Source organism: Equus asinus, chromosome 3 (genome assembly GCF_041296235.1).
Source record: "Equus asinus isolate D_3611 breed Donkey chromosome 3, EquAss-T2T_v2, whole genome shotgun sequence".
Lineage (NCBI taxonomy): Eukaryota > Metazoa > Chordata > Mammalia > Perissodactyla > Equidae > Equus > Equus asinus.
Window position 1 is genome coordinate 138,279,683 of NC_091792.1, and position 144,179 is coordinate 138,423,861.

Below are 144,179 nucleotides of genomic sequence, written 5' to 3' on the forward strand. Positions count from 1 at the left end.
TCCAGAAACATAATAATTGTTATAATCAAAATCAAATCATAGATAATCCTTAGACAGTGTGTAAGCGTTGACTTACAAAGCAAAACCACAAAAAAAGGCATCCCTCTGACTGATTGTCCAGCATACACATAGACTGTCTTAGCCCATGTTCCACCAAAGCAAAGCCAAATAAAAAACTTAAAGTCATGGCTTTGTTAGGGATATAATTCCAGAAACAAGAGTAAGGACAAAGGGCAGGGAGGTAGGAATGACAGTGAGCAAAAACAAATGTATGTTATTAAGGTAGCCACCCTACGGTATCAAGCAAAAATACCTGCTCCATCTTACAGTCCCACTTTTCAAATGGACTTCATCAACTTTTTTGTAAATAGGGGACTGTTTCAAAATAATAATAAAAAGTCATTAAAAAATTTCCGGGGGTCTGGCCCCGTGACCGAGTGGTTAAGTTCGCGCACTCTGCTGCAGGCGGCCCAGTGTTCCGTTGGTTCGAATCCTGGGCGCGGACATGGCACTGCTCATTAAACCACGCTGAGGCAGCGTCCGACATGCCACAACTAGAAGGATCCACAACGAAGAATATACAACTATGTACCGGGGGGCTTTGGGGAGAAAAAGGAAAAAATAAAATAAAAAAAAAATTTCCGGGCCTATCTATTTCCTCTATATATAATTTTTCTAATTAGTGTCCACAGGTCCCTAGGGAAGGATAGGATAATGATTATGACATATAATTGGCGGTATTATAGAGTCCTATGCCAGGATGAACAGGCCTATTCTTGAAACAATTAGTTCTACGTCTATGAACTGCCTTAAAACTGGAAACTGGGTTAGAGACAATAGTCTTTTATTGTAGAATTTCTTTTTCTTTTAATCATTCAATTTGAGCTCCATGTTAATCTATTCTCTGTCCATTTCACCCCTAGGAATACTATAATTTATTATCCGTATATCCCTGTAGATGAATGTACCTTGATTACATTTCAGATTTTCTTTCCTTGATAGTTGAATGCTGCCATCTGGTCTTTTCTATTCTGGAACTCTCCAGTGCACAATGATGTCCACAGGACCATCTCCCAACACCAACCTACAAAGACAAAGACCACTAAGCTTCTCACAGCTGCCAGTTCCGTCACCAGAATATTGCTTATTGTTTTAGTGAAGAGATGAACATTAGACTATCCCAAAGTAGCTGTCAAGTGCTGAGCTCTCAGATCTTACATGATAAAGTCATTCAAACATTCTCACATCCTTGTGCTGTTTGACCACCTCTCAATACTATGTCAATAAAGCGCTAGCATCTCAAATTCATTTACTATAGGCCACGTCAAGTCTAAGTTTCAAAGATCCATTCCAAGAAATTGTTAGAAGATTTTCCCCACTCCATCCTCATGGGTTCCTTCTGAAAAAAAGCAGTGAAGGGAGAGGGAATTGAGACAGGGAAGAAGGGGGAGCAAACATAAGGGACATTACAGAGCTAGCCACCCTTTGGTGTCAGGCAGAAATGATCACTCAGTCTTGTGGACTTCTCTTCTCTTCTTCTTCCAAGAAGTCTTGTGAACTTCTTCTAGGAAGTTCAATAGGAGGAATAAAGAAGAATTTATTCCCTATTTCCCATTAACCATTGGCTAAAGTTCCTTCCCATTGAGTTCTAATTCCTCCTCATTTCCTGATTGCCCATGTATTGTTCCTAAGTAGGTCCCATAGCAAATCATACTTGGTATCATCAGGGGTGCCCTAAAGGGGGGAGTGAGAGGCACATGGAGTAGGTGTGAAGTGAGTGAGGCACCATTAGTTACTACCCTTTTGAAGTAACGCCAGGGCCCATTCATAGTAGGTCATAATTGCTAACTGAGGTGGTATATGTGAATAAGGTAATAAGATGAATAAGTGGCCAAGAACCACGAAATGAGGTGGAGAGAATGCGCAGTGGTGCATCAGCTGGGTCTTGACCAACTGTACCCATGTTGACATTAAAATGCACTTGAAAACTCAGAACAGGATGCACTTTCTACAGCACTGGGAATGTTCAATTGTTAGCCTCCAAGTGACGTGAGATATCTAAATCAGCAAATGTCCAGAAAAGCAGTTCTCTCTCTAAGATGCTAATGAAAAAGACAAGCTTTACCATGGGAAAGCTACTTTCCTATGTGCCCAGAGCAACCCAGAATCCCATTAGTGATGTAAAAGTCAAACTGGCAAAACTCAGCCCAAGTAAAGAAAACATGAAAAAAAAATATGATAATAGTATTGGAACAATAGCCAAAGATACAACTTTCACTGATCTTAGTTCCAAAATTGAAAAACTCTAAATTGGAAACTAACTAGATGAGAATACTGACACTTGAGTTTTTGTTTAAAAAGTAAAGGTTAATTTTAAAAATTGCATAAATAGTCAGACTCATAGGAGCAACATTTTATCTAGAAATAAAAGTACGTTTAAATAGTATAACCAAGACCATGGATTAAAGGACACAGAAATTGGATCATGCAGACAGGAACTTGGTGACATATGTCTAGCGCCTAGAACAATGACTGATGCATATCAGATGCTCATTTGTTCTTTCAAACGAATAAATGAGTTTGTGTTAAAGGAGAAAACCAGTGATACAAATTACTGAATAAATGTATGATTATGGTTTTAAAATCACTCTCGTATTTCTATCACATTAAATATATATTTTGAAAGTAATATATTGATTTTACTTTAAGATGTTGATATTTATAATACAACAGAAGTTATATTCTCCACAATTTTTTAAACTTATGACAACTAATTACAGATACTAGTAAAAAATAGACCATGATCTTACAAGTTTGGGTGTTATTTTAAAGAGTATATGATCAAAAACATTTAGAGACTTACTAATTTAGAAAATATTGATCTCCAAAATGCAGTGGAGTCTATTGAACTAGTATTCAGGTAATATTTTGTTCACTCAGTGCTAAGCCTCCCTTTTGCAGCAGGCAGTGTGATAGACATCAGTTTTGTGACGATGAGCAAGTTAGACTTGGCCTCTCTCTGACAGAGCTTCTGATTTAGTAACACACCGTGAATGATACTTAAGAAATAGTATAAGAGTGAGATATTAAAGTTAGCGTATTGAAATGTTCTGTTAACCTCAAATGAATACTTATTAAATTGGATGAAAAAATAGAAATCCTTCTGCATCCTTATGTAGCACTCCCATTTTTTTCATAAAACACAGCTCTGTGAGGGAGTCCCTTATAAAATCTCTTAATTTAGTTTATATAAATCCCAATCAAATTGACCTAGATTCTGTCATATACAAGTTCATTTTGTGTGATAAACAGAATAAAATTCAAAGGACCAGCCTCATGGCATAGTGGTTAAGTTTGAGAGCTCTGCTTCATCGGCACAGGGTTCGTGGGTTTGGATCCAAAGCATGGACCTACACACGGCTCATTAAGCGACGCTGTGGCAGCATCCCACATGCAAAATGGAGGAAGATTGGCACAGATGTTAGCACAGGGCCAATTGTACTCACCAAAAAAGATGAAGATTGACAACAGATGTCAGCTCAGGGCCAATCTTCCTCACCCCCCCCCCCAAAAAAAAAGAAGAAGAAAAAGAAAATAGAATTTATTGAAAATGTGTAAAACAGCTAAAGAAAAAATAAATTTTTTATGTATTGAATCAGGCTTCCATCAAAACTCAGAGCTTTCCTTAATCTTTTGCAAAGAAGAGGTTTTAGGTATCATTAATCCAGTATATTAAGGAGATAGTCCAGTCAAATTGCACTATTTTTTCCTTTATTTTTCACCATGTCATTCCTAGATGTGTTCAAGCCATTTGGGACACCTGAACTTTCTGTTTATTAAAACGTAGCCCTTTATTTAAGAACCAGCTTAAAAGTCAGCACCTCCAATAAGCCTTTCCTACCTAGAAGTATATAAGTACCCAAGTCCTGGGGCTGGCCCCGGGGCGAGTGGTTAAGTTCACGTGCCGCTGCAGGCGGCCCAGTGTTTCGTTGGTTCAAATCCTGGGCGCGGACATGGCACTGCTCATCAAACCACGCTGAGGCAGTGTCCCACATGCCACAACTAGAAGGACCCACAATGAAGAATATACAACTATGTACCGGGGGGCTTTGGGAAGAAAAAGGAAAAAAAAAATAAAATCTTTAAAAAAAAAAGTACCCAAGTCTTTGGTAGTTTAAAGAATTTAGGGGGCGGCCCCGTGGCCAAATGGTTAAGATCTTGTGCTCTGCTGCGGTGGCCCAGGGTTTTGCTGGTTCTGATCCTGGGCCTGGACATGGTGCCGCTCGTCAGGCCACATTGAGGTGGTGTCCCACATGCCACGGCTGGAGGGACGCACAACTAAAATATACAGCTATGTACTAGGGGGCTTTGGGGAGAAAAAGGAAAAATAAAAAATTTAAAAAAAAAAAGGAATTTAGTGCCATTTATTTTAAAAGACTTCATCATCATCTTCATCACCATCATCATTACCTTCAGCTTCATTTTCCATAATTATATGTTACATTGTGGGTAATTGTGAGTTTCTCATCTCTATTGTTTATTAGGTACTTGCAGATACAGTGGGTTATGTTGCTAAAGTTTTAACCATTGTGATCAAAATCTGTCTGATATAATTAGCACTCAAACATGTGCAGATTTTCATTCATATAATATCCTAATATTTCATTTGAACCATAATAATTTGAACATGGTTTATAGATTCTATGCTCGTTATCACTTTCATGTTTGCTTGTCTTTATTCTGAAGACTAAAATGTTCTGATGAACTTCATATGGCATATTTTTAAAAGGAATTTCCCCTATCTAGAATAGAATCACAACCATCATGCAAAACTGAATAGCATGATTAGATCTAACAATACTCCTGTTAGGAACCATTTATGTTATTTCATGAGATAAGTATGTCTTTTGAACTTGAATATGAAGAGTTTATACTTTGAAAATATTTTCTTTAGGTATGAAGTGAGGGAAATATCTAAGAACAAAGCAACCTGCTAATTCTATCCAAAAATGTATTATAATTTAAACATAATTATTTGACTCGCATTGTATTCTAATGGAACTATTTTTTGTTTTCAAGATTTCTGGCTTTCAAATTAAAGTGCGATTTTTCTTCTGATTATTGTTATTTAACATTTACAAACCCATAGCATTCTTGGAAAGATAAATTCAATAACAGATACAGTTGTTGCGCTTAAAGTGCTTGCAAAAGAAAGAGAAAAATGCCACAGAGAACAGGCACGGAGTAACACCATAGTTTGGTATTTTTCTCTGTGGAGATTTCTAAGACTCATATTCAATGGCAAGTAATGAATTCTGTTGATTTTGTACATTGTAGATTTATAGTCGTGCTGATGCTGGCTGAAGGATAACCTATTACCCACCAACTTTGTTCTCACCAGAGGGAGTAAAATCATTTTATAAGAATACCTTCTTTATTTCACATACAAATGGTTAAGTTCATAGACGGTACTCTTACTTTGATTTTTGTTTCATTTTGTTTTTTTTACTAGCAACCACATTTCACCTGCTCTCAAACATGCTATATTTTCCATTACATCATGTGTTGATGCATGAAGCAGGAAACATTATAGTTCTATATTCTAAAGCATCTCAGTGGGAGGGATAAAAAAGGGGGGAAAAGCTTGCCTTTTATAAGATTTCAGTGTTTCCATGTATTGTGCTTTTTGTTCTTGAAATGTAATTGAGTTCCATGAGGGATTTGGCATACTTTCAGAAAGTAATAAAAATCATTAATGAGCTAGACTATTAAGGAATGGTATTTATTGGAAAATCTGTTTCCTGCCGAGCTGCTGAAGTGCACAAACCCTTGTTTGGGAGATGTGTCTGCTATGTGGTACTTCAGCATACAAAGGGGCTCGTCGTATTTCTGATTTGAAAGTATACAGAAGAATACAATAGGGAACACTTAAGCAGGCAAAGTGGAATAAAATGAGATCACATTGTTTCTAGGGAGTATTAATGTTCCACATGTTGTCAACTTATAATGGTTTTCACATTTATTTTAAATGAGCTGTTGTTATTAGATCTATCACTTGTGAGCCTCAGGTTTATTGAGTGATATTGGTCAAATAAAACAGTCTGGTTCTCATCTTTTCAAAAGACAACTCTAAGAAGTGAAGGTCATAAGACACTGAATATAATGCCATCTGATTTGTCTTTGAAAGATAATCCATTGATAGTTTGGAAGATCTCTTGATTCCTTTGCTGAAGTCCTGACCTAACCAACTGATAAGTTGAGCAGACAGAAGAAGTAAGAAGACCTGGAGTCAATAACAGTGCAAGTATTTGATTTTGAATGGTGGAGAGCAGTGTTTTAGTGGTGGCTTTCAGGTAAACCAGTGCTTCCTAGGGCAATTTCAATTCTGTGCATCTTTCTTCCCTTTGAGTCTTGGCTGATCCCTTGTGGTTATGACGTCTCTGTAGATTTTTCTCATGAATCTCTAGGAAAATCCCATTATAAGGCAATGTGCTTTGGGTTTTTATTACCTATTGTATTCCTAGTCCCTATTTGCTGTGTAAGAGTAAAGAAAGAAAGTAAGCAAAACTGAGAGAGAGAGAAAAAAAGAGAAAGAAACGGAGAGAGGGAGGAAGCAAGAGAAGGAAAAAAGGAAGGAAGGAAGTGAAAATAAAGAGCGAAAGAGGGGGAAATGAAAGGGAAAGGGAAAAGGAAAACAAATGAGAAAAAAGAAAAAGAAAGCGTATACTCCAAGACCTTCCCAAGTACTGTGCCTTTGTGCCTTTAGATGGCTATCCCTTCAAAAGCAACACATTGACAAGCCATGTGACATTTCTGTGTTGGAAGGGGCCATCATTGACTAGCTGCTGACTGCGTTAAAATGAATCCTGCTGCCTCTACTGAAAGCAAGAGGAGTTAGTCTCGCCATATAGGTCAACTTCAGAATTGTTACAGAGATAATATTAGTTCATATAGGAAAATATTGAAAATCATGTATTAGGGAAGCAAGTAAAAATACAATCACGTTAATTTCCATGACAATACTTCCATGAGGTTTATACCATCTCCCCATTCACTCTTTAGTCTTGTACATTGCATACATTTACATTCTTAGAAACCAAAATAAATTTTTCTTTGGAACTCTTTAACAGCCACTGAACTAGAACATGTAATTTTAGCAACTGAGTTAAACCAAGTGTCTCATTTAGCAACTGACACCAACCTGTTAACACTGGGGAAATATCTTCATCTTGCCATACCTGTTTCTTTACTAAATATTTTATTTGTTAAAGAAAAACAACCCAAAACTATTACAGATATCACCTTATTATCCTAGTCCTTAAAAAATATTAAATTCCTTAAAGAGTTATCTTAGAAAACAACAGTACATTGGGGCCAGCCCAGTGGGGCAGCGGTTAAGTTTGCATGTTCTGCTTCGGTGGCCTGGGGTTTGCGGGTTTGGATCCCGGGTGTGGACATACATATGGCTTGGCAAGCCATGCTGTGGCAAGAGTCCCACATATAAAGTAGAAGAAAATGGGCATGGATGTTAGCTCAGGGCCACTCTTCCTCAGCAAAAAGAGGAGGATTGGCAGTAGATGTTAGCTGAGGGTTGATCTTCCTCAAAACAACAACAGCAACAACAACAGTACATTAAAAATCATAAGACAAAATATTTTGTCCTTGTCCAAAAATTTTTTGTCTCAAACAAGTTCTTGGCCCTAAAGCATATAGAGGTCTGCATGCATCCCTCCCTCCCCAATGTACACATCCATTCATGTAGACCCATGCTTATGTCTGCAGAAGTTGTGGATCAAGAAGCCACATAGCCATGGATTCTAATCTATTGAATCTAACTCTATCTTATTGTATAATCTTAACCATGTAAATTCCAATTCTTTGCTCTGTTTCCTCTAGAATAAAGGATTTAGTCTACAGTTTCTCTGATATTCTGTAATTTAGCCTTAATACTCTCTATGTTAGTTTCCATATACTTGTACTCCTATATATCCCTTGTTCCACTTTGAGCTTTTGTTCAGGCCATTTTCTTCTCTGAATTCTCTCAAACTTCACTGCTTGCATAGCTTAAGTCCAAATGCACTTATTTATCTGTAAGAACTTCTGGGCTTTAATAAAGTTTTACTTACCCTTTCATGCCTGTTCAATGGTTTTGTGTAAGCTACAATAAAAGAATTCCAGGACTATTATGTGAGAATTGAGACTAATTTAAGGGACATTAATAGATATCAGAATATGGTTGGTCCTATCAGCCCTGGCTCTTCAAATCCTCAGTTGGACCTCACCTCACCTCATCCTTTACCCAATTTAGGCTTTTTAATGGTCACAGGTGCGAAGAATGGCCTCAGCTGCTGGTCAAGTCAATTATTTTAAGACCACACCTACTACCAGCACCCCTCCCTGCAGATGTGAAAATCAAACTTAAACTAATGTTTCAGACAAATATGGTAGGAATAATAAATCCCACTACGTTTCTACCCTGTGTGCACCTTTCCTACCTACCACCTGAAATCCAAACGCTCTGTCACCTGTTCTGTCCTTTACTTATATATTGGTACTTTTCCTTCAAAGTATCATGTCTGACTTCCTTTTCTACTCTTCTGCCTGGGCTTGTGACTCTGTTGTAAACAAAATATGCCCTCCGACTTTTCACTCAACAAGCTCTACTCTCAGTCTTAAATGATAATGAGCTCATTTCTTACTAAATAAATTAATCCAGTTAAATGCTATCTTTTGTTTTTACAAAGAGAGGTCAACATTTAGTGGTTTAAACAGAGTTGAAGTGCATTTCTCTGGCAAGAAATAGCACAGAACGAAGTAGAAGAGAGGTGTTAAGGTTGCTGTGATTCCTTAGCACAGGATTTACATTTCTGGGTCCAAAGCTGCTACTCCGCACCTCATCATAGCCCTGCTATTAGGAAGCTGGGAATTTGAAGTACAGAGCAATCTGCAAATTTCAGGTTTCATTCTGCTCAAATTGCTTAAGCCAATATATGGCTATACCATGTTGCAAAAGAATATGAGCTATATTTTTCTAGTTGAGTAGCCATATGGCCAATTAAGTCTTGGGGGGGATCTATAACTAAATGAAAGAAGGGGGTAATGGATATCTGTGTACAGTTTTTTTCTGCTACCTATTATGTTTCCCCTGGAAACGTTTTTATTTTTCACTCTACAAATCATAGAAACACTTTCCACTTACTTCTAAACCAGTACTTTTTGTTTAAGATCTCAAAGAACTTTTGTTAGGTCTCAAAATTTTCCATATAGGATATGTGGAATGTGTTGCCAAAGATGACAGTCATTTTCATGTTTTATCCTTTTTTAATTTCTTAAGTATTTGATATTGAGATACACACTTTTACCTCTTCAATCACTTCTTTTTTTCTGAATTTATGTCATAATCTTCCATCTACGGAGCAGAAGCTCTGTCATTTGTTCTCAATCTGTACATTTGTACATTGTGAACTTCAGACTGTAATCAATCTCTCAGTATTTTCCATAAACAACTTTTCATAAATAGTGATGATAGTAGGGATATCACCTCAGTATAAAAAACTTATAATAAAGTAACCTGCAAACATTGAGTACATAAGATTGCGTCCATTATCAACTTCTTTATATGAAAGTCAAAAATCCTGAAATATAATTACTACAGCTGGTCATTCAAATGTCTAACTCAAGGGTAGCTTGGATGTGTAAGCCTGATTATAAGAACACAAGCAGAGAAACACACCTTATGTGCACTGAGTGCATTTTGAACTGGCTGCAGAGCTTAGCCAGTTCTTTTAGACCCTTCTTTTTGCCCTCCACCCTTATCATTAGTAATGGCCCCGACAACCATTCTGGACAAACGAATACTGCCCACTTCTTCTGTCACGATTGACTGGGCTACAGATGGTGACCTAATCAAAACTGGAACAATCAGCACTAGATACCCAGGTATTTGGAATGAAGCATGGTGAGAAAAGAGTCAAAAAGAGTCAGGGGGAGACAGAAAGCTAGGGAGCATAAAGGAGCCAGTTCCACTGCAAACAAAGTGAGGAGACAGTGTGCAGAAAGAGAGAGTGAACATGTGACAAGAGAAGAAGAGACAAAGAGAGAAAGCAACACGTCCTGGTTCCCTGTCAGCCTTCTAGATCCCTGTTCTAGTGTTTCCTTGTCCTGGCCGGACTTTGAGAGCTCTGGGAAGGATTTCTGCCTTCTTTCAGTAAACTGCCACCTTTATTTTGCTGAAGTTGATTTCTCTAATCTTCAAGTAGAGATTCATATAAACCATCAAAATTCTGTGTTTAAATTGTGGCTATACATCTCTACAGATGAGCAAAACACAAATATATACTTAAATGGGAATTTCTGTGTATTGTTCTGAGTTGGCTTCAGCACAAAAGACAAACAAATTTTTCAAACTTTTTTGAGAAATGAAATCAACTCATAAGAACTATGAGATAATTTATAGCAACTGAATATGTTAGCCATGAAGGAAATTTAATGAGTTTTTCAGAGTGGATATTTTGTTGATTTAATTGGAGATTAGTTATCTAGTAGAATGATTAAAATGAGTCAAGAACTACATTTCATATCATTTTACATAGATTTGTTCAATTCTGATTAAGAAGGAATTGTGACAAACATTTTTTCTCTTTTTTTGCCACTTGTTTTGAGAACATAAAACATGGATTCTGCCTTTTCACTTTCTTAAGTTATAATATTTCTCCACCTGTGGTTTTGCCCTGTTTAGCCTTATTTTATCCTGCTGATCACCTCAGCTTTCATCATAAACAGCCACAATTATGGTCACATAATTATTAGGTCTACCAATAATTATAAGGCAGTTTTTGCATCCAAGCCATTAAAGAAAATCAAATTAGGATGTAATAGCACCACTCTTTTTCTTCTACTATTGCTTTTCAACAATCAGTCTTTGTGATGTCAAATAAATGGTAAAATACGCAAGCTAGAAACAAATGAGAAGAAGAGGTGACAGCAGTAAACTGTGTGTGTAAGCGCACATGTGTGTGCGTACATGCAAGTGTGTGTATGTGTCAGAGAGACAGAAAGAGAGGGTAGATAGAGAGAGAGAAAGATAGATATCAATTAAAACTAGGAAAGGATGCCAACCAAGAGGAACCATAAGACCATAGTGACACAACGGAGAATATAAATATTCAATGACTCCATGTGTAAAGATTACAAACGCAGGCAACTGGCCTTGAATGAGGGAGTATTCAGATAGGTCTGTGTCACTGAGAATGTAAGTTTTCTGAAAACAAGTTTGGGATTTAATTTTAACCAGACCATACAGTTAAGACATAGCCATAATTTCAAATGATTAATGAAATCATTCATTTGAAATTATGGATATAGATTAATTGTGCAAATTGAAGTATACATTGTTTAAAGGCTTTCACTGAATATGAAACCTTTGAAATAAAAAGAGATCATTTTCTCCCTACTTACTATTCTGAATAAAATGTACATCACATCTCTCTTGCTGCTTACAATTACATGATAGAGACTTTATTGGTCATGTCAATTTTATCCTTTTATGCTGACATTGTCTAATTCATCCTAGTGCAACCCTTGACCTGTGACACTGATTTAAGCATTGGATAGTGTATACACTAAGTATATGTAGAACAGTGTCTTTGTAGTGATGCAATGCTAATGGGTATAATACTGTTATTCAACCACAAGGCTGGTCAAGCAATTTGGATCTAGATTGAGTAGAAATTTAGTCTAAAGTTTATAAAATTCAAATAAAAATATCCAAGAATTAAACATAATAGAGTCTTTCAATTGAAGGCAAAATTGTCAAAGCATATTACCTAAGAATAACAAATGACAAAATAAATTACTTTGTACTGCCTAGCATGTTAAGCAAATGGCAAAATGCCAATTATCTAACTTCTGGTGTAGCAGAATATGGTTTGCCTTCCAGTGGGTGTGCATTGTGCTTGCTGGAAAATTTAAAGGCACTCTGGAGCCCATATTCCCACAAATTACTCCCTGGAGGACACTGTGGTAGGGTAAAAGCATGGAAAATGAGAATCTTCCCTCCTTCTTAGATGAGAATGACGAATCTAGTGGGAAAAAGTAGGGAAGTTAAAAAGATGTGGGAAGTGATCTCACACCGTCAAAGCTCTTTACTGTTTCTACAAGGAGCCCTGGGGAATACATTGGTGGAAGCTCCAAATCACTTTCCTGTTGCAAATCTACGGGGACAGGCCAGATGATTCTGAAGCCTACAAATAAAGAGAAACTTTTCTTCTTTGTCACGTTTAAGAAAAGTTTGGAATCTCATTTTCCATTTTTTGGTGCAAACCATTGCTGTGGTTGCTACCTGAGGCTTCGGGAACATAGATGGTTTAATAAGAGTGAGAATCTGTCAACAGTATCTCAGACAGGTAGGCAATAAAGAGGATCTATTAGAAGAGAGAAATTGAAAAATGTTGGAAGAAGAAAATATATAAACTTAATCTTTAGAAAAACAGTTGCTGAAAAAAATGTAGAACAAATAAGTCAAGATATCAGTGAGAGAATTGGAAGTGGAAGTAGGAGGGAAAAGAGGAAGAAAGCTTTTGAAATGGTAGCAATACAGTCTGTTAATTTTTTTCCTAAAATATGTCCAAAAGATCCATATATGGCTATTCAATTTATTTAATTTGTAGCCTGTCAGATTTACAGATGTGTTCATGTGGTCATTTTTATTTTAAAAAATAAATTGAAAAAAGTCAAGTGTTTTTTAGTATTCAACAAGAAGATCAGACAGAAAATTAAAATAATCATAATAATTAGAAATGTCTGAGAATAGAAAGTTTGAAAGTGAAGAAACTGGTTAGTGGGCTTCTAGGCAAGTTATAATAGAGTCATATACTCAAGGTCATGGTCAATAGATGCACCAACATGTGATCTAGAACGGAACAAAAGCGATTATTTCAACAATAATCCACTAGCTTGTAACCCAAATTTTCTTCCATTTATTTTAACGTAGCTAAGTTTAAACTCTTAGAAAGTGGAAGAGATAGGATCAAATAATGGAATATGCTTCTTTTATTTCTATCCATTCATTCATTTATTCAATATCATTGACAACCTACCATATACCAGGCGCTGTAGTAGATTCTGAGATCAGGATAGAATAGGCAGAGTTCCTGCCTTTAGGAACTTACAGTCCAATGATAAAGGCACTCTTCTACTAATTAAAAGTGTGATAATTATTTTAAATGAGAAAAAATGAAGATGCACTCTAATGTAAGACGACTCTGGTTGAATTTTGCAATTTTACAATAACACCTTTATTTGTTTACAATTGACCAATTACCCAACACTTCCAACATGTCTTCCCAATTAGCATATCAACACACAAAACACCACTGCATCAGGTAAGGTCTTACAATTCCCATTATATAGACAAGGCCAGCCAGCCCAAGTTGCACAAGAGACCTACATGAAATAATATAACGTGAGTCAGAGAACTACAGGCTATCGGGCAAATCCAGCCTGCTGTCTGCTTTTATACAGCCCACAATTCAGATTGGTTTTTCCATTTTTAAATGGTTGGAATATATCACTATAAGAATAATATTTTGTGACACATGAAATTATATAAAATTCAGATTTCAGTGTTCATAAATAAAGTTTTATTATAAAACAGCCATCCGTCACTTACATATTTTCTATGGCTGCTTTCCCTCTGTGGTGGGAGATTTGAGTAGAGGGGACAGAAATCACAGGGCCTGCAAAGCCTAAAATATTGATAATCTGGTCTTTCGTGGAAAAATTTTGTCACACCTGGCAATAAAGGAAATCATCTTTATAATTTTCATAATATTGAAGTTTTATTGAGTGTTTCATATACGTGAGTCATTGTGGCTTACTCTTTGCATACGTTAAATTAAGCAGTAAAACACATTTATGAAGAAGGGACTTCCTCCATTTTAATAACGTAAAAATGAAAAATAAAATTCTTTTTTGCGGTCAGAGAGTAAGAGTTTGAGCAGGGATTTCAATCTATGCAGATTGGCTCCAAAAAAGCTAAGCTCTTTTCCATTACTCTGTACTTATACTAGGAGTCGGTGGGCCTTCATAATTTTCAAGATCCATTCAACCTGGAAATTGCTATAATTCTTTAATCTGAACCCTAAACAATTTTATATAAATGAGTCACGCATTTCTGACACCCGTTTGTTTAGTATTTTAGATGTTGATGGTGAACTCCACTAGTTTTAATAGCTGATCTATTGTTTGAAACTGAAAATTAATATAGTATCATGAAACAGTCTTCTTTTTGTTTCACTTATTTTTTGTCTTCTTTTTTGTGTCACTTATTTTTACATCACGTTGACTGTCTACAATAACTCGGGCCATTCATTCTTCGCTGACCATGGAACTGATTACATTTCAGGATGTGTGGTAGACGTTTAACTTCTAACAAGGCCAGACGTCTTATTCATCTTTTTACTCTTGGTAATCTCCGAAAGAGTTTGGAACAAAGCAGGAACTTAATTCACATTTGTGTTGTGATTTCTGTGGCTCTATTCAACGAATTAGTTCTCATGTTCAAGATCCACTCATTTAAAAGGTAAATGGTTCAACACTACTAAGTTGGATTCATTGTATCACATACTGTGTTCTCCATATCAGAACATTGTCAGGAAAATGAACTCCAAATAATCTCACCAACTTTTTTCTCGAATGAATTTAAGAGAGGGGAGCAGGATGGAGGAGTCAGGTAGATTACTTTCAAGTTTAATTATAAACTGCAAACGGCCACTCCACACCGCTTTATGTGACTTTTCAATCAAATGGACCAAAACTAATAAAAGATTGCTTCATCTAATCCCCGCACAAACTAATACAGATAATTTAAAATTTTTATCCTGTTCTCAATAATAAGGGATACAACACCAACAAAGTTCACCAAGTCTCTGTTGAAAATATGTTTTCTGCCATTTCTAAGTGTTCCTATCCCAATGAGTAGAACCTTGGAGGGAGCATAAAGTCTTTAGTTGAGAGCAGTACTGAGATTCTTTTCTTCAAGAAGACTCCCTCTTCAAATATTTCCTCATTACACAGCGTTTTTTGTGGTTGTTTTCAAAAATTAATGCTCTGTTGGGGCTGGCCTGTTAGTGCAGCAGGTTAGTTCACATCTTCTTCTTCGGCGGCCCGGGATTCACCGGTTCAGATCCCAGGTGTGGACCTACGCACCACTTGGCAAGCCATGCTGTGGCAGGCATCCCACATATAAAAAATGAAGGGAAATGGGCATGCATGTTAGCTCAGGGCCAATCTTCCTCAACAAAAAGAGGAGGAGGATTGGCAGCAGATGTTAGCTCAGGGCTAATCTTCCTCAAAAAAAATAAATAAATAATGCCATGTACTTGCTTTTATTTCTAATATTTGGTTGTGTGTGTATGTGTGGTTATTTCGACAGTCCACGATGGTAATAATAGCCAGGGGAGGAAACGGATAATCTAAAGAAGGTACTGAAACACACAGGAATTAGGCACAGACTTGTCTTTCTCCTTTCATTGACCCCTGGTGTTGTCACTCTTCTCCTTCAAAATGTCAGACTTTGAGTACTTGTTATAATCATTGTACTAAAGTGTTAGTGTTAACTTACACGTTTTCTATATTAAAACCAGGAAAAAGAACACGTTTTAAATAAATTGATAGGAAGATTTAAGTGCTAAGCATGTTCTAGTTGCTGGCTCTAACAGTAACATTTAAGTCTCCTATTGAGTAATTTTTAACATATTATACCTAATTTAGCAAAAGAGATAACACTGGCATTAGTATACTTTATTTTCTATTTTTATTTGATTTTTATAAACAGTTCTATGCACAGCAAAATAATTTTTAAATGATGCAGAACGGGTTAAGCTCTGTTTCTGTGACAGTAAGCAAAGTACGCGTCAACGTAAGGTGTAAGATGTGACTCTTTAACCTTGGGGTCCAGAGGCAAGTGTGATTCTAAGTGACTAAGGGGATTATATGTATTAGCTGAGCTCCTCAGAACTCTAATTAGCTCACAGAATGTTCCCTTGTTACTTCCTATTATAATATGCAGCAAGAAGACACAGGAGGCGATGCATGTCGAGGTGATTACAGCATGCCTCCGCTGAAGTTGTAAGGCTGAAGTCAGAAGAAAAGGTTACTATTTCCTACCAGATTTGCAATAATGACTCCAGAATTCACTGTCTGGAGTAGCTTCTTGTTATCATTATACAAATAACAAAAATAAATCGACAGACATATTTGGAGTTCTGGTGTAATGCATGACATGACTGACAACCAATTATAAAGTTTGAATTGTTTCTCTTGAGTTGTAATCTCAGTTCTTATTTAGTAAAACTTCTTGTGCTCACTGTAGTTAAAAAGTACATGTGGGATAAAAACTTTCTCAGAGAGCAGGTTTTGTTATTGCCTTGGTCATCAAAAATTCTTTTTCTTTGTCCCTTCACTTGCTCTTTTATTGTGTAGTTCCTGAGGCTATCAGAAAAAAATTGCAGAATACTATTACTGAATATAACCCCCCTTTGACCAGATAAATCCCTGGCTACAACAGAAGAAAGCCAAGGGGAACTAAAGTTTAACTGAGTCTTCTTAAGTTTGATCGCCAGGTGAATAGAAAATAGAAAAATAAAACAAGACAAGTAGATTAGACATAATACAATTCAAATACAATCACTGTAGGGACATAAGGAGAAAGAATATAGTGATCTAATCTGGATCCTATTCAGGAAATTGGGTTTAGCTTCACTAATCCTGATAGAAATTGTCACTATTATTTTTGAAGTCATGTAGTTTGCCTCTGGTGAAGGACAGATGTCATCATTAGCACATTAGCCTTAATAGTGCATTTGATCTGCCTTCCTGACTTTACTTAATGGTTCTAAATAACTTCATTGCAGTTAAGAGAATGCAAAGTAAAGTAACTCTTTCTTTTATAGTAAAGTAACTGTTTTAAACATTTGGAGCATCTTTGAAATGTTTTTTACAAATTCTACAGTAAAGAGATAATCTGACTTCAACTCATGGCATCATCATAACATAATTATTACTCATCTGTATAAGGAAGTCAAAATGTTTAAAAACTTAGGTATAGCATATTATAATTACATTTTTAAAGTACAGAATATAGTTTTTTGTTTTTCTGTTTGTTTGTTTTTGAGGAAGATTAGCCCTGAGCTAACTACTGCCAATCCTCCTCTTTTTGCTGAGGAAGACTGGCCCTGCACTAACATCCGTGTCCATCTTCCTCTATTTAATACGTGGGACGCCTACCACAGCATGGCTTTTGCCAAGGGATGCCATGTCCACACCCAGGATCTGAACCAGTGAACCCCGGGCCACCAAGAAGCACAACGTGCGAACTTAACCCCTGGGCCACAGGGATGGACCCAAGAATATAGCTTTATTCAGTAAGTTTTTCTGTTAAAATCAGACCTTAATTAGCATCATATTCTCACTTAAATATTACATTAACATTGTAGAGTGCAGGACATTCTTTTTGATAATTAAAACATGATTCTGTTTTAACAAACCACGAAAAATAATATAAGAATTTGGAGTTATTCTAAACTTAGTCAAAATGAATGTTATTGATGGAGGTGAGTAGAATTATCGAAATCCATGACTGACATTGTTTATGTCCTCAGAAATCTGATTCTTGCTCCATCATCTTTTCTTTTCTCTTGTCATCAAAACAGATGTTTGAAATATCTTTCTTTCCTGGCCCTAGGTCTATTCTGAATGTCCAAGTTTGTCAGAAAATTTTCTGACAAGAAAGTGTGCCTCTATCATTAATCTGTCTTAATAGTCTATTTGGTACAATATATAATACTGGCAGGAATGACATGAATTGCATTAAAAATTAGCAGATCTAATACTTCCAACACCTTAGAGACACAGGTGAGATCTGGGCAAAATTAAATGGGCGGTGATTGTGAATAATGTTTCTGAGATCCATGGTGACTCTCGTTAAGAAAATAAACAAAAATCCAGATGAAGATTTTAATGATATTGTGCAAAGAAGGATCCCAAGATATGAGAAGATTTTCCTGTGGAATCCAGTCGATTCTCTGTTGGGTAGGAGGCAATTGTGTGTTTCTTGGAAAGAGACAATGTATTAGAGAGTACCTAGATGCTCACGGAAGCTCAGAAACCAGACAAGTTGCCTGGGAATACGGCCCTTTACACGTGTGGGACTCCTGTATTAGCTCTCATGGAAGCCTGAAGCCGTTCTTGACTTGTGCTCCTTTGGAGCTACACCTCTGAGACTTGAACAAAAATGGGTTCTCTGTAGTTTCAGACGAGAGAAGAAAAAATCCTTGGCTACTAAAATGAAGCAGTGCTTTTTTATGACAACTTGGAGGAAGTAGAGTCGGTAACAAGTATAAGCAAGAAGTGAATTTGATTGCTCAATAAGAGTGTCCCAAATTACTAACTTTTTATTTTATTCATTTAAGGAACACATAGAGATGACTTACTATCATCAGAATCTTTCATAAACATTAACTCTTTATAAATATTAACTTGTTTAAAAAGGAACATAAGGCATAAAGAGATTAAGGGAAGTAGTCAAGGGCACATCTCCAATGAGTGGCAAAGGCGGGAAACTTAAACAATCCAACATTAGAACAATTCTGTAATTTATCATTATGCTATGCTGTTTCTATACTGAACACATGAAGAACTCCAACAAATAACTTTTTCCAAATTTTCATTTCCTTATAAGTAAACCAAGGACAAAAAAAATGCGCTATTTATCCCTCTCAGCTGAAATAGTATATGTAAAAGCACTTGACAAAGTACATGTTACTGTTCATAAGAGCAATTAATTATAATGGTAAATGTTTAGTAATCTCTCATGGTATACCAGGTACACTGAAAAGCTTTATACATTAATTGTTTCATTTAATAAAACAACGCTATGAGGTTGAAAGGATCTAACACAATTTTACAGATAATGAAATTTTCCTCTAATTGCAATTAATGTTTATAACGTGCATAGCTCTTCCAGCATGAAACAGAAAGTACTGTAAAATAGAGATTTTCAAGAATGGAGTTATTATATATTTGTGTGTTATCATTAGTTTTAGTGTTGTAATTAATTTGTTACCACTAATAATTAAATTTCCAAATTTCTCTAGTGATTTACTGTTAAAAATATACATTAGATCAGAAATGAGTTTATTCCTATAATATCCCAAACTTTTTCATTTGCATTGTGATATGCTTTTCTGAATGGAAGAAAAATAATTGAGTAATAGCTAGAATGCTGGAAATGATATTTATTAATATATCATATCAGAGGAATTATTCTGATAAATATATGTTAATGGACCAAAAAATAGCATAAAATATATAGACAATTTTCCTAGCCCTTTCTTTTAGGTGATAATACTCATAGAGGGCATTGTATTGTTACTTAAGTCCTGATACTCTGGTATTTATGTTCCTGTCACCTATCTGGTATTTTTTATCAATTCTTAATAAGCTTCAAAATATTAAATCATGTTAAATGTCAGACAATTTGTAATCAAACAAAAACTATAATAATAACCAAAAGACCTAGTGTACCCCAATAAATTTTTTTTAAATATTTATAATTATAAATTATAGAAATTATAAATAATATGATTTATAAATTAAACGTGTTTAATTGTAATTTAAAATCCTCATTTTTTTTTTTTTAAAGATTTTATTTTTTTCCTTTTTCTCCCCAAAGCCCCCCGGTACATAGTTGTGTATTCTTCGTTGTGGGTTCTTCTAGTTGTGGCATGTGGGACGCTGCCTCAGCGTGGTCTGACGAGCAGTGCCATCCGCGCCCAGGATTCGAACCAACAAAACACTGAGCCGCCTGCAGCAGAGCGCGCGAACTTAACCACTCGGCCCCGGGGCCAGCCCCTTAAAATCCTCATTTTAAAGGTCAACTTTCTTTTTTTATGTGCCATAATAGGTTCTAAGAATGTGCTCACATTATTTATATCCTAATTGTGAAGACAGGTTAATATTTCAGTACAGTGTGATAAGTACAAGAATTGAAGGAAGTCTGTGTACAGAGTTCGGCCAGCAAAGGGAATGATTAACTCTATCTGGAGAGATCATGGCATGCTTCACTAAAGCAGTGATATTGGGGTGAATTTCACTTTAGTGAACAGTAATTTCACACATAGTTAAAACTAAACAGTAATCGGAAACAGATTTTATGATCTGATATATTTTAGAATTAAAGTAATGTTACATAATGTTTTCCACTTACCTTCCTTTGGGCCGCAAAGTCGTTGGATAATCTTAAAAGGTAAGAATCTTTTCCCTGAAAATTTCACAAACCTACATGAATTCAAAGTCGTGGACTCATGTTTAAAGGTCTTATGGACAGGCTGGTGCCCACGCAAGACACCTTCCCTAGCTTTGAAGTTCTTGACATTTAAAGGGGGATTGTGGGAGGAGAGTAAATGAGATAGAAAACAGTAGGGTTTTCTTGATCTCTGTATCCTCATACCTTTCTGTTCTTTATCCCTCCTTCTTCATAAAGAATCAAATAAAATTTTTTTAAAAACCTCATAGTCAGATGACTCTGTTTTCTACCACAGTTCAGCAGCCTCCATAGTTTATTTACAAAAACTCAAATCAACTCATGTTGCTCCTCTGTATGAAGACCTCTACCAGCTCCATAATGCTTCCAGATTTAAGTCTGAACTTAAGAACATGGAGTATGGAACTATTTGCAATCTGATCTATAGCATCATTGTCCACTCTTCCCACATATTCTATGTTATAATCACATCAAACTTTAAATTCTTCCATGTGTGTGCCATCTCTTTGCCTCATTTCACGCACGTATGCTAATCACTGCCTGGAATGCTCTAATTTTTTTTCCTGATAATGTCATTAACTTTTTAAGGACCGAAGTCAAAGTTTACATTTTATACCTTTTCATATTGTCCCACAGTTGTTGCATATTCTGTCCTGTGTCTTTTTTCTTTCTTTCTTTTTTTAATTTCAGTTTCGGATATTTCTATTAACCTATCTTCAAGTTCATTGATTGTTTTTGTTTTAATTTTTTTGATTGTAGTAACATTGGTTTGTAACATATGAATTTCAGGCATACATCATTATATATTTTGATTTCTGTGTAGATCACATCATGTTATGTTTGTTGATTCTTACCCCTGGTCTTTTTGCATCTACTGTAATGAGTCCTTCAGAGGCATTCTTCATTCTTCTTACTGTGGTTTTGATTCTGTCTTAGAATTTCCATCTCTCTGTTTATATTGTCTATCTATTTTGCATGCTATTTTTTTTTCCATTAGAGACCTTAAAATGTTAATCATAGTTATTTTACATTCTCTGTCTGATCATCTCAACATCTGGGATAAAGTTCTCTTGTCTTTTGTGGTCTGACAACGACCTTTCCACTGGAGAGTAGGCATTTGGTATAGAGAAGACTCTGGGTATGTTTTTAAATGGTCACTTTCCCCCTCCTTCTCCTAAGATCACAAGAAGATCGTTCTCAAATCCCAAAATTATGGAACTCTAAGACTATGGGTTCCAAGAGTTTGTATCTTTCAAGTTAGTCTACACACAGCTCCTAGCAATTTGTCCATTCAAGTGTTCCTACTAACTAGGACATCAAGTGGCTTCTGTTCCTGGTAAGTAAATCCTGGGTGTTGTATCTCTCTGCACAGACCAGACTCTCCAGATTTTGGGATGATGGGTTCCCTGCAACATCACTTCTCTGATCAGTCCAAGAAAAATCATTAGTTTTCAGTTTGTCCAGTTTTCTTCTTATTGGAAGGATGAGAGTGATGACTTTTAAGCTCTTTATATGTTGGAGTTGAAACCATGGTTGACTTTTAACCTTCCTAATTTCTGTAGTAAAGGTCACTATCCACTGTGATTTCCCTTACTATTCATACCAACAAATGCCCCCTTAACAGAATGTATTACTTCTCAGATATTGATATAAGATGTGCTTTTTTATGTAATGGGGAAAGTAAACAAAGACTGCCCAAATGAGAACAAGCAGAGACTGTCTATTCAGAGCTTGCGGGAAGGTTAGCCTCCATCTTTTCCATTTGGCACACACTCAGAGGCAGGCAGGGAGTGTGGAATCTTCATTGCGAAAAAAGAGAAGGCTTCAGCTGTGCTCTGATTGGAGGTTGCTGGCATGGGGAAGCTGGAGGCGGGCTAGTAAGAGAGGCATTCTCTGTGATTGCTTTGGGGAGCATAATCTGTTTTTTCTTTGGTTGGTCCTGGATTGGAACTGGGCCCAAAATTTGGGAAGCTGGAATTATTGAGAACATGCTGACCATTTGTGGCCAATTGTTGCAGAGCTTTTCGTTTGACTTCCTGGACTGGTTGCTGAAGAGGTTGTGGATCAGAGTTCCATTTTTGCATATGTTCTACTCATTGTTCATTTGTTTATTTGGTCTTTAAGCAAACATCACCCATCTTTTTGCAGGCAGGGTGTTATTATCTTCCTCTTGATTAGTTCATAGCTAAAAACAAATTCATGCACTCCAGATAAAAATTAGTTAAAGATATGCATTTATTAACAAATTAATACTTAATTTTATTGTCCAAATAACTGTGCAAGGTTACCAAGGCTAATACTAATATGTCAACTTCTTTTAGAGTAAGAAACTGGGGCCCAGAAAATTATATGTTTTGTATTAAGTTATATGGGTTATAAATGCTAAAATAGAACCATAATCAATTGTTTTTCTGGTTCATGTTGAATATAACTTTCTTTTTCATACATTATGCTTAATTTTTATCTCTAATATATTCACTTTACCATTATCGCATATCTACCATGTACCTGTCCAGTGTTACTTGTATTCCCTTTCATTATTTAACTTCATCTCATAAAATCTTAATGATGTTTATATTTAAATATTATTTAAAAATAAATCAAACAACATTTTAATTTCACCAAATGTTATATCCATTTTTAATTACAAAAATATTTGCTTATTCACATTAAATATTTTTAAGCATAAATACAAAGCAGTATTACATATTATTCTTGACCTCACTTTTTTGTGTCCAATTTTTCTTTAGATTTTTATTAAGGCAAGTGCTGTATATTGTATAGTAAACTTCCATAAAGTTATCTACTCCTTATCTGAAGAGTATCTTTCTCTTTTTAATATCTATATCATGCATTTTTCTCCTTCATTTTCCTGTCTTTTTCTATCCCCCAAATATAGTGTACCCTTCCAGATTCCATTAAGGAAAAGACATCACAGAGTGAGAAAATCTTTTCCCAATGATAAACTTAAAAAACAACATTAATAACAATCACTAAAACATTAGTTAAGACTGTGTGGGCTCTCCTGTTAGCTCTTCAGTCTGCAAACACTGTTTATTCCCATGCTGTATTAAAATAAGACAGATGTAAGATTGTTAGATATGTTTATTTATCTCTAGTATAACGATGACTTAAAACACTGCAAGGGCTTCTCTTTTATTAACTGAGTTTGTAGACAATTTCCAGGGAGAGAAGAGATTGTAATACCAATAGCAAATACAAACCAACAAAGTCTCATATCGATTGATTTATTTTTCAGATCTGTAAAAATCACCCATTTTGTGGAGGCCCTGGGGCCAGCAAGTGATATAAAAATGCAAACATTTTGAGCCAAAACAAATAAAAACCAACCTTGCAGCTCCATTTCATTCAAAAACCTTCTTCTGTAAATTAGAGAAATCTGGTCTAGAAGAAAGCTTATGTTCCACTCCCAGAGGTTAAATGACATTAAATTTCAACAAATAGAGGAAACTATAAGGCTTGAGGACTGCCGTTGATCAAGTGCCCAATAACCATTCCATTTCTTGTAAACAGGTAAACTTTGGGTAAATCCTGGATGGATTGAAGCTGCAGGAAAGTAGAATATGCAATTTGTGCTGAAAAGATAGGCCCTTCAGGCACATTCAGAAAAACAAATAATATTTATTTTCAGGAGGCTCAATATTGGTTATAGAAAAATGGAGAAATAAACATGTGGAGAAACCACAGATAGAATATCTAAGAATACTTGTTTTCTTTTCAAAAAGCTGAAACTTTAAGAGCAACATTTTGAAAAATGTAGAATATTTGTTCCCAGATAATCCAAAAAACCCAGGAGTGATTGACTGCGCTACCCCAGACAAAAGAATCTGATTGCCTTTTCCCCAGTCCGTCCTCCTTTCAGCTTGAGCCCTAGGGAAGGCAAAATGCTTGCAATCTTATGGTAAATCTTCTGGGTTGTGAAAAAGAGTTTTCATTCATAAGATCAAATAACAGAAACTAAAGATATATGAGGGATTTCAAAGCCAAAATAACAAGTCTGAAACTCCACATAACAACAATAACATAACTTATTTAAATAACATTAGTAAGTGCCAAGCATTATTCTAAGCACTTTAGTTTAGGTATCATTATTCTCCTCATTTTACAGATGAAAACGTAGAGGCTTAAACTGCTGAAAATCATACACACAGTATGTAATGAATAAAGGGACCGAGAATGGGCAATATTAAAGAGAAGAAATTCTAAAACTAGGAAATTATATAATAAAGAGAGAAGACAGTGAGATGAACCTGCAGCAATTCTGGAAACAGAATGTAGGAACTGAGAAGGCTATTAGTAACTAGACAAACAGAAAAAGATTAAAAACCGATGTTCAGTAACATAGCTTTTTCGCTGATATCATTTTGTATACATCACCATTTGAAAATAATGTATCTTTATAAGGTGAATCAGGGTCATGGATGAAACAATTTATTTTATTTGTATGAGTTTCTTAAAAGTGTAAAAGTAATTGAACTGACATGTGGGAGTCAGAATACCTACCCTTTTTGTGTTCATGGGCAACAACAACAAAACATTTTGGCTAATTTATTCTAGTAGTAGAATGTTCCCAAGATCCACAGACACTCTAAGCTTGTTTTAATCCACTGTGAAATGATTCCAAGTACTTGTTATGTAGCCTACTTGAATTTATTGATACTGGAAACCAAGGGGACTACAAAAAAATGTGATGTAAATTTTCAAGTCATCATTTCTAAAAAAACCATTTTAAATAGTGTTTTATGATTTGTATTGCAAATCCAATTTAGATAAATATTAGTTGTTTGAATGAGATACGTGATCTACTGGTGGCTTACTTTCTTTACTAGTAGACAGGAGATGAGGATACTCTATGATATATGGGGATTCTGCTAGAATTAAGTGATATAAGTCAAGTCAAAGACTCCTATATGTTTTAAAGAATATATATACAATAGTTATTATCATATTGGAATCTTTAGTGGTTTTATTAACCAGACTTCAATAGTTTCTGGTAGCTTCTAAAAGCAATGCCTCTATTTAAAGAAAGAAGATAGAATGTAAAAGGAGGACACATAATAGAAAGACATATTGAATGTTCTTATAGAGCCACAGATTCTATACATAAAATACTCCAGTCATCTGCTTTATCTGAACTGAAATACAGTTGGTCGCATGTAGATTTTTAAAGATTTTACAGATATGAAGTCCTCTTGAGGATGTGTTACACCACAATTGAAAAATTCCTTGTGGAGAACAAAACTGAACAGAAAATAAGAATTTATAAAGAGAAGAGAATGAAGTAAGAATGGATAAGCAGTAGGTAAATATTAACTCAATATTTATACAGAAGAGAACAGGGAGAAATGTAGAAAGTCCATCCAAAGTCTCCTGGTTGCTATGATTATTGCTTTAATTCGAAAGATATTGTATTCTATTAAAGTCCATCGGTAGAATGAGTTTGAAGTATTAGACATGCAGCTCATTCTCAAGAGCTCAAGCTGGAGTTTTGCTCAAGGTCCAGTCCTCTGCACGGTTACTAGTGAATAGTGGAGTAGAATTTGTTCTTTCAGTTACAAAGAAGCAAACATCCTTCTCAACCTCATCGCTTTTGTAGTTACATTTGATGTTCGATGATTATGCTTTGTAGAGGAGTTAGCTTGAAGCTGAAAAAGTTACCTCTTTTTTCTTCGGCAACTGTAGTCAGCCAGGAAAAATTAAAACGTTCACTTAGCATTAGAGGGAAAGTCAATGTTGATACTAAACTAATGTTTTCAAGTTGAGTGAATTTTTTTGGCTAAAACTTGAACAGCGAAATTATGTTGACCTTCATCGAGAAGAAATATTGAGTCCAAACTCTCCAAATGTTAACTTTTGAACCAAATTAGTGTTTAGCATGATTATAATAATTTGATGTTTCTGCTAATAGTTTTTGTATAACAGCAGCATATTTGACCTTTTTAAAATGTCAGAAATAATATTTAATGTTAATATGCTCCTCAGCCACTTTAAACACTCAGGTAATATTTAATTTTAAAAATAATAATCTTGATATTTGTGCTCAAAATGTCATCATATATTGCTTGAAGGATGATTCAATGTCTTTAACATTGATGAATTCAAATATTTGTTCCACAAAGTGGTTTAGGAATTGGAATGGATAAAAGTGATTTATTTTGTAGAAATCAAGTAGACTCTACTCAACATAATGTGAAGTGTGATGAAACCCAGTTACATTAAGGCCATTTTTATTGTGGGACTAACGATAGTTTAGAGAATGAGTGGTTGGAAAGAAAAATCGATATCTTAATGTTGGCATCAGAACCTCTAAGCAAAATTTCAGATGAACATTGTAACAATGAAACTTAGGAGAACGCCATTAAGCTGAAATGCCAAGTGATTTTTATCTTTATATAAACCATGTCTGCGTCCAGATTCTGTAGGTTAGAATCTGTTTCTTTTCACAAGTTATTGCCATAAACTGAAGTTTTACATCTATATCTGGAATAGATTGAAATATTTCTTACAGTGTAGGTCATTTGAACATTCAGCTTGATCTTATTTTAATATATTTTGAGTGGCAAGCACTTACATGAGCAGACATACAAATTTTTATGTAATTCATATAAAGTAGTTAGAAATATTTCTCTCATATACACGACATAAAGAAGTACATTTTTCAAGAAAACAGCTATGCAGCGTTTCTTCTATTACTATAAATGTTATGTCAAGAAACATCAGTGTGCGTTTATATATCTCTTTCCAGTCCTTGTAGAGTAGGCATATTAGCCTGTCTCTCTCAGAGTATTGGTGAGGATTAAATGAGGACATTCACAGGCAACACTAAGTACAGGATTTGGTCTATAATGGATGCTCCATAAGGAAGAAGCAAAGATTTCGAGAGGTAGTGTTGACAACTTGAAAGAGTTTTAGCTTGAAATGACACGAAGTCTGTGTTTGTAACTCGTCTTTACAAATTAGTGATTGTATGGTTTAAGTAACATAGTAAATTTGTATTTTAGAAAAAATAATTTCAATTATACTTTAGAAAAGTGTATGGAAGAGGGTTTTGTGATCATTAATGCTCAGAGTGATTCATTTCTTCCAGCTGATGAAGCTACACTGGCACATCATAATCACCCAAAGTCCATAGCTTACCTTAGAATTCACTCTTCATGTTGTACACTGTTTGAGTTTGCACAAATCTATAATGACATGTATTTATCACTGTCATTTTAAGTAAATTTGAGCTTTGGTAAGTTTCAAAAATCACTCAAACTATTACCTAATTTTTAAGAGCAGATGCATCAATAGTGACCACTTTTATTGGCAAACATAAATGATGCACCCTGTCTATACAAAATAAAATGTTAGCGTTTAAGGAAATGGAGAATAGTTTAAACCTTAAGTGTTTTGCAACATCATTATATCAGTATTAGACTAGCAATGGTCTAATATTGAATGATCATTCTAATTTAGAAATGGCCGAGATAGAAAGAACAAAGCCCTTTTTATGTACAGAAAATAAATTTTTATTTACTTACAAAAAGTAGAGAAAATCAAATGTTTTCACAACATTCTGCATTCTCTTGTTAGTTATAAAGTTAACAGCTTTCACCCAGGATTAATAATGCAATGAGAAATACACATAATGCCCCTAAAATGCATTGCATTGTCTGTGTAGCTAATATGGTACAAAAACAGCCCATCATAGATACCTTTCTAGGTTTCATTTTGAAAACCATTAGAAATATCTTGTTGTTGCCTTGGCATGCTTTTGGAATACTTTTAGCTTAGCTATAGGATATGTTTTCCACCTCATAAATGCAAGGTGATTATCAATAATGTGCAAACACAATGCCAGTGCATTCCAGATTGCAAGTCTTACTAATTTTTATTACATAAATATGCAAAAGAATCATAGGTTTTCACTTATAGTTATTACTAATGAAAAGGAATTTATTCTCCTGTCACAGAACTAGAGATTTCATTCAATTTATCTTCATCAGCAAGATTAAAAAAGACAGATGACAGTGAACAATAGGGGGCAAATTGCATAAAATTATTAGATGCGAAATGTTGAAAAAAGTAGAGTGCAAATATAGAAAGACCTATATATTTAGCCTATCAAACCTGGGACAAAAAGACTTATGTATAAACCTGAAAAGGCATACTGGGAAGATAACAGTTACAATCAGTTACTGACAGCAAGCGTTGTACATAAGCTTTACAATGCAACTAACTTGCAAAAAAGGTAAAATTCATTGTAGTTCACTATTTGAGAACTTAGAAGATGGAACCCAAATCACGGCCAAATATAAATTCACTTTATTCCATCAATAAACATGTTTATTAGCATATTGTAGAAGGAATTTATTTATTGTTTACTGTGTCTGTTCTTGAGACTATCAGCTTCGTATGAGTAGAGGATGTTCCTTCTTCTAAAGCTTATTTCATATCTTGTTTGCCTCATTGTATCCAAGTTTCTTGCAACTTGATCCAGTGCCAGGTGCAACCTATTCCATGTAGCCTCCAACCGCCTTCACTTGTACACTACTCAGTAGTGACCCACTTTGTCCATGCTCTGCTCCTCTCAGGACCTGCCTCAGAACTTCCCTATTGCTAGGTTTCCATGAATGGTTGCCTGAAATTGGGGGATTACATTGGGTGATGGGCAGTTGGGTGGAATGATGGTGAAGAGAAGAAAAAATAATCTGATACTAGGGGTAGAAGAGATCCTGTGGATTAGTCCTTCTTCCTTTCTAATCTAGAAAGGAAGTATTGAGAAACAGTGGTTTTAATGGTTTTCAGACGCTTGACGCAACATGGGAGTCATCCTCACGTTGGCACTCTTTTCTTCCCCCTCCTTTCTTCTGTTCTCTGAGATTACATTCTCTAAAACTTTTGACATTTCTTCAGGTTCTGCACTCTGGGAAACTAGGCTAAGATATTTAATAATTCCTAAAGCATAGAAAAGTTCAACGAACATACTAGGCACTCAGTAAATATTTGTCAAGTGACAAAATAAGATTGTAAATGATACTGTAGTGAACTTTGCTATTGTGCTTATTCAACACCCATTACAATATCTTCAGATAAATACATCCCAGAGATTCCAAGGAGAAACATTTCTTCTAATCTTTTAGGAAATGAACTTTGAGAGAGGCTATCCTCATATATAGTGAATGAAGAAAGAATGTCTTATCCCATGCTAATCAATGAATATGACTCTTGATATCCAGGAACAGATATTGTCTGTTAGCACATATAATCCCCTAACATAATGTGTAGACTTTATCTATCTATCTATCTATCTATCTATCTATCTATCTATCTATCTATCTATCTACCTATCTATCATGTATGTTTTCAATAGAATATAAACTCAATGGGGCCATAATATGTGATGTTTTGTTCACTGCTATATCTCAAATACCTAGAATATAGTACAGAGTAGATCATAATAAATCCATTCGTTCTTTGAGAAGATACTATTTGCCAGGCACTCTTTTGGGTTCTGGAAAAAAAGACATGAGTAAATGAAACAGACAAAATATATTTCCTTCATCAAGTTTATATTCTGCTTGGGTGAAATGGACAATAAACAAACAAACAAACGAATGAATAAATTTACAAATATAAAATTTACAAGTATATAAAAATCATGTGTATGATGGTGAGACTGTGATTAAAAAATAAAGTAGGGAAGAGGATAAGGAGTTTCTGAGGAAGGAGGAGTAGATTTATGTGAGTGAATTTAAATGAATATATAAGCAAAAAAATCATCGGCTCAGGGATCGTCAAGGGAACTAAGTGTGTTCAAACTAAGCTGGGTACTCTCTTTCCATTGGTCTTGAATTTGAGTAGATAGGATGTAATCATTGAATTGCTGGCAGTCAACTGACTCTTCAGAGGGGAATCTACCTGAAAGTTCACCCAACATAGAGGAAAGTGGAAATGGAGGAAGCAAGCATAGCTCCTAATGATATAAGGTGAAGCCCTGAACCTAGAACCAGTGTTATTTTCCATGGTACTACACTCGGCCATCCGTATCCAGAGGTCCCACATCTGGAGATTCAAGTAACCGCAGATGGAAAAGACTATGATGGTTGTGTCTGTATTGAATCTGTATAGGTTTGTTTTTCTTGTCATTATTCCCTAAACAATACAGTATAACAACTATTTAAATAGCATTTACATTGTATTAGATACAGTCATACCTCGGAAAGATTGCTGGTTCAGGTCCAGACCAGAATATCGCAATAAAACAAGTCATTCAAACTTTTTGGTTTCCCAGTGCTTATAAATGTTATGTTTGCACTATATTGTAGTCTATTAGGTGTGCAATAGCATTATGTCTAAAAAAACAATGTACATATCTTAATTAAAAATTACTTTTGCTAAAAGTGCTAACCATCATCTGAACCTTCAGTGAGTTATAATCTTTTTGCTGATGGAGACTTGCAAAAAAGGCAATATCTGTGAAGCACAATAAAGTGGAGCACCATAAAATGAGGTATGAGTTATGCCTGTATTTTAGGTAATCTAGAGATGATTTAAAGTATACGAGGGAACGTGCATAGGATATACACAAACCCTATGCCATTTTAGATAATGGACTTGGACATTTACAGATTTCTGTATCCCCGGGGGTCCTGGAACCAATTCCAGGTGAGTATTGAGGGACAACTGCACTTAGTTTTATGAACCAATAAATATCCATTTGTTCTTAAACAGGCTGGAGTTGGATTATGTACTATTCATAACTAAAAGAGTTCAATTAAGACAGACATATAGAAAAAAGTCCTAAATTTGAATGTTGATATTTTCAGTAATTCAAGTGCACAATTCGTGAAGAGACAGACAAACCTAAAATGGCATCACAGATACAGAATATTATTTTCTTAAGTGTAGTTAAAAAGAAAATTCTACTACATCTTTGGATCACTTAAATTACATTAGATTCTTTTTAAAAAAATAATCTCCCCACTCTCTTTTTCTTGTACTTCTATCCCACCATCTCAATTTTTAGTTTTCTATGTCTATCCATCTATCTATCTGTCTGTCTAATTAACTATCTATCTGTCTCATTAACCATACGTCTAATGTTTCTTACAAACAGAATACACAAAGTCTTTCTGATATTTTGCAGATTACTGACTAAACAAAAAATTTAAAAAGTAAAGACACATTTAAAATAGAAATTTACAGGCAATAGAAAAAAGAAATTATGTATTGATAAACACAATGCTTGGAAACTTTTGTTAAAAAGCCTCTAAGTAAAAAACTGGTTCTGAAAACAGGATTTGTGAAGTAAGAGAAAATAAATTACAATTTAACATAAACAATTAAACATGGGTGTTGGAATCAGACAAAAGACCTTGAAATCCATCTTTGACACTTTGTAGCTGTGTGCTCTGCCACGTTACAACTACTTTAAAGGGTAGGTAGATGGTTAACAAGGCAGTAAATATAAACTAATATGTTATAAACTTATTCTTGTTTCTTAGCTTTTAAACTATGGTTAAATTGTTGAAATTATACTTTGGTCCTGTTTCTGTACTGTTAAACAATATCTCCACCTATCACATTTTGATGTGTATTTTTTCCCTAATTTTCTTACCTGTATCTACAAAAATCCAACTCTCTTAAAAATTATTCTAGAATTTTAGAACCAGTCTCTCTTTCCTTTCTACAGTACATCATGATTCAGGAATATTGATCATGTAACAATGTATCAAGCTGATGGTATTGGTAATTCATACATAATAACATGAAAATTCCTCACATTAGTTTAAACAAGTTGGTTTATTTGTTTACTCACATGAAGGAACTGGTGATTGCCTCCATGAAATGAACTGTGTGTGGGATACTTAAAGGATATTTTGTTCTACTTTCTCTATTTCTGTTTCTTAGTGAGTAGGTAAATAATGATTTCTCCTGGTACTTTTCTATGTATTCCTGTAATGATCTCTGGTTTGGAAATTGTTTGTATTTTGTGCAGAAAAAGCAGTTGTGAATGGTGTTTAAGACAACAGTCATTTGTCAGCTTAATCAAGAAATATGAAATATCATTAGAAAGATGTTAGCATTCAATAAATGGGCTTTTAGAGATGGGCAATTAGCAGCTTCTAGAATTAGGGTGAAAGAAATATGTTAGATGCTGAAAATGCGTGAATCAAAATTTGTGCAAACAAAATGGGGAAAATGCAATAGACATTTGGCAATAGTTTGAGCACAAGAGAAGATTAAAATTGTGTAGAGGAAACAGACTAAAGAATATTATATAGAAATGTATTGAATGTCTATTTTGAACTTTTGGGACATTGTTTTTCTTTATAACATTACTCTCTCTTTGCATTTTTAAAATCATATTTTGAAAAGATTTAGTCTGACTATAACCTATGGAGGGCTCTTTTATGTTATTGAAAATAAGGGTTGAAAGAGATAACTTTACATGTTCTCTGCATTGCATTTAGAGAAATTATTTGCATTTTAACTGCAGGTTAAAGTTTTCAGTTCCTATGTAATGGCCCCATGAATAGTCTTCACTCAAAAGCACTTAATGGAAATGAAAGCATAAATTGGAGACTCCAATAAAATGGCACTATTAGAAGGAAAGGAAGGAAGGAAGGAGGGAAGGAGGGGTGGAAGGAAGGAAGGAAGGAAGGAAGGAATGACAGAGGGAGGGAAGGAGGGAGAGAGGGAGAGAAGGAAGGAAAAGACTAGGGACATGGCAAGAAATGAGAATCAAACAGTCCAAATTAAAGACTGAATATTAGAAGGTATTTTACATAAATCTAGTGAAAATAATATACAATCATTGTTAATTTAATATAAATAATATATGCAGAATTTACGGTGGAAGACTATATCTTACTGATTTATTCATTTTCTTCAGATATATCAATATCTCCTTAAGGAAACTACTCTCATCATAAACTAAAAGAAAAATTCCCAATTACATGTCAAAAAGAGACAATTGTTATATTTCAAATGAATACTTCCTCTCATAAATTCATTTTTAAGGTGGAAAGTCACTTAACAGAACATAATGTAGTTCATTACGGGGAAATGCTATTTAATTATAGTGATTCAGTATCTAGAAAAAAGAAAGATTTCCCTTAGAGAAAAGGCATGTATAATGAGTTATCTGAACAATCACTTTGGGTCTATCAGGATGAGGATTTCAAATGGTCCACAGGATTAATAAAACTTTGAACAAATTGAATAATTTGGTGAAAATGAATATGTCAGTCTATTTTCTGTACTGCCAAAGCATTTTTAATAACTATTATTAAACATAACACATTGCATTATCATCGCTCTATTCACAGCTTTAACTCATATTAGACTGTATGCTCCTCGAGGGCAGGGACAATAACTTTTGGCCTATCCTAATTCCATACAAGTGATTCTGGCGTCTTTGTACGTACAGCTCTTTGCTGAGGTCCCTGTCTAGTACAAGCCACATCTGACAGCTTTCTCTTCACTGGTCAATCGAAACTTGAAATCATTTCCTTTGTTACCCCAATCAGGTGAGCCTGGCAGTGAACAGGACCGTGAGTTTACACATGAATTAAAATCCCTCCTTACCCTCTTTCTGCTCAGACTGCTTATTCAAATTAGTCTTCAATCCTCACCCTATTGCCTTCTGGCTTTTTCTCTTCTAGGAGAGGGTCCTGCTTCGGTTATCCTTGCCTGTAAGATCTAGTCTCTTAGCAACTTTGAAGCATATAGGACAGTATGCTCACCACACACATACACAAAAAATAATGATGTGACGTGATGGAGGTGTGAGCTAATGTTACTGTGGTAATTACATTTCAACATATAAATGTATCAAATAATTTTAAACTTACACAATTTTATATGTCAATTATACCTAAACAAAAAATAGACACAAAAAGAAAGGATCCTTGCCTTGAAGCTGATGATCTCTGCTGATTTAGAACAATGTCATCACCACAACTCTGTCATCATATTCATTATCTGGAAAACCCTACATGAGGGCCGTTCTTTGAACATATTAGTTTAATCTTCTGGCCTTTCCTTTGGGGGAGGACTAGGCAGTTGTCTCCCTGATCCTCTCTCCAAAATGTTCCTGACTAAGTTATGTTACTTCCCTAAATGTCTTGGCACGCTCCGAGAAATACCAGTCTTTGTGAATTAATGAGCTAAAACAGTAAATGAATGGATCATCTTTACTAATATGTTTCAAAGATTTACAGCTTATATCTACTCTTGATTCCCCAAAAAGCCTTTTGCTAAGAAATCAATATAATTTATATCCTCAGTTCCTCCACCAGAATGTAATATTAATTTCTACTATGTAAATGAAGATTAGTTATAGTAAAAACACACAAAGCATGCCAAATATGGGATTTTGTTAATTCTGACTTGCACATCTAAGTGAGAAAGAGAATATATAATTATAAAAGTTGTAAAATTCAATTAAAATTTTTGTAAAGTCAGAATACTCTTTCTGAAATCACTTAATATGATGTGGTTGATAACAGTTTAAAAAATAACATTTAAATTACAATGTGTCATGTTATGATGATAAAATGCTGTAGATGAAGATGCACCAAACTCTGCTTGGAGGGTATCAGGGAGATGCATGTCATCTGACCCAGATATATGGTATATAATAAAAGTTACTAACGAGTGCTCTTACCTACTTGAACTCCTCTTAATACTCTTCAATAGCAACCACTGCACCATCATTGGTCCCTAGACCAACTAGTCCTCTGTGTTTGGTAAGCCACTGAAAGAATGTCAGATTTGAGTGACAAAGATCACCCTGGAAGTGAGGCAATTTGGTGTAGTGAGTAAAAATGGAAGTCACAGTATGTGTTAAGTAACTAATATAATGATCTAAGCAGTGGATGTTGAAGGCTAAACCATATCAGTAAATACAGAAACTACGTGGGAGATATTAGAAGGCATATTTGATATGATGTAGTAGTGAACTATATGTAGGTGTGAAGAATGAGGAAGAAATAATGTGAGCTGTCTCCTAGGTTTCTGAATTGGCCAACTTCATGGCTGTAATACGATGTATGTCATGATTATTGTTATAAAGGATATGAACATTTGAAAGCTTTTTTAATTCATCAAAGTACAATCTTAATGACTTAATTTCCTTAAGAGTCAAATTTATGGTTAAATATGATGGTGGATTACTAGTGTATGGGTTCTTCTGCTTATGTTAACTGCAAAATTTAGCCTCTCATTTAGACCAATTGATTGCCTTATTTAGACTGCTTGATATAGGGGGTGATATGCAGTATTTGATTAAAAATGTTATTCCTCTCCTTTAAATTGTCTTTATACCTTTGTTGAAAATTACCTGTTCAAAGCTGTGGTTCTACTTTTTGACTCCTTCTTCTGTTCCATTGACCTATTTGCTTATTTTGATGCCAAGACCACATTGCATTAATTCCTTTAGCTTTGAAATCAGGTAGTATTAATCTTTAAATTTTGTTCTCTTTCTCAAAGCCACTTAAGTTATTCTAGGTCATTGACCATTTCCATTTTAACTTTAGAATTAGTTCACAAATTTCCACAAAAATGTCTGCTGGAAATTTGATTGGAAGTTTTTTGGACCTATATGTCAATTTGTAAAAAACTGATGCCTTAACAATATTGAATGTTCTGACCCATGAACATAGTATGTCTCTCCATTTATTTAGGTTTTCTTTAATTTCTCTCAGGGATGTCTTGTAGATTTTAGCATACAGATCTTTCATATCTTTTGTCAGAATAATCCACAAGTATTTCATATTTTTGAAACTACTGTAATGGTATACTACTTTGTGTTGTAATGAACTTTTTATTTTAGAATAAATTTTAGATTTTCAGAATAATTGTGGAGGTAGTATAGTGTTACCATACACCTCACAAACAGCTTCTCCATTATTCATATCTTACATTGGTATATTATGTTTGCCAAAGTAAGTGGGCTGATATTGACATATTATTATTAACTAAAGTTCATACTTTATACAATATTCTGTAGTTTTCACTAAATGTACTTCTTCTATTGTAGGACCCCATCCAGGATACCACATTACATTTAATCATCTTGACTACCTGCTCTACTCTCCCTTTTGACTGGGACCATTTCTTAGACTTTCCTTGTTTTTGATTCCTGTGACAGTTCTGAATACTACTGGTCAAAGTTTTTGTAAAATGTCCCCAATTTTGTAAAATTAGGGCTTGTCTGATGTTTTTCTCAGGATTAATCTATGCTTATAGGTTTTTGAGGGGAAGATCACAGAGGTAAAGTACCATTCCCATCACATATCACAGGTTCGTAATATCAACATCACTTAATTCTCTTGATGTTTACCTTAAGCACCGGACTGAAACAGTGCTCATCAAATTTCTCCACTGCAAAGTTACTATTTTTTTCCCCTTTTCAACCTGTACTCTTTGAAAGTCTCCAGCCACAGTTCACACTTAAGGCATGGGGACTTATGCCTCACCTCCCTAATGGTAGAGTATCCACATACATTATTTGAAATGCTTCCACACAGGAGATTTATCTTTTCCCTCTTATTTATCACTTTCTTTATTCAATCATTTATTTATATTCCTATGGATTCATGGATATTTATGTTATGTTTGGGTTATAATCCAATACTCTTTTCTTTATTTAGTGGCTCATATTGTTCCATCTTTGGTCATCGGGAATCTTGCAGTTGGTTACTGTTCCCTTTGACATAAATACATTATTGTGGGATCTTCTTTTTGGGGGCTCTATCTTATTTTCTGGCTATAAGGGGTTCTAGACTCATAAACTCTCTGTCTCAATACTAGACTTAGTCATTTCTTAAAGAACATCAGTTTCTTTTATTGGTGAGTGGAATAAAATCAAGATCTGGGCACTGGGGAGGTTCATTGTTACGGAGATGTCATTGCTACTAGTCTCACTTAGCTGACAGAGCAAGGAAATATATGTGTATATACTAACCTATTTACGTACACATGTCTATAAATATTTCTACATGTAACCATGTATATCTATATTAAGCGAAACATGAGTTCGTACTGATGCCTTCCACTCTAATCTATTTTCACATGGCTCATTGTAGCCCTCTCTCTTGCTTATTTCTAACCTCCAACTTCAACACGAGAAGCCTGGCTCCCACCACCTGCCATCCATTTACTTAATTGTTCAATTCTAATAATATTATAATATGATTTCAGAACTGTTAACCTGTACCCACATGGGAAACAACTTTATCGACAATTACGGTGGTTAGGCACAATTCTCTTTGTCTTTAATTTTAGAGACTCCACTTCTTTCTAAATTTTCTTAGATCAGTACTTTTTCCTTCACCCCTTTCAGTGAGATTGTTTCATACATTTATAATAAAGTTAGCTATTTTTGTCATAGTCTACATTCCATCCTGGGATTCCTCAGCCTCCTATTTTTTTAAATTTGCATAAGTTGTTTCATTCTTTGTGCTTTAAAACCTACAGATTTTGACAAATGCATAGTGTCATGTATCCACCATTACAGTATTACACAGAAAGATTCACTGATCTTGAAAGTCCTCTGTTATTCACCTTTTCAAGTCACTCTCCCCCAATCCCTAGAAACCTCTCATCTTTTTACTGTCTCTACAGTTTTTTTCCTGCCAGAATGTAATATATATATAAAGAGAGAGATCATACACTTGATAATCTTTTTAGAAAGTCATCTTTCATATGCATTTAAGATTCATCCATTACTTTGTATGGCTTTATAGCTCACTCTTTTTGGTAGCAAAATAGTATTCCATTATATGAAAGTAGCACTGCAGGTTTAACCATTCACTTATTGGAGGATATCCTATTGGCTTCCAATTTGGGCCATTTATGAATAAGCTTCTATAAGCATTCTTGTAAGAACATCAGTCCTGTTGGATTAGGGCACCACCCTTTTGACCCCATTTCACTTTAATTACTTCTTTAAAGACCTTGTCTCCAAATTTCCAAATACAGACTCATTCTAAGGTCTTGGGGATTTGGCTTCGACATATGAATTTTAAGGGGACACAATTCAGTCCATAAGAAGTACAGCATTTTCTGAGTTGTCATTAAAATTCTTGAAGATATTTCAGAATGCAAAGAGATCTTCCTAATCTATTTCTTTTATTTTCTTTGATTTTCTTCCAAGGCTGTTAAAAAACCCTGGAGCAGGGAACAGCATTTGCTGTTCTAGATAGTTCTCTTATTGTTAGGTATTTTATTCAGTGATTTCTGTTTGTTTCTCAGATTGTGAGTTATGAATCCCAACCCAAGGACAAACTTGGGAGAGCAGTTCTGTCTGTGATTGATATTGTCTATCCCGATCATCCTGTCCATCTATTGCACACTCCAGACAACAAAGGCATTTGAATTTATTATTTTGCTCCCCTCATCTTTCTGTATCTTAACCAACATGCTTTACTCTAAGGTTGTAGCCATTTAGCTTCTCCGGTGGTCAAAAAACTTGCCTGAGCTTAAAGATAAAACGAACAACAAAACAAAAACTTATTCCTATTTCTAAACAAAGTATCTGGCAGTGTAATTGAGTTGTTATTAACAGACAATGAAAATCCACTTTCACATGCTGTTGTTGAGCAGTGGAGTAGAATATTTGCTAAATTGAGTACATTTTGGTATCACACATAAAAAAGGATTTGGGTTAAGTTTATTTCTTGGAAACAAGCATGGAATACCTTCATTTTTACTGTAATCCCAAATAATAAAGGACCCTGAAGAGAATTATAATACATTGCTAGTCAATTATGAGGTCTAAAACTTTTCCATGATAACATCACTCAATACCAATATTTTACCCAATACTAAGAGATATATTTATTTGTGGAACTTTTAAAATGCTTTTATTGTCAGGAGAACAGTATTATTTTTGTCTGTTTCCTAAGTTTCATAACTGGCATCATTTTCCTGGTGAGAGGAAGAGGGCTTAGACTGTAGAGTTGCTTCTTCTGTCTTGGGTCCTGAGTAGGAAAGAGAATTGCCCCATTGTCTGTGATAATTGTTTAGTTAGGTTTTCCAGGGCAGGCTGACAATCATTCACACCAACTGTTAGAGTTGGTCCTGATTTGGGGCTAAGAAAATATATTCACTCTGGCTTCTTAAGACATAGCCTGAATATTTGAGACTTAAAAGGAAATCTAGGGATGGACAAGAATCTTAAAGTTACTTCCACATGAAGAGCAAGGAAAAAGTCCAGGTCAAAAAAAAGCAGTACCTTGTGGGTATAAAATGTGCTAACATTATGAAGTCCACTGTTAACAAAACATATACCTGCAAAGAGAAGTGCAAATTGTGACTTCAGAGAGAAGTCACAAATCAAAACACAGTCAGTCTTTAAAGGTTCAAGCAAGCAGATTGGTAATACAAATCAGGTAAGTATGTCAACCAGTGTTATGGCTCCTGTCACTTGACTGTAGTTTGGCAGTAGGATTTAAGTATCTAGGAGAATGACTAGGCCAAATCAGGCAAGTCCTAATATTTAGAGAAATTTTGTTTTAGTGCAAAATTCCTAGAGTAGGCCTTATCCATCAATAAAAAAGTGAGAAAAAGTATATTTCCATAATTTAGAAATATAATCAGACCCATATTAGCAGTAGGAATAATAACTTGACATTAAATCATAGAATATTTGATTACTTATTTTACTAGCCTAAGACTGAGGGTGAAACCTGATGGAGTATGAATGGAGAATTAAGGAGGGTTGTCTTTGGCAGATATGAAGCTGAAAGAAGAAAAGATAAGAAAAATCTAAGTATTTTCTGAATTTAACATTGCATATGCCACTTTGGGGAGTTATCCAAGTTGCAGCATAATATTTTCTTGTAGAGTACCCTTCAAATGGTGTCTCTTGAGCAAAGCAAATATTACAGTGATAAGAGTTCAGTTCAACTAGAAGCCCTTTGATATGATAACATCTACCTTTCATCAGAGAAGTAAAAGATGTTTCTAAGGGGCATGCTGCTCACACTGTTGGCAGAGAGGTTTTTTCAATGGAGCCAGCGGGACATAGAAAAGAACAGCTAAAGCTTGCTGCAGAACACTTCATTCATAGACCTTCTGCTCTCAGCATGAAGTTTATACCCAGTGCTCAGAGACATGGGGGCAAATTCTTCAAAGAGAAATGAGGCCTTGAGTGAACACACTGTTCAAAAGACTTCAATGAGTGGCTCAGAGATGCTCTTAACAGTTCACATTATGGGACTTGAGATTATGAAGATTACAAAAATTCTAGTGAAGTTAAACTGTGGTATTCAGAAGTTGGGAGCAAGGCATACCAGAGGGAGTCTTTAAATGTACAACAGATCCTCGCCAGCTTCTTGAGCCTAAGGTGAAATTCAAGTTTGATTATGGCAAACCAACATTGCCACAAACAGCTTTCTTCATTGCTTGTTCCATTGGACTGCAACCTGCAGAACCTGGGCATTTCGATCCCTTCCCAGAGTTGCTTAGGCTTTTTCTGACTGCTGTCCTCTTTGATTCTAGATACTTGACAATTCTTTGTCAACAGGGTACCCAGAAGGACTATTAAAAAGGAAAATTAGACTGTGTAATTCTACAGTGAGAAACAGTTTAGTGCTTCTCACTGAGTTAAGAATAAATGCCTACCTCATACCATGGCCCAGGTAACAGGGCGAGAGCCCTTAACTAAAGGGAGAGCAGGGCCCCTACACCAGCCTCAAAGTTTATTTCATGATTGATCTTTACTACTCGTGGTAATTGCTTTTCCTTGGATATATGAAAAGTTCTGACCAGTACGATATACAGCCAAGTGTTCTAAATGGACTTTGTTTACACACAGACACACATACACACACGTGAACACACACACACCCCCCATCATCTTGAAAAAGAGAAAGTCCTTCACCTTTCTGCCCTTAAAACTGGCTGAAGTGAAGCAGCCATCTTCTAACCATGAGGAGAAAGGCCAACTTGACAAAAATGATAGAACACAAAGATGGAAGAAGATGGATTATTGACATTGCTTTGCTGCTGAGCCAGTATTGGAAATCTTTCTCTGGATACATATGAAGAAAAATATACCTGTCAACTGTAGGGGAGGAAGACATTTCCTCTATCCTCTCTGGGGTCGTCTGGCCGGAGAACGAATTAAATTCACGTGAGACAGAATAGCAGGAGAAAATTAAACAAAGCTTTATACCACGTATACATGGGAGAAGCTCAGGCAAGCTGAGCAACTCACCAAAATGGCTGAAGCCACCACCTTAAATAGCATATCCAACTAAAGACAAAGGAGGATGCTGGGGGTTGGGGGAGTCAGTTACAGGAGGTTACCAGACAAGCACAATAAACAGGAACAAGATTATTATGCAGATTTAAGTCCTTGCATTCTGTATTGATAGGAGTTTCGAGAGATAAGGTCATCCCCCTTCTTCCTGGTACAGAGAGGGAGACAACTTTACAGATGGAGATTTCCTTTACAATGTAAATATCTCTTAACAAAGGGCAAGCAAGTTCTACTCCTCAGAGCCTCCTTCCCATCTGCAGTTTATTAAAGTAACCAGCCCCAAATAATCCTCATGCCAAAGATATATTTTGGGGTGGCCAATTCCAGGTCCCCACACAATCATCCTCTTCATTGTGTTTTCCATAACTTCCAGGTTAACTCCTTCCAAACTGACACTTATCTTCTGGCATTATTGTGCCAATGGAAGGAGTTATTTTTTCACTCACTTCTTTCCACAGGGCAGCAAGCTGGGCCATGAATTATTACTTAAAATCTGTGGAATAGATGTAAATGAGTAATAGAGACTTAATTACAAAGGGTATACCACTACATGACGTTATATGATATTTATCAGGCATCACCTGTTGTGAATTAGGAACTTTTCCCAGTTTTCCAGAGATCATTCCAAAAAGAATGTCAGGAACTTCTGCTCTTCTTGTGGTTTCTTCACTACTAGGCCAGAAGAAGATTGTTGGTCTTTGTATGCAATTATTACTTACTGATAAAAGAGCTATTGTGAAGGTGGTTTACAAGCACAGTGACAAATTTTAACATATCAAATATTTATTAACTTTAATATTTATATTAACACATGACAAGAAGCATCAACCATTTTTCTCACAATTCATGATTAAATGCATCATGTCAGTGCCATGTTTAGACAAATTGTGGCAAATGCCCCTGAGGCTTCAATTAAGTAATATTGGAAGATACTGCAATCCAGTGAACGTAATTTTACACAAATTGATAATGATCCATTATTATTAATTGAGAACTTTCACAACTGCTTTGACAATCATGTTCTCATGCTTTCAACTATCTTCTGTTTAGCAATTCACTACATTCTCATCTATAAGTTTGGAAAGCAACCTTATGTGCTTCCTCCTTTAGTTGCCTATCACTGCAGTTTCTAGAAATTGTTTTGCCATCTCTATCAATAGACTTACTAAATAATCATGCACGCATTTTCTTTTCTTCACATTTATTGAGGAAAATGCATTATACAAGGACTTGATTATTACATGTGTGAACATTTCCCCAAATACAATATTAAAATGGAGGGATGGTACAATGCTTATGGGAATTCTTAAGACCTCCTTGAATCTATTTTATCATTTTTTTTTCTTTCTTACATGACTCACACTTAGTACATCCTCGATGAAGGAGGATATTTTGTAGTGGTAAGAATAAAGGAAAATGATGGATAGACAATAAGATAAGTTAACTCTGTATGCGGACATAGATGTGTCACCTGAAAACAACTTCTTTAGGATTAAATTCAAATTCTGCCTTTTGTTTCAGAATTATTCCTGATACTTTGAGAAATATTCATAACTTTCTCCCTTGACTTACTATGTCATTACATTTGTGTCATTTTATCCTGGCTTCCTGTTTCATATGTACCTCATTCGGTCTTCCAAATACCATATTAGCATTGAAATAAATAAAGTCCTGCTTTCTTTGCTATCTTTATTGTCTCATTAACCATTAGCTATTAATAAATATGCAATAAAGAATAGTTGCATTTTGGGAATTAATAATGACTTCGTTATTCTTTTTCTTCCTAAACTTCTTACTATTTCGCAATTCCAATGTTGTAAAGCATTTAGAGAGAGTTGCTTTTCCTATTAGCTATTAGGACAAATGGAGACAAATTCCTTTGTCATGTCCTTTCTGGAATTTGAGTCTAAATTCATTTCTAAAATGTTTCTGTTAATTTCACAGTGTCACAGGAATGTTCTATTTGGATGAGACTTAGGATCCTCTAGTGTAAAAAAAATGAAGATAACCTAAAAAATTGAAATGCTTGAAAAAATCTATAGATATAAGAAAGATAGTGCAACAAAATATCTTATTTACTGGGTGAAAAACTTGAATTAATGAATATCTCAGGAAATAGAACTGATTTAATGAGTTACTTAAAATCCATATAAAACAGTCATTTAATATAATGCTTCAGAAAAACACTCAATAGCCTGAAAAATTGTATTCCATTAATTACTAAGTAAGTTAAAAAATCAGTGACACAAAGAGAACGCAATTTATAGTCTTTTTTTCTGGAAATATATATGTAAATATGCATAAGACTAGAAAAGGAGATGAGAATTATACGCAGTAAAATGTCAATATTGGTTACCTGTCTGGGGGCTATTTGATTGTTTTCTTATTTATTTTCCTTTTTTACTATTTGCATTTTTAAAAATTTTTGCAATAAACATTAATTGCTTTTATAATAACAAAATAAAAAAGAGTAACCTGTATTATCAAATATCTGAGAGGTCAAAATGAAACAATCCAGGATAATTTCACTGAGATGCAGTTCTCAAGTCTACATCGACATGTTGACCATTCACTTTAATTCCTAAAATAGCAGATTTATATTGTAATTTAACTGATACCCTCTGTCTTTGTCTTCAGGCCTATGTTTTTGTAATATCATATTATGTAACACAATTTTGAACTGTGTTCTTTAGGGAAAATATATTGAAGAAAGATAATTTTTCAACACTGAGAAGCATTTGGGAAGTCCAAAGTTTTTCTCCTTTCACAGTGAATGGAAAATTTTCTTCAACGTACCAATGTTGAATTAGAATTCACCTCAGGCTGCTTGAGTCTAAGGCTGCAATTTGATGCAGTTGTATGGGACTCTCCTTATTGATTTATCTTGCTTGAAGCTACTAAGAACCACAGGCTGCCAAATGTTTTGAGAGAAATCATATTGGAGAGATGAAATCTAGTTCAGAAGGTAAAAAGCAGTTTTGACTGGTGATTTTTGTTTTCTTTGCATAAAGCAAACATTGTGAAATCTGCTAACGGATGTCATCTATTGATGGAAGTGATAAGACATAGTCATTTGTGCATTTTTGGAGTTTTTGGTAGCGATTTTTTTAACTTCAGTTTTCATCCGCTTCCTTTCAGAATATAAGCTATCAGGATTGATGTTTCCAAGATTGATAATTGGTGGCAGTACAGAATAGGTCCAACAATGAGTAGGCTGGTTTCTAATAGGAAAAAAAAAACGTTGACTTAGATACTTTATTAGCTAAGTATGTCATTTTGGTTACCACACATGCTTTTGCATATCTTATTTTATTAAGTATTATTAATTTGCCCCTTATCTATCTTGTGGTTGTGTGAGTTTTCCTGTAATGTGAAGACCATGTGCTCTTTATTTCCAAAATAAATATATAAGAATTTTAGATAAAGTACATGCCAGCCATAATCTGTGTGATATCACAGTGGGTTTTATTACAGTATTTCATATAAATAATAGGAATTTTATTTACTGCACATTGACGATAGCAATTCTTACTATAATTCTTTGGCTAGGTTTTCATACTCACTTCTATGTGACTACTAAAGCCATGCAATATTGATAACTACCACAGTGTTCTGATCCAGTAAATAAAATTTACATCTACAGTTATTTTTAGTTTAAAAATGACACATATATTACTATCTATATTATATATTACTGTGATTCTTCCAATTATGTGAACAATTAAATGTACTTTTTATATCACCAGTTGTTTTAAAGTGACTCCTTGTGAAGTATCCTGCAATGGTCATATTTTAAGTAAAAAGAAAACAATTCAACAATTTCATAGCAGAGACCGAGAAAAAATATCCAGATATTTTTCCAGTCTGTCAATTTCTTCTGCATCTTTGACCCTCATCAAATTACAAAATATTCCATGTACACAGAGTCAGTAACTAAATTATACACTACTCTAAAATCTAGAGTGGAGAGCGAATGAGTCCTTGAGAAAAACACTCAATACAAAGTGTTTATAACATTTTATTGTTTACTCTTCACCTCTGATATAATGGAAAGAGGAGTCAAAGATGATAAAAGCCTACTTTGCTCCTCATAAAATGTGATATATGGATGCATTTATCACTAATATTTTAAGGCTGGATGAGATACTATCTTGCTCAAAGGTTTAGTGACTGCGGAAATGTCAACATAGCTGCAATGCTGCAAGACAGATTTGCTATTAATTCTGATGTATTATATTGTGGGCATGTACTGAGGGGTAAGTCAGACAGGCTAATTAAAACTTTATTCTGTGTAAAAGTAAAAAAAAATGAGACTCACTCTTCAGTCTTTTATGTTATTTTCTGACAGTGTGTAGATAACTTCAGACACTAGCTTGAACTGCCAAAAGAATATATATATATTTTTCAATGCAACTGAAAAGGAAGATAAAAATTTGCTTCGAATATGACATTTATATGCCAGCCCTTGATTTAGATATGCAGAGGTAGCCAGACATGTTAGCTGAAAGTAGCAATCCAGCATATTTCTAAACATGATGTCCCATTTATGTTCAAAATGATGTGGATTGAATCAATTAGAAGAAACAAGTGAGTTCCAAGACATAGCTTTAGAAAGCTGCAGAGTTGCTTAGTAACCTGATGTTATACTTCATTTCCCAACAGAGCTATAAGGCTGTCAGAGTTGGTAATGGAGCACTCAGAAATAAATCAAGTCTCATGTGCTCCATCAAGAATACACTCATACTAAATATGTTAGACCTCCACTGTCAGAAGTCGTACATACACGCTCAGTAAAAAGTGTAGCAGGACAGTGATCAAAGAATATGACTTCGTTTGCTTTAACATAAAAATCTTGTTTATTTTCTTTACATAGATTGTGTTGGCATAAATTGACGTACTGCCTTATCTACCATTTTTCCAGAGTAAGGTTCATTCCAGTGTTCCATCCTTTAGCATTACTTGCCGTTTACTTGGCTTCTCTCTGGCAGAACTTCCTGCAGTCTACATCTCATTTGCTTTGCATTTTAGGGTTTCTCACATGAAGTCACAAGCAGTGTTGCTTGTCCTTGACACTGTCCAAGCAGCCATCCATCTACTCATATAAATTGTATTCTTATACAGATCCATTCACATAAACTAAACTGTAAATATAACCAAAAAAATTTTACTCATACTTATAAAACATTTGGGCCTAGAACCTATAACAGCCTGTATATTTTTAACTTTCTAAAGTCTTAATTCTTTCTTTTAATTTGCCAGGATGGGAAAAAAAGTATTGAGAAAATGCCAGAGCACCATTCCTGAATTGCAAGATTTAGGATTTGAGATTCATAAGCAATGGAAGGAAAGGAAGGTAGAGATGCATTAAGTGACTACCACCATCAGTAAGAACTCAAACGACAGGTCTTGTTTTCAAGTTAACGATCGAAAGAGAAGAAAATCCCCTATTATCTCCTACTCAGAGATATTTGACACATAATCATTAAGTTATTAATTCTTGTATCATCTTTGTGAGATATATTGAGAACAATCATTATTCTCGTTTTTATAAGTAGAAGATTTTATAAATTTCTGGTTAATAGGCTCATATGTGGCTGAATCTTAGGGAAATGATAAAGAATTACATGTAATATTTTATGGTAATATTTTATAAATAGTTACTATAATCAGTTATCTGGTAATAACCATGAATACCTTTACAAAGAAAAATTAAAAATCTTTCTTTATATTCAAGATCCCTGACTGTGTTTGGGCCCATTTCCAGCAGTTCCCACTCTTAGATTTTAGGGACTAAAAATGTAACAGTAACATACCTTTCATTAAGACACATAGAATGAGCATATAAGACGTTCCTCCTAAAAGAAATCCTTTAAAAAAGAGAAAAAAGAGTGAGAGATCAAGAAAGAATCCCAAATCATCAGTTTTCTCCAGGATTGTTGCTATATGATGCTTTTGTGGTGAGAAAACAGCCGTTTTTGGAGTTGCTGCTAGGCATTTTACAGTATGGCAAGCCTGCTCACACCCAGACTCTGGACTTTGAGATAAGGACCTGCGGTTAGGATTCTGGTCACAAGTTCCCGCCTTGCTTTTCCTGGGGCACCTTATAAATTGACCCTCAGAGTTGAGCTCACATAAAATTAGTAAGATCCGCCCCAACCACCTTAAAAGTAAGAGGTGCTTGCTTCCCTGCTCTCTCTCGTTCCCTGGTGACCTAGGATGGAGGACGGCCCTTCCCCGCTCATTGCGCCTGCGCACCCTCTCCGCTCCCCATGTGTAAGTAGTCGATCTGGCGACTTTATTTCCTTTGTGTAAGTGTACTGAAACTGTACCTTCAATCAAAGTGGCCCCAGGTTTTTAGCTCCTTAACGTGGGAGCTCGCTTAGATCCCCAAGGAGCTACCTGTTCAGCCTCCTCCACGGTGTGGGGGACTTGTGCCTCCTCATTCTTTGAAAAAAAAGAATCCTTAAAATTGAAGAGATATGAAGTAATGCTTGGCACTGATTTTATTGTTATCCTTTGAATATAAAAAAATGTAAAGAAGGCTATTAAAGTATTAGTTACCACACAAAAATGATCAAGGTCATAGTGGCCCAACAGGCCCAACAGAAATTATTGATTCTGATGTCATTAGAGTCCCACTGTGATTTAGAAGCACGTTGTAGTGTTATACGGACTATCAATAAAGTCTGCAACTAGCTAGTAATTCATATTTGATGATTCTCCCAAGTATTCAATTTGACCCACGCTGGCCTCGGAGAGTATATTCATGCAGTCTACAAGACCAGAATGAGTAGAAACCTCTCCACTTGTTGCTGTTACAAAGAAGCACAAACAGAAAACACCCTTTGCCCATTTGTATATACGGAACAAATGCCCTATCATGAAATGGGTACACATGATTTTCTGAGTCAGGCGTTAAAGGATTCAACTACTTGGTTATAGTTAGACTTAAAAAAATAAGTATGGAATTTTCTAGAATTAATTGTGAAATTTGAAGAGTCAGTTCAATGGTCAGTTGTTAGTCACTTGCTGGAGGAAAAGAAACTATGATATCTGTTGTCCTCTCTGGTTTACAGGTTGACTTTGCTCAGCCCAGTCAAACAAGAGGCAGATATGGACTCTTTCATATTTATTTCCTCAAGAAATCTAATCATGCTAGCCTTCTACAATTATTTTCTGCTAGAGATTAGGGCTTTTAATTTGCCATTTCATAGTGCATAAATTTCCATGTCTTTGGCAGATAATTCTTTTCATTCAAATTTCTTCTTTGGGAATTTTCTCTCTCTTTTCTCCTCTGCTTCTTCCACCATGAGATGAAATGTGTATAATGGATTCCAGTAGAGCTGGAATTTCTTCTGGACTGGTTTGGCATGTAGACATTATGAGGAGTTTTCATAAAAGTAATGTCTCTTGCATTTAAACTGTAACCATCACATGGCTTATTTTCGGCCCCATATAAAGTATACAAAGTTGACATTTTTTATCCCATTTTACAAAGGCAGAGTCCATAGCTCAATGAGTTTAGCTAATAGGTCTGAGACATCGGAGCTAGTAATTATGGAGGCAGAATTGTTACTCTTATCTGTCTGACAGCAAATGTGCATGCTCTTTCCTTGGTATCACGCTGCCTCTCTGGGGGAAAAAAATGGAAAGAAAAAGGCACTGCTAGTAAATGTATAAGGAGGCAGAGGGGACCTTCAATGCATGTCATTTCCATTGAAAGAATAAAGCTCAGATATTTCCATCATTTGTCCATGTTACATTACATCTGATATTCATGCTCAAATCCCAACTGTGCTACCTAAATGATATGGACTTAGTTTTAAGAAGCTACTATTTTCCTATCTGTAAACGACAATGGCTTCTAAATCATAGATCTGTGGTGAGAAATTGAAGAAATAACATACATAAATAATCAGCACAATGCCTGGTAAAATAGTAAATGCTCGTATAACTTTTAACATGAATGTGGTAGTGTTTACCTCCGGAGTCAACCACAACTGATGTTTTGAAAAACTCACTGTGGTACAGACAAGATCCTTGTCAGCTTGCAATAGTTACCTCTGTTTTGCCCCATTTATTTTCCTATCTGCCAGGAGAATCTGTGAAGACATTTGAGGTTCAAGGAGATTTAGTGACCTCTATACGGCCATATAAGTAGCTGATAAGACTTTTCTAGAACCCTGATCTCTTGAGTCACATGTCAGATCACACAGAAAATATCTTACAATCCCTACATTAATTCACTAATTATCCTAAATTATGTATGTGTCTTGAGGAAAGCCTTGGATGGAATCACTAAATTAAAAAAGCAAGGTTATTTATAAATTCAGAAAGTTTAATATATATACATAGAGAAAGAGTTAAAGTAGAAAGAAGAAAGACACAATACAGAGATCACAACTTTATGTACCCCTTCTTAAATCTTTCTTTAAGCAAATGCAAAAGTCTATGAAAAAGCACAATAAGTGAGAAAGAAAAATCAAAAATATTACATCCCATAAAAGCAAATATCTGTGTGTATATAAGATTATAAAATAGAGAAGTGTTAATTCAATAAAGCGAAGTGACAGATAAGCTTAACTATTTTAGCATAAATTTCTTATATGTGGGCACATAAAAGAACAATGTACCTGAGTAATTATATGACAACATATTAGAAAAAATAGCTGCTCAACTGACAAAGAATTAGTTGAATTATTAATGTGAGGACAGACTGGAAGTTGAGGTGAGAAAAAGAACAGCAATTCTATACCCCCCCCCCCCCCGTATATCGGCAAATGTTGCTTTATAGATACATTATGCTAATATTATTTTGAGTTTGGGATTGTCTGAAGGAGCTCATTGGAAAAGTAAGTTGAGTTCAGGCTTGGGATATGTTTTATTCATGGCCGTATATACACATAAAAAGCAAAACATGATAGATATTTTTCTGTTAAAGTTCAATTTTTTTATTATAAGATCATTAACTACACTAAGCAAATGAGAGTCATGCTTGAAATAATTAGCAATGATTTTATTCTTAATGTGTAGTCTCCATGGTGTCATTCATCTCAAAAGTCATCAAGTATGGATATTAGATAGCAAAATGCAGTTTCTGTTAAGTCTGGCATTAATAGAACTAATTATATAATTCATATTTGAATAAAATAATATGAATTTATATTTATTTTTAAAGTATACAATATCCATTAATGCCAAAGTGAGGGCATTACTGATTTCAAGCTTGTCTAAACACAAGTATATGTTTACGTTTACTCTTTTTTATTATAATTTGGTAAATTAAAAGTTCATCCTGTCTTGATCTTCCAGAAATAAATTCATTTTTTCTTTATTCCTCCCCTAAATCCTCATATTTAGAATCTAGAGAATGTTAATTCTGATCAATGTAATATTTCCATGTGTGTATGTGAGAGAGAGAGAAAATGTTGGTTTGCTCCTTACTTGTTATCTGTTCTCTCTCTCTCTGTATTTGCTTGGGTTTCTGTGTAAGGATCACATAGATCTTCTTATTTTAAAATAGGATTTTAACAACTATGAAAATCACTATTTTTGTTCCTTATTCATTAAGGATAAATATAAATATAAATGCATAACATAAATAAATATAAATTGTGCTATACAAAGCACCAAACACAATGGGGGAAAAATGCAGATGCTGCCATTAGGATATTTACACTTTTATTAACTTTGAAGCCACCAATTGAAAAGGAAAATAAAATATTTTAAGGCCAGAGTTACAGAGTACCACCAAGTAGATCTTGGCCTATGCAACATTATTTAATTCAGTTGCATATTTGTGCTTTTAAAACCCAGTACTATATACTTTTTGCAAAACAGAACCATGAAATTATTGGTTTTGTCCATTCAAATCATTCGTCATTGGTATGACTAACAGATTATAAATAAAACCTGAAATGTAAATTCAGTTATAGATAATATCACGTCTCTATAATGCTAATGAACCACAGGTTATAAAAATATCTGGTTACTATACTGTTTAATTAGTCTACACCATGCCATATAGGCTGACTTTATGATTTTTTATAACTAAATTTTCTAGATGATTTTTATTTGATCCATTAGAAGTTTTGGTATATCTATAGCAATTTACCTTCTTGGTTTTTAAAATAAGTCTCCAAAGTTGTAGAATATTTATTATTTCTTCTTATATTAGTTAAAGATTTATAGTTTAACCTGTGCATGTTTACATTTGTATGATTATAAGAGGTTTTTTTTTTTTGTATTAGGTTCCTTAGTAATAGAAAACTATTTTCTAATGTTTGTATTATATAGCTAGCGTAAGATAAAAGGAAGAATTTATACTCAGGACCTCTGGCACCTATTTTCAGTTGGGCACTGCTACAGTCTATTTACTGTAGCTCCTTATAGCTTACAACTTGCATTTGTTTATATGATGTCCATTTTTACATACTGTCTTTGTTTATATACTGTGATTTATATAGGCGACAAAACTTAAAATACTATTAAGACAAGGTATCTATAAAATAGTATTTCCTAAAGGAACTGGGAGAATTGTAAAGTTGTTCGTTGTTCTTTTCCACAATATGTATTGTGTGTGTGTAAATCATGTAGTACATATGTGGTTCTAATATGAATTTTTCTAAAAGTTGATATATTAATGAATTGTTGGTCCAAATCTCTTAGAAGAGTTTCAGAGGAATAATTCAGAACATGACTTTAATCAGGGACTTCTTAGTGGTCAGAGAATTAAACCACATTGTAGATGTTCACATGTGTAAGAAAACTAAATAGGGATTATTTAATAGTGGATCGCCATTATGAAGCTTACCTCTGAAATTAGCATTGACTTCCAACAGTTGCAACACAAGCAGAGATACTTGTCATGCAATGTCAAAAATGGAAAGAATTCTGTGTTTCCAACCAAGTATGTCAGGTGGATTTTCTTCCTCATGACTCTTTTTATTTCTGTCACAGCACGTCACCCAACCTGGAATCTCTCTCTCTCGCCCTGTTGCCCCTGTTTCTTCCTTGTGTGTGTAAAGACCACGTATGTTTTATTCCTCTTACTAACTAGGAGACAAATATTTACTCAACAAATAAACACAGACTGTGTGATTTTTGTGAAATATTTACCAACAAGAATATTATTATATGGCAGATGCTTTTACTGTTCCGGAATTGATAGTTTTGAATAAATTATTTACTTCCAGAATTATGTTGCCACAAAAATCTGTATGAGATCATTTCTAGCGGTTCTTTCTTAGCAAATATATTTACATGTGAAAAAAAGCAAGCACTAAGAAGAAACGTTATATAAATAAAACTATTTTATTAAAAAAGTCATAAACAGAATTACATAAAAATGATTTGTTAATTTTTTCATTAAAGTTAACTGAATAGAAAGAAAATTGTTTCTAATTATAGTCTAACTTTTCAAATTTCAAACAAAATACAAGATGAGAATAATTTTTAACAGCAATATGTTTACCCCATTTTTCTTTTAACCATTGCATAATTTTATTTATTATTTTTTAGATTGGCCATTGCTTCAGTGTTTTCTACTTTTCAGAAATGTTGATAAATTCCTACTTTAATAACCAAAAAAGTGACACTTTCAAAGTCAACCAATAGATGGCGCTAAGCACAGCATCAGCTAAAACACTGAGTCGTCTGTTAAAAGGTTGAGCTTTGTTGAAATGGATTTAGTCAATTTTTAGTGAGTGTCGTAATAACCTCAGTGTAATGCATATCTTAAATGAGCAGTCGTAGAATGTGTTCTAAAACTCATCAAGTTTTATTGGGAACCTGATAGGTTTTATTTCTGGCTGTACAGGTACAGGGAATCATAAGGAGCAGCGTAGGAAAAAAAGCTCAGTGAGGATTCAACCTTGAATCTTTCTGTTCACTGGAAGTCCAATTAGGAATAAGAACCATATGTAAGGTTTATATTGTGTCTTTCCTCCGTAAGACCTAAGGTGACATATACTGTACCTATTAAAGCAAACAATATCCTTTGAAAGGTTAACCATAACTCTGGACAAAAGGGTAAGGACCAAGAAACTTGTTGCTTAAATTAGTCCAATGGGAAAAGGCCAGTTGGTAGTAAGAAATATTATTATGGGAGAAAGAAATAAACTAATGTGGTTTAATGAAGATTCAGGAAAGAATGTGGCATTTCAAATCACCGGAAACTGGGAAGGGGTTTCTAAATGCCGCTGTTCTATTAGCCTTGCCTTGGCCTGATTCACTGTCATCCTGTAATATATATGTGAATCCAAGAGAATTTAAATGCCTTCCCAGGGAACATACTTAAAAATTGTGTGATTTTGCACAAAATTTTACCATTTTTTTGTTACATGGGAACATATACTGTGGTAGTTGAGGCACCAATTTCAGGAATCATTGGCTTAACTGGTAGACCAACTCAAAGTGAGATTTTATAATTTCAGTATTTTAAGTGCCTTATCCCTGAGCATATCTTGATATTTATTACCCAATAGAAAACACGCACATACATTTCATTCACATACATTATGTTTTCTTTCTGGGCCAGGAATTTTAAGGCAAAGGAACAAATTATGAAAAAATAATCTTCATATATCATTTCCTCAGAAAGCTTCATTCATCTCTAATGTCATCAATCATATCAGTATTCTATATTTTATTGATTCCTTTTTTTTTGAAAGGGATTTTTAGATAGAAAGTTAGTGTTGCTTTCCAAATCCTCAAAGTATGAGGATTAAGAAATTTGGCTTAATGGAAAATATAGCAAGTTTTAAGGTAGCCACAGCTTTCTCAGTTCTGGTGATGATGCTCAGCTATAAATGTAGAAATTAACGGTGGTTGAGAAGAAAATAAGAACTACTTTCTCTTTTGTCAATGCAAACTAATGAAACAAAATAACATTCTTCTAGCTTACCCTTTTTTTGCCCTGTCAAGAACAAGGTCCTTTTTCTTCTTGGTGCAGTTGCCCTGAAATATGTAAGTTTGGACCAAGAGGGAATTGGGGCACAGAAATGAAAAAGGGGAGCTATAACGTATGTCTTATGAGCATATTCTCTGCAGCTACATTACTTATAGCACAAATCCTGCTGCCAATGACCCTCTTGGCAAATTGCATGCATTCTCTGTGCTTTAGTTTTCTGTATTGTTAAAAAGAAATAATAACAGTACCTACTTCTTAGAGCTGTAGATTGTGATGCAATAATCTGTAACTCTAGATCCTATTATGTTCTTGATTTTTTTCCTCTATCAAGATCTTAATGTACAGAGAGCGTAATTTTGTACTTTATGGGACTTGGTTTTGTGCTGTGTTTGAAGGGACACTGTAAATAACACAGACCCTAGAAATTTATTAGAGGTTACAAAGTATAGAAAGGAGAAGGTTCTCTGAGTCTAGGGCAGTGCTTTGTTTAGATGTGCTGAAACTGATGTTGTTTTGTATTTTGTTCTTTTTAATTAACTGACTAACGCCTGCACGTTAATTTTTAGTTAATGTGGCCAGTATAGGCTTGAACTAGCTAAACCGGTTTCAATCATGTCCCTCTCATTTGGCTGGGCAGAAACAGCGTAGGACTAAAATACTCACACATTTGAATTAAATACATTCAGGCTGACTACCAGGTACCACAGGATAGATTATTCTTTCTATAGCTCTAATTTGTACTTGGATTAACTAATTACCCCACCTGGTTCAGTGTTTAGAAAGTGGGTTGGTTTTACTCACCTAGTTTCTCCCTAGTGTTCACTGTAATAGCACTATCACTTTAAGGTACCATTCCATTATTGTCGTGAAACAAATCCTGTAAACAAAACATTACCAAACCTCACTCATTGGTTAACTTATGTAATTCTCAGATGAGGTTGGCACTGGTTCTTAAAGTTCCTTATAATGGAATTTGTCTCTTCCTGACATCATTGAGCATCTTACCAGGGGCTAGAGAAAAAAAAAAGGCAGGTGGGGCTAATTAGAAGACACCTCAACATGAGGTACACGCTTCTGTCACTAGAAGGCTAAATTACTGATAATTATAGAGGAAATGATACTGGTCTTTTGTGAGTTAATAAGTAATCGTTATATTTACACAATCATATGCAAGAAGATTGGCAAGATAGTAAAATACATGCATACAGTCAATGATTATGAGATGTACTGGAAGCTGTGTATTAGCATTTCATTTAATCTATGAGTTCAGAAATAAATCAACAGTGTGTTTGTTTAAAAAGTTAAGGTTGTCTAGATCAATGTGTGCAACAAAGAGTTAAAAGCAAAATCACAGAGACAGCACTTAAGACAGACCACTTTATTGAGGTCAAAGGATGCTCTGAAGAGATGAAGGAGTAAGCACCATGAAGAAAATTTTGTTTTATTTCCTGAGGTTAAGGGCAAGGGTCATTGCCCTAAAGCCTGAACTTTCTTACCCTGAAAGAAATTTTTCATATGGGGTTTAAGAAAAAAAAAAGCATTCTTCCACCAAAGAGAGGAAATGAACCAAATGAGCTTGAAGAAACTCTTTTATAATAAGAACCATCTAGATTGAGTTGTGAAGATGGCAAGGAGTTAATCAGGTTGAGGAAGTATTGTGCATCCCTACAGGCAGAGAGAATCCTAAGGTAATAACAAACAGCGTAGCATATTCAGGGCATGGAAAACACGTGTATCTGGTTTGAATTGTTCCCCAAAAATAGTCTTTTGTCTAAACTTTTAATTTGAGATCCCAACTAACCAGGTAGTGTTTGTAATGGTAGAAACATCATCCTGGTGGACCACAAAGTTCACACTTAAGCAAGAGGACCAGTATCCACATCAGTTAATTTAATCACAACTCTACTTAAAGTAGTATAATAAGTAGGTAACAACGTCTTACAGAATTGTTATCCCAATCCAGATGATTACTTACATATGTTTTAGGTTTTTTTTTTTTTTTTGAGGAGAATTAGCCCTGAGCTAACATCTGCCTCCAATCCTCCTCTTTTTGCTGAGAAAGATTGGCTCTGAGCTAACATCTGTGCCCATCTTCCTCTACTTTAGATGTGGGACACCTGCCACATCATGGCTTGATGAGCAGTGTGTAGGTCAGCCCCCAGGATCCAAACCAGCGAACCCTGGGCCACCAAAGCAGAGTGCGTGGACTTAACCAGTGCGCCACCAGGCTGGCCCCTACTTAAGTATAAGTATATAAGTATAAACATACCTAAAAGATTTAAAAGATGTTTTATGTTTTGAGTTAAGCACAGTTTTGCATATGATAATTGAAACAAAACAATACATGAAAAGACGTGCATGAGAAAACATCCAGTTGAAGCTAATGTACGTGTTTTTCTTGAAAATTCATTTTACAGGAAATAGAAGGAACAACAGAAGAGGGTGATAAAGTGAAAATATCTATAGTAGAGTTATGTAAAAAAACAATAATGATTAAATGGAAAAAAAGTATGTGTGGACCAAAGAGGGTCAAGCAGCTGGTTCAAAGACAAGGAAATGGAATTCAGTTTTGAAAAGTACACAGTAATAGACCTGAAAAAAAAAAGATCTGAGGCACATCAACTGGAAATATAATCTGCAAAACAGTAATGTCAAGTGAATGCCACTGTGCCTCACCATAAACGCACCTCTTGGCAGGCATCTGCAGGTATTTCCTTTTTTAAATTTTAAATTTACAGATAGGACATTAAAGTCATTGCAAATCAGAATGTATCTTTCCTGTGGCACAAACTAAACTACACAGGAGCAGAGGCAAAGGGAAAGACAAGAACACTTAGGTGCAGAGAGAAAGCTTTCTGAGAATCCCATGTTAACACTGAGGTATGGTCCTAAATAGTTACATTTAATTTGAAACAAAGTTTGACTCATAAAAAAAGCAAAGCAAATCCTTTGATGAATTACTCCTAAATAAATGTGGCTGTATGGAAATTTGAGTATGCAAAATCTTTGAATGATTTGGTTGAGTTCTATTAGTGCTATTAGCAGGGTGGAGAACTTGCTTATAATTTATGTAGGATGATCATTCGCTGCAAGTGTATAGGGCCAGCCCCAGTTTATGCCTGATGTTCTGACCTAATCATTAACAGGTTCCTCTTTCACCACAAAACCTTCCAGTTGTCTGGTCTGATATGTGTGTGCAAGTATATATGTAAGAGTGTGTGCGTGTGTGTTTGTGTGCATGTATATGTTTAATCTTCATGTTTTTGAGGAGGAGGATTATCCCTGAGCTAACATCTGCCACCGACACTCCTCTTTTTGCTGAGCTAACATCTGTGCCCATCTTCCTCTATTTTATATGTGGGATGTCACCTCAGCATGGCTTGATGAGTGCTGCATAGGTCCGCACCCAGGATCCAAACAGCAAATCCTGGGCCGCTGAAGTGGAGCCCATGACCTTAACTGCTACTCCATTGCGCCGGCCCAAATCCTCATGTATTTTTGAGGAGAGGAGGGAGTTTTATTTTAATTTTATGGGCTCCTTTCCCCCTTTGCATGGTGATCTAATTGCATTGGTTAGAAGCGGCCGCCCAGTTCTTTAGGATATGCTCTCCCGCCAAGTCTGACTCTGTTTAGACACTGTTGATGGACAAGCATGACTGTTTGAACCAAAATGGGAACATTAAATAAACATCACAGCCCTCACTAACAACATGGTGACTTTGCTGTCAAGTGTAGAATCCTCCTTTCAAGAAAAACCTTGTGACTATTCTGTATGGCTTGTGTGGAAACTTCTGTGAATCTCATATTTTAGTAAAATATTTTTTGTTATTCTAAAAAAAAAGCTTGAATTCGGCAATAGTATTCTTCTGATGTCCTTGCTTTTTCGTCTTTCCTTTCCAACTCGTTTAAAGAGTAATTTCAAACCTAGAGGGGTGAAAGGTAATGAATGAGCAGCCAAGTGATAATCAATGACCTCTCAGCCCTGTGAATTTGTATTTCCTGTGTTTCTCTAATACTATAGTTTCTTGAAAATGTATTCAATAATCTATATTCTACCTAATTTCCTAGAGCATATGAGCAGCAAATACTACATAAAAGTTTCTTTCGTAGCTACAAACCACATTTCTCCATTTAGCTCTTTCTCTCTTACTGTCCCCTGTTCTTCAATTTTCAATAAATTTTGATCAGTGGCTCACAGACCCCTGACAGCTTGTAAATTGCTTGAAAATACCCTGTGCTATATATGAACTCCAAATGTGAATACTAAGCAATGCTGTTTCTAGAGTGCCTTTAAAACTCTAATAGTCAGCATCCAGATGTGTTAATAATCATGTAAGGTGCTTATTGATTTATAGAAACTTAAATAAATATGGAGCACTCTCTGAATTAAAAAAAGAGGCCCTGGGAATACTTGACTTTCTCATGTGGTGTTTAATAATGGTTGAATAGGTAAGCTGCATAGTAAGTTCTCTGGAGTTCTCAGGCAGGCCTATGAATATATGCTTAGCATACAGAAAGAAATCACCTTGTAAGATATTGCAGTCAAACTCCCAATCCATATGTGCTTCTATATTTTCACACATTTTAGCATAATTCTAGGTTGTTTAACTACTAGTCTCAACAAACACAAATTCTATAACAAGAAAAATTCTAAGTCTAGGTCACTGCATTTTCAAAGAAGGTTAGAGAAATCGTTTATTGGCAATATTAATAAAGGACAAACTATCATTGCTTTATCTGAGGTAGTAGCAATTTTGCCAATAATAAAGAAACTGGGCAACTTCATGTAGTGAAGACATTATTTATATGCAAATGATCTAAAGATGGAAAGCTCAAAAGGGAATAGTAATCTAACTTTTGAAAAATTTCTACATCTATTGTCTAGGAATTGCCGAGGTTTAGTTGTGTCTCAAGAATTAGACCTGTGGAAAATATCCATAACATTGCATTTATCTCCACCTATGCAGTACCCTGCAGTGATGTTCCCCTGGGCCCGCCCTTGTGTCCACTGTGAGCTTAGTCCTTTGCGCCCTATCCCTAGATGTGACCTGTGTTTATACTGCTCAGTGACAATAGGAGAAGGAAATCAGAAACCCAAAGCACCTCAGTGCAGCAAACCCAGTAACAGACAGAGGACATCTGTGCAAGGAATGGTGTGCGCAGTAAAGTTGATTCTTAATTTTAGAAGAGGAAACGAAGGCATAAGATTCTTTTGTCAGGCCTTAAAATTATTTAAAAGTGGCATTAGAGGCTATTATTGGATTCTTTTTTTATATGGCGTCAGTGTATGCCCTGCAAGGAGGAAGGGGGAAGTGTAACATCTGTTAAGAAACCCATTCATGGGGCTGGCCCCATGGCCGAGTGGTTAAGTCCGCGCTCACCGCTGCAGGCGGCTCAGTGTTTCGTTGGTTCGAATCCTGGGCGGGGACATGGCACTGCTCATCAAACCACACTGAGGTAGCGTCCCACATGCCCCACCTAGAAGGACCCACAACGAAGAATATACAGCTATGTACTGGGGGGCTTTGGGGAGAAATCGGAAAAAAAATAAAATCTTTAAGAAACTCATTCATTTGTTTAATCCTTTCACCAAGATTTTAATGACTATACACTTTACGTAAAAGACAACCTCGTTATTAGGCTATAATGTGAACGCCAGCCCTGTATTAGGATTATCCAAATCAACCTTTATGTCTTTAAAGTCACAATCTATATATGAACTACATTTTACATGTACTGAACATATCGGCTCCAAATATACTCAGAAAATCTCTTGTAAATATATTAAGCCTTGGAAATACAGATTTTTTTAAAAAAAGATGCACTTTTATGACACTGTAGTACATATAATAACACACTGAGAAAGTCTCTTTGCTTAGGTGGGAACTACATTCATAATCTCATAATTTTTATTGTGTAAACATTGACAATATAATAATTTACATATATGTGGATACTAATAAGGCAGTCTTAAGAGGAAAGATCATAAATAATAAGAACAAAAAGAGCATCAGTAATAACAATGTGATATTTATTAGGCAATTTCTCTGTACCAGATATTGGACTAAGCAATGTATAGGCCTTATTTCATTTAAACATTAGATTAGCCTTTGATATAAGTATTATTATAATTTTCATAGTATGGATAAATATTTTAAAATGAAGCTAAAAACAGCTATGTAATTTGGCCAGGGTTATAAGCCATGAAATGGCAGAACCGTGTATTCTGACTCAATGCTCATACTCTAAATGTGAGGTCAGCAAACATTTTGTGTAGAGGGCTAGGTAGTAAATATTTTAAGCATTATGGACTGTATGGTCTCTTCAAAAGATACTCAACTCTGCCATACTCAACTCTAACTCTTGGTTAGGTTTAGGTTTAGGGTTAAGATTCGGGTTAGGGTTAACTCTGAATCAACTCTGAAAATTGATATGGACAATATGTAAATTAATGGGGCTGCCTGGATGTGTTCCAATAAAAAATTATTTGTAAAATTATGCAATCAATTTGGCCTGAGGGCCATGGTTTGCTAACCTCTCTTATAAATCACCGTGGCATATGGATTCCATTCTGTACTATACTGAGAAAATTTCTTAAACTAGGTCATCAGGGACTCCACAACTTGAACTAGTAGTTAATTTACTTAAAACTATGTCATAGTTATTTTAAAAGTTAATTTCAATTAAAATTCTTTTACACAATGATTTTTATTTTATATGGTTCAAAGTGCTAGGATAGTAGGATTAATGTATCGTATAAACTAGACTCAGGGATCCTAAACTGTTGTATATGTTACCAAGATTTTGTTTCTACTCCAAGTCTATGAAATTTTTATTACAATTAGTTTAATATTTGTTTAAAAATTGCTTTAGAATTAAACATTTGAGGAATAATAAAAGCTACTTTTATTTCTTTAGCTTTGTGTAAAGGGAACCGAGGATTATTCCTTAAGGAATTTTAAGTGTGAAGTCAAAGCCTATTGCCTCATTGGGTAGCACAACATCGAAAATCAAGCGCATATGTAATTACTCTGTATTGTTGCTGCTATAATTATCTACATTATGCCTGACAAGATCAAACTGAGCTACAAAGAAAATAAGAGAGCTACTAAAAACAATTGCATATTTAAGCGCATCTTTTTGTCATAGCAAATTCTAGCAGCACACAGTATTTTAAAAATTGCAAATCAGGCCAAGAAGAAAATAGAACTTGAAGACCACAGATAAATCAAATTGTGTGTAAGAAGGAAGAAACAAAATACACCCTGGATGTTTGACTCCAAAGCATCTTGTAAAGTGGTTTCCAAGTTAGGAATCTAAAGCTCCTGTGTCTTAAAATGTTCGTGCTTGCTACGGCACAATCTGAGAAGGCAACCAAGTGTTGTCTTGTCAAACAACAAAAGCGATAGAGCGCATCTGACCTCAGTCACATTAATATTTAGAAAGGTGAGAATGTGATCTATTAGAACAGTTATCTTTTTATTGGTTTTCTTTTTATCTAAAACGCGAACCATAAGCCTGCTTCCCTGACAGATGAAAGTGGATATGGCAGATTTAGAGCTGCCTTTTACGTAGGAAGTGAAATGTACCTTCTCGTCACATTCATTGGTCCGATCAGTTTGTGGGGTTACCCCTGACTTCAAAGGATATGTTTGCAATCTTGCCATATGCCTGAAAACTGAGGCTCAGAACTCTTTAGTAAATGATCCTAATGGTTACCAGCATGAAACCTATCTTCACTGAATAGTCTACTGTGTGCAAGCAGGGTAGTCAAAGCCGTAAAATTTTAAAACATGATGAATGCAGCACACGCTCTTCCAACAGAGAAACTTTAGAAGAGTAAGCGAAATGAGCAGTACTTAAAGTCATGATGGAAGCTAAGATGTGATAACATGGAAGGGTATTTAATGCTGTGTGCGCGTGAGGAAGAGTAGCCCCCTCAAAATCTCAGGGAAAACTTCATGAAAGATTTGTCTTCTGAGATGATTTTAAAACTATATGTAGGAATTCAACATGTGGTATTTGAAAGGGAAGAGGCCTTTTCAAGATCTGGCCTGGAAAAGAGAGGTAGCAAATAGCTGATTTGGGCTGGAAAGTGTGGTGAAGGAGATAATGGCCATGAGCCTGTGGCCACATACCATACATAAATGACAGTAATCATCATGCATGTGTCTCTCGTTTTCATGTATCATCAAGTATATCATCTTACATCATGATGTCGTTCAGGAAAATAAAGTCCTTTTTTAAAGTAAAGGCTTCCAGCTCATTCAGATATGTATCAGTGTCTGGTATTAATAGATGTGTGACATTAGGCTAGTTATATATCTGCTCTGAGCTTTATATTTCTTACTCGAGTGCTAGAAATATTAAAATACTTTGCTCATGGAGGTTTGGGAGGACTGTGTAAAATATAAAATGCTTTTACTGTGCCTTCCATGTAATAAGCACTTCATAAATGGTAACTATCATCATTAATGCCAGGAGAAATATACACTTTGTTACCATTTATATTAATGTGCACTGCTTAATTTAAATATTGTCTAAATGACCAAATTTACTCAGTTCATTATAAAAAAGTTACTCTCATATTGAAGTTTTATAATACTGTCTAAAAAATATTTTTCCCTCACTATCCCACTCTCTCTTTCTCTCTCTCCTTCTCTTTATTTGAGTGAATGGGAGGATGGCAAGATTTGCGTTTAACAGTTTTGTAATGGTAGATTAAAATATGAGACATTCATTGCACTAATTCAATTTTATTTTGTTTAAAAAAATAAAATCAGCCAGTGAAGCATAATAAATCATATCTATCTATACACATACAAAGATAATTTTATGGGTAAGTTAGAGTCTCTCCTTTTATATTGCATTTGGTTGGTTATATTGGACTGCTAATATTCCCAATTCTGTATCACTGCAGGACCACACTGGGTGGTGATGCCTGCTCATTTCCACTTAGTTCTAAAAACTGCAGAGACAGTCTGCAGAGAGCTCCAGTCATTGCATGCTACCCTGAAGAGCTGGCTTACTGGAGACTAACTTGAGGGTCAGAGAGCAAAACATGTCAGACAGTAAACTGACATTTACGGGTTCAACTCGATGCACTTGCTGATTGAATTGTACTAAAAAACAGCCAATAAAGCTTTATTAATGCTAATATATAGTCTGCGGATCCTAAGTGTTAAGTAACTTTCCTAATTTCACGCAGTAACCAGCAATATTTTCCTGGCTTCAAAATATCTTTCCATCCAAATCTTACTTGAACATAATACTAATTGTCTTAACAGATTTTTTTTTAATTAAAATGGAACATAGAACACCAGAAACAACGTAAAACGCTAGGTACTTTTTGTTCTTTCAAGGCTGGGTGTGAACCAGTAGATCCAATCTACTTACTCACATACTGATGAAAAAAATGTGGCTCCTTGGTAGGAGCATTTTGTGTGCAGCTTGGGTCGGCAGAGAGCAGAAATATATGCTGTTGATCGTGAGATAGATACTTTAAAGTTTCTCTTAAAGGAGTTGTAGTTTTGACTTTGATAACACTGAATGTCTATGACCTTGTGCTTCTCCAATCCTATCCACTTGGGTACCATCCATTTGTTGGTCAATAAACATGAACCTGGAGAAATTGAAATAGTAACTTAAGCTATTTTACTTTACTCCAGCCCTTGCCGTGATTCCCCATTTCATAGTAATATATACACAGGTTTAGACTCCTTTACCTTGAACTAGACTTGAGAATAGATGTCTAGTTCTGTAGAAGCAAATTTTTCTTGCTTCTGATCTTTTCTGGTTGCTATCCTGCTCCTATCCCCAGCCCCCTAAGTTGAAAACCTATACCAGTGATAGAAAAATCACACAATGATCCTGCTTGTGTTTACACAATACCTTCACCCCAAGACACATAAAGAAATAATCTGATGGAGGCTTTTCCTTTCCAACTATCCTCTCTAGATGGCATATTGCTTGTTTTCTTCTTAAAACACACACACACACACACACACTGAAGAAGAAAATCAAGTGTAATATGTTTAGAAAACAGCCAATTGTCAGTTTAAGATGTCATAGATCTGTAAAGATCAGACCTGTAATGAATCCTATAAATATCTCATTGGCTAATCTCTGGCGTCCCCTGGAGCACAGCTCTTTCCTTGCTGATACCTAGGGATGGTTGTGTATTACCTACTATGGTATAAATTTTTGAAAGAATGATGGAAAGTTCTACAAAAGACTTTGATCCAATATTCATGAGTGTTTTATTTATAGACTGACTACATGATTTCAACACAATGACTGTTAGGATGTGGCTAACTTCAGATCATTAACTTACATTTTGTTCAACAGTTTCCCTCTCCTCTGATCCAAACTTAAACATTTTAAATGATTGACTTCAAAGAAACTTCCCTCCTTTTTTCCCCTGTACCTCCACTTTCATATGTCTGTGCATATGTGTGTAGGTATATAGATTAGATATATATATGTCAATATAGATATTTAATCTTCACATAACAAGGGAGAAATCTGAAAAAAATAGCATTAGTGTCACATTATGAGTTTTTTTAAAAACGGTGGACAAAGTTAAAATGACAGATAAACCTTAACCTGATTATAAACATAATTTTTAATTTTTTCCCAGTATTGGCTAGAATCCTTATTCAGCTAAACATACAGATAGGGTTGTAAACGTTCATGACATTTAAAGTACTAAAGATGAAACTAGTTTAAATTCCAAAGGCATATCCTGAGTTCAATTTTAAACCTCGGGAAGCTGCCATTGTAAATTTTCTATTGGAGAAAGTTTGCTCACTAAGACATCTGTTAAAATGGTGAGGAAAATTTAGAAGTAACTTAGAATTTTCCAAATAGAGCCTCCTTTTGGCTTTCTTCTCAGCAAATGTTGCCACAAAACACACTGGGAAAACACTGCCCCAAGTGTTCCAATACACAAAGGCTAACAGTCTACAAAGTTTTGCAATTCCTTTTGGATGGCAGATGCCACCCAGATAAATTAAATGGCTGCATTATGGAAGATTGCCTTAGTCCATTAGGGATGATATAACAATATACTACAGATTAGTGGCTATAAACAACAGAAATTTGTTTCTCACAGTCCTAGAGGCTGGGAAGTCCAAGATCAAGGTGGGACATATTCAGTATCTGGTGAGAGCTACATTCATAGTTCATAGACAGCTAACTCCTTGCTGTGTCCCCTCATGGTGGAAGAGGTGAAGGAGTTCTCTGGAGTCCCTTGTATAAGGGCACTAATTGCATTCATGAGGGCTCCACCCTCATGACCTAATCACCTCCCAAGGGTCCCACCTCCAAATACCATCACATTTGGGATTAGGTTTCAACATATGATTTTTGAGGGGGCACACTTTCAGTCTATAGCACAGACCTCCTGGTAGGTGCTTTGAGAGATAGAAAGATTTCTTCTAGTGCTTCAGTGTATCGTATAGAAAATAGTTTGCAGTACTGGACTCAGAAGCGTTAGATTTAAGGTCTCAATCTGCAACTACCTACCTTTGAAATCTTGCAAAAGTCTCTTAACTTCTTTGATTCCTGGTATTCTCTTTGGCACATTTTTTCATATGTGAGGGGATGGTTGCCTTATGCTCACTTCTTTTCTTTCTCCGTCATCTCTTCATCAAAATACACAATCTGGGGCTGACCCCACGGCATAGTGGTTGGGTTCACCTGCTTCACTTTGGCAGCCTGGGGTTTGCCAGTTTGGAACCAGGGCACAGACCTACACACCACTCTTCTAGCCATGCTGTGGCGGTATCCCACATACAAAATAGGGGAAGATTGGTACGGATGTTAGCTCAGGGCCAATCTTCCTCATAAAAAAAAAAAAAGATACACAATCCTTTCTTGGGGAAGAGAAATGAGAAACTTGGCATGTGAAACCCATCCCCAATTTTCTCATTTCTCTTGAGGATGGACTAAAAGCAGAGAACATATGTTCTGCTCTGCTTTCTGCCTTGTATGGAATGTCTGTAGTCCCTGGCATGGGAAAGTTTGACTAATTCTGGGGTTCAATTTTATGAAAGATAATGGTGCACAGATATGAGCCTTATACTTCAAGATCATATTGGTCACTATAAAGCTGTTGTTTTCTAGTCTTCATCTGCTGATGCCCTGAGTCTCTCAATCAGCATGGAACTTGGAAAGGGAAAAGGCTGCTATTTATGAGAGCAGGTCTAACACTCCGAGCTGGTGATAAATACAGTAGCAGTTACTTTTTGAAGTTATTATAAATATTGAAATCTATAATGAGATAATGAGCTAATGTACATTAAAAACACATTTATAATATGAAGCACTAAAAACTTACCAAAAAAGTTGTCAGAATTATAATAAGTTTTCAGTTTAGTAGTATGGGATGCCTTCCTGTGGAGATTTATGGACAGCTGGAAATAACTTATTCTCCTTTCACTGGGAAGTGAGGTATGTTTCCCCTCTCTTTGAATTTAGGCTTATCTGTGAGCACTCAATCAATAGAGAATGATGGAAGTAAGGTTATGGCAGTTCCAGGTCAGAATTTCAGAAGACAATTCGGTCTCAGGGGTCCCTAATCCAGCATGTAAGGAAAGGGAATATCCTGCGAAGAGACGATGTGGAGACCCCCCTGAGACTACGTGGGTGCTGTGGAGAGCAGAGCCCAGTCTTCCAGCCATCTCTAGCATCATGCCGGGCATACGCAGGAGCAGGCTGTCTTGGACCTTCCAGCCCTGCCCTCTGAAGTCCATCATGTGGCTCAAGTTGACACAGAATTTCCCAGTAAAATATCACCTGGATTCTGGACCCACAAAATCATAAAATCTAATAATTATTTTTTTAAGCCACAAAGTTTTAGGGTAGCATGTTACATTGTCATGGAGGATCAGCACATCTCTACAACAAATAGGCAAAATGGAAGAATATGTGAATAATTAATATGTGTCTGAAGAGACAAGAAGTGCTTTAACAATTTAAAGGAGAGTCTTGTCTCCAGAAAGTATCTGGTGAGACATCAAGAATGTATTAGAGAGGCCGGCCAGGTGGCGCAGCAGTTAAGTGTGCATGTTCTGCTTCGGAGGCCAGGGGTTCCCAGTTTGGATCCCGGGTGTGGACATGGCACTGCTTGGCAAACCATGCTGTGGTAGGTGTCCCACATATAAAGTAGAGAAAGATGGGCATGGATGTTAGCTCAGGGCCATTCTTCCTCAGCAAAAAGAGGAGGATTGGCAGCAGTTAGCTCAGGGCTAATCTTCCTCAAAAAAAAAAAAATTAATTTAAAAAAATTAAAAAATAAGAAAAAAAGAATGTATTAGAATAATATGATGGTGTACTTTGTAAAATCAGAAAATTTGTAAGATTAGAAAATGGAAAAATAAGCAAACTAGCATAATCCAGTTATATAAAGAAAAGATTTTATTGTATATTCTTTCAGGTTTTCTATCTATGTAGACAATCTGGGGATTTTCTCACATTCTGTTTGGTAAGTTTTTTATTTTACTTTTTCTTTTGTAATATAAATAAGCATTTTTATTAGTGCTCATGTTATCAAGAGACACTTTATGAATTTAAATTTCAAGCAATTTCTAATGGTTGTTTAATTTTCCATTATGTGAATATATGAAAAATGTGTGTTTTGGTGAAAAATGCTATTCTAAGCAAGCAATGACAGTGCCATAATTAATTCTCCCTTAAGCTGCGTGTATAAATTGGGACCGTATGACAGAAATGATATTCGATAACATTTATCAAGCATCTATAATGTGTATAACCCTGTGATAAGTAATTTAAATCCACTCTTTCACTTATTCCTCACAAGAAAAAGCAAGTGTATAGCATTATTTCCTTATTTTATAGAGAAGGAAAATAAGGACCAGAGAGATCATTCACGCAGCAAGGATTTTAACTAAGGATGGAAGCACAATCATATTTGACAACATCAGGGAAGAGAAAAATATGCTTGGGAGATAATAAGGGAAGAAATTTGAGTAAATAGTGGATTTCATGAAGGTGGGAATTGAGGCTAAAGAATTAGTTTTTGGCCAAACTATAAAGTCCTTTAAATATCAGGTTAAGGGAGCAAGGTAATAGCATTTGATGCTGAAACTGTCTTCTCAAAGATAAAATTTTGATGCCCTTGTGGATGGATAATCTCCAGGGTTTAAATTGGAGAAATACTCTATGTCCTTCCCTATGTGAGAGAAGCACAGCTGAGTCTCCCCATTGTGCTCTCTCAATTGTCTGGGTGCACCAATGAAGAACTTGCCTTGGGATGACATATAGGACAGAAATCCACAGCAAATAGTAATGAGTAATTTCCATAGCCTATAAGGTCATTTGCTGACATTCAGTGATATACGTCTTAAAATAAAGGCCTAGTGTTATGCGTTCTTTGATGTTTAGAGAGAGGCAGGAGGACCTGGAAAAGCCTAGCCACAAGTTTCCCTCCTAGGTTTGCTCCCTCAGATAAAGTCCCCTAGCCAAACAACCTTCCTTGTCATGGGGACCAGGCATAGTTCATGCTTATCTCTGAGGAGTGGGCCTCAGTTCCCTGCCCACCCATGGAATTATTCAAACAAGCTAATCGTATCCTCCCTTAGGGAGGTCCCCTACTCTTGATACTACAAAGTCAGCCTTTGGTTGTTCACTTTGTTCCTGGGTGCAAGCCCAGTGGGGCCTTTTGTGGCATGTAGTGTCCTCCTTCCATGGGCTGTGAGTATATGTGGCAAGTAAACTGCTCTCAGTCTCATCTGTCCAGTATCAATGTCATGTGTTGAGCTATTCCCATAACCACAGGACAGGAATCCTTCTCTCACCAATTGGGTGAATAAGAGATCAACATTTCCATAGGCACTTGGTGGCAACAGCAAGCATCTAGGAATGGCTGAAAGCAACCAGTCAACATGCACCTATTTCTCTACAAACACAGAAATATAAAACAAATTCTGTCGATGCAAAGGAGTTTTCAGTCTATTTAGGAAAATGTGAAATATAATTAGATAAACAGGGAAGCTAACAAGTTATCACTCTGCAAAATTCCAAATATATGACCATATGTTGTAGCAACTAGAAAGCTAGATTTCAATTATTTTACAAAAATAATTATATAGAAAATTATAGAACCTTCTTTGAAATTATTGGAAGCTATCTTTTAGAAGCAATTCTCTCCTGAAACTGAGTGGCTTAGTTAAACAACATCAATAAGAAAAAGGAGACTGCAATAAGAAGTATCTGCATTAGCAAGGAAAACAGAAAATGCAAATAATGATCAATTGGCCACATATTATATGTTATTATTAGCTCCAAGCTGTGCTATACATAAGGAATTAAAATATGTAAGAGTAAATTCGCCTGTGTTAAAACGTAATTATTTTTATTTCTTATTGAGCAATAAGCTAAAAAAAAATCATTATAATCCTGAAAGACTCCTTTAGCCAATGAGCAAATAGAAGCTTCAGTTTCAAGAACCACTAACTTTCATCCTAAACTTGTCCCCATTTTCCTGTGGGCTATGATAGTCTTCTTCTACTTAGAGTACTTTAAAGCAGAGTTCTGTACTTGGACTAATATGAAATGTTTATTTTAGGTTACATTAGATGTCTATGTTGTCACCTCTGTACTTCTAGACACTAAGATCTTTTTGAATGGGCATTTGTTTAAAGGTCCATGTCATCCAATCAAGGGTCCTTGCCATGTAAAGCCATTCAGTCTCCCTATGACAATTATAAACGATACTCTAAAACGTATTCTCTTAATTCATGAAGTTTCCTCGACTTTGGACATTGTCTGTATCAACTCTGATTATCAATGCCCTATCCATGTTTTTGATTAGGGGCGTGTTTACCATCACTTGAAAAACCTTTCCTAATCATACCAACCAGACATAGTTTCTGCCTTCTCTGAAATTCTACGGGCTTTACTGTTTTCTCTATCCTCATGGAAGTTACATTTTATATCTTTTAATCTCATATTTATTTGGGTGGATAGTCTCTAACTTAACACAATTGTAAATTTCTTGAATTCAGAGACTATACTGTGCATCATTTTATAACATATTTCCATATTTGTTCATTAATTCATTAACCCAATCAACAAACATTTACTCAATTTCTAGATTTTGGCTTGGTGTTTGGAATATAGTGGTAAAAAATAAGGACAGGATCTCTTTTATTATGGAGCATTCTGTTTAGTAGGGGCCAAAAATATAAAACAAAATAAAATAGTATACAAATATGTATTTAACTACAATTGTGATAAGTGCCAGAAAAATTCTCTCCTCTCCCTCTTTCCACCCCATCCATATCTATCAATTTATTTATATGAATTAATAAACAGAATAATGCATGAAGGATGAATTAATTAGCAAATGAAAAGCTAATAATGGATTAAATGTGTCACATAAAATTCCAAAGTAGTTATCCTGTTTTTATATTAGTGCCATAAAAAAATTACCACAGCTTAAAATAACACAATTTATCTCGTAGTTTTGTGGGTCAGAAATGCAGTGGGCTCTGTTGGGTTATCTGCTCTGGGTATCACAAGGCCAAAGTCAACATACCGTTCTTTTCTGGAAGCTCTAGGGAAGAAACTGTTTCCTTGCTCATCCAGGTTGTGGGCTGCATTCAATGGCATACCATTGTTGTGGGCTGAGCTTACTGGTTCCATGTTGGAAGTCATTCTCAACGTCAAGAGGTCTCCTTCATTCCTTGGCTTGTTGCCCTTTTCTTCCATCTTCAAAGCCAGGATCATGTAGTTCTCAGGCTTCCAATCTCTCTGAACTCCCTTTCTGCTTCATCTCTCTTGCTGCTGCCCTCTTCTGCCACGTTTCTCAAACTCACTCCTTTGCCTTTCTCTTTCCTGCTTTTAATGACTCATCTGATTACCTGGGCTCATCTGGATAATCCAGGATAGTATGACTATTTTAAGGTCAGCCCTTTAGCAACCTTTATCTACCTGCAAACGCCTTCACAATCCTAACTCTATTAGTGTTTTCTTCAATAATCTAGGGAAGAGGACACCTTTAGAATTCTGTTGACTATACTGGGCTCTTTTAGTTTTACCAAAACCTGTGGTTAATGAGAATAGTGGAATAGACTATTATATTACATATCCAAATCATAAATTCAAAAAAGTAATGCAGGCAACTGAATTTCTTTACGAAATTCACATTTTATCTGAGCATTTTTCATATCTCCTACAAGAATTCTATTTTGAGTTAATGCAAAAATAATATGAAGTCTTGATTATGGCTTATTAAAGACCAGGTCCTCTGTTGGTGCTGGAAGATTTTAATCATTGCAATAAATATATTATTACTCTTCTGCTGCAAGAACTGGGTCAGATATTACAGAAGCAACAGGATTTCCTTTAATTTTAACTATTATAGTGTATTAATTAGCTCAAAATTTTACACTGAAAAAAACAGAAATTACAAATGAACACATGCATATTTCTGGCTTTCTCCCACCTCCTCTTCCTACATTTTCAGTAATCTGCTGTCATACAGGTAAGTTTTTCTTGCCTGGTTTCCATGGCACATGTTCAAACTCAGCAATGCAGTTCATTTCCAAGAGTATGGTTTCCAAGGTAACCAGATGGGAAACAAAACTGAAAGTCTTCCCCAACATCATCAACATGTTCAATTTCTCTAGGAGATGAACATCGTAGTTCTATAATTTTGGCAAGAGTTTTAAAGAAAAGACACAGATGAAGATAGAACCTCTACCGATGTACTTTAAATTGTTTAAGATAAAGGCTTAATTTAAAAGTTAGTTGTTTAACGTCTCCAAATATCCATGAGGCTGATGAAATAAAAGTATTCATGTTAATCGTGTTAGTCTTGATTCTGTTTTTATTTGATGCAATGAAATTTTGAAGGACATGAATAAAAACAAACACATATTCAGGCTTCCATTTATAAACTGAGGATAGAAATATAGTTAATAATCATCATACAATGAGAAAATTCTGTATATAATTTAAATAAATTTCAGATAAATACTTTGAAATGTATAAAATATAGTTTACATGTAACACATATAATCCCCAAATTAGCTAGTCATTGGGACTGGTTAATAAGTCTCTAATGTTTTCTGAGCTAGGTACAGTATTAATAGAATATGAATAGAGAAGACATATACAGATTTCATAACTTTCTTTAAAGGATTTTATTTACCATCTACTTTCTGTCTTTCTTACTTAGAAAATGCCAGAATGCAGAAATATCTTGATTCATATTTTACCACATTGACAAATGTAGTAATATCAAGGAAAACTGTGTCATGGATGATTTTGTGGGTAGAGATACTCTGGGCCCCATGTCTGTACTAGACTGTTATATGAGAGAAAAATTACTTCTATTAGCTTTAGCCCTTGTACTTTGGGGTACCTTTTGCTGTAGCATAACAGTTTGTATCTTAAGCAATAAAGAGACTGATGACTGAAAATGAAATGTTTCCCGGAAATAGTAAAAGTAAATTTTCTGGAAAGCTGATGATTTCTTATGTCATGCCAGAGACATAAGGAAATTATTTGCTGTATTTTAGGAAATGAACCTCTGAACCTATAGTTCTTGAGAAAATGGTTGGAAAAAATCAGATGTTAGTTTAGGTTGTGTTTGCTACTTGTAGCAACACTATGCACAAGAGAGGAAAACAGGCAATATTAGACAAAATGCAAGCCTGAAGACAGATTGTTCTGCAATGGTACACTCTTGCTCATAGAGGCTCCCAATTTAAATTGCTTGAAGTATTAGTGATTTGCAAGCCCTCAGGCTAAGAAAAACAGTTTTTGTACCACATGTCAAAGTAAATAAGTCCCTTACACTTCTCAAGCATCTCCCATTAAGAGATCTAAACAGGTCTTGCAGACTCTGCCACCCAGGAGCTGACCGTGCTGCCCAGCCACAGTCAACCTCACCATATTTCACATCACCAACAAGGAGCCCTTGGGCTGCATCTTCTTCAAGCTGTTTGCAGAAAAGTTCCAAAGACAGCAGAAAACTTTCGTACTCTGAGCAGTGAGGAGAAAGGATTTGGTTATAAAGTTTCCTGCCTTAACAGAATTATTCCAGGATTTATATGCCAGAGTGGTGACTTCACACGCCATAATGGCACTGGCGACAAGTCCATCTGTGGGGAGAAATTTGATGATGAGAATTTCATCCTGAAGCATACGTGTCCTGGCATCATGTCCATGACACATATTGGACCCAACACAAATGGTTCCCAGTTTTTCACCTGCACTGCCAACACTGAGTGGTTGGATGGCAAGCCTGTGGTCTTTGGCAAAGTGAAAGAGGGCATGAATATCGTGGAAACATGGAGCCTTTGGGTCCAGGATTCGCAAGACCAGCAAAAAGATCACCACTGCTGACTGAGGACAAATCTAATAAATTTGACTTGTGTTTTATCTTCACCACCAGACCATTCATTCTGTAGCTCAGGAGAGCACCCCTTCACCCTCATTTGCTTGAAATTTCCTATAATCTTGGGGCTCTTGCTGCAGTTAGTTGGGTTCCATATTTTCCTTATCCCTTTCCAAGCCTAGCTGGATTGCTGAGTTAAGTTTATGGTTATGAAATAAAAACTAAACAGCAACAGAAAGAAGTCTATATAGGCAAAGAAAACTAGCCCAGTGGTAAAAATACTATCAGATGCTTAGAACCAAGAACAATTGAGTCTCTCTTTCTAATTACACCTTCAATTAAGTCTGCCAATTACACCTTCAAATTATTCATTATATGACTACTTTTCATCTATTTCATGGATTTTGGCAGCAGATTACATTAAGTCAGAAATAGAGTTAATGAACAAAGAAAATAAGTTGTCAGAAAGTGTGTAAACAAATCGGAGAAAAAAAGTATGAAATAATCTTCATACACAGCACATGCAAAAAGATAGGAAAAAAGATAACATACCTTGAATTACTAACTGCTATATTAAACTATCTTCATTTAGTGATACAAATGATTATCCAGAATAACCAATAAAAAAGTGTAAAACTGAGATAATAGAAGATAAAACAGAAAAATTAAATAATTATTAACCCAAAAGGAGAGAGTAAGCATTATAAAAGAGGTGGGTTAAATTGCAAATATAAACAAAGAAAATGGTCATTAAAATTGCAGACATGTTTGTATTTTACAATAAATGTAGAAGACTAAGGTTGGCAGATTTGAAAAATATTACAACTCAAATATATTCAATTACATGAGATACATTGTAACAAAGAAACAGCAAAATAAAAAATAAATAATTATTAATAATAAACAATAAATAAGCCAACGCTGACCAAATTAAAGCTGAGTAGCTATATTAACAAAGACAGATTGCCTTTATGACAGGAAACATTCTGAAAATCAAAAAGTGACATTTCTTAATGCAGGAGGAAGAAATATTCCTCTACCCTTCTAGGTCCTTCTGGCTGGTCTAAGAATTAAACTGCCATGAGACAGAATAACAGGAGAAAATCAACCATTTCATAACATGTATACATGGGAGAAACCCAGGAAAACTGAGTAACTCACCAAAATGGCTGAAGCCACCACCTTAAATGCCATCTTCAGCTAAGGACAAAAGAGCATATTGGGGTACTCATTTGAGACTTCAAAGGGGAAGAAGGCAATTCACATGGAGATGGAAAAGAAAATGTTTGGTAAACAAATGTTTGCTATGCCTTGCAAAGACAATGAGACATGGAGAGGAGTTTGAGAAAATGGACCTCGCTAGGTTCTTCCCTTTCTACCACACCTAGTCCATATTATACTATAGTTATCTATGGTGTTAGCTGCTTCCAGGGACAGGCTTTCTATCTTAAATTGATTTAGGCAGTTAGGGAAAGGTCAAAGTTTCTTGCTGAGTCCTTTATTCCTAACAATAAGCAAGCCAGGGGCCAGCCCAGTGGCATAAGGGTTAAGTTGGCCGAGTCTGCTTTGGCAGCCCATGGTTTGCAGGTTCGGATCCCAGGCACAGACCTACCACCATTCATCAAGCCATGCTGTGGCGGCATCCCACATAAAGTAGAGGAAGGTTGGCACGGGTGTTAGTTCAGCAACAATCTTCCTCAAGCAAAAAAAGGAAAATTGGCAAGAGACATTAGCTCAGGGCCGGTATTCCTCACACACACACAAAAAATCACATCAAAGGGATACATTTTGAAGTGGAAAATTCTGCTCCCCTACAATAACAATCTGTGTATATATATCCTTGTGAGGGAGATACATATATATCAATACCCTAAATATGTACACAATTTATAATATACCTTTAAAGTATAAAGTAAAAGTTAGCCAAAGAACTCAGAGCAGAAATAAACTTCTCACCAACATTAAGAAATTTTTAGCATCTTTCTAAATATAGGAAGAACCATCTCTATACAAGAGAATACAATTTTTTTTTTCAAATACACATGGAGTACTTACCAAATACACACAATGTGCATACAATACATACAAAATGCGTACAACACCAAATACATACAAATGGCTGAATTCTGGTATATAAAACAGAATTTGATAGTTATCAAAGGAAAGACATCATTTAGAGGGCATTCATAGCTAGAGAGAAACAGAGCAATTGATAGCAACAAAAGTAAATAAATGACAATAAAAATATTAGCCACAAAAATAATAACTTCCTCCACTTGCAAATTAGCAACATACTTCTTAGTAAACCAGGGGCCAATACATATTGCATTGAAAATAGTAAAATTCTATCTAAAATAGCAATGAAAATATTTTGAACTAAATAATATTGAAAGTACCACATATTAAAATTTGTGGGATGCAGCTACACCACAATAAAGGGAGAACTTTAGAGTTTTAAATGAATAGGTTAGAAGAGAAGAGCTGGAAATCAATGATCTGAGTTTTCACTTGAAGAAACTAGAAAAATAAGAGAAAAAACAAACTCAATAAAGTGCAAGGAAGGAAATAAGAAAACTAAAATCAATGGATAGAAATTAAACATGCAATAGATGAATTCACTTAATGGAAATAGATTGTTCAATAGAGAAAATGATCAAACTAAATGTTAGTTCTCTAAAAAGATTAATACAATTATAAAACCCTAACAAGAGTAATCAAGGAAAAATATGTCACATATAACATCATATAATATCAGTAACAAAAAAAGCAGGGCATCAAGATTTCAGGTAATGTGAAGAAGTATAAATAATATTCACAGAAAAACCAAATGTTGCACAGGAATTTGTTATCAATACTTAAGATATAACAGAGGGCTCAATGAAAAATTTGTGAGGGAATGGAGACATGAAGGGCTAATCAATACAAGTGTAGAGATGAGAGGAATTATTTACCATCAGAGAAACCTCCATTTAGGAAAATAATGGATACATCATAGGACGCTAAGTGCTCTTATAGAAAAGGAATATAATGCTCTGGGGGGAGTTACAGAAAATGTATCTAAGGCCAGCTTAAATGTCGCTTATGCCATAAGGAAACCTCTCTCCCTTCTAAGTTCCTGTCATATTAATTTGAATATCTCGTGGTCCTCTCAGTCATTCATTTACACATTTTTTTCCCTAAACTCCATATGCATGTTCCTTGTTTCTCTTTTATTTGCTGTTTCACCCCCAGCATCTACCACAAAATAAAATATTCATAAATATTTATTATTGAATGACTACATACTCTAAACTCTGTAGAGAGCAAGATAATGATTAATCTTTATTTCAATACTGTCACTAGTTTGGTGATCAGCAAAATGAATACAGGCAATACATATTTGTCAAGCAAATAAATGAATAAATTAATGACTCAGAACAATCATTTCTCTATATGGGAAGTGAGTCACATTTCCAAAGAGTGATTTCATTAAATAGAAAGATACAAAGAATCAGATTTTTAAATATTAAAAAAATACATGTTAATTTAATTTTCAGTTCTTTGAGAGATTACACAACTCATTCGAAGACTTCACGGAAGCATGCAGTGTGAGCTCCATTCCAGTTTGAAACTGAGCTCTGTGAACTTATAGATGTGAAACCACTACGTGATTGCTGATATATCAGAATTTGAATCCAATTACTTCATGGACAGTAATTATCAATTATTTTGTTTTCTAAAATGGCAGACGATATATATTCACAAGTAACTTTAACTCATTTTGAAACATATTCATAAAACATATTTCAACTTTAAAAAGTAGAAGCATGAGTGATGAAGAACATGCCTTATTTCTGTTTTCAATTTCCCTTTTATAGTCAGGAAATGCATATGCACTTATAGTTGCTTTCGTGCCTTATGCATGTTCTTTGACTTTAAAATTAATGCATATTTATTATAGAGAATACAGAAATGCAGAAGTAAATGATTATAAAAAATAAAATATATGCATTGCTTTTTTTGATTTGGCCATATTTGGCTAGCATTTCCTCATTATTGTAAATATTCTTCAAGAATGTATTTTTTTCTCATTAAAAATAGCCACTGTGGTCATGCCTGTAATTCTGTGTTTATGTGCTTCCATAGTGATTTTATGAAAATTAATTCAAGAAAGTGGAATTACAGATTTCAAGAACGGGAATAAATAGTTTGATATATTTCCTATGCACAACAAAGCATTTTTACAGATTAAATTACTATTAATAGTCATATGGGCTTAACTCTGAAGGATAAAGGAAATTTGTAATATATTGAACTTGTGCTTATTTGTGAATTTTTTGGCAGTTGATATGCATGATTTATTCATATTGTGTCACATATTTAACTATCAGGAAGGAATGCTTCTATTTACATTCTTCTGAAGGGGTTATAGGAAAGACCTTATGTTAGTTTGAGTCCTCTGAGAAGTAACTTCCAGAACAGGATTAGATGGGTTAGAGATTTAGTGGAGAAATATCTGCGAGGCAGCAAAAGAGGAGGGAGAGGCAGAGAAGGGAGGAAAAGCTGTCAGGTAGAAATGCAGGCTGACTCCTGGGAAAGAGAGAGAAATCTAGGGTGGGGGAGGCTGGCCTTTCATGTTTTTCCTTGTTCTCGGGTATTACTGAATCGAGTTATTTGTGCTGGATTGGGATCTGAAGCTGGAGAATTAAGTTCTCATTCTGGTTTGGTTATTACATTTTTAGTGACTTGGACAAGTGATTCTATTTCTAGGAGATCCATTTATCTCGTCTTTCAAATGTCAATGACGTAATTTATCAGCAACACCCATTTCACAGAGATAGGTAAACTAATAAACAAAGAAGAATTTGGCAAATAATATCAGGGTACCAATGTAATGTGAAATATTTTTACAGTGTTTCACATGTAGTAGTCACTTGAAGAGTACCTTTGAGTAAAAAAGTGGCTAATTCCTGCTAACTAAATGCCCCAAACTCCCTGAAGTTATAAGAATATCTCATGTTGAGGAACCTGAAGTCAGAGATTTTCTCATCTAACAAAACTTTCAGAAATGAAAGAGAAGATAAAGAGTCGTGATGGGTTAATAGTAGAGAAAGAAAAAGAAAAAGTAGTACCAGTTCATTTCTAATGTTGTTTGGATCTAGAAATGTTACCTCCAAGATGGACTAAAACACTTCCTAGGAACGTAGAATAAAGAAGGCATATGATCCCTGCGTGGTTAGAGATCGGTGTTAACATCTTGTCATCAGTGACTGAAATGGAAATTCTGGGAACTCTATTTTAAACATACAGCTTTAGTATTCATTCTCCAAAATTTAAGATTATCTATTTCTTTGGGAAGAAAAGAAAAAAAATAATCTACCTGAGTTATGCTGGGAGATTCTTTCTAAGTCTATTTAAACACAATCTAATTAATGGCAAAAAAAAAAAAAAGAGAGAGAGAGGGAGAGAGAGAAAGGTTATTCCTGTTGATTACTCATAGATTCATAAATTTATCATCTCTGATCATTTGAGTCTAAATTTTTTAAGTAAAATTATTCCAATGATTGTTCTCTGAATTATAAATCAATTTGATGTTGCTTTAAGTGCAAGTGGTTGTTTAATAAGATTTATAGAGTGATAGTGGTAATGACATTTAGTAGCATAAAAGATCACTCTTAAAAAAAAAAGCCATTTATTGGCTCTTCCAAATGGAGAAAGTCATTTAATTTTGCATTTTTTGACATCCATTTATGTTTTAACTTTGGCATTTTTAATTGATCGTTTTTGAATGAATCTTTAATGGTTAGTTGTAATTGAAGAAAATACCAGGGCATTTCAAATCGAATAATTTCCTCTCTTTTGTAGCACAGTTTTCTCCATTATTGAATGAATATTCCGACAGAAACAGCCAAATTTGTTGTTCATTATGTATAATCTTTTGCTGTAACTTTCCTTGATTGTTTCACACTTGAAAAACTGCAGTAAGATATAAATGAATGATACCATGCTTGCATTGTGAAACTGGATCATTACTTACGCTGGCTTTGTGATATTCCAGAAAATAATTTGTGAATTTTTAAAATTTGTTTTGTGGCAAGCAGGAGAGGAAGGATGTTAAGAAGAGTTCAGAGAGATATTTTGAGCCTTATTTTGGTTTGGTCTTTCATAACCTGAGGACAAGGACAAGGTGGCATGTAATGAACAACCACATTCAGAGACTGTTATCAAACTCCAAACTTAGTCAAAAACATATCCATTGGGGAAATTATTTTCATTGGCATCCAAAAATAAAGTGACTCAGAACTTCTTCAGAAATTATTAATTATTTACTTATCTATTATCCAAATTCTTTGCATTGGAAAGGATAGAAGTACAACCTGAATTAGCCTAATTATTAAAGGGCAATCTATGGGCTCAAATTAATTAACCATAAGAAGGTTAATGGTTTCTCTGGCCTTACGAACCATGGGAATAGAGGGCTAAAGTATATTTAGGATTTTCTGTCTAGGTTCTCCATTGTTTTTGCATTTGCTTTTACTTTTTAGTGATGGCTGGAAACATGCCAGGGAAGGTGGTTGCCACCTATTTTAGGCTAACTTCTTAACAGTTTTATGAGCAGAAATTAAAAACAGCTTCTCTTCTGTGTGTGTGTGTTGCGTGTGTTAAGGCCTATTTTTCAAGTAGGCCAGCCCTCTTGGGCTAGTGTAAGGTTCTGCACTTTCGCAACCATGGCCTGCGTTCATTTCCCCATCAGAGAACCACGCCACCCATCTGTCAGTTGTCATACTGTGGTGGCTGTGTTGCTGTGATGCTGAAAGCTATGCCACTGGTGTTTCAAACATCAGCAGGGTCGACCCTGGTGTTTAAGTTTCAATGGAACTTCCAGTCAAAGATAGACTAGGAAGAAAGAACTGGTCACACACTTCCGAAAATGTTGGCTATGAAAATCCTATGAATAGCAGCGGAACTTTGTCTGATGTAGCCCCAGATGGTGAGAGGATGGTTCAACTCTGCTATACACAGGGTCGCTAGGAGTTGGAATTGACCTGACAGCACTAACAACACACTTTTCAAGTACTCCAATCTCATTATTACCATCTCTTTACTAAAAATTCTCTAAGTAAAAAGTAAAAGATACAAAGTCTTTTTTTATGTGGTCTCAAGATACTTATTAGCCTTGTCTTCCAATACTCCCTCCTTCCTTTATGAATTCATTCCTGCTCACACTTGTCAGACACATCATACTGCTTTCACCTTTGCATTGTTGCTCTTTCTGCCTAGAATCCCTTTGCACCCATTATGCAGGCAATGCACTCTTCCCACATGACCCAGCTCACATGACACAGTCTCAAAGAAGTCTCCTTTAATGTATAGCCTTACACATATACTTCTTCATAATACATATGTGTGTATATATTGGATAATTTTATATTTGATTATATCATATTTTAAATGCACTTGCAATTTCTAGAAGTGTCATGCTGATTTCCACCTCTTAAGCTTTGCACTTTCTATTACCTGTAATGAAATTCTCTTCTCCTAGATACTTATTAGCCACTTAATATGTTATATCTTGGGCTCTGTATGATGACACACAATATATATTTATTTTATCACTCCATAGCCCACAAGAAAATTGTACATTCTTTCCTATCCCTGGATAAAATCTTGGGATGATCACATAGTTTTACGTTTTTAAAAATCATTTAATATTTTTAATTAAACATCAAATCTAAACTACTATGGGAACTCCTACTTAATTCAAAGCTTTTCACCCCCAGTCTGGATGTGTCTTAGACCCAGAGCCACAGCGGCAAATGGGAAGGAGGTATGTGGTTGATTTCTGTTCTCTTCTAAATTGCAGCTCATCCTTCCTTCAGTAGTTGCTCTTTTCAGCCTCGCCAAGGGTGAACGGAGGGAGAGGGACAAGAAATAAGAAGTACAAGAAAGGAAAGATTTTTTGTTTGTTGTTGTTATTATAATCTGGCATTGATACCTTATGAGAGTAGTAGATGTGACATCTTCTGTCATGAGACACTTTTGTTAATTTTCCAACAATCTCCATCTTTGGGAATTTCCCAGCAGTGCACACGGCCACCTGCCAAGGGGAGAGAGAAGATCCAAACCCAGCCTGTACTTTCCATGCCAAGCCACGCACCCTGTGGTTTCATTTTATTTTTGACTATAAACTGTCCAAGCCTTGTCTGCAAGAGACTTTATCCAACTAGAGAACACACAATTTTCTAATTTGAGAAAAAAAATAAGTAACAATAAAAAGGGCCTCACTAGCTAGAAACGACTCAGGATTTCCTATCTGCAGTTTCTTTAATGTCGACAATGTGTCTTCTAACTGACCTCTGAGGCTGGCAGATCAGATTCATCTGTTCTAGTGATCTACCCTCTGTGGGAGTCACATCAGCCTCCAGGTGGATGTCTACAGCATAGGAACCAACAAAATGACCCAAATCCCATTTCAGTTATCAGGACACACATCTGGATTATACGTAACACATTCTGCCTTTCCAACACAGTCCTGCATCCTTGCTATGATGTCCGCAATGCCAATCTAACATCAGTTGTGTTTCACTGAATCTAAGATGCTGTCAATCCTAAGTTATTTCATTATTTTGTGTACTTCTAAAACAAACAAACAAACAAAAATGCTGTCCATTGATTAAATGGACTAGTACAATATATAGCAATTTCCCTTGAAATGAAAACTCTGGCTCTTATGGTAACCCTAGTAGTGGTCTAAAGAACATATTTAGAGTCCAAAAGTTATCGTATGGGAAATTTTCTGCTTAATATAAACATTGGTGTGATCCTGCTGTGGATGAATTCCAAAATGCTGAAAGTTGTTAATAAAACTGTAACACAGATAATGATAGCTGTCATTAATTGATCATCCTCTAATGCCAGATATTGGGTACTTTGCAAACATGTCTTTTCAGCCTCATGACAGCCTCATCGGGTAAATATTGTTGTCATTGTTTCAGTAATGTGGAAAAGGAGTTTCAAATTGTTTACATAACATGTCAAAGCATGTATAACTCAGAAGATAATACAACGTTAGTGCAAGTATGACTGATTCTAATGGCCATTGTCTTTGACACTATTTTACACTGCCTGGTAAACAGAATTTTTTCCAGATTGTTTATTTAGCATGCCATAAGATTCTTATGTCTAATCTTTAATTTTAACTACAAACCAGAGATTTATTACCTTTCCTCTGTATTCAAATTGTTCTTATGCTTTGTATCAGCCATGGATTTTAATCAGCCCCCTGTAAGAGGTTAGCATCACAGGAAAATAATAGCAAAAGCAAAATAAAAATAACAAAATATGAATTTAGCCTATATTATAGGTACCTTTAATATAAATTTAAGAGAAATTTTCTTTTACAGAATGTATCCAAAGATCATCTATGGGTAAAAAGTTGGCTATGCAGATATATATTCAAATATTAAATAGGTCTATATTTGTCAATCTACCCTTGTCTGGTTTTGATATCAAGGCAATAGTGTCATCATATGGTTTCCTAATTATTAACATTTAACTAATTAATTAGGTTTCCCAGTTATTATTTCCTCTGGAAGATTTTACATAAAGTTGAAATGATCTGTTCCTCCTGTGTATGATGCCAATCATCTGTAAGCTCATCTATGATGGGGCTGTGTGTGTGAAGCTTTTTCTTTCTTTCCAAGGAAGAATAGTCCTGAGCTAACATCTGCCAATCCTCCTCTTTTTGCTAAGGAAGACTGGCCCTGAGCTAACATCTGTGCCCATCTTCCTCTACTTTATATGTGGGACGCCTACCACAGCATGGCGTGCCAAGCGGTGCCGTGTCTGAACTGGGATCCCAACAAGCGAACCCCAAGCACAGAGAAGTGGATTGTGCGCACTCAACCACGGTGCCACTGGGCTGGCCCCTGTATGAAGTTTTTAATTACTATTTCAATTGATGTCAGAGTTAAAAGATTGTTTAGGGTCTTTACCTCAGGTTTTGCTGATATATATTTTTGAAATGTATTTGCATAACTAGTTGACTCTTATAAATTGAAATTTCTTTCATGAACTTACCATGGAACTCTATCAAGAGAATGTTAGATACCAATTTACATATTTTTAACTTAATTAAAAAAGTTGCTACAGCCAGTTGAAGTCAAAAGATAGACACTGTGAAATTATCCGGAGCTTAATTCAATGAATATTTCAGCATTTAAATCTGGGGAAGGGGATTAAATAAGTTGTTATATGGTAATCACAGTAAATTAAAATGAAAAACAGCCTGGGAAATTAGAAAAAGTTAATTTAGTATATAGAAATTATATAATATAAAAATTTGGATGGTTTTTAAAGAAGTTCTGGCTTGCACTTTACATCTTGCTTAATATTTAAATGCTATGAGCCAAATATAACAAAGGCTTATTTGGACATCGGCCTCAAAATTTCAGAACTAGGCTTCCTGAGTGTATGATACAATCTTTTGTCATCTGGCATTTCATTCGATATCATAGCCTTTGTTCAAATAGGAGAAATACAACAAAATACTATTATAATTAACATAGGGTCAAGTGTAATAATATCTGTACGTGTGACAACTTATATTTAGTAGCATCAAATCTTCTTTGTAATTCTAATGACCATTTAGAAATTTTACTAGTTTGTAGACTAAAATAACATTGATTTCTGAGAAAATTGATTACCTCATTTATATTCTCCCTTTTTAAGTATATGAGTAATCAGCTACAGATGAATTTTCAAAATTTTCTTTGAATTTTGTCGATTCTTTTTAATCTTGAATTTGGGAGTTTTTTTTTTTTTAAATAAACAGCTCTCAGCAAGCATCTCCATCACCAAATATCTTGACTATTGTCACATCAAACTGGCACAACCGTCCCCTACGTCCTCACTACTTCTGAATTTACATATTATACTTTTTCATGTCATTTTTTAAATTTATTCATGTAACAAACATATAAACTGTACAAATCATAAATATATAACAACAAATGCTCACAAAGAAAAACACTAGTGTAATCATCACATATTAAGAAAGAGAACGGGAGCTGCTTTGTACAATTCTCCCTTGTACGCCATCCCAGTCACCATGCCCCAAAAAAGTAATTAATTAGTTAATTAAAGATTTAAATTTATATTTAGTTTAAAGTAAGAGAAAATAGCTTACATAGAGGGTGTCAAGTAAATTACTATATTATGGAAGTATATCCTTAAAACTAACAATGATAATTCCTTGCTTTGGTAGCAAAATGTATTAAAAATAAATTCATTAAAATATAATTTATTTTGGACCCTGGCTAAGCACCTGTCTATGGCATGTTTTTCCCTATAACAGGTTCTCATATCTTTCAGAAATTTTGAAAGCATGAAAAATCAATTTAATTTCAATTCATTATCCATTTCATATCCTGAACTCTGCTTGGGGAATGCACAGGTAAAGGGTCCATATGCTAAGAAGAATAGTTTAAAATTCTTGTTTTGTCTACTGCCAAAAAAGTAACATTTTGTAATCAGGTGAAAGTTAATCATCTAATTAGGTGTTCTTTTTGCATTTTCTGATACCTCTGGATAACCATGTTCCTTTTAGGCTTAACACCAGTAGCACTTCTACTCTATCTTTACTCCCATAATCTCTATTCAATTGCCTTACTGATCTCCCTTTCTTTACAGTGTCTGTTTCTTTATCTCTTAGATGCATGCCATAAAGAAGGCCTTCTTAGAGGCCAGCCCTGTGCCTGAGTGGTTAAGTTTGCGAGCTCTGCTTTGGCGGCCCAGGGTTTCACCGGTTCGGATCCTGGGCGCAGACGTGGCACCACTTATCAGGCCATGCTGAGGCGGTGTCCCACATAGCACAGCCAGAGGCACTCACAACTAGAACACACAACTAACTATGTATGCGGGGTGGCGCTTTGGGGAGAAGAATAAAAAAAAGAAGATTGGCAACAGTTGTTAGCTCAGGTAACAATCTTTAAAAAGAAAAAAAAAAAAGAAGATCCTTTTAGTTAGTTGTATGGTTTCATGGTCACTATATTACCATTTTTATATAATACAACATACACTTCCATGCTGAGATTGAGTTCTGATAGTGCAAGATTGAGGGTGGAAGAAGAACAATGAGACTAGTGGGGTCCTGAACAGACCCACGGAGTTATGAGCTTTGGGAGGACTTGTGGAGTAGAAAATGTTTCCCAGTTGAATTCTCCCATTGCATACACACCTACCACACAGTCAAATCCCCCAGAACCATTTTCACTCAATTAAGATTGAGGCAGAGAGTGCATCCATGTTAAATGATCTAGTTATAACAATTTCATGATTAAGATAAATGTGCTCTTACGTACTCTGTGTTTGCTCTCTCATTCTAGTTCATTATAGACTAAATTGGTGATTATAATGGAATGGAAATAGGCCCATTAAGGCAGTAACCCACAAGTATATCAAGTAGGGTGCAGCTTCATTTACTCATATCAAACTGAGAATTAGTCCAAAAAGCCAGGATCTTCTAAAATAGACACCTCCATATTTTAGAAGAGATGTTTATTTTCTGTCTCTTTCAACACATACACAAAAACAAATTATTAAAGCGGACATAATCAGGAAGACATTATTTATGGTAACAGGTTATGCATTTTTTTCCTTATGCTTTTGTTTTTTTAATTTGCTAGTTTTCCCCACTACCTCCTTCACCTATACTCACCTGTGGCTTAGATATAGACTCAATCAATGCGTGCCCAGTGCCTAAGGCACAGAAAGTAGAGCATGGATTGATACATTTTGGGGTGGGGAAGATTCTATGGCAGAGAAATTAAAAGTCTTTATCGACTCCAACCATAAGAGAGTGCTTCCTCCCACTTTCATTGTGAAATAAAAAAAGTTAAAGTTCTGAAATCTGGTAAATAGTTTCCAACAGAAACCTTGGAAAATTAACTCATATAATACACCTTTGCCTGAATAAATACTGAATATGTAAAGAAAAAAAATTGCAAGTTGTTGACAGAGATATCTATGTGCTTGGATGTCATATTCAGGATATTTTGTTCAGGAGTATTGATATCTGAGAATTGACAGTTTAAACGCAGAAGAATAATTTGATCGTATAGCAGCTGTGCAGTTTAAACAGAAGAATCTACAACTAGAGGAAGAAAGCTAAGTTAGGAGACAAATCAATTCAATAAAATAAACATGTATTAAGATTAGTGCAGAATTCTTGATGATGGGTGGTGAGAAGCTAAGCTGTAGCAGTTTTGGGGAACATGGAAAGGTGAAAGACGAAGGGAGATGGTTCATATATATTTAAGAAAAAGAAACATCAAAATTTTATGAAAGTTTGTATGTCAATTGAAGGGTAGGTGAGTAGGAAGAATAAAACTTATTTCCTAGATCACTGAGAATATTAATCAAGGAATAATAAAGGTTTTGGAAGAGGATTAGTTTTCTGTACATTGAATTTAAAGTACTTATGAGAAATAGAAGTGGAATTTCAAATAAAAAGTTGGAAGAGCCTCAATATCAGAAGATGATTTTTATATGGAAAAAAATGCAAATAATTAATCATTGGCATAAAAAGCAAAATCGCTACAGGAGAATGTGCAGGTGAGCAGATATGAGTAAGGGCAAAATTGAGTAACAACATTTTCCTATGGGAGAAGAGAGAAAACTTAAGATGGACACTGAGAATAATTTGTTAATAGGCAGAGAAAATAACTAGGAGAATATGGGGGCTTAGAAGCTGATGGAGACAAGATTCAAGAAGAGAAAGTGCATGAAAATAACAAATACCACAAAAAGGTCAGGTGTGATTAGCACTGAAAAGGGAATGTTGATTTGGCAATCAGATAATTACTAATGACCTTCCCAAGAACATTCACAATGAATAGGCTGGGTTGAGAATGGGCTGATTTGAAAAGCTTGGCTGTGAATGGAAGTGAAGATAAGTACAGAAAGCACATACCATATTACTGGCAGATCACACAAAGAACTGTAAAGAGGCTTTATTAATTTTTTTTCAGGAAAGTATAAAGGTATAAACAGCTGTAGAGTCTGGAAGTATGTCATTGGAACATGAGCCAGAGGAGATCATAAACTCTGATTGTAAAAATTTCAGGACAAGTTGTTTCCTCAGAGAAGAGTCAGGTGTCTAATAAGATAAGAAAGTGGAAAAGGCAATCTGTGAGAGATCATTTATACTACACCTGGAACATTTATAAGACTCAATAAATATTCATGAATGGCATCCATAGAGATAGAATGCACAGATCTGACAAAGAGGGGAGAAATGGAAAAGTCAACAGAGCCTTCAGATTAATATCATCTTAAACATTGTTGAGATGATCTTCTAAAGGCATGAAGGACTTTCTCCCCACGGTATTGGAAGATGGTTCGAAGGACATTGTTCACAGTAAGGTGGGGCCTGGGGACACAGGGATGTACAGTCATCTTCCACTCCCTCTTTAACCGGAGAGCATCATGTGTTGATGTTTTCTGTAAGGACTTTTTTTTCAGGAAAATAAACAAAACAATAAAAATCATAATAATCTTGTAAACCACTTTAAAATTTATCATGGTACCTCTTATGAGTTGAATTTGGATTTGGGATTTTTTTTTCCCCCATAGAAGTCTCCATTGGCCATGCCTCAATGGACTTTTGACAATTTTATTTTATAAATATATATTTTATATATGTATCATATTTAATATAAAATATGATAGATTTTATATAATATAATACAATGTGAAATATAATCTCAATTTTACATATATATAAAACTATAAAATCCATGTAAATGATCAAAACTTACAAATAGATATGTGTACATGCAAACTTGATTTTTCTAAATTAGAATTTGATGTTTTTATGAAAGACAGCTACTAACAGAAAGAATCGGGTATCAAAATTAGGCATGGCACGGAAAAATCTCGCATGTTTCTGCCCTGTAGCACTGTCTTGGACAACTAGGATAGGTGGTAACACAGATGCGTGTGTTGAGAGGAATGTAACAAGTTCCGATATCCTTTCTTCTTTTCTACCCCCTAGGATGTGTTATCCCGGATTTCTCTTAGTCTTATTTTTCCTTTGTGGTCTCAGTTTTGCTCTAATTTACCCATTTTATTTCCACTGCTAAATTCTGACTTCTGCTCCCAATCTATTCAAACATGACCAATCTACAGTGTTCTCTGTTCTACATCTAAACACCTTTCAATCCTGGCTGCTCTAGCCACGTATTCTTTCACTCAGGCTTTTTAGTGCTTTCCCAGTGCCCCCTGGATCAAATGCTGGCACCTAACTATGGCCTTCAAAGCCATTCACCCACTGGCTCCACTTCTGTGCAGCCTCTTAGCCCTCATTCAAACACAACCCGTATCTTCAAGCTTAACTTTCTGTGTTCTAAATCTTTTTGTTTGTTCTAAATCTTTCCTCTTCGTGTCTGAGTTTTATCTTAACTCTTCATTGTTTATGAAACAACTTTGCTACTTCTTTTCCTAATTAGATATCTTCTTTTCTCTACATCACTTGGTGAATGACAGTTGTGTCAAGCATATTTCGTATATTATAGACATAATTCTCAGGTATAGTCAATACCAATCCTTTTTCCATATTTTTATTTACTTTTGAATTTAATTGTATATGTGAATGTCGATTACATGTTATTCGTGCTTTTGTCTGTGTGTGTGAGGAATATTAGCCCTGAGCTAATCTATGCCAATCTATGCCAGTCTTCCTCTATTTTATGTGAGATGCCACCCCAGTGTGGCTTGATAAGTGGTGCTAGGTTTGCACTCGAGATCCGAACCTGAACCCTGGGCTGCCCAAGCAGAGGGCACAAACTTAACCACTACACTGCTAGCCGGCCCCTATTCATGTTTTTACCACTCTTATTTTAAAGTTCTTAACTGTAGATGCAATATCTCTTGTAAAAATATATATATTGGAGATATGAAAGAATATTTGTCACCAGAGCACAAAGTCGTGTATATCAAAAACATGATATTTATTACAAAATAAGAAATAAAGAGTAGAAGTATAATAGTTTTCAATTATACTTTGTGAGCTAGTAGGAAAATTTTAAATACACTGAGAATTGCAAAATAAGAGAAAATATATTTTGAATGTTTTTAAGTATATAGAAATTATCTTTTGAATGCCTCTAGTTAAGAATATGTTGAGTATCGTGATTACTGTCAAAATCCCTTGGAAATTTATATAATACAATATATCACATTCTATCCTTTAGAACTCACAATACAGAAACACTCTGTCTAGTATTTTATTTAATAGAAAGAGTATTTTGTTTTCCAGGTGTATGTTACTTAGATAGCTAATTGCATGGTTGAAAACCAAAGTGAAATATTTGCTGAATAATTGGAAGGGAAGGGAATGGAAATAAAGAGAAATTTTTCAGCAATGTGTTTACACGTGTCTAAAAACTAAAAGAGGTATCCTTGCATTTAACCATATTTTTCTTTCAAAGACTTTTTAAATTCTTTCAATTCTAATCATATGTGAAGTATATAAGAAGAATATTTTAGTTATTCTAGAATTCTGGCACTCCCAGAGGTTTTAAGGACAGAATTAGCATGAGAACAGAGAAGTCATTTGGAAGATAACAATCACAGAAAATATGAAAAATATCAAGAAACAACTTTATAAATTAAACATTTAGCTCTGGGTACACATAACTTGTATATTTATATTTTCACTTGCCACACATTTTATCTTCATGTTCTTGTTAATGTCGTGGAGTCGATTCCTACTCCTAGTGACCCTGTGTACAGCAGAGTGGACCTTTGCCCAGTCTTTTTACTTCATCCTCTCACCTCTTGGTGCTATAGCAGATATGCTCTGCTGCTATTCATCAGGTTTTCAAGGCCAAGTTTTTTTGGAAATGGAAGGCCAGTTCCTTTTTCCTAGTCTGTCTTAGTCTGGAAGCTCTGCTGAAACCTGCCCGCCATGGATGACGCTGCTGGTATTTGAAGCATTGGCTGCATAGCTTTCAGCGTCACAGCAAATATCTTCATGTGGTACATTCCTAATACTTATTATAGATGTAAAATGGAAGTCTTTGTTACTCTAGTCTCAATCATGCTCACTTTAGTTAGAAGAGGACTTCCCAAAGGACAAACTGTTCATCTAAGTTTCTTACTGGGAGTGGGGTAGAGAGGGACAAAAATCATAGAATGAAAATTAAATACAGACATTAAATTATTCTTCCTACAGTGAGAATTAAGTCCAGAGAAATAAAACGCCTACAGCGTATGTCGGTCTGAATAGGGGAATGATCTTAGTTTCTTCTCCCATATTCCAAATCATAAATGGATAACTAAGACATATAAAGTCCCTTTTAATAATTATAGGATATGTCAGGTTTCTGAGGACTTTTATGAGGACACAATTTGGGAAAGTAACTACGCAAATACTTGGCAGTTTAAAGATCATCTGCTGGAATCATAAATAAATTCAAATTTTTAACAGTCAATACTACTCTCTAATAGTACATATGGAAATAGTTTACTGGATCATTATGTTGCTGCTACTGGTTATTGGTGTTTATTCTTTAAATTCTGTGATCATTTCTGGATTTTTGTAATTTTCTGTTTAAACTAGCAAATTGATGATAAATTATTGTTTTTGTTTTGAATGATAAAAACAAAAAACCTTAGGAAAGGCAATCTCCATATAGCATGTATGTAATTAGAGACAATACTGTTCATATCACCCAGAGTGTACATCCTCCGCGCTCCCTTCTCTCGTCTGTCTGTCTGTCTGCATGTGGTTGGAGGTTAGAAGCATCTGGGAAAATGTTGGTAGAGGAAGTCGACTTTTTGCGAGATCTTAGAATTCTCTAATAGCCGTGTCTTTTTGACTCAAAAAATTATACTTAATTCCTTGCAAGGCTGTATGCTTTGATATATAGATATATAGATGAATACGTGTTTGTTAAATGTTACGTTTTAACTTAGGAGAGGAAATAGAGCAGAAAGAATTGAAGTCTCTGGAAAAAGCTATCTTTTGCTTTAAATATACACAAAAACAAGCCTGAACTCATCATGAGCGCTTACCTCAGCCACTGTCATTATCGTGATTAACTATCATTAAAGCCATCACTGAAATGAATGAGCTCCTAGATAAAAGGGGCACTATTTTCTTTCTGTTAAATGACAAGAAAAAAATCCATTTGAAATGACATGTTTCCCTATTTCTAAGTGCAAACTAGCACATTTACAAAATATTTTATTGCTGAGCTAATTGTTACTACACTAAACAATGTTTCAAGACAGAATGTTTTCATTATTCTCTGCAATTCTCATTTCCCTTTCTATCTGTCTCTTCTCATACTTTGTTTTTTGCTCATTTTGAATCTTCGTCGTGTTATCATTTATAAATATATCCACTCCATTGGTTTCAAAATGCCTCTCTTTTCTCCATTTATTTTTCAATGGGGATGTGTAATGGAAGCACATCTTTCATATAAGACAAACACGTCTGTGTTTTTGAAATCTTTATTACATCTTCGTCTTATCAAAGAGACTATAAAGCCCGAGAGTATATTTTCTTTTAAATTTTAGTTGTTACGGTAATTTGGGGATGCATTGATGTTACTATTATGCAAAGCATTTATATTTTTTAATCTAAATTTGGTGTTAGATTTATTTTTTCCTGCCTTCACTTCCTTAAATCTTTGCAATAGTGAGTGATTGTTATGTTAACAGATTTACTAAATATTAGATGAAAAAAGAACATTTATTAAACTATTTACTGCTCTTTTTTTCTCATTGGAATACCACTGCTTCCTTTCACCCCACAGACCCTCTGCCCCAGGACACACACACACACTACTGAGCTAACCATTCAAAACACTTTGTGGCAGCGTTAGTTCCCAGCCAGCCATGTGTGTATTTCTAATTAGGTTTTTTTTTTCTTTTTCTTTCTTTCTTTCTTTTTTTTTGCTGAGGAAGATTTGCCCTGAGCTAACACCTGTTGCTAATCCCCTTCTTTTTGCTTGAGGAAAATTCACCATGAGCTAATATCTGTGCCAGTCTTCCTCCATTTTGTATGTGAGTAGCTGCCACAGCATGCTGCTGACAAGTGGTGTAGGTCCACGGGCAAGAATCAAGCCCAGGCTGCTGAAGCAGAATGCACCAAACTTAACCATTAGGCCATGGGGCTGGCCCCAAATTAGTTATTTTTTTATGTGTTTGTCTTTTTAAATTAGAGTTTGGGATACCCATCCTCTCTGCTTATATAAAGTTATCCCTTATTTATTTCATCTTTTTAAATCATGTTGTTTTATGAATGTATTCTGCTATTTGACTTTTTGCTGTATCTTATCACACTTACATTCGCATCTCTTTAGATTATTATATTATTTTAATTTTTAGAGCACTAAATTCAACTCCTAGATTTTGAATTTATTGGATACCCTTCTTAGGGCCAATTTTCTTCACTTATTATTTCTGGAATCTTGGACTTTCTGACTAATAGTTTGGCATTTCCTTTACCCGGCACTTTTGGGGCCCCAGCTGGTATTAGGTCTTATAATGGCATCTCAGAACATCTGCCCAACAATTGTATTAAGGAAATCAAAGATACAGTAACCAAATCTTGGCTCACATCTTGGCCCCTGATTCGTAACTGTGTTCTCTTGCTCCCTTTCATATATACGGCTCAGCACCAATGTTCTGTAGCAGCTTTTTTATTAACCTCCTTAGAAAAGCAAGGAGGATGCCAAGTCAAAACCCTAATAGGTAAAAGACATGAAAGACCTTTCATCTCATTACCCACCGTGAACCAAATTCCCAGTCCCTTGGCTACTTCTGTGTCAATAGGACATATTTCTTCAGCTCATTACTTTGTCTTTTATTCTTTTTCTTTTTTTTCTTCTTCTTTTGTTCTCATTTAAGGCTATGACTTTTAATTATTTATTCATTATAATTTCTCTCTCATTGTTGTATTTTATCTCTCATTGCTGTGTGTCCAGAGCCAAAGGAAAGCTTCAAAGCATGAACTTTAACACCATCTTGACTGCAATAATATTAATGGTATTTCTAATAATAAGCTATTAGGTTGAGAATAAGTGTTTTAATTAATAGAGACATTATACTTCGGAAGATGAGGTAGGTAGCATTTCCTTTGTTACACTATGGCCCCCAAAATGCAGTTTGGTTTCAAATTCAGTAAGCCAAATTTATCTCGGAGGAAAAGAAAGAGAAGAACAGGATAGCTAATAAGTGCCTAACAATCTCCTTCTGTACTGCATCCAATATGTCACTCACCTTTTCTATTTTAATACTTGCCAGCGTTTTCAGAGCTTGGTAATGAGTTTGCCGATTGCTATTGTAGATTTGAAGATGTGATAGCTGATGACCCAGGAGAGTGCCACTCCTTTGCCTTTCTTTCATGAATTATATTGAACATCCGTCAGATCAAGCACTTTTGGCCTCTGCTAAAATCGGCTGGATTTGAACTGGCCACTAGGAAAGGCTTTGGTTCTAATTATCAAAGATCTTTGCCATCCTGTTCCTCAGAGACTTAATTTTCTTACTTTATCTTCACTCCTTTTATTTTCTAATCACAGTTCTAGCATTTGAACCACGTTAAAAAAAAAAGCTTTTTACTCTTCAAAAAGTCAAGAATTGAAGCAAAAAGTGAATTCGGCTTTTTTTCTCCTTGATCTTTCTGAAAAGTCCTTAATTCTTATGAATTTATGATTTAATTAAAATATCTGTCTATATATCTGTCTGTCATCTATATATCAATTTATTCCATTTACACATTTGCTTTATCATTAGACAAAGGGAATGGAATATGTTGAAATATACTTCAAAGCAGCAAACTCAGTAGGATAACCAGCACTAGCGTAAAACGTTTGTTAAATTAGTTACAGCAGTCATACTGTAGTCAGAGACTAACACGGATGTAAATCATACTACACTGGATGAAGGTCAGCCCCAAATCTCAGTGTAATCCATTTTGATCTAAACTTAAGCACTATGCAACTTTTTCTCATCTTCTAAAGGAATCTTAAGATCTAGAAACAAAATAAGGTAAAATTTCTAATTATCCATCCTTCACATTAGATAAACATATGAATCTTGGATCTCACCACTCTTTAATAATTATTACCAATCCATAACTATCCAACCTGAGACACAGAATGAACTTTTCTCACATTTCTTTAAACAGAGCCATCTCAGGCATTCAGAGTGGAGACGAGAGGTGACGATGACAGATAATAGCGGAGAGGCTCTCCCACATGTGAATGTATCTGAACCCGACACATAGTAGAGAATAGTCAAAGAAACAAACATGACAAGGGTGAAAGCAAGCGAGCAAGCTGGGCCTTCTTGGGAGAAGCCTGGCATCCCCTTACACGTAGACCCTATCAGAAAGCAAAGTGACATTATCCTACAGTGATTGAAATCTCCACCTCTGGATTATTGCCCTATACAACACAGTTCGTGTCTATCTTTCACTCTATGCTGCACATTCTGGAAGGAAAAACTGCCATGTTTCTTTAACTTGTCAATCTGCCATGTCCAACTCAATGGCTGGCTAATAGGAATTAATAAATATGTATTAGTTAAATACTTGAATGAATGACTAGATCATCAAGCTAGCTAACAACTTTTTTTTATTCTTACTCTCTTAACTCACTTTTGTGCATTTCTGCTTTGATGAAATAAGGTGATCATGTATACCTCATAAGATACTGTCTTGCCATCATATGATTACTTTCAGCAATGCAGTATAAATTGTTTTTGAAGTTGCTTTCAAAAGCTATGGTAGTGACCAGATATTTTCTTGGTTTTTCAATAATCTCCTTAAAGTCAGTATTCATCTCTGTGTTTGATGTACAGTAACTGGAAAGTTCTCAATAAATTTGATTTATATGAATTAATTGATGAAGGATATATAGTCAACAAAGCCTCAAAAATATTCTTTAAAAAGCAATTGTTTATTAGTTACTTTTATTTTATCTTATGTTGAATATTTATATCTTCAATGATTTTGCACACTAGTTAAAACCAGGGAGTTTCGGTCTTTGCAAATTTGTACACCCTATCTCCATACTTGTTTCTTTGAACTTAGTTGCTGCTCAGTATAAAAAAAGAAAGAATGACTAGTCTGACATATTTCCATATTGGGATATCTTATTGACTCTGTAGTTCTGTCAACATTGCTGTGGTCTATAGCTTATGAAATGTTTCTGATTTTGTATGCTGGCTTCATAGAAATTTATCAAAAGAAAAAAAAAATAGGTAAAGCTTCCTTGTAATGATTTTTTTAATAGGACTCAGGCCATCCAAAGAATTCTGCAAGATTTGTCAAAGTTCTAAGATGGTGAAAACTAGATTATTGTCAGTTAATGGATGAATATTTAAAATAGCTAGCATACCAGATTGTCATCAGACTCATTAAAAGGTAGAATTGTATTTGCTGCTATTTCTATGCTTTATAGTACATCAATCACTTATAAAGTCATCACACACAACACATTTGTGTCACACTTTAAGGAACTTGAGTTTAATTTTATTATTTTGCAAAATTTTAGAGATTTGTAGTCATAATTTTGTTTTAGTACTGTTTTTTTACAAGCTCTGTACACAATCAAAAAAATTCACTCGTATGGAAATCGTTGAACTGGAGCTTTCAAATATTTGTGGAGAGCAGTTAGGCATGTGTCTAAGGACAGACACACAAGAAGGTATAATAGAGTGGGTGTGTACTGCTCACAACCCAAAACGAATGCCTCCTCCCAGAGGGCTGTGTGGGGCCCCATCTGCACACTCACCAACAAGACAGGGCAGAGCCCACTGAAAATAGGGACAGAAAAGTAAAATATTTGAGTGAGCTATTTCAGTCAAGCCCAATTGATAAAATTCATGTGACAAATAAAAGAGTACTTGAGGGGGCCTTCTGATAGACAGGAGAGAAGCAAAGATGTCCTGGGAAAACACTATGTGGACTGCTAAGTGGGAGTAGCTGTCTAGAGTCACTAGTCTATTATTAGGTGAGTTAGTTTACCCAGATAAACAGATGATGATCTGAACAGACAGCGACAGGTAATATGCTCCAAGACATTACTTTTCCAAAATTTGTCGATGCTTGAGTACAGTTTGTTAAAGGACTTTGGAATTGTTTTGAGGGAATAGAAACATCCAAAATAAAACTCTACAAAGGGGAACACATCTGGCATTCAATAAATGGAAAGCTTTATTTTAGTCATAACAATGTTAATTTGAGATATATGTTTCGATTATAATCTTTGAATGTTACTTAAATATGACACGTATATGGAAGCACTAATGAACTGTTTTCTTCTCCTTTTCTTTAGCACAAATAATTCGTAATTCCTCAGGTTCCTGTTGTAGCATTGGTGATCTTTAGATTCAGATTACATGACCAATATTTATTTTTGCAAACCCCTACCTATACACCTGGCCTCTGATATATAGTCAGGATCCCTCTGTGGGGCTATGGCAGTCGATTATGGCTGGCATTCATTCTGATTGGTGGGTGCTTGGCTGCTATTGTTTGATATTTGAACTCAGCCCTTTACCAAACAATATTAGGGAGAGGTAGGATGTTCATATGTGCTCAATGAAAGTTTGTAGAACTGTAGACATGTCAAAAGCCAGGTTACGGCCAAGTGTATTTGGTCTGTGGAAGCATGTGATATCACAGGCTATATTTTGATTTTGGTGCTTACCCAAGTCCCTCTTACTTAAAATAAAATATAGCTTGACAGGTCTATCAAAGTAAATTGACTCTCTCAAGAATCACTTTTTTGGGGCTGGCCCGGTGGCGCAACAGTTAAGTGTGCACCTTCCGATTCTCGGCAGCCTGGGGTTCGCTGGTTTGGATCCTGGGTGCGGACATGGCACAGCTTGGCATGCCATGCTGTGGTAGGCGTCCCACATATGAAGTAGAGGAAGATGGACACCATGTTAGATCAGGGCCAGGCTTCGTCAGCAAAAAGAGGAGGACAAAAAGAGGAGGACTGGCAGTAATTAGCTCAGAGCTAATCTTCCTCAAAAAAAAAAAAGAATCACTTTTTCAATCATTTATCTTTTCTCTTGTTCTCTACTATGTCAATGGAATGGCTACTTTTGAATATTATATCTTCATTCCTAATCAAATATCATTTATTTCACAAGTGTTGCAAGAAAGGTAACTTAATTACAGAGGCCTCATTAATTAAAACAAAGTTTGCTTTTTACAGTACTCTGTATAGGAAATAGTTTGTTTCATTTGTTTTTAACATTTATATTGAAATATAACAACATATAAAAATGACGAATGTTAAGTATATAGCTCAATTAATTTTTACAGGGTAAACATACCCATAGAACAACCACTCAAATTAAGATATAAAACATTACCAACACTCCAGAAGCCCTCGCCATGCTTATTTGGTTTTTTTTTTGATTTCTAATATTTTACCATATCTACGAATTCTTGTTTGGGCATAATCTGGAGGTGGAACATCGTGTTCTGTCAATTTAATAAATTAGATTTCTTTACCAAAGGTCTTTTTTGGGGGGAATAGGAATGGTGGGGGAGATATTGAGTAGCTATTGATTTTTTATGTTCTTTTTTATAATTTTTTGGCAAAACTCTTAATTTTTCTTCTCTGTCTCTTTCTTTCATTTTCTCTTAAAAGTGTGTAGGGACCTGAAATTGGCCACCCCAAAATATGTCTCTTTGGCATCAGGATTATTTGAGGCTGATTGCTTTTGATAAACTGGGACAGGGAAGGAGGCTCTGAGGAATGGAACTTGCCCTTTGTTAGGACATTTACATTTGTAAGGTAAATCTCTATCTGTAAAGGTGCCTCCCTCTCTGTACCAGGAAGAAGAGAGGAGATGACCTTCTCTCTAGAAACTCTTGATCAATACCAAAGGCAAGGACTTAAATCTGCATTTTATTGTGCTTCTCTGGTAACCTCCTGTAACTGACTTCCCTCCCCCTCCCAACATTGGCATCTCCTTAAAGATTAAGCATCTTTCTTTAGGCTGGGGACCGATTGCAGTGCACATCTGTGACCCCCCAGCCTGAGGTAACACACCTGCCACCCCGCGGCGTTCACTGGGACAGCAGACCTATCTGCCGTTTCCATCAAGAGCTGTGCTGACAGAGCAACCTCATGACTATTGTAAAAGGGACATTTCAATCACATGTGAAACACCCTGTTTGGGGGTATATAACCACTATGTGCACCCCACTTCTTCGGTGTCCCTTCTTCCTTTGGGAAGAAAGGCCCCGGGCCATGGTTCCTCATAAAGCTTTGTTTAATTTTCTCTTGCTATTCTGTCTCATGTGAATTTAATTCGTTCTCCGTCCAGACGAACCCCCATTTGGGGAGAGGAAATGTCTTCCTCCCCTACAAGTGCAATTTTATGTTTCTGACATTCTTTGCCTTCCAGGTATAGTGAAAACATGTGTTTAGTTTTATTTTCTCTTCATGTTTCAACTTTTTTAAAAGGTGAGCTGGGAAATTCTGATTTAAACAGTCACCATTCTCCTCAGGCATCTTGGAAAATCTCCATTTATTTGTTTTATTTTTACTCGCTTTTTTTGTTCTCCTGAAAGTATCATCTCATAATGAAAATCCCACAACACAAGCATGTGTATTCTATCCTAACTCTGGAGAAAAAAACGTACTTGTACCTCTCTTGTACCACTCTGCTACTTGCCAGATTTTATCTTTAATTTTACATTCTGGATATCAGTGAATAAATTCAGAATGAAATCAAGAAAGAGAATGGAGGGACAAATAGGATATTTTCAGAAGGTCAGTATGGACGTTTTTGGGAAATATTTTTGAAATATATCTTCATTTATGCAAATACATATACATTTCTACAAAATAGAAGGAGGAATTTTGAGGCAGTTTGAACCCAGAGGAAACACTAAGAAATTCAGGTTTTTAACAGGCATGTGCGAATGATAGGAGAATGCATATTTGTCAAAGATAAGTACAACAGTTTAAAAGAAATCTAAACAAAACAGAAAAACCATAGTAACGATCCATAAAGAACTGAGAGTGGCAAAATGACTGTTTGACTCATTTTTAAAGTAAAAACAAAGACACAGTAAGTTGACATTTTAGAGAAGATAGAAAAATCTTAATAGGCACCTCCATTTAGCTTTTTCATATTTTTATGTCACACCCATTGTGTTTCAATCATTGTATTAGGCACTTGGACTTTGGACTGTAGTTTTCATTCTCACAAAGATCCTCATGAAACCTATCAAAATTTGTTACACGCTACAGACATTCATTAAGTTAATTTGAAAGCATTGATAAATGGGTTAGATAGGAAGGCAGAATGTAGGACTTTGTTCCGAATTCTCTAGGAGGAAATGTGGTTCCTGCTACTATGTATATTTCCATTGCTTAGTTCTGGACCTTGGCATTTTATTTCAGAGAGTGTTCTTTTGTTTTTGTTTTTTTTTGTCTATGTAGAGGAGATCTTTAAAAAAGAGTAAAACAGCATCTTTATGATTTTGTCTTGCTTTCGTGCTTTGTTTATGATCAGTCTTATCTTGTTTTGCATCACATGGGTCAAGAAATTTCTCCAGTGCCCAGCCCCGTGGCCGAGTGGTTAAAGTTCTGTGTGCTTGGCTTTGTCAGCCTGTGGTTCTCAGGTTTGGATCGTGGGTGTGGACCTACTCCATTCATCAGCCATGCTGTGGATATATCCCACATACAAAGTAGAGGAAGATTGGCATGGATGTTAGCTCAGGAGTAATCTTCCTCAAGGGGGAAAAAAAAAGAGGAAGATTGGTAATGGACGTTAGCTCAGGGCAAATCTTCCTCACAGAAATAAAAAAGAAATTTCTCCATAAATCTTTTCAACTGTGACTTTAATTCAGATACTAGATCTATACATAGTAAGATTTCATCACAAATATTAATAAAATATAAAATAGTAAAATATAATTATGTTTACCATAGCTAATTTTAAGATAGAAAGGCAAAAAATATGCAACTTCTGTAAATTTATCATAGAAATAATATTATAACATTCTACAAAATCTCATGATTTTTATTCCTATAGGAAATCTGAAGTTTTAGTAGAGTTTTTCAACTGAGGTAATTATTTTTCAGTTTTATTATAAAATATTACCAAAAATCTACAGAAGTTTTGATTTCTAAAGACTATTATGATTGAAATTCAGCTTGCTTTCTTTAAGTAGGATATTTTTTTCTTTTTCCTTTTTTTCCCCCAATAATAGCTGAAGACTGAAAAAAAGAAGTGCTCATCAGGTTAACAAAGGAGTTAAGCATTCAAGGGAAGAATTTGCATTTTTAGAAGAGTCATTTGTTGCTATACCCTCTGCCTGTTACAGGAGAGAAATACCTAAGGGGAATTAAATATTCATGGATTATAATTTGCCATATACTAGTTACCTGCTTTTGCAGGATAGTAAATCGAATTTGCCTTCTTTCGTAATTATGGGCTCCTGCTATTCATTCTAAAGACTCTTCTTATCCAAATGTATAATCAGCAACCATACATTTTCTTCCTCCAATATCCATTTTTTCTTAACATTATGAGAAAATTATATTAGGATATTAAGTGTTTCCATATCTTTCTATAGAGAATAATTAGAGAGTTATTTTAGAGAAAATAATCTTTCTGGGTGGTTGTAATACAGCTCTGACTGAAGGCAGGGCATGGAAGAAATAGTCTGTTGGCATCTTTTTGACCTCTATGATCAGAACAGCTGCCTAAAGGGTGCTGATTTTTTTTTCCCATGCATTTTTATAATTGCATGTGACTTTGATACAAAGTCTAACTATGCTCAAAGGCCAAGCTTCATTTAAGGAAAATTATAGACTTGTACTGCTGAATTCTTAGAGACTGAGTTCATAAATGCACTTCAGCAAATTCTTTTTAAGTGGGGCATTTTTGATATGGTCCCTAAGGGTATTGGAATCTTCTACTAGGTAAAAATGTATGTCAAGAGGCTCCGAAATAAGCCTACTCTTGCAGTTGTTAAAATTTGAATGAGAGTTGAAATGAGGTGAGCATAGTAATAGAGAAATTGCAAAGTTGGGAAAGAACTAGCTTCCCTGGAGATTCCATATTGACTTTCCATACAACTTAGAAATCTGATGGGTCTGCAATTATAAGAACGTGCCCTTAGGGACAAAACTTCCCTGTCCTAGCAGGGTTTGTGTTTTGATGGATTTAACTGGGACAACTTCTAAATACTATGTGAAACTAGGTTGAAACTAATGGGTATTAGCCATAGTTATTTTAGTTTTAATACACTTTTATGCTTTTTCGGGAGTGGGAGGAGGCAGGGCTTGTCGAAATACTTCATAGCAGTGTTAGACTATCTCAGATTTACAGTTTTCTCAGTTGTATTTGAATTTCCTCATTGTGTGAAGATGTTAAGAAAATCAATAATGAAAGAGTATAAGAAATGTGAAACAAATTTCTGTAGATTTGATACAAGCATTTCAAAACGGTCCTTGCTTTTATTAGAGGAATTTATGTAGCTCATTTAATTCAAAGGAGAAATACAATAAAAATAGAATTATTCTCTCAAATCATATGTCAGAATTAAAGAGCATCTTTAAATAATAAAGTCAGAATTATAGATAACATTAAAGTGAAGTCCATTTACTGGAGGATGGGTAATTTATGGCAACATCAACTTGCTTCCACATTGTTACAAATTGTATCTGTCAAAAATTTCAGATACACAATTGATCCATCCCATTATTGTCATTTGAGCTCATGGATATTTTGATTCAGAATTTTGTCTATGCTATGGGTAGATAAATAAATAGAGAGATAAAGACAGAGAAATATATATATGCATGTGTATAGATAGAGATAGATATATATATATGTATACACACATATACAAACATATTTTTTATGAAGTGTTATTTATTTTCAACTGATTTTCCATATTTCCTACCTTCTTTATTTTATGATATTTTTATACATTCATGATCTGTTTCCATCTTTATCTTTGGAACATGAGTTTTTCACAGATGGAATTGTGTGTAAGTTCAGTTGGACACCACTTTTCCACTTAAGAGTGCTATTCAATTGGAGAGTATTTCCAGTTGGAAGTCTCATTTTGGCCCTGTTGCCACAGAGGCAAACAGCTTCCAGGAATTTTGATTTGCCCACATCAACTTTCATTTAGATTTGTCCCGTTGGTGTTCAGAAACAAGACCAGGGGGTGTCTGCAACTAACGCATGTTCCCATTCCTACTGCCTCAAATAAAGTATTTAGGTTCTGCATCTCAGGCTGTGCTCCTAACCATCGAGAAGTATTTGTTTCAGCATCCCTCTGAGGACAGCTCTGACATCTTCTAGGCTTCATGTTACATATAGCTCTCTTCAATTTCCACTGTTTGTTGTTTTTAGTTTTTTCATTCTTTCTTTCCTCTTCGATATGGGGTTGGGAATTTAAAGGCACTTCTAGTATCATAAAAATAATTCTTTTTCTTGTTGTTATTACTGTATGATTTTCAGGAAAAAGGTGAAGTGCCCACTTTATACCAGAATCTTCAAAGGAGAAAAGATAACATAATTTTAAAGCATAGAATTGAATTAAATTTATTCACTTATTTTTAAATCTATGTCAGAAAGTTTTATACGAAATTTTCCATTGTAAATATCATATTCTCTGATAATAATTTGGCAAAGTTTGAAAATAATAATAACAATTTCAGGAGACAGAAATAATTGTAATGATAACAACAAAAAATCTTAAATAAAAATTGAATTAAAAGAAAAGAGATATACTTATTTGACATTAGGTTCACAACCTAGTGGGAGGTATATTCACATATATAAAAAAGTAAGGAAACATATGATTGTGAATTCTAGAAAAGAGCCATAAATGAAATGTTTGTGGAACAGAGAAATCGACTATTTTGAATAAAAAGGCTAGAATGAACATCCACCAAACTGTCTTTTGAATTGGTTTAGAATAATGAGCTGGATTTCCACTGTTGAGAAAGCACATGAAGGAATAAAATGTAAAATATGGCTTGATTTCTCTTTTTAAAAAATATTTAAATCATATGAAAAGTAAAACAGTATTCTTATCTACAAATAAATTTCTTTGAAGTTATATTACTACGTTTTAAAAATATCCACATAAATTTTTACTGAACCATATAAGCAATGTTTACAGTCTTTGTATACCATCTTTGGATATTTGGAATCTTTTCCAACAGCTGAGGCAGGACCCATCTTCCTCACTATGACTTTCTTTTTTATTTCATAATTGCTTTAGTTTGCTATTGCTGCCATAACAAATTACCTCAAACTTTGGGAATGAAAACAATACAAATATGTTATCTCACAGTTGTGCAGGTCAAAAGCCAGGTACAGCACGGCTTAGCTTGGTGTCTATACAGAATTTCACAAGGCAGAAATCAAGGCGTGGGCTGCAGTACATTCTGGAGGCTCTAGAGAAGAATTTGCTTTCAAACTAGTTTTAGTTGTTGGCTGAATTCTCTTCCTTGCATCTTTGGTGTGGTCCCCATTTTCTTGCTGGCTGTCAGCAAGAGAACAGCCTTTGTTAATAAAGACTGCCCCAATTCCTTCTAGTGTTTTCCATGTGGCAAAGGAGGGTGGAGTCCTTCTCAATCTTTGAATCTCTCTGACTTTCCCTTCTGCCACATTTTTTCTGGCACTCTAAGCAGGGAAAATTACTGGCTTTTAAGGGCCCAAATGAATATATAAGGCCCAACCAGAAAATTCAGGATAATTTCCTTCTTTTAAGGTCCAAAACGTTAATTATATCTACAAAATTCTTTCCATCTCATCATGTAAGGTACTCACAGGTTCCAGGGACATATTTCCTGGGGGGGGCGGGGGTAGGGAAAGGAGGTACCACTCTGCCTTCAATACTCTTTTTATGCATTTATCCAGCTTTAGTATTTACTCTCATATTTCATTAGCCAATGGTATAAGGCAACAGTAATTACCCACAAATCCCAACTCCATGGCTTCTCTCTATCATTGGAGACATAATTAGAAAATTACAGCAATAAGATAAGCATGAAATAAAATTAATTATATAATTGCATATTCAGAAATATTTTATGGACATTCTAAAGTATAACCAGATCAATATTTTCAACTAAATGTATTCCCTTATTTCTTTAGCCCTGCCCCAATCTCCCACAGCCCCCCATGCCTCCCTCCCACAGACACATTGTCTTTTAATGTAAAGTGTTAACGTCTTCAAAGAAGCATTTCCTCAGGGGCTACACGTCAGTACTGAACACTTCTTTCTAAACACACTATGTTTAAAAGTTGAATTAACTGATTGGCTAGCTGGCTGCTTGCCTAAAGTTCTCGCTGCTCAATTTAATGGCCAGTTTTACTTAGTTTTATGAAATGTGTCTAATGTCATTAATCCATATAATTTATATGAGTAATTATTTCTAAATCTTTTATGGAAAAAATAGCCCTTCCAAGAGCGTGGGTTCAATAAGTTTTCTCTCTCCATTTCCAACATTCTTATTCAGTTACAGATATTGTCCCACAGAACAACTAGCTGCAAACCAGTTCTTGATGCAAACCAGTTGGAGGAACATGGAAGCCACATGCGGAAGATGGAGGAACCACCAAATAGAAATTTCCTGCCAACTTAATCACTGCTTGCGGGAGAGCCACCTATTCGCTGGCCATGCCTGACCTGTTTTACACTTAACAAGAGCAAGATATTACATTAAGTGACTGGGAGTTTGTGGTTTATCTGTTGTAGCAAGTATCATTGCAATAATTACTACGGTTAACATGATAAAAGAGGCTCAGTGTTGTCCAATTAATGAACTGCCATCCCTGAACAGCAGCCTGTATTTTAAAACTTAGGATCTACAATATCTGGACTACATTAGATCTGGTGGTTGTTACGTTCATCTTGAACCAAATCACTTGCGTATCAGGGGTAGCTTCTCCTCTGTGGATTGGTCAATATGCAGCATGAACAAACCATCTCTTTGTTCTGTAACAAGCTTAACATTTCCACACAGGGATCACAATCATATACTTATTTCAGTAGTTTTACTGAGATCCTGAAATTCTTCTCCTCTTTGTCTTGCAAGAGGTTTCTTGGGGAAATAAATACTCCCTCCAATAATTCAAAGGACTTACTGAGCTCCTGAAAGAATTGGACGAAGCTGATATGATGTCAACCATTCTACATCAAGTACTGGCTATTCTACGAGAGGATTCAAAAAAAAAATTTGTGTGAGCACCACACACTATTGACCTTCATATGGAAAAGCAATTTTGTAACTATTTTTCAAAATTGATAATAAACAAATAAGCAAAAATACTTTAATGCCCCATGATTCAAAACTTTAAAAGGAATTTATAATCTTAAACAATACAAAAAGTTTTACAAATAATTTTAATACTATGTTATTCACAGTTCAGGGGAAGATGTGCAACATAATTAGAACAGCGCAGAATACAGCAATTGTAGAAAACTTGACACAAGTGAGAGAAAAAATATGATGTAGGGAGAGGCAGATTGAAGTATGGGCTATGAGATACAACCTTAAAGAAGAAAAGAGAAAATGATAGGTAAACAGTAAAAGCATAGTGGACAATGAAGGTGTGGAATTGGTATCGAAGTGAAAAAATGAGCAAAATACAGAGAAAGCAGTTCACTGCACTTGTACACGGAATATGCTTAAGCCAAATGTTTCTTGTCACAGCTGATCTCCATTTGGACTGCAAACTATAAAGTAATTTATCACCCATTATCGTTGATCTGTAAAGAGTCAAGATCAGACTAATTTTTGTTCATAAGTCTTCAACTACTTTTTTAATTCAAAAAAGTCTACAAAATTTCTACACTGAGCAGGACAGGCTAAGCTATCCATCAGGGCAGAGATTATTCTTGAATTTTGCTCCTGGTCAAAGACAGGCTTCTTCCGCTTCATCCTGTACCCATGGAGCCATGACACTTGTTTCAGGGATGTCGCTTAGTTTGACATCAGTCAGACCTTCACGACATGGAGGTGTGAGAGAACACTAGAAAATCTCTCCTACACATTTCCCCTAAAACAACCAAGAAAATGCAGAAGCTCTTATTTTATGAAATTATATTATAATTTCATGTGCTTTATATGATACTGTTAAAAAGTTATTAAATATTAATTCTCCAGAGCTGTTTCTGAGGGAAAGATTTTTTAATGGCATTCCCAGGATGTATTGTAATGCTTCCTTGTTTGTGTATTTGAGTCTATTTTTAGAAGAGATTCTAAGTGGAAACTAACTTAGAAAATTTTTAAAATATTCCACGTTTCACTGAGGCCATGCTTACCCCTGGAGAATGTTCTAAAAGAATAAAAAAGAAGGAAGAGGAGACATCCATATAAATCAACTGATAAAAGTTCTTTTCTTGAAGACTCTAATTAGAGATAAGAAGAAGAAAGACTAAAACAATAATTGCCCTGAAAAATGGAAAAATAATGTTGTGTCGATTACGAAATAAAAGCAAGGCTTTCAGAATTATATCTATCTCTGATAAAAATTCCTCCCTACCTTTATCCTTAGTGTTATTCAATCAAATTATTTGGAAATTAATATCAGAACTCATTATGTCCATTATGGAAATTTTGTTATTTGTAAATTGTATCACTTATACAACTATGTAGAATAAATTTTGTGTAGTTCTGCAAACAAGATGTGAGTTCAGGTATTCACATCAAACTATTTTGAAATTTTTATAAGGCTCACAAAGAATAGGAGTGTGTGTGTTTTATGTGTGTAACTAATATTTCACTTATGCAGTTTTCTATTACATAATTGCTCTCACTTATGTATTTGTTTCTTTGTCTCTAATACATGAACCCTCTTTAGCCAGCATTACTAAGCTTCTCCTTCACCCTCACGTTTCACACATGCAAAATCAGTGCCCATTATTCATCATCCTCAATAGTAAATTCCCAAACAATTTTAAATTTTATTTCGAATTTAACGGTCAACTGTTGGAGGAGGTCATCAAGAAGATGTGACCGCCCATTAACTGCAAGCTGGACCCAGGCAATTGGAGGCTCCCCACCTCTCCCCTGACTTTGGAAAGTGTGTTCTACTTGCCTTCCCTGCTCCAGGAAGTTACCCCAAGGATACAGTCTTGAGATAGAAAATGTGGTTTTGAGACTATCTGGATTGGGTATATGACTGAACTCAGTTAAGGCCCTACATCAATTTTTAATATTCTGGTGGGCAGATGTGGACATCACCTGGTCTTGCAGCTGCCTGTGACAAGCCTTGTAAGTAAATTTCCTTGCTTACTAAACCTTCCACCTACCAATCTGGAATGGTCAACCTCTTGCTTGGGTCTCTCTCTGCCCTCCAAGTATAGGGGCCGATTTCAGATTACACTCAGGAAGCTCCTAAGGAGGTTGCAAGCCAACATCAACATCAATTCATTATTCCAGTGTTAACGTTTATATTTGCTAAAAGGTAAGCAATTTGAATTCAAATGCGGAGACTGTGGGAAAAACATAAAATATCCAATTAGATGCAAACATTGCATTCTGGTGTGTTAAAAACTTACCTTCATGTTACTACAGACATCTTGCAAAATTCCATCTCTTACCCCAATTAGAATTACAGATCAGTGTTTCTTAAAAAGCATATAAAAATCATAAATAATTTGCTATTAAATTAAATTCAGCATTATTTCAAAATAATTATTTACCATTATCAAGAAATTGATTATCCAAATAAAAATCTATGCAATAATATATCTTATATTATATTATTACCATATCTCTATAGGTTATGTTGTTTTAATTTGTATTTAATGCTACTGTCTTCATGTTTTTGTACATTGCCTTTCTTAAGCTCAAACACCCTTAAACCCTGATTTTCACTATTTGCATGGTAACTTCATAAAAAGCTCTTCCACATATTTAAAGAGCTAATTCATTTGCTATTGCCTTCAACCACATCATCTTAAACACTTCTGACTCAAGTCCTGGAAGTTAGCTGTTCTCTTCACTGTGCCTGACATGGTTCTGGACGTAACTATCATAGCAGGAGCTTTTATATGATGTTGGAGTGTGAATTTGTATGGAACTGAATTCATCTTTATGTCCAAAAACTTGTCCAGAGTAGTCTCCCTATCGATATTTAGTGAATAAACAAGCGAATACAAATTAAAATTTAGTGCTTAATAAAATGTTCAATAGAATAGAGAGGAAGTAATGATGATGCTAGGGAAGATTAATGAAAACATCACAAGGCAAAATTTGAGCTGGACATTGAAGAATGAGTGAGACTCTAAAGGCTAACTGGGAGAGACTGAGCTTCTAGACAATAATACCAGAGGCATTGCCAAGAGTGAAGACGGGGCAGTTGATTGAAACTAAGGTGCAGACTTTGTTGTCTTTTGTAATCTTGGGAGAAGTGGAATTTAAAATGAATCTGAAATTTGCATATAGAGACAATTTGCCAAGACAACTGTGTGCCTCAGAGAAGAGTTATAGAGAAAAAAAATCATCATCTTTAGGTTCTTAGTATATGTTCTATGTCTGGCCCCAGGCACTACTCAGTAGAACTAGTATTTAGAGTAGATTGATTTATCTAATTGCTACCTTTCATTTATACCATAGGTTATTCTAAAAAAAAATTTGGTTGTATTCCTGGGTTTCAGAATTTTATTTTTATGTAATTGACACAAAATTGTTTGCCTTATATTTGCTCTTATTTTTGTATTTAAAGGGGATTCCATATTATTGTAGACCTACTTAACTTTTAGAAAGATAAAATGTATGCACTGATATAGCCTATTTTCTATGAAGCTTAAATTCCTACATAAATGAATTGAAGTACATACATTTGACTTATATTCCACCTTTTCATAACACACATTTTTGAGAGTCCTAGCTATTAAAACTATTTAAGAATTTAACTGATAATGTTTCATCATTTTTTTTTTACCACGCTATATCAAGATTTAATAGGTTTTTTTTTTAAAGAAAATCTCAGTAAAAGAGTCACCTTTAAGGTTTTCCAACTCACAAAGAAGCAGACTGAACGTGTGCTTAAGAAATATTAGAGCAGAGATCATGGGCTGCTTTCTGTTAAATTAATCATCAGTGCGTGAATTTCTGATAGCTAAAAGAGGTCAAGAGAATCAGAGGGAAATTAAAAAATATTCAAAGCTAAAATAAAAGCTGTTGATTTCTTCCCCTTGAAAAATCACAGTTACATTTTTGTCACAATCTTTTTATTATTTTTAAGAGCAGAAATTAGCAACATTAGCATTAGTTGAATGGTATGCTATAAATGTGACATTGATAAGACTTTTTCTGAAGAGTAAAAATATTCAGTTGGGTCTTCTCTCCTTTTCTTTCTTGTTGTGCCTTCAGCCTTCTTTTCTTCATTTGATAAAGATTTGAAGTATGTGAATATTTCCATGGGAACAGAATTCCTTCAGGTAATCTTACTTTCTAAAGTAGCTTGACCTCCCAGGGAATACAGTATAGTTTCTGCTAAGTGTTAAAGTTGTGCAGGACTTTTACTTTGATAACCTGATTCTTATGTGACAGTTTCTCCATAGGAAATCTCATTCTCCTTCCAGGGTTACAATTAGTCTCTGTGTACAGCTATCTCTCACATGTATATTTCAGCTATAGACTTTTCTCCCAACCTACAGCACTTACATCCAACGGTTTACAAGGCACATTCATTTCAATATCGCATAGAAATTTCAAGTTTAAGATCCAGGTATTTGCCGATTATGTTCTCATCAAAATCTAGCCTTCATCAGTTGTTCCCTGTTTCAATGTTACTGTATCAGTTAATTATTGATGTGTAACAAGCCACCTTGAAATTTAGTGTCTTAAAACACTTATGAGTCTATTGATGAGCTGAGCAACTATCCCTTATCCTTCATGATTACTGGGCATTCAAATTAATCCTCCACTCACAGTTTTCACCATCTTTGACCAAATGGGCATTATTTTTCAAAAGGATCAGAGCAATCAACTTTTACATAATCTCCAGAGTCTGCCTTTTGCCTGTCTCCAGTTATGCTCTACTGCCAGATGCAATACTCTTTATGACACAACTCTACTTAAAATTCTTTATAGTCATTCTAGTCCTTTCCAGATAAACTTTAAAATGCTTGAGGTTTGACAGTCTAATTACCCAACATGTTTGGGAATATTTCTTGCTACTCTTAAACTTACTTTATTGATTTCAATATCTATAGAATCGTGTGTTCTATTTTCTCTAACAGTGGTGATTATACCACTTCCATTTAATCTTTGTCCTCTAATCTTATACAGGCTAATAATTTTTAGAGTTTTATCTTAAAAATAATTTTCTCAAGGGAGATTTCTTTTTAAACATTATTTTCACACCCTTATACTAGCCACAGACTAATTTAATTCTCCTCAGACTGCTACTCTACTGTCAAAATGTTTTATGTTTCTATTTCAATTTGTTAATTATAACTGCAGTTTTAAACTTCATTTCTGTATTGTCTTCTAGTCCATTGATGCCCAATAAAACTTTCCACAATGATGGCGATATTTGTAATCTGAGCTGTCCAAAACAGCAGTCGCTAGCCATATGTGATTGTTCAGCCTTTGATATAGTCGCATAATATAACCAGGAAACAGAATTATTAGTTTTATTTTATTTTAATTAATTTAATTTTAAATAGACACATGAATTAGTGGATAATTTATAGTATTGTTCTAGACTATTAGTTTTTTGAGAGTGGAATTAAAAAATGTTAGCTATATTGCCATGATGTCTATCATAGCATCTATTTAATATTTACTGAATGTACAAATGTGTAGGCCTTCTTTATGTCCTCACAGTTTCTGAAAGGACATACAGGTACAGTCCAGCATCAAAAAAAATAGATTCTTCCCTGTAGGTTATCAAAAATACACGTATATCAATATATCAAGAAAACAAGACTGGCCTTTCTTAACCTGTAGACTTGGTATCATTTGGACCCTCAAATAACTCTACTTCTGCTTTCTCTTTTGTTTATTTTATGTTCCTCAGTCTTCCTTCCCCCTACCTTGACTCTGTGATCTGTACTGTTCATGACCTAGATTGTCAAGACTGGTAAGATCTTTTCCTTGTCTCCATCTTGAAGAGTTCTTTTGAATCTTTGCAGATAATAGCTCTTTGTGTATTCGCTGGGAATGCAAACTTAGGTTTTTCTCTAAGAAAGGCAAAGCATCTTATTGGCACTATTGATATAGTTGGTAGCATACTTTTGAAGTATTTTATGCTACAAACAAGTCCTTCCACAATAGGTCAGTATGAGAAGAAAGCAAAGGAATGCAGTGGATGTTTTGTGATAAACGAAGAATAAGATAAATGTTTACCCTGATCTTTTCACACTGTATGTCATAGCATCATGGAACATTAGAATTTAAAGTGGCATAAACATTGGTATTTTATTTTTAGCATTAAAAAAAATTTCAAGCTAAATATATATACAGTTCCTAAACATATAATGGCTGTAAAAAAAGCTAGTCTGATAAGTGTTGGAAGAGTGTCTAGTAAATTAATCATCTCCCCCGACCACCCAAATAAAACAACATCGTGCAACCTTAAAAGCTAGGGTTTTGTGAAGCACGATTTGAAAACACTAACCCAGACTTCCTCCTTCGCTGGACAAATTACAAAACAGAGGCAAGCGGTGAAATGATTTGCCCAAATTAGCATATCACTGCCAGATTTAAGATTAGTTAGCTCTTGATTCTTCTGACCTCTAAGGTAATCTCTTTTGTTCAGTTCGATTTCTTTCCTTTCATGTCTAGTACTTTCTCTGTTAAACATAGTTTGCTTATTCTCGTTTTTGTACAAAATATGCAGAAAGATAAAGTGAAAAAGCATCTGATTTAGTGCAGCCATTTTGGTAATCTTTAAATAAAAAGAAAGTCTCTTACATTTTTGTAGGTTAGCCTTTCCACCTTAGTCACTCCCCTTCCTGACTATTCGTTCACTATTCTTTTTAAACATTGTATTTATATTTCTTTGGCAACTGGTGTTTTATAAGTCTTTCCTCCTCAACCCCAAATGTATGTTTCAGCAAAGTAAGCCCACTTTCTCTTAATGCCTGTGGATTCCTGCCATGCAATAGAGTAACTGGTTCACAAGTATTGATCAGTAAATAAGAGTTAAGTTGAAAACTGTTCTCAGAGGTAAGGAGGTGGGAAAGTAAAAGTTGAATTTCTTTATAAATAGAAACAGGTAAAAGCTGGATGAAATAACCTCCAATTTGCAAAAGAAAGAGGTGGTAGACATTGTATTTTCATGGGTATGAGAACATTGGCAAGAAAGGTAGATTTCATTCAAAATAATAAACCATTATTTTTAGAGCTGAAGGGATGCTCATTCTTTTGACTAATGGAGAGTCTCCTGTAAGAGCTGAACATCGAAGAGTAGAAAACTGAAGTTTCTCACCTGGAAAGAGAGCATAATAGAGATTTTCTATTGAGTAGAAAGGAAGAGAGGAATTCTAAACTGTGGATCATGTAATCAAGACTATGTAGTAGGTAAATTTTACTTGTTCTGTGATTCTTGTGGCCTTGAGTGTGATGGTAAAGGACAGAATGATAAGAAACATCAAGATTCCAAATGCTGTTTGAATGGACTGAATCAAGTCATAGAGAACAAGGTAAATTGATAGTTTAGTAATTACAGAATATGTATGCTATTAGCAAAATAATATGACTGAATAGTCATAGTAGTACATCTTTTATAACCCAAAGTGGAGTGTCTTGGTCAGCTGGGGCTGCTATAACAAAATGCCGTAGACTGGGTGGAGTAAATAACAAACATTTATTTCTCATGGTTCTGGAGTCTGGTAAGTCTGAGATCAAGGTGCCAGCAGATTCGGTGTTTGGTGAGAGCTCTCTTCTCTCATTGCAAATGACTGCCTTCTTGATGTGTTCTCACATATAGCGAGACACAAAGCTTTGTTCTCTTCTTATCAGAGCACCAATCTAATCATGGGGCCTCCACCATATGAACTCTTCTAAACATAATTACTTTCCAAAGCTTCCAAGTCCAAATACCATCACAGTGGGGATTAGGGATTCAATGTACGGATTTTGGGGGCCGGGCGGGGGACTCAACTTTTAAGTCCAAAGCAGGGAGAATTCCTTATTTTCGTTCTTTGTCTGATGATCATGTGTCTTCATGGATTCCTTTCCAGTGCACATAAAACCTCGTTTTGTATTAGCTGAAGGCTAGTGAAAGACACTAGAATATCTGATAATGGTTTTCTTCTCCTCTCCTTTTAATTTCGACTTTCTTATGTTGATTCAGAACAAAATTGTATCAGATGAAATATTTCAATTACCTTGGACAAATCCTTTTCCCAGAAAATTTGAAAAGTAAAACTGGATCAAAATTTGCATGCTTAAAGGCCATTGTTGGAATACTTGAGAGCATTAACATACATTCTAGGAAATATGGAGACTTCTGGGAAGCATATATGAATTGAAGGGAATAAAATTTCCATTTTTAGATAGAACTGTCTTGTAGTGAGGTCATAGAGATGTGCTTCCACCCATTCTCTTACCAATACTGTTCATTTGTATAATTAAATATAAATACACTCATTGATTTCCTTCCAAGATGAGTTTGGATTTTAGATATTCACAATCAATAGAGGAGTAAATTGATTACTTTGAAATAGATAACTTTCTATTTTTCAAATATGTTTTTGTGAGCATTTATGGCTCACAAGTTCTAGTAACATCAAATTTATCAACTTCATTCAGATTTTGAAGGGTGTAATGCTCTTATAATGTTAGCAATATATTCTGATGACTGAATCTTAGTTTGGATATAGAGTCAGACAAAGGATATAAGGATATATATTATTAAATAGCTCATATTCTCTCTGTTATCTCTTATTACCAAATTTTCAAGCTTTTTTTATTTTCTAACAGGAGGGGATTGATCAACATAGTTAATATTGTAAACATACGTCAGCACACAATCTTACCATTTCCCAAATGCTTCAATAGAAAATTAAGAAGTTATAAATAATACTTATATACTGACAATGTGACAGAACCATCTAATTCTTTCCATCTAGTCCTTTCTAACAACTGGAGTGTTCATAGCTGTGAATCTGATTTCTTTCTTGCTTCCCCTCTTGCACTTTGTGAAATGGCAAGGTCTAAAAATAATAATGCTTGGAAGGATACATGTCCATTAGAGTAAGACCAGAGCCAATCAGGGGAGCAAAATGAAATAGTGAGTAGATCAGCTGCTGGAATGCTTTCTTCAAACAAGGTGACTGGCCACAGATCATAGAACAAGTAAACAACCAGAAATGTTGAGAAGGCATCAAAACACAAATTAGTCCTATAATAAAAGGATAGGTATGGGAAAGGAAAGTCTAGGAGAAGACACTATATGTATACTCAGGAAGACTCCAATTGTCATCAGGAGCATCTATCACAAGTTACAGAACTTTCTCACAATTCAGCCTGTGGTACTGGCATTAGAGGAAGTCATGAGACTTTCTGAGATAAGTCAGAGACCTGAGACAAGCATCCTTGCAGAGACTCAGGTTGAATTTACCTAAAGCAGTGTATAATTTGGGAGCAACATTATCCACAAAAGGAATACTTGACTTGCCAAGACAACCGAAGACAACTAGACTCATTGTTAGTAAATCATTTAATCACTCTTTGTTCCCAATTACAATAAAACCATCGACTTTCTCATTGTGTGCTTGGAGCCACTCCTGAACAAGTTTCATCAATTATAAAGGCCTAGGTGCTTCCTACTCATGAATATCTCGGGCAATAGAGTTATTTAAAAATTACTCTCTGGTGAGGATGGCTTTTCTAAATTCATCATCCCCTCAAAAGCCATAGTTATCAAAGCATGTGTTTAATTTAATTATTCATTGTCAAAAATGTAGTCATTGTACAGTGCACGTGTTTTTCCCGTCAATTTCTGGCTACAGAAACCAACTTCAGATATTAGCCATTGTAGAACAGTGGAACTGAATTATATGTATTAGCATTTTGCTATTGTGATCTACTCTTCACACTTAAAATGTTGATTGAACAAGTCAATTGTATGATACTGCTTTCCATTAAAGAGTTATCTCACAATTTAAGTTGTGTTAAAAAGAATAAACCCAGTACACAATAAAACTTGAACACAAAAAGTATATATAGTCATTGTGAGTGGCTCTACCTATGTAAAACACCCACACCCACCGTGAGGGATGGCATGTCCAATAACCAAATAAAAAGGAGAAGAGCAGTTTCCTGTTTTCTTTACAGTGTGATTAGATTAGGAAGAATAAGCAAAAGAGTGTGAATATGTGTGTCCTGGAGGGTAGCGGCCAAGTGTTTGCTTATTAAATAGACCTACTGTGCATGCCACAAAATTCTTTAAGATTTGAAGTGCATTTGAGAAATCTGTGCTATAAACAGGAATCATTTAATGATATTGTTTTCTCTTTATCACACAGAATGAGGAAGCACTTTAATTCAGCCCCCTTTCAGTGGTTCATCCACAGGATATTCATTGCGCTGGGATGGATAATAATTGTCATTAGTCCTTTATGCCTAAGGTAAAATGTACTTTCTTTCTTTATAAAGGAAAAAATGTAAGGTACCTTTGTTGTAGTTACAAAAGTGTCTGTTTTCAAAATTTCATACATTCTTCAAAAATCTTTCCTAGTTTTCATGTCTTCTGAGACTATTTCTGCTAGCATAACCATTTGCTTCTCAAAAAAAGTTACTAAAGCAAGGGGCATTAATATATTGAATGAAAAAGGCAGCCAATTTCCATCAAAATTATTTGTTAGCATAATTGATATGTAGAGCACCACAAAAAATTTTCTCTAGAACTTATGGAATATAAACCATTGGTTGGATAATGGGCTATATTAATAAGGATATAGAATTTCTAATTTTATGAAAGCAGATACCATATTCATGAAGTATATCCCTTATTTCAAGGAAGTAATTAAAATGTCTGTGTCCAATACAAAAGTGAACTTTTTTTAAGTGCTAAGCATTAATGCTATGGAAATTACTCTTTAAAAATCAACTGCACGTGAATTTGATTGCCTGACAATATAATAACTTAAGTTTATAGAATTACCCATGAAAACTGTGATTTGATGTCTGAAATTCTATTTTGTCTACTACAGATGACTTACCAACATTAAAATTATTTAAAAATTATAAATGATTTGGGGCCGGCTCCGTGGCCGAGTGGTTAAGTTCACGCACTCCACTGCGGCGGCCCAGGGTTTGGATCCTGGGCGCGGACATGGCACTGCTCTTCAGGCCACGTTGAGGTGGCGTCCCACATCCCACAACTAGAAGGACATGCAACTAAGATATGCAACTGTGGATGGGGGGGGGTTGGGGAGATAAAGCGAAAAAAAAATTATAAATGATTAATAAAACTGCCATCAGACCATAAGAGTGGAAGGTCATCCCTTAAAACTAAGTATAAATGTGAAGAAAATTACATGTTGATTGATACATTCCATAACCCTTGACTATTAATAGGTGTTAAAAAGTTCAGTTTTGACCATTTGTACATGGCAACTATTATATTTTATGATGTTATTTCATTCCTACAGATTCAACTCATGTAGCAAGAAATGTGGTATCTATATAATTAATTTGAAAATATTTAAATTTTTTTCATCTTAAAATAGAAGGTTTAACTATAATAATATTTTTTAAATGATGCTAGTATGAAGTTTATGTGATACATTTCTATTTATACTATAATAATAAAGATGTTTATTGAAATGTAATCATATGACAGACACTGTTCTTAGTGCTTAGACAGATTATGTGGTTCCTTACAACCATTTATGACTGAACTATGATTATTTCCATTTAACAAATGAGATTAAGCAACACAGAATTGAAGAGTAGCTGACATGAAGTGTACCCAGGAAATCCAATTCCAGAGCCTACGTTTTTGTTAGTGACACTTTACTACCACAAATGATCTCGAGTAGTTTGCGCCAGTGGAATATATTTCAACGGTTTATTTTTTTAAATGATGTTACATATGTCAATCAAATATATGTTTCATTTTTTTTTCATTTTTTGTCCTTAGGAAGATTTGACCAGAGCTGACATCTGTTGCCAACCTTCCTCTATTTTGTATGTGGGTAGCCACCACAACACGGCCACTGATGAGAAGTATAGGTCCATGCCCGGGAACCAAAGCTGGGCCCCCAAAGTGGAGCATGCTGAACTTAACCACTAGGCCATAGGACCAGCCACTGTTTCATCATTTTAAAAAATTATTTAATAGTTAGTGTCTCTCCCTACAGTATAAGAAGACATTTATTTAAATGTGTGCACACTAATGTATGTATCACTGCTATATGGATTGACTTCAATGCCTTCCTTAATATGTGTTACATCATACCATCTCAAACTAAATACCCTTCCTTTATTTCTGCCATGGTATTATAGCAAACATATAGGCAATCAAAAGATAAAAAATATATACATACATACACTTTTGTATATATGTAAATATATACAATAGCAAACATATAGGCAATCCAAACAATCAGAAATGAATATGTATAATTATATATGTATATATATAATTTCCTGATAGTCTATGTAAATTGCTCAACTTAGTCATTAATATTGAATGATTTTTAAAAGAAATTCATTACCTAGGGAAATTTAATATACAATATTGATATACCTACAATATCAATATACCTAATTTCAATTTTGATTTTCTCTTGAACCTGTTTTATTCACAAGTTCTGTTATCTCAGCAAGTATGTAAACAATGAACTAAGAACATTCTAAAAAATCCTTGAAGTATACAAGAGTATGTTTAAAGATTATCAATATTTGAGTGAATCTCAACTATAAAGATGTGATTCTCAATCAAGAAATGATGAAAACATACTATTTTTCCAATAGTTTGAAATTACCAACCAAGAAAATCAGTCAAATAATTATTTCGGTTTGAAAAGATAGAAAGGTTTTAATATTATTCTAATCAGCAAGCATTTATTGTCCATCTACTTAAAGCAGGACAAATACAATCCTATGAATCGTGTATTAGTATCGTACAATTAATTTTCCTGAGAGAATGGAATGCATGTTTAGAGGAGTTATTTGTTGTATGGCTAATTTTAGGCTAGATTGTCTCACTCTGAACCATGTTCAAGTAACCTCTATTGTGTTAATAACTAGATTCTTGCTTTTAGCCTCATAAACTTTGGGCTCAGCTTATGAAATATGGATATACGAATTGCTATGTCAGCTATACTGACCTCACCCCTCTTGAGACTGAGGCATCAGACGTGACTCTCTCTGAACATGTTCATTTGTGGCCACACGTGGCTGTTGGGTAGTGAGGAAACAGGAATGCCTGGGACCAAAATATGCAAAAAGCCATTAACTTGGCAAAGCACTCATCAGCCTACAGTGCTCTTCAGTCTGCAGGGGGGTCACCTATTCAGGTAGAAGTGACAGGGTCCAATTTTTCCCTAGGTAAGGATGCCTGCAAACCTGCAGTCATCATGTATCAAAAAACTCTCACAGAGGAAATTACCCTGGTTATAAAACCCTTGGTTATCACCGTAATTGCTGCTGGCTCCTGTTAGTGATGAGAGTAGCAGCTTCTGTCAGAAAGGAAACAGGGCGTCTAGTATCTTATTTTTCAAAAAAGTTTATAATTGAAGTTGCGATTACTAAAGAATATTACAGGTAATATTTAAAAAGTTAAAAAACTTCATTGAATTTATTTCTCTTGTCAAAGCCAAAATCCAATGAAACCAAAATTATTGTATTCTACTCACTTAATTATGCAATATTTGTGTCTGAATATATTTTTCATTTCCTTCTTGAAGTAAAAACATATACCTACACTTTTGAAGCAAACAGGAATTCATGAAAGACAAATAAATAGAGACAGAAACATTCACAGGGCCAGCCCAGGTGGCCTAGTGGTTAAGTTCAGTGTACTCCACTATAGTGGCCTGGGTTCAGCTCCCAGGTGTGGACCTACACTGCTCTATTAGTGGCTGTGCTGGAGGCCCATATACTAAAAATAGAGGAAGATTGGCACAAGATGTTAGCTCAGGGTGAATCTTCCTTGGCAAAAAAAAAAAAAAGAAAGGAAAACAGAAAGAAAAAAGAAACATTCACTCAACACAACTGATTCATTGTTGCTGATTATTATTTGTCTAGATTCTTGGCGACAAAATGAAAACATATATAAAACTTTAATTTTTTTTTTTTTACTTAAATGGATACTTTCTTTTACCTTTCACTGGAAGACAAAATTATCAAGTGGCAATAAAGACAGACATAGTAATTATTTTATGAAAGAATAAGGCTAGCCAGAAGTGATATTACTAAGGTGAAAGAAATTTGACGTGCTTTCCTTTCTAAGTTTTTCTTCTCCTTTGTTTCTCATGATGCAGTACTTCTACTTCATCACTCTCCTGAACCACCCTCTCAGGATTGTTCTTATCTCTGTGTATTAGGTTTCTATTGCTGTGTAACACATTACCATAAATGTAGCAGGTTAAAACAACACACATTGACTATCTTGCCGTTTCCACATGTTCAGAGTTTGAATATAGCTTAACTGAATCCTCTGCTCAGGGTTTCCTAGGCTGAAATCAAAGTACTAATAGGCTGTGTTCTCATCTGAAGCTAGAGGTCTTTTTCCAAGCTTATTCATATTCTTGACAGAATTCATTTCCTTATGGTTGTTGGACTGAAGTTCCTGCTTTCTTGCTGGCGGTTGGCTGGATGTCTTTCTCAGCTCCTAAAGGCTATCCTCAGGCTTTAGCCATATGGCCTCCTCACAACATGGCTGCTTACTTCTTCAAAGTCAGAAGGAGAATCTTTCTTCAATCAGCCAGAATGAAGTCCTATCCTACACAAGATAAACAGAGGAATGACTAATCACCGTTTATATATAACATAAGCTAACATAGGGAGCAGCTCTCCCATTATATTCACCAGTCCCCTTCATGGGGATGGTATTATGTGGGTCATGTAGACCATGGAGCAGAAATCTTAGGGCTGTCTAATAATTCTGTCTACCACATTCTGCTATACTGTACTGCCCCATCACCTATTCTTTTTTGTTTAGGGATTCTTTTTTTTTTTTGCCCCCTAAAGATTAGTACCTGAGATAACATCTGTTGCCAATCTTTTTTTTTCTTCTCCCCCAAACCCCTCAGTACACAGTTGTATATTCTAATTATAGGTACTTCTGGCTGTGCTATGTGGGATGTCACCTCAGCGTGGCTTGAAGAGCAGTGCTAGGTTGGTGCCCAGGATCTGAATTGATGAAAGCCCAGGCCACTGAAGTGGAGTGCGCAAACTTAATTACTGGACCACAGGGCCAGTTCCCCCAAACCCCCATCACCTATTCTTAGAAACATTATTGTCAATAAAATGATTAACTCACCTCAAGAGATTAGAATAATGGGCCACATCTCAGAAAGGTGGAATAGAGTAGGGCATTAGACGAAGCTTCTAAAGTAACAAAGCGATTGGGATAATAAAACCCAAGAAGGTAGATCTTTATAACAACACAAAAGACTTTGGTCTTGGTGTGTAGAGTTTAAAAATTTTATCATTTTTTAAATTAGAATATTGGTGAACCTCTGTTAACATTTTAGGATTATATGGAGTTGGGATATATATTTAATATGCTTGCAGGAAAAATCAACTTCCATAGAAACATCATTATGAAGAAAATAATTTTAAAAAAAATGGTTCAGTGTCTAAGGTAAAGTTTATGAAAGAAAAATTTTAAAATCCCATATTAGGTTGCATAAGTTGTCTTACTTCTGCAACAAACAAAAGTCTCCCAAGGCTATTATAATCTAGCTTTTGAAGCCACACCAGTCATTGAAAGAAGAAGTTAAACTATTTTTGAGTGTAAGGGCTGTGGCTAGCAGACTTAATGACTACTCAGTTGGACAGCCTTGAGGTAGTTTCTGGTCAAACACTTCAAAGCATAAATCTTATCTTATTCCATCCAAAGAAGATATCTTTCTCTAAAGGAAGTATGAGAGATAATTCAACCTAATATGTGTATTCAAAACCCACAAATGGGAAGAACGTCAATGAAAAATACCACTGAATTAATATTGTTAAAGTGTCCATACTACCCAAAGCTGTCTACATATTCAATGCAATCCTTATAAAAATTCCAGTGGCATTCTTCACAGAAATAGAAAAAAAAAAAAACCTCTAAAACTTGTATGAAACCACAAAATACACCAAATAGCCAAAGCAATCTTCAGAAAGAAGAACAAAGCTGGAGGTTTCACACTTCCTGATTTCAAACTATGTTACAAAGATATAGTAATCAGAATAGTACGATATTTATATAAGAACAGACATATAGATCAATGGAATAGAATGGAAATCCTAGAAATAAACCCATGAATATATGGCCAAATAATTTTTGATAAAAGAGCCAAGAATCTACAATGGGGAAATGATACTCTGTTTAATAAATGATGTTGGGAAAATTGGATAGCCACATACAAAAGAATGAAAGTAGACCACTATCTGACTCTATACACCAAAATTAACCCAAAATGGGTTAAAAATAAATTTAAGACCTGAAACTGTAAAACTTCTAGAAGAAAACATATGGAAAATTCTCCTTGACATTGGTCTTGGCAACAATTTTTCAGATATGATACCAAAAGCTCAGACAACAAAAGCAAAAATAGACAAGTGGGATTGCATAACACTAAAAATCTTCTGCAGAGCCAAGGAAACAATCAAAATAATGAAAAGGCACCTTATAGAATGGGAGAAAATATTCACAAATCATATATCTGATAAGGGATTAATATACAAAATATATAAAAAACTCACACAACTCAACAGCAGAAAGTCAAACCACTTGATTAAAAAAATGGACAGAGGAAGTAAGTAACATTTTTCCAAAATCATACAAATGGCCAGCAAACAGATGTAAAGCTGCTCAATATCACTAACGATTAGTGAAATGCAAATCAAAACCACAGTGAGATATGACCTCATATCTGTTAGAATGATTATTATCAAAAAGACAAGACAACAAGTGTTGGTGAGGGTATGGAGAAAAGCAAACTCTTGTGCACTGTTGTTGGCAATTTAAATTGGAGCAACCACTATGGAAAACACTGTGGGGGTTCCTAAAAAACTAAAAACAGGACTGCCCTATGACCCAGCAAACTCACCTCTGAGCATAAATCCAAATGGGATGGAAACAATATTTGAAGAGATATCTGCACTCCCATCTTTGTTGCAGCATTATTCACAATAGCTAGGACATGGAAGCAACCTAAGGGTCTGTCAATTTATGAATAGATAAAGAAGATGTGAGATATATGTATATATACACAAAATGGGATAATATATATTATATATGCATATAAAGGGAATATTATTCAGCCAAGAGAAAGAAGGTCATCCTGCCATTTGCAATAACATGGATGAACCTAAAGGGCATTATGTTAAGTGAAATAAGCGAGAGAAAGAAAAATACTGCATGATATCTCATGTGGAATCTAGAGACAAAAGTCAAACTCATAGAAACAGAGAGTAGGAAATTGGTTGCCAGAGGCTGGGGAGTGGCAGAAACAGGGGGAGGTTGGTAAAGGATACAAACTTCCAGCTATAAGATAAATAATGTCTGAGGATCTAATGTATAACATGGTGACTATGGTTGATAACACTGTATTGTATGATTGAAATTTGCTAAGGGAGTAAAATTAAGTGGAGCTTAAATGTTCTCACAGAAAAAGATAAATATGTGAGATGATGGATGTTTTAATTAACTAGATGGGAGAAATCCTTTCACAATGTATACATATATCAAGGCATCACTTTGTACACTCTAATAATCTTACAGTTTTATTTGTCAATTATACTTCAATAAAGCTGAAAAACAAAAAAAGAATACCACTGTTGGCTAAGGTAACACGAACCTTCATAATCAACTACAAAGCTTTGCAGCTGGCCCGTCTGCAATTACCAGCTATCTGGAAGAAGTGTATGTTGCTTTAGCTAAACAACATGCCTCCACAGCATAAGCATCATTGGAGAGTGTCTGCAATGAATACATTGAAACTTCCCACTCAAAAAAGAGTCTGAGTATGTTCCCCAGGTTCTGCTCCAACTTCCTGAATTTCCAAAGGTCTCAATACTGTAGCTCCATCCTTCCCCCACTTTTTAAATAATTGCCTAATGTGTAATTAGTGTTCACAAGTAACTATTTAAAAGAAAAAAAAAACTGTCCTTATCCAAAATATATAAAGTTGAGGTTTTAAGATGTTTCAAAAATTTCAATTGATAAATTTTCTTAATCTTGGAAATATGTTCTTAGCATAAAATCCTAAAATATTTATTACGGGGTCAAGTAACATGATTAGTTCTATGCCGACTATTGTATTTCTTTTTTAATAAATGCCTCCCAAATGTTTATTAATACCAGCAATATATGAAAATGCTACTTGGAATCATACTAGCATTAGGTATTTGTTTTTCTGCTTGAGGAAGATTAGCGCTGAGCTAACATCTGTGCCAATCTTCCTCCACATTATATGTGGTTCACCACCACAGTATGGCTGACGAGTGGTGTAGGTCTGCATCGAGGATCCAAACTTGCAAACCCAGGCTGCCAAAGAGGAGTATGCTGAAGTTAACCACTAGGCCATGGTTGTGGCCCCACGCTGGGTATTTTTAAAAGTCCCTATCTTGTGTGTCTATTGTTAAAGCAATAAAAGATAGAAAAAATTTAAAATAGTAAAAGTAGATGACATCTTAGTACAAAGGAGTGCCCCAATACAGAGTAGGAGAAGCAAGTATGACACTAGTAAGTATGCGTAAATAGCCTTATGATTGGAATCATTATAATACATGCCAGTTGAGATGAGAAATACAAAAATTCCTTAAAAGTGCTATAGCATGAATTCTTTATTATATGCTACTCTGTACTTGTTGGACTACACTGGGTATGTTGTGTTTAGTTCAGGGCATGAGACGTTTAATCATCAGAGAGTTCTCAGTAGAGAGGAGTAAAGATTTTGGGGAGACCCCCACTGTGACATTAAGGAAAACTTTATAGAACTGGGAATATGTAACTTTAACAGTGAAGACTCAGAGGCCATGAAAATTGACTGTCAATATTTGAAAAGCTGTCTTGTGGAAGTGTCTTGTCTATCTTACCTCCAGAGGGCAGAAGTAAACTCTAGAAGGAAACTGTAGGCAGAGAGATGTGAAATAAGAATAATGAAGGATACTCTATTGATTAGAGCTGGACACCAAAAAATATGATTTTCTCAATAAAGTGGGGTTTTTTTGCCCCTGAAGACTCTCAAACATTTTGTCACCTTTTCGTCTAGGAAATATTCATGCATCATATGTCCATTCCGTAGGAAGATCAGCACATTGGATTATTGCCTGAAAACAGTGACTTTTAAAATTTTTTCAGACCCCATGCTTGTGATGTTATAGATATGTTCAAATATGTGAAAGACTGCATTAGGAAAGACTGACTAGAACCTATAGCTCCAGGCTGCAGAATAAAAGTGAAGAAGTGTAAGTTAAAGTATGTTTCTGCTTAACAATAAGAAGACCTTTCTCAGATTTTGATGAGTACCAAATGAAATTGATAGTTTTGAAAGATAGATAACTAAGTTCCTTAAAATACTAAAAGAGTGGGGAGTTCAACATCACTGGAAATGCTCAGAACATAGATGACCACTCATCATATATGAGTGTAAAATCTTGTGCACCATATAATGGTCAACATAGATCACCTCAATATTCCTCCTAAAACTCAGCCAGTATGACCCACTAAAATGAAAGCTCCATGAAAGCAGTGACTTTGTGTTCATTACAATAACCCCAGAGCCTAGAAGATACTGTATACACAGAAAGGGTCTCAGATCTCACTTTTTGTCCTTCCCTACATTTGTTCAGCCAGGCTTTTTTCTGCTGGATGTTACTAATGAGCCTCTGGAATAGCTCTTAGCATCAACTACTTTCCTAGAAGCCGTAGAGGGAAGTTTCCCTCTTTGTGGAAGTGTATCTCCTTTAAGCCTACAAACTCATTTGTGATGGGGCTATATCAAAATGGTGTTCTTCTTGCTAGACCTAGTTGTACTTACTTTGGTGGTCACTCTTGACCCTCTTGTTGCCATATGACAGTGCCAGACCATACCTTACCTCATTACTCAGGGTTTTTCTATTCTTCTCACGTGCAAGATTCAGGAGGGCACCCCTAAATGCCCATGAAATACATATACATTGATGACTAATTATTTTTTGTGGCAAAAATTGTTGTTTGTTGCTCACTATTCATTACCTTTTTCTAGAATAATAAATACTAGATTTTTAGCTAAGCTAATGGTTGACCTACAATACAGTCTGCATTTTAAGCACCACTTGTAGGTGAGTTTATCCATTTAATTATGGCCAAATATATGTAAGGAGAAAAGATGAGTTTATATTTTTGGAAATGTCTCTGAAAGCGATACATTTCTCCTTCTTCCTGTGGAACAGCAAATGAATGTAATGGATGGAGCAAGAACAACACTCTTCTTGAACCACAAAGTGGAAGACACAAGTTGAAAGTGGTGGATCAAGAAGATGAAAGGATCTTGAGTCCTGCAAAATAATCATGACAGGGATAATCATGACATGTTTGAATTCACTATGTTTATATAAAGAGCAATAAATATTTGCCCTGCTTAAACCACTCTTACAGTTGTTTTTCTTTTACTCACAATCAAACTGAGCACTAACTAATACAACCTTACTTAACTGAAAAAGAATCTTTCATCTTTCATGCTGTTAATGTGGTCTATAACATTGATTAATTTTCAAATGTTGAACCATCCTTGCATTCCATGGATACATCCTACTTAGTCCTGGGGTTGAAAGACATTTTAATGTGCTGTTGAATTCAGTTTGCTAGTATTTTATTGAGGATTTTTGCATCTATGTCCATTAGTGATATTGGCCAGTAGATTTTTTTCCTTGAGATGTCTTTGTCTGGTCACATGATTATTTCAATAGATGCATAAAAATAATTTGACAAAATTTAATATCCCTTCATGAAAATAACTCTCAACAGAACAGATATAGAAGAAATTAACTCAACACAATAAAGCTCATATACAAAAAGCTACAGCTAATACACTCAATGGGAAAAACTGAAAGCTTTTCCTCTAAGATGTGGTACAAGGCAAAGATGCCAACTTATGCCACATCTATTCAATATAGTATTGGAATGCCTAGCCAGAGCAACTAGATAAGAAAAATAAATGATAGGCATCCAAATCACAAAGGAAGAAGTAAAATTATCTCTGCTTGCAGACTACATGATCATATATGTAGAAAACTCTAAAGAATCCTTCAAAAAATGTTATAACAAACAAATTCAGTAAAGCTGTAGGATACAAAATAATATACAAAGATCAGTTGTATTTTTATGCACTAACAACAAATTACCCAAAAAGGAAATTAAGAAAAAAATCCCACTTACAATAATAACAAAAGGAATAAAATATTTAGGAATAAACTTAACCAAGTTGGTGAAAAATTTGTACATTGAAAAATTTAAAACATTGATGAAGAAAATTAGCGAAGAACAGATAAATGGAAAGTTATCTCATGTTCAAGGATTGTAAGAATCAATATTTTGAAAACATTAACACAACCAAAAGCAATTTATAGATTCAATGCAATCCCTACCAAAATCCCAATGACATTCTTTACAGAAATAGAAAAATAATCCTAAAATTCATATAGAACCACAAAAGACTCTCAATAGCCAAAGCAATTTTGAGCAAGAAGAACAAAATTGGAGGCATAATACTTCCTGATTTCCAAATACATTACAAAGCTACAGTAATCAAAACAATACGGTAGTGGCATAAAAACAGACACATAGACCAAGGGAACAGAATAAAGAGCCCAGAAATGAATTCAAGCATTTACAGTCAACTGATCATTAAAAGTGTGCCAAGAACACACAATGAGGAAAGCATAGTCTCTTCAATAAATGATGTTGGGAAAATTGGACATCCATATACCAAATAATGAAATTGGATGCTTCTCTCACACCATATGCAAAAATCACCTCAAAATGGATTAAAGACTTAAACCAGAAATCATACAACTCCTAGATGAAAACATAGGGTAAAAACTTCTTGACATTGGTTTTGGCAACAATTTTTTGAATATCACACCAAAAAACAAAAATAGACGTGAGATTTCATAAAACGCAAAATTTCTGCAGAAAGAAACAATAAACGAAGTGAAAAGGCATCTCATAGAATGGGAGAAAATGTTTGTAAACCATGTATCTGATGAGAGGTTAATATCCAAAATATATAAAGAACACATACAACTCAATAGCAACAAAACAAAACAAAACAAAAAATTTTCCACTTAAAACTGGGCAGAGGACTTGAGTAGATGTTTCTCAAAAGAAGATGTAAGAATGACCAACAGGTATGCAGAAGTGCTCAACATAACTAATCATGGAAATTCAAATTAAAACTACAGTGAGTTATCACCTCACATCTGCTTAGAATGGCTATCAACAAAAAGACAAGATATAAATGTTGGTCAGGTGTGCAAAAAGGAAATTCCTGTATACTGTTGGTGGGAATGTAAATTGGTTTATCAATTGTGGAAAACAGTAGGGAAGTTCCTCAAAAAATTAAAAATAGGTGTTGGCCGGGTGGCACAGCTGTTAAGTGTGCACATTCTGCTTCGGTGGCCCAGGGTTTGCCAGTTCAGATCCCAGGTGTGGACATGGCACCACTTGGCAAGCTATGCTGTGGTAGGCATCCCACATATAAAGTAGAGGAAGATGGGCACAGATGTTAGCTCAAGGGCAGTCTTCCTCATCAAAAAGAGGAGGATTGGCAGCAGATGTTAGCTCAGAGCTAATCTTCCTCAAAAAAAAAAAAATTAAAAATAGAACTACCGTATGATCCAGCAATCCATTTCTGGGTATATGTCCAAAGATGATGAAATCTGTCTCTCAAATTGATAGCTACACTCCTAAGTTCATTGCAGCATTATTCACAATAGCCAAGTCATGGAAACAACCTAAATGTGGTAAATATATGCAATGAAATGTTATGCAGCCTTAAAAAAGAAGGAAATCCTTTGGCCATCCCCATGGCCTAGTGGTTATGTTGGCATGCTCCACTGTGGTGGCCTGTGTTTAGTTCCTGGGCATGGACCTACCTACTACCACTCATTAGTGGTAGTGACCCATATACGAAATAGAGGAAGAGTGGCACAGATGTTAGCCCAGGGTGAATCTTCCTCAAGCAAAAAGAGGAAAATTGGCAACAAATGTTAGCTCCAGCTGAATCCTCCTCAGTGGAAAAAAACACAGAAAACAAAAATAAAACTTAAGAAGAAGGAAATTCTGTTATTTTCCACTAAATGGCTGAACCTGGAGGATATTATGCTAAGTGAAATAAGACAGACTCAGAAAGACACATACTAGATGATTTTGTTTCTATGTAGAATCCAAAATACTCAAACTCATAGAAGCAGAGGGCAGAATGGTGGTTGCTAGGAGCAAAGGGAGGGAGAAATGGGGAGATGTTTGCCAAAGGGTGTAAAGTTTCAGTTAATCAAGATGAATATGTTCTGGAAATCTAACCTACAGTATGGTGATTATATTTAGCAATACTGTATTACATACTTGAAATTTCCTAAGGGGGTAGATCTTGTGTTCTCATCACACACAAAAAAAGAAAGAAAATGGTAACTATGTGAGGTGATGGATATATTAATTGGCTTGACTATGGTGATCATTTTACAACATATACATATAGTAAAAGATCAAGTTATATGTACTAAATATATTTAATTTCTGTTTGTCAATTATACCTCAATAAAACTGAAAAAAAAGAATGTTTCAAAGATCTGCCATCTGAACCTCAAAAGAAGTCCAGGTTAGATAAATTGTGTACAGTGGTTTTATCTCTTGAACTTCTATCAATATTTTTGATACAGAACACTTAGTCATGTTCTAGGACCCCGATCTTCAGGCTTCTAATGTATAGCTTTATAATATTTTTTTCCAAAATACAATGCTTTTTCTCTAGTATTGTTATCTTTGGCAATTGAGATACAGCCAATATGTACCCATATTATTTGGAAAGGCTTCACTTAGTTTGGGTATACATCTTCTAAAGGAGACATGTGTGCTGTTTACAGCTCTATTCCTTTAACTCACTGTTTTTAACATCCTTGCTCAAAATCACACTCATTTGATTGACTGCTTTTGTCAGGGATGATTGGTTGGCCGGCATAATTTTTCATAACTCCATATGAATATAAAAATATTGAGATCATATGTGTCAGGGTCTAGTGGCTATATGAGATAGGAATGGGCACTTTTAAATCTGATGCTGTAGAGATGTCAACGGTCCAAAGAAAGGTTTGCAATACAATTGCTTTCTGGATCATACAATATTCTGATGTAGGTGGGAACACACAGGTATGATAACGCTCCAAACAATATAGTTTCAACCTATGTGACTATGAGAAAAAAACTGTTCAGAATGTTGAATATAATGCTAATGACACCAGTTCCTTCTAGTCTCTCAGCTGATATTATTTTTTGCTGTTAAACTTAAAGATTTCTCAAATAAACTTAACTATGGTATGCTTACCACTAAGGATGCAGTGCCAATTGTATCGTGTTTGTTCCAACGTCAACTAACAAATTCAGAATTTAACCAAAGCACATTTCATTAACCATAGTGTTTTTCAACACTGACTGAAACAAGCCAATTGTTTTATATGGCTTCTTGTGTTTAGTTTGTTTTGGAAAACATTTTACTTTCAATCCTGCATTGGCATTAATTGCTAGTCATTTAATGATGAAAACTAATGCTATTTTCATTGCTCCATTGACTGACATTTTTATTTTCCCCCAGGAGTGATGAAATGGCTCTTGTGTTCCTTTTGCTATGAACTTTAGATTGATTTATGCCCTATAATCTCCTAAATGTAATACTGTGCTGTGTGTCTGTATTTTTAAATTTTTTTTGAGGTAACATTGATTTATAACATTATATAAACTTCAAGCGTACATTATTATATTTCTACTTTTGTATAGACTGCATCATATTCATCACCAAAAGTCTAGTTGCCATCTGTCATGGTACAAATGTGCCCCTTTACTCCTTTTGCTGCACTTCTCCTCTGGTAAGCATCAATCTGTTCTCTGTATCTACGTGTTTGTTTATCTTCCATGTATGACTGGAATCATACAGTATTTGTCTATCTCCATCTGACTTTTTTTGTTTAGCATAATACCCTTAAGGTCCATCCATATTGTCACAAATGGCCAAAGCTCATCTTTTTATGGTTGAGTAGTATTCTTTATCTGTTCACCCGTCACTGGACGCTTAAGTTGTTTCCACGTCTTGGCTATTGTGATTAATATAGCAATGAACACAGGGGTGCATATATCTTTTCAAATTAGTGTCTTCATGTTCTTTAAATAAATATCCAGAAGTGGAATAGCTGGATTGTATGGTAGTTCTATTTTTAATTGTTTGAGGACTCTCCACACTGTTTTCCATAGTAGCTGCACCAATTTACATTCTTACCATCAGTGCATGAGAGTTCCCTTTTCTTTACATCCTATCCAACACCTGTCATTTCTTGTCTTTTTAATAATAGCCATTCTGAGGAGTGTGAGGTGATATATCATTTGTGGTTTTGACTTTCATTTCCCTAATAATTAGTGATGTTGAATGTTGGGCCTCACCCAAACTATTCAGGGCCAAAATAGAACAAAATGGTGGAGGAGAAGAATTCCCTCTCTCACTGACTGAGTGAGCTGGAACATTAGTCCTCTCTTGCACTCACAGTGGGAATTACACCATTGGCTTCACTGATTCCCAGACCTTTGGGCTTGAACTGGAACTGGAATCCTGTTTCCTGGATATCCAGCTTACAGATGACACATCATACAACTTTCCAGCTTCCCTAACCATATGAGCCAATTCCTTATAATCTCTCTCTCTCTCTCTGTCTGTCTGTCTCTGTCTGTGTGTCTATCTCTCTCTAAGGAGAGGCATCTCTTATTGGTGCTGTTTTTCTAGAGAATCCAGACTAAACAACCTGCGTTTTGTTTCTAGTCTATGAATGAGTTTCTTTAAAATATTATCACATTATATTTGAACTATTTCATTATTTTTATGCAGAACTAAAGCACTAGTTATGTATCTCTCTACAGATGTGTAGATTCTTTTATCTTTGTATTTTGGAATCTTTAAAGGCCAAGGTCAGAATTCTTACAGGACTCATATAACATTTAAATAAGCGATCATACACTATAAGAAGAAAATCAATATTTGCAAAAATTAGAAATTGTTTGGGACACCTTCTAGGAACACAGGAAAATAACAATAAAAAATTACAACAAAAAGTCCCCTATTAATTTGAGCATCTGAAAATTAAAATCCAGCTTCCAAATAAATACTGTGTCAAAGAGGAAATCAGAATTAATGTATAATGCTTTATAGAAAGATAGGTCCATGTGAAAACTATATAAAGAAGTCATATCATATGACCAAAATGTCCTGAAGGGAAAATTGAGAGGATACATACATAAAATAAATAAGTATATATATAAATATATGTATATGATAAACACATATATTTTCCTTATATGAATATATAAAACTTAGTAAAACATATATATTGCATATATATGTATATATAATAAAACAATTATAGAAGAATAAAATATTTATACATTTAATATTTATATTCATATTGTTTTTACATTTCAAAACCCATAAATATCCATATTCTCTAGAAGATGTAGAACATAGGACTAGATGAATAACTTTTAAATGCATTGGAAAGGGTGTTATCTAATGAAAGCACTAGGATAAGATAATTTATATATCAATTGTATAACACTGAATAGTAAGAGGTAATCCTCATATTATTTAAACCATGCCAAAGTCATAAAACATATGTTAAAGTATTCAGTTTATTTTATTTGATAAAAATTTTCTATCACAAATTTTAATACAAGAGTATACTACAGATAATCTGAAATATAGTTAAGATGCACAAATTCTAATTAAGTTGACTTTGGTTTTGGATTTATTTCCTATTTGGAGTAAAAAAAAAGTTTACGATAATAACATCAAAGGATATGAGCAGGTCAATTATCCTCATTATCATCATCAAAGCAAGTCTTACATAGCATACTTCATGCTAGACACTGTCCTGTGTGTTTTATATACATTAACTCATTTAATCTCTACAATAATCCTGTGAGATAGGTAAGAGTTTTATCCCTATTTATAAGTTAGATAGTAGGACCTAGAGAAGTTGTCTAACTTTCCCAAGGTTACACAGCTTTTAAGAGGCCAAGTCAGAATACAAAGCCTGCTAATGGCTATGGAAAAGAAACTTCTAAATATACTCTTTGTTAAAACAAAACAAAACAACAGCAACAACAAAATAAAGCACACTTCTGTGAGGAAATAACTCAGAATTCTTATAATATGATGAATTTTTTAATCAAAAACAGCCACAATACTCATAGTGAAATATAAAAGGCCCTAATGTCATCAGTAAGCATGCTTGCTATATACATTATTCATTTAATGCTTTTTTCTGGAAGCACTACCCAATACTGTCAAAAAGTAATGTAAGTTCAAAGTATATAAGGAACTCTTGCAACTCAAAAGCAAAAAAACCAAATAACTTGACTGAAAAATGGGTAAAGAACTAAATAGACGTTTTTCAAAAGAACACATACAGATGGCCAACAGGTACGTGGAAAGGTTCTCAACATCACTAATCATCAGGGAAATGCAAATTAAATCCAATGAGATATCACCTCATACCTGTCACCATGGGTATTATTTTAAAAAAGCAAACAGAAAATAACAAATGTTGGCAAGATATGGAAAAAAGAGAACCCCGTACACTGTTGATTTAAATGTAAATTACTTCAACCATTATGGAAAATAGTATGGAAGTCCCTCAAAAAATTAAAAGTAGAATGACCATATGATCCCACAATCCCACTTCTGGGTCTATATTCAAAGGAAATGAAGTCAGTATCTTCAAGAGCTATCTGCACTCCCATGTTAATCAGCATTATTTACAATAGCCAAGACATGGAAACAATCCAAGTGTCTATCACCAGGTGAATGGATAAAGAAAATGTGTTCTATACATACAATGGAATATTATTCAGCATTATAAAAGAAGGAAATCTTGCCATTTGCAACAACATGGGTGAACCTGGAGGACATTAAGCTAAGTGAAATAAGCCAGACACAGAAGGACAAATACTACATAATACCATTTATATAATGAAGCTAAGATAGTCAAACTCATAGAAGCAGATAGTGGAACGGTGGTTGATAGAGGCTCAGGGAAGGGAGAAATGGGGACGTGTTAGTCAAAGGGTACAAAGTTTCAGTTATACGAGATGAGTAAGTCCTAGAAATCTACTGTACAGCACAATGCCTACAGTTAAAAATACTGTATTTTATACATACACAAAAGCAAAGAGATAAGATTCTCTTTTGACACAACTGTTTAAAAGCGAACAAGTAGTTTAATCAATCACAATTTTCTCTTATAAGCAAGAAATTGATTTTCTAAATTTAAATTTTTTAGGAAAACGAAAACGATTGAACTAAATATTTTAGTCTAACGTCAATGCACAATTATAATTACTGAAAGAGAGAGAGCAAGTAAGAGCAAAACGCCACTTTGCTTTAGTCAAGTGTTCCTTGGTCAGGTTTTCTGACAATTATGTCATCTTTTAAAAAATAGTTTTTGAGAATCATGCTATGTAACCCACTCTCTGAGGCTATCACAGTCTCATACCCTAAGACCCAGATATATTCAACAATGATTTGTTATATTTTTTCCTAATGTTTCTGGGAATGATGATACAAAATCCTGTTATTATTTTACTGAGAAATCCACAAAAAAGATTTGTAGACCATGCCAAATAGCACTTCTCTGATATCTTACTTTTCATCGTGGCTTTTTCCATCCTTCGGATAAGAGAAAGTTATTATTTTTATGTAATAAAGGCAAATCTGATTCTCAAGTTATTTCATTATGAAGTGATACTATTTAACAGTAATATTTAAGTTCCTTAATATTGGCTGCTATCTAGGTGCTGTGTTTTACATGGATTCTTTAATACTCAGGACAATCTTGCTAAGATTTTTTTATTATGTAGATGGCGAAAATATCAGATACCTAATCCAAGAATGGAGGTTGCTTTTATGATTCTACCTCTAAATCTAGTGAGAGATTAATAGTTCTTCTCTAGATTCTGTTTATTGGTATACCATGATGACTAATTATTTCAATTGAGGTATTATTTACATATAAGAAGATTTGCACAAAATAAAATTTAGCTCAAATTAATAGTAGAGATTTCAATTGTGAGGTTGGTGAGTTTTAACAAATATATACACCAAGGTGACCATTACCACAATCAAAATATGAAATAATTTTATCACTTCAGGGAGTTCCTTTATGCTCCTGACTAGGCAAACTTTCTTTCTTTCAGGCAAAGCACTTGTCTGATATCTATCTCCATAATTTAGGTTCACCTATTTAGAATTCACAAAAACGAAATCACATAGTATGTGCTATTTTGTGTCTGGCTCTTCTTTCTCAATATGTTTTTGGTATTCAACCATGTTATTGCATAAGTTATTAGTATTTTCCTTTTTATTGCTAAGTAGTATTCCATTTTCAAATATACTAAAATGTTTTTATTTTACTTTTGTTTTTTTGATACACATTTAAATTGTTTCCAGTTTGGGACTATCATAAATAAAGCTGCCATAAATATTTGCACAAAAGTCTTTTTTGGACATATGTTTTAGTCTATCTTAGCTAAATAACTAAAATTGCAATTGCTAGATAATACATTATGTTCTTAAATTTATGAGAAATCTCATATCGTCTTGTTAAGTTGTCTTATAATTTAATACTCACACCACTTGCACCAGCAATGTGTCCTTCAGCTGTTCTGTATCCTCATTGACATTTGGGATGTTCATTGTTTTTAATTTTAGCCATCTTAGTTTAAGAGGTGTCACACTGTGGTTTTAATTTGCCTTTCCTTAAGATTAATTATGATGAGCATCATTTAATTAAATTCTTGGCCATTTCTGTATGTTCTCTTGTGAATATCCTTTTAAAGACTTTTGCTGGTTTTTCTTAAGCTGGAGGGTTTTTTAAAAGAATTATTATTGATTTTTTTAAATGTTCTTTACATATTCTAAATACAAGTTTTTTGTCAAGCAATGTATTTATTTATATAAATACATAATTTATATTTTCATTTTATTTTTTTCTCTTTTTCTAGCTTTACTGAGGTATAACTGACAAATAAAATTGTAAGATATTTAAAATGTACAACTCACATAGTTACCTTTTTTGTTTGTTTGTTTGTTTTGGTGAGAATGCTTAAGATCTTCTATCTTAGCAAATGTAAATTATACGAAAAAGTATTATCATTTTCTTAATGATAGCCTTTGAAGAAAGTTTCTAATTTTGATGATGTTTGAATATGTCAATTTTTTTCCTTCTGTTAGTATGTTTTCGTGGTGTGGAACATCTTTGCCTAATCCTAGGTCACGAAAATTTACTTCTACTTTTTTTTCATACAATTATTACAGCTTTAGTCCTAACACCTAGGTCTTTGATCCGTCTTCAGTTAACTTTAGCGTATAGTATGAGATGGTGGTCAAAGTTTATCTTTTGTTGTTGTTGTTCCATATTTATCCAGTTGCTCATATCAATTGTTAAGAGACTTTTCTTTCTCCATTGAATTTCCTTGCTTCCTTAGTCAAAAAGCTATCAGCCACAGACACACACACAAAGTTCAAGTGTATTATACATTATCATAGAATATAATATTCAAATAAATAAATGGTAAAAATAATCCAACAAGGACTCTGGTTAAATTGCTTTTACTAATATTTTAACCACCTACAATATGACTTATAAACTTGAGACACTTCGTAGTCCTGAAATTTGTTTATTGTTGACGGTAGTGTTAGTTCATGAAGTACGCCTCATATTCCTTGCCTTGACTATAAATAATGTAATGGTAGTCTTTTGAATTCTTATTCATCTAATAATTGCTGCTTGATCATATATATTACCAAAAGACCAAAAGTGGAGAGTATGATTCTTACAAATTCTTATAAATGTATATAGGTAGGATACAATTAAGAAATGACATAAATATCGAGATCTCAAGTTGGAAAAATGCTCTTAGAAAGTTACAGATAATTGAAGAGAACACAAAAATACCAATAAAAAACAAATATTAAGGAAGTATATTTTTACCCTGATTCCACTGGAGAGATCTGTTTGATTTCTGCTCTTCTCTTTTTTCATAATAAAACCAAAATTTCATGCATATGGTCTGTCAGTGTAGCACCTTCAGAATTGTGTGAAATTTGCAAAATTTTATTCATACTCAAGAAAGACCGTCAAAGATTTTGCATGTAGAATTTGGCCCTGTGCCACTTAAGAAAAGCTTAAAAAACTTTTAATTGCTGCATTCAAATTTCGGATGCCACATTAGTGTCAATGTAATGGGAAGTAGAGCTGATGATCCTCTTATCTAAATAAGGGCGTGAGATCCATCCAGGGGATGTGACAGATCAGTGGTTAGCAAACATCCTACCAGCCAGGATATTTTAGCACATGACACTGTATTGTCTGACTAATTATGGGATAGCTCAAAGTAGAGGTTTGTGCTGATAATCAGGAACCAAGAGTCAGTGGAAAGCTAATAGTAGGGTCAGAATTGAACATTTGGAGGTGGTAGCTGTGTCCTGATTTATTAACTCACACAAGACCACAGTGAGAAAGGATCAATCGTGCTGTTTAGCAGATAAACTATATCCTTGATTTTGCAAAGGGAAGAAAGAACATAGTCTTCATGTATGTTATAAACAACAAACTTCTCGTTTATTCTGCTGAATCACAAATGGAGTAGTTACTTCAATCTCATATTTTAAAGAAACAGAAAATATGGTACAGAATGAAAGTACATTCTTTTCAAAAAATGCACAGATTGAATGATTAAAGAAATGTTGTAAACCTTAAGGGAAACGTGGGAAGTTTTTGATGAAAATATTGGGAAAATATGCTAGTTTTAGTATTATAAATTTAAACTAGATTAGACAATATTGCTCAACTATGTTATTATCTTAGCATCAGAGTTGTGTTGTAATCCTTGGTTCACAGATGGGGGAGACAACTTTTCGTTGCCTTATAAAGGAGAATATAAGTGATCCATGCTTTTTTCACTGGTATTATATACAGGTTTAACCAAAAGTGTAGCTCAGCCCACAGACAGTTTACCAACTCTGATTAATAAACTCACCTTGAGGTCCTTAGTGAAATAGGTTCAGGACCAGAGAAAGCAAAGGCAAAACGTCTGTACTTCCAAACTCTATTCAGAAACTGAGAAAACTAAGAACACTTTAAATGAAAAGAATGAACAAGGATAACAGGTTTCCAAGGAATGATAATGGTATTTTCAAAGATCTGAAAAACTGTCATAGAGCATCATCATTAGATTAATATATAGTTGCCCGAAAGGATGGAACAAGTATGACTAGAAAAAAGAAATAACATGGATACAAGTTGAGACACACCCGTGTGCATGTTCTAAAGAATCAAATCATAAAATAAGAGATCACACTTCTGTGGATGGTAATGAGTTCTCTTCCTGAAAAATTTATACTAGATTTTATATAAATACAGCTAAGCATATCAATATTGGAATCAAACACTTTATGTGACATTAAATAAGACCAGTAGTTTTCACGTTCTACTTGAATGAGTAATAAGTTTGAGTCACCTGGTCTCTGCGGCTGACACAGGAATGAAGGATGGAAGACAATTATCAGAGCTGTGCATCCTCCTACCACTCAAACTTGATTTCTGTCCTCTTTCAATAGTACTTCACCAACTCTTTCCCATTTTGTTTGTTAGATTACACATTTGTTTTTAGCTTCAATGTAGATCTACACCTAAATATTGTATTTAAAACTAAAGAACAGGCCAATTTCTGCAGCATTGTCATGCTCAGCAAGTCTACCATGTTATCATTGCAGCCAAGGTGATAGACACTGTGGTGCACCAAAGAAGAAGAGAGAAAACCCACGGACAACTGGCTCACAGAATCTTACTGTGTATGCAGAGAGTCATGAGGCAGAAGAATACCTGGGGGCTGGGCTTTCTCAGGCAAATCTTCTCCATCTGGATCACTTTGACACCTGAGTAATTAGGTTTCCTTTTCCACACATTTTCCAGAGGTGTATTATAACAGAAGACCAGACCCATCCTGGCAATTTGATTTCCAAGTCTATGAATAGCAGGTAGAAATTTCAGTTGGCAAAGAGGTGCACAGTTAGTTCCACACTGACATTCAAAATCCAAGCTATTTAGCCTTATGTTTGCCCTTTACTTTAGAAATCTGTACAAAGTTTTCATCAATATTTAGGCATTTTTTTGTACATAACCCTGGAAGCTTTGGTGAATTGTGTAAGAAATGCTTGCTTACTGAATATGCTTAGAGAATTACCTTCAAATCTGGAACTCTGTTATTATATTCAATGAGTCCAATGAGGAGTTCATAAAACATTATGATCAGGAAAGTTCTCCAAAATATTCCTTATTCCAAATATATTTACAACGTCATAATCTCCTGTATTATGGAAGGAACTATGTTCTCTAAAAATTCGTATATTTAAGGTCTAACCTCCAATGTGACTGTGTTTGGAGATACAACCTTTTAAGAGGTAATAAAGATTAGATGAGGTCATAAGGATGAGATCCTATTCTAATATGACTGGTGTCCTTATACAAAAAAGGAGAGACTTCAGGGATGCCCACACACGGAGGAAAGGCCTTGCAAGGACACAGCGAGAAGACAGTAGTCTGCAAGCTAAGGAGAGATGCCTCAGGAGACACCAAACCTCCCAACACCTTGATCTTGGACGTCCAACCTCCAGAATCATGAGAGAATAAATTTCTGTTGTTTAAGTCACCCAGTCTGTGGCTTTTTAGTATGGAAGCGCCAGCAAACTAATGTGTCTACATAAAACAAGGTAGCTGTTTATTCAGACATGCAAAATTGCCTGTTTGAATTTTTCTACTGGCTGAAAAGACTTTGGAAAATAGACTAGGCACGGGGGTAAATCCTAGACTCTATTCGTAGTAATGGCTATAGAGAACTTGATTCTGAAGCATGTGCCTTGGGCTCACTGTAAGTCAAGGACATGTGGAACAGGTTGAACACATTAAGCTGACATGTCTGGTTCATTTGCTGAAGTTATTAGTAAACTTATTAAAATTAATTATTTGGATGATGCCAACTCACAGTTGACTCTACTAACAGCTAGCTTACTATAATTAATTCAGAAACAGTTGCCAGAAATTTGACCATAAATGTTTAGAAATGACTTGTTTTCTCAAGTCTAAAGAGCAATTGAAGCACATATCTATATGCATATATAGAGATATATGTATGTATGTATGCATGAAATCTGTTGTATGTATATTACATTTATGGTACATTTATCATTTACAATTAAATTTATCTTATAGGTACTATACATCAAAAGCATTTACCAAAGAAGGTATAAAATCTAAAACCCAATGTGTACTTAAACACTCTAATAATTGTTCAATAATGCTGTATCTAAGGGGAAAGAACACCATTAGCTGGGTTAATAATATTTGATTTTCCCTTCTACTTATAATTTATTGACTGTATCTGAAATATGATTAAGCTTGTTTTGGTATGTTTTTAATATATATGTATTTATAAATATATCTGCAATAAACAGATTATATATGCTCGTGTGAATATAAAAGCATTGTTGGTCGTAAACTGATGCCAACATAATGAAGAAGAGGATGTCTTCTTTGTTGCTGGCTGAGTGGCTCATCAACAAAAATGTATTCCATAAAACACATTCCAAATATTTTTTACAGTTGTTCATAATGAAAGCGGTCATAATAAAACATCAGTCTTTGGGCCGGCCCGGTGGCACAGCAGTTAAGTGTGCACGTTCTGCTTTGGCGGCCCAGGGTTTGCCAGTTCAGATCCTGGGTGCGGACATGGCACCGCTTGGCAAGCCATGCTGTGGCAGGCGTCCCACGTATAAAAAAGTAGAGGAAGATGGGCACGGATGTTAGCTCAGGGCCAGTCTTCCTCAGAAAAAAAGGATTGGCAGCAGTTAGCTCAGGGCTAATCTTCCTCAGAAAACAAAAAAACAAAAAATATAAGTCTTGTAATTCAGTAAACATGTTTCCCAAGATGTTACATAACATCACAGTAAGGAGTTTGCTTCTTTAGTAATGAAAAATCATTACTAGTGTGAGAGTGCCCACTATCCTTCCCTTATAATACTTTTCTCATCCTGGCCTGTCATAGATATGCCCAGACACAGCTGGGTAGAGAATTACCAAGATCCCCAGGTATGCAATCACCACGAGCAGCTCTCTAGGTATCTACACATCTCTAGAGTGATGACTACCCTAGTATTCAATCTGTCTGGGGATTTAATCTGATAGTCAGGTAACTCCTGGCAGATGGCAGGATGCATTATAGACATTTTGCCAAATATATTTCTAGCCAGCAGCACTCTGCGGCTTCTCTGGGATCTTTGTAGGAGAGATTAAAATCCTCTAGAGTCCCTAACACACATTTCAATGAAAGAACAGAAGCCGTAGGGCCCGTGAGTTGTCCTGATCACGTGTTTTATTCCAAATAGAACGTTTAGCTATATATTTTTGGGGAGCTTCCGAAGTACTAGCCTCCCAAAAGTCCTAGGAAAGTCTCTCTCACAGAATCCTGCTTTTATAACCAGACGAAACAAAACACTAAATCACTCCTGAAACACATGGCACTGTAGCTCCCACTAGAATTCTTTATTTTATTCAAGACCTGAACCGTTCTTCCCCAGGTCAACACCGCATTGGCTCCTCCAAAAATGTCACCCCAATCCACAATTAGGGACTTCCCTGAAATCCTTGTCTTACCTGGAAAAAAAAAAATCTAAAAATTAAAGGAAATTAAAGGCTCCTTTCCACTCAGAATTTAGTACCTGAGTTATATTCTTTAACAATTTAGAGTGAAGTAACTTTGGGAATGCAATTAGTACAAATATGTTAATCGTTAGATGAATTTGGTTCTAGCTTTTTAAATTATTCTTAGCTAGGTTGTAGGTTGAGACATTTCTTACTCTTTGTAATGTTTCAATATTAAAGTGGAGAACTATTTTATCCTCAAAATATGAAATTACCGAGTAGTATACACTCAATTGAATTTATAATTGAAATGAACACAGGAGAAAAATCTTAAACTTTGACAGGCTAAGAAAGACTACATTTAAATTGGTGGTGAAGGGATGCAGATAGATTCCTAAAATTTAAAAAAAGAAAATGTTCAATATGTAAAAAAAAAAAGTACACTTTTTAAAAAGTTTATTGTGCAGCAGCATAGATGTGCATGCCACTCAGCCACTAACCCCAATCTAACAGTAAACTTTCTGTGAGTCTTACACTGAAAAATCAATGCAAAATAGATTAACGAAAAGAAATCAGAAGATATGTAGACCTTTTTAAATAAAAATCTATGTTAACCTTAAAAAACAAATTTTATCTTCTTCAATTGATATCTTCTTTACTAACCAAATGATTATGTTGAAAATATAGGATCTCACATGGGTACCAAATTGTTCAAAGTGTGTTCTAGGAAGGAATTTTTTTTTTTATGATTTTAAAAATGTTTTCCTTTTTCTCCCCAAAGCACCCTGTACATAGTTGTATATCTTTAGTTGTGGGTCCCTCTAGTTGTGGCATGTGGGAGGCCGCCTCATCATGGCCTGATGAGCGGTGCCATGTCCGCGCCCAGGATCCGAACTGGTGAAACCCCGGGCCAGCCCCTAGGAAGGAATTTGATATCTGGTAGAAAAGATGAATTACAACAGAAAAATATTTAAAAGGAGCAAGGTTGGTTGTGCTGGTGGTTCTGTGCTGTTTTGTTTTGTGTTTTTTCCCTTTGACACATTTTTCATACGTGAGTGACTGGGGTCAGCCTTGTAGCTGCCGGTCATGAGTCTCAGACTGTGGAGAGAGGAGAGCACTGTGAGAAGATGAAGGCAGCTATTAGAGTGATGTATCATCAGGCCCAGCAGCAACAAGGCTTGCTGACAACCACCAGAATCTAGGAGAGAGCCAGGGACCAGCTTCTCCCTCAGAGCGTCCAGAGGAAACCAACACTACCAAGACCTTGAGTTCAGACTGTGGGTCTCCAGAACTGTGAGAGAAAAAGTTTCTGTTGTTTGAATTCGCCCAGGTTTTGGTGCTTTGTTATGTTAGCCCTTGGAAACTAATATGGACCTAGACCCAGAAGTTTTCCTTTTAAATCTAGCAGAGGTGGGTGGGTGTTTAGGAATATATGATTTTATGTAACATTACCCTTGATCTGAAGCTGATAGTCTAAGTGGAAATCACATTTAAAAATGACTGTCCCTTTCTCCATTCAGATCAAAAATTCATGGAATGAGATCACACAAATAGTATTAAAACTGTCCGGACATGTTAAGGGGAACCTGTTACTCCTTATTAAACATAAACTGGGGTTATATTTATACTGATGCTGAATTATATCTCTCATAATGAATCCTAGCTTCTACTTTATGTCACCAAAGTGACCTCACTTGAAACTCTAAATGCTATCAATAGATTTAGGAAAGATAAAGAATTAGGGTGAGAGGGTTGAGGGAGGGGAAATAGACAAACAAAGAAATGTTAACAGTGGCCGGCCCGTGGCCCAGTGGTTAAGTTCCCACACTCCGCTTCAACAGCCCATGGTTTCGCTGGTTCAGATCCTGGGCGCGGACATGGCACTGCTCATCAGGCCACGCTGAGGTGGTGTCCCACAAGCCACAGCTAGAAGGACCCACAACTAAAATATACGACTAGGTACTTGAGGGATTTGGGGAGAAAAATCAGAAAGAAGGAAAAAAAAAACCCAAGAAGACTGGCAACAGTTGTTAGCTCAGGTGCCAATCTTAAAATAAATAAACAAATAAATGTTAACAACACGGCTGGCGAATGTGGCAGGATAAGAAAGGTCCTCTGTAGTCCTGTTAGACTCTTCAGGATAGAAGGACCAGGTGCAGAAGGGAAAGCTT

The 144,179-nt window shown here is 35.0% G+C and overlaps 1 pseudogene; it reads left to right on the forward strand.

Moving 5' to 3' along the window:
• The first annotated feature begins 9,824 nt into the window (after window positions 1–9,824).
• LOC106843747 (peptidyl-prolyl cis-trans isomerase A pseudogene) lies at window positions 9,825–73,906 on the forward strand (annotated as a pseudogene).
• Window positions 73,907–144,179: the final 70,273 nt, after the last annotated feature.